At 39.6% G+C, this 144,179-nt stretch overlaps 2 protein-coding genes across 7 annotated transcripts; one reads left to right on the top strand and one right to left on the bottom strand.

Moving 5' to 3' along the window:
• Positions 1–5,466: 5,466 nt before the first annotated feature.
• On the top strand, positions 5,467–57,442 carry LOC104609049 (RING/FYVE/PHD zinc finger superfamily protein). Of its 5 annotated transcripts, none has more exons than XM_088892795.1 (8): positions 5,467–5,691; positions 19,568–21,037; positions 31,908–31,968; positions 32,069–32,190; positions 33,403–33,493; positions 42,385–42,432; positions 56,628–56,686; positions 56,991–57,442. In XM_088892795.1, the coding sequence occupies exons 2-8, from the start codon at positions 19,644–19,646 to the stop codon at positions 57,004–57,006; spliced, it is 1,791 nt and encodes a 596-aa protein (XP_088748921.1). In that variant the 5' UTR covers positions 5,467–5,691; positions 19,568–19,643; the 3' UTR covers positions 57,007–57,442. The 5 variants fall into 5 exon arrangements, with proteins under 5 accessions (XP_088748921.1, XP_019055265.1, XP_010273547.1 ...); XM_019199720.2 differs by lacking the exon at positions 56,628–56,686 and adding an exon at positions 19,342–19,449 and having other exon boundaries at positions 5,469–5,691; XM_010275245.3 differs by lacking the exon at positions 56,628–56,686 and having other exon boundaries at positions 5,469–5,691; positions 19,568–19,637; positions 19,758–21,037.
• Positions 57,443–62,525: 5,083 nt separating this feature from the next.
• Positions 62,526–121,367, bottom strand: PRHA (pathogenesis related homeodomain protein A). Of its 2 annotated transcripts, XM_010275242.2 has the most exons (11): positions 121,226–121,367; positions 120,260–120,868; positions 118,792–118,957; positions 107,437–107,560; positions 106,780–106,892; positions 106,302–106,691; positions 97,567–97,800; positions 97,310–97,399; positions 69,101–69,151; positions 65,242–65,496; positions 62,526–62,922 (listed from the first exon to the last, which is right to left on the bottom strand). In XM_010275242.2, the coding sequence occupies exons 2-11, from the start codon at positions 120,646–120,648 to the stop codon at positions 62,602–62,604; spliced, it is 2,133 nt and encodes a 710-aa protein (XP_010273544.1). In that variant the 5' UTR covers positions 120,649–120,868; positions 121,226–121,367; the 3' UTR covers positions 62,526–62,601. The 2 variants fall into 2 exon arrangements, with proteins under 2 accessions (XP_010273544.1, XP_088748924.1); XM_088892798.1 differs by lacking the exon at positions 121,226–121,367 and having other exon boundaries at positions 120,260–121,158.
• Between the last annotated feature and the right edge of the window lie 22,812 nt (positions 121,368–144,179).

Raw genomic sequence — 144,179 nt, forward strand, 5'->3', positions numbered from 1 at the left:
AGATGCTCATGATCAATGAAGAACTTTATAATCCAATATATCCTTTCTTTGCCACATGAGCAAGGAAGTCATAAGAAAAGAAAATGAAACTGGAAACTCCCATTCTATGATTGACAGTAGGGCTGTGAATTGGACTGGGTTTGGTCCAATCTGATCCGGTCCAATATGAGTCCATTACAGATGGACCAGGTCCAGTCCAATCCATTGAATACTCTGGGCCATTTTGGACCAGTCCAATTCAATGTCTGGACCGTCCCACCTGTTCAAATTGGTTTTAATTTAGATTGGTTTCAACCCAAACCTGGCCCATTGACACATGTATTCTTATCTTTTATCAATGGATGGGATATTGATTCAATCTAACCTAATCCAATATAAATCTATTATGGATGGACTAGGTCCAATACAATCCAAGATATACTTTGGATCATTATATCTGGACTGATCCATTCAATATGTCTTATTAGTTCATCTAATCCATCCAAATTGATTTTGACTTGGACGGGGTCCAACCCAAACCAGTCCATTGACAGAACAAGGTTTAGAACGAGATGGCTGTTCAGCAGGCTATATACATGGGGCCTGCACCCTTTACAGTGAGGTCATGAATTTATTACTGGCGTGGAACATATCATTGATTCCACAGCCCGCTGAACAGCCATTGCATTCAGCTAATCCAAATTTCCATTGACACTCCTAATTGACAGTAAATCAATCTATGGAACTATCATCTAGAGTCAAAAGATGGACAAAATCACAGAAGTGAAATTCAGATCTAACTTTGAGGTAAATTTGTTCCGCCTAGGGTGGAGGCATTTGCTTGGCTTCTTTCTCTGGACCACCATTTTTCATAAAGAAGAGAACGTATGAGAGAAGTATACGAGTTTTGCAGCTCAACCGAAGTAATAACATAGAATTAGAAAAGATAGTCACACCTTGCCAACCTCTTGTCCATGCATGAAGTGCCTACAATCACCACCCATAAACAAGCTCTAATAGAACATGACAAAAATAAAAAGACTCAATAACCCATATGAAATCTGATATACAAGCAAACCAACTCTCTACAATCACAATTGCTTTCAAGGAAACATGCAGCTCTCCATCTAAAACCCTGTCACTTCTCATCTCTTCTCCTTCTTTATCTGCCCCTTAAGCTAGCAATCTTTCCTCTTATATCTAACTTCCCACTTCGAATAATATGAATATGATTTTTTTTTCTTTCTTCAGCCCCTTCTTTTTCATGAATACTGTCTTTATAGTGAATCATCTGATGAATATATGGTTCAATAATGACAAGTATTAATAGTTAAAAGAGCATTTACATCTGTTATTTATCAGAAAAGGTAGAATCTATTAAGTATAGAATTAAACTGGGTGTTACATTGCTGTGGGTAGATTACCCACTTCCAACTGATTGCCCCTACTCAATTTGAACATTAACCCCAGAACAAACATTACAATCTAATTGTATACTTAAATAGTTAAAAGAGCATCTGCATCTGTTATGACTATTTTTTTCAGCACATTCTTGCAAGTTTCAATTACCCAAGTTGCAAAAGATCACCTGATATATTGAATTTAAAATGAATAGGGATCATGTCTGCATTTTAATGGGTGGTCACAGGAATGTTCTATAAAAAATGGTCACAACAAATGCAAGTTCATTAAAAGACACTATTGTTTGAAATTTCCATGCAAGGAATAGAAGGCAGAAATCAGGGAGTGGACAAAAAAAAAAGATTCCAATTGCTCATAGTTTGCTGTTTTGCTGCTTTCTATCTTTTTGGCATTAGAGGTGTATTCTTGGAGGTATTCCTTCACATGAGGTGTTAAGAAAATGGCCTAGGGTGATCCATAAAAAATAAAAATGCAGACATTTTGGGGTGCATGTCTCTGTGTATAAACATGAATGAAGGCATACATGCATATTGTATATTGTAGGTGTAAATAATCCCCCAAGCCCTAAGGTTGGATATGAAATCATTACATTTTTTGAAAATGAAGGTGGTGTTTGGTAAGTAAAGGCAATTTTGTGTTCCTTGATCAACCTACTGGTAATTGGCTTCAACCTATTTGCCAAGACCTTTGCTGTAATCTTTTAAGTAGTGTTAATATGATTATTGGTCTAAAATGACAAACACTCTCCAGGTCTTGGCTTTGGGAATAAGAACAATGTAAGTAGCATTTAGCTTTTGCATCATGGTCCCAAAATAAAAAATTCCTCAACTGTTTTAACTACCTACTTTCTCACCATGTTCCAATAATTTTGAAAATAAATTCCGGAAACCATTTGGTCCAGATGATTTTCTATGATGTATTTTAGAAGAGGACAACTTATAATTTCTTCATCAGTAATATCTAGGTCCAAAATACAACCTTAACCCCTCCCCCCACCCTGGTGACAGTGAGATTTGATATCCCAAATTTCTACTACAACCATCAAGAGATCTTACCAAGTTAGTTGGCGCCTAATCAAATACTTCATCAATCCTAGAAATCCTAGTAGGATTTGAGGACTAAAACAAGTTAATAAAGGCCTCCAAGAAGGTTCCATTTAACTTTCATCTTCACCCTAGTTCCCATCTTTGTCTTGAATCTTATCCATAAAATTTCTTTCTCCTTTAATGGTAGTGGATGCATGGAAAAAAGCTAAGCTTTTCATCTCCCCAAAGCAGCCAGTTGACCTTTGATTTTTAGGTCCATGTTATCTCTTCTGGTATTACTTCTCCATTCAATTTGCCCTCAAGAAATTTAACTCTTGCATGGTCAGTGACTCAATGATTAGGAGGGAGGGAATGAGGGACCTGACATGCTCCATTTCTCCTTAAATCTCTTATTTTGTTTCTTACCTTAGCCAAAAACTTCCTTATACCACTTGATAAAGTCCCTTCTAGATTTCTTGCACTTTCCCACAAGATTATTCATCTTCAACTCCTTTCTTTAAACAGCCCATATTTGCTTTACAATGTCTTCACAATCTTGATGTATGAACCACATCTCTCTTTGAACCTAAATGGTTTCTTGAAACAAGGTCTACTTGGATATGCATCTAGAAGAATCGAAAGGTGATCTGAACCATATGAAGAGGAAAAATGACACACCTTTGCTAACCTCAGTGTTTTCAGCTCCTAGACTATTTATTGTACCTTGCAAATCTTGGTCCTTGAAAATCCATCTCTTCAACCCACACTTACCCATAGCCTCATTTTCCATTGTGTCATCCCTCCATCTGACTTCATGTCCTCACACTTTGCCCTAAACCCAGAGGATGAAATTGAAATCCCCCATGCACCATGGCAAACCAATTTCTCAACACATCATAAAAAGAGATAATAAGATTCCCTGCAAGCAAAAACTCTACACACACACTCTTGAAAGCATGAGAACCCAGCTGCATATTGGAAACATCTCCTCATGAAATTAACATACATGTATGAGAGATACTCCAATGTGTGGTTGGATTCTATGTGAATAGAATTTTTGCTTACAGGAGATCTGGGCTCTAAAAAGAGGCATCTCCTGAGTTTATTTGATTCACCATAGAGAAATGGGCAATAGCACACCTTGCTAACATTAGGGTACCAAATAATAATAATAAAAAAAAAAAACTATGCCACCTACCAAGTCATAAGCATCAATGCCCCACCAATCCTAAGATTTAAGAAACCTAACTTTGTCTATGCAAAACAAGATGCTGTTTTTAGTTTCCATTAGCTAAATGATATTTGCATTGTAATTATTGCAGCCACAAGCCTCTTTAGAGGTGGTGTTCGGCACCATAACCATTTCTACTTGCAACGTTTTGTGTTGATCAATACAAATTTTTGAGAAATTATATTAAAAAAATTATAAATATTGGATTAGGTATTGGCATTTCTAGTAGAAACACCAAATTTGACCTTTCTTGAAGAAGCAACAATGGTACCCAATGTTATATATATATTCTTATAAAATTTGTATTGACTAACCTAAATATGACAAGTAAAAGTGAAAATGGTACCAAATACAACCTAAGTGAGTGGGAGATTCTGGCAAAAGTGGATGACAGAAACTCACATCCATAGCCAAGCAAAAGGGGACAAAACCAAACAACCTTGTTTGATGACCCAATTTCACTAAAGCCAGGACGTTGGATATGACACACAACCGATCAAGGACTTAAGCCTTTTGTACCTAGATATTGACTTTCCACGGTATGATCCATGGAAAAAGTCCCAGGCCTAAAGCTTTTTAAACCATTCCCGCACAGATTGGGGTCATTTGAGCCGTGGCCCTCTCCTCATAATTGTTTGTTTCCTGTGAGCCTAGGATTGTGATCGGCTCCTCTATTTTGACTATCGACTATCAATTGCTATTCCATTTTTATTATTCACTTCTCTCATGTGTCATAGGTTGTGACCATCTATTTCCTTAGCTTCTTCTGGATCCCTTTTATCTTATAAGTTATAAACATGCAGATCTGATCTTTCTCCTATTTATTCATCAATGCACATGACAGTATCTCTAAGACAAAACTATTTATAATTCATACGCAATTGCTGAACAGTTACAAGTGATCAGTTTCTAAACAGTCATAAGTAGACAGTTTCTAAAATAAGAGTAAATGACATATATGCCCTCTTTATGCCTAGTGTATTCTTAAACAAGGGAATAGAAAACCTTAAATGAAAATTCTAGAAAAGGGGCATTGCTCTCTTATAGGTAGTATGGATTATCATCATCATCCAAGCCTTATCTCAACTACATTTGTCTGATCTTGTTTTTCCATTCCAATGATCTGTATAATGCCATGTCTAGTTTAAATTTAATAGTTTTTAAGTCATTTTTTACTACTTCGGTCCATGTTCTAATTTTTTGTCTATGCAAACCTGTCGAAGCTAACTCTTAAGTTTCTTTAAATGATTTCGATTTTGACCTTACCCATTTGTAGTTTTTCCACTTATCATCACAACATATACATTTCTCCCACACTCATAGCTAGCCTTACAATTGTTTTATAAACCATGTAATTTAATGTGAATAAGTAAATTATAGGTCACAAATATAAAATATTCATTAAAAAGCACCCCTAGTTGGGCTCTACAACTAAACATTTCCTTTGATGAAACTTCAATTTTCCTAATGCCTCAAATTGGTGATTAGGAAGCAATACATACCAATTGATTCAATTGGTATTAGGAAGCCAGAATATTTTTTTTTTAAAGGAATCCTGCAATTCTATTTACCCCTAAATAGCTTCTTCCAACATATTTTGCAAAAAATTACTTAACAAGTTTTGGATGATGTGCCAATCTTTAATTGATTTTAAAATTTACAAGTAACTTATTTGAAAACCAGCTTCACCGAGAGAAGTTATGATTTGCCACGTGGCTATGGATTTAGCCACGTCAAATCACAGGTGACTCAGCATGTTTGGTGTTACATATTTTTGTAAGAATGTTAAAAAATTGAAAAATGTAGGGAGTACCGCTTTATTTTACTTTCCCTTGCATGTTAACATAAAGGAATGGAGAGACATCAAAAGTAGAATTCCTCCCATTCCCCAAAACCGAAATGGAAGTTGACCCTCTTAGGGTTTTTCTCTCTTTGCAAGCAAGAAAGTAGAGTTACAGTGTTTGTCTGAGGTCTGTAGAAGAGGAGATTGAAGTTCGAGATTCAGACTCTGATCTTCTCACGATTCATACGGTGGTACGTTTAGTTTTGTTTAGTCTATTTTGTTTTTTGTGTTGTAGCCTTAGTCTGTTGCATCTTTTTCTTTTTCCACTTTTTCTTCGATTTTCTTCTCCGACAAGCAAGTTGTCCGCCTCCTTGTATTACTCTTTTTATTTGATTTTTCTCGTATTCTGCCCCTCTTTTATCCCTTTCTTCCTTTGATTTAATTCAGATCGCTTCCTGTTGTTATTTGTTTTTCTTCCAAAAGTTCTTGCTGCTAATTACGTTTAACATCTTTCTAATTGATTAAATTGCTTTGGAGTTTCTGCTAATTGCGACCAATTGCGGCTTTTAACTACTTTAGAAAATCTTGTTAATTGATTTGATTGCTTTCGCTGCTTCGTTTTTTGATAAGCATGAGACGAGACATTTGGATACATAGATGTCATGCAATTTATTATGAACTTGTGAATTAATTGGTAGTAAGTTCTGGACCTATGATTGATAAACTTATATTATATACTTATTTATTGTGAATTCTTACTACACTATAATTTGCTTTTTGTATTATGCTTGTATCTTCTGTTAGAATGGTTTGAAGCGGTTTTGCTTGGGAACATGTCAAGGAGAATGGAAAGTTTGGTGGCTAGAAATGCTGAGACTTTGGGTTGCTTGGTACCTGAATGGCTCCATAAATATTTGGTTCTTCCTCTAGGTGTTTATCCTAAACCCAGTAATTTTTGGAACCTATACTTGGACAATTGGAAGAGTAACCATATATATTTGGGGGGAGATTGCGAGAGTTGTCTCAATTAAATCCACTTTGTCTGATTTACCCATCTATTTGCCTATTTATGTTTCAAATCTCAGTTTTAGTGGTGAAAATCTAGAGAAAATAATGAGGGCATTGCAAGAGCCTTTGTTAATCACTTTAAATCGATTTATCATTGCAATGGGGATGATAGAGCAGATACATTTGGATAGGAGTGGACTAGGCTAGATAGGGATCAAATGGAGGGTTTGAAAAAAAATTTGATCTGGAGGAGATAAAAGAGGCAGTGTTCTTAATAGACAGTTTAAAGGCACTGGGGCCTGATTGGTTCTTTCTCTATGGCCTTCTACCAAGAATTTTGCGTTCTTGTGGGAGCTGAGAAAAAAAGGAAAGGATCATCTTTTTTTTGATGAATGATAATAAATTTATTAATTCATAAGCAAATTTAGAGTGAGTTCATACAACATCCCAGCGAGAGGCGCGAGCTGCAGCCCCTCCTTGAATCTTACCGGTAAACTAGGAAAGAAAAGCAAGAATCACAACTGAGCCCAAAATAATTCTTCCCTATTTACCCCTTGCTTAGCTAACACATCTGACAAAGTATTTGCTGATCTCCCCACCCATTGTATAGTGACCAACATATTCCTTGTCAACCAACTAAATTTCTTCATTTCATTCTTGTAACGCCACATAGCCTCTTCAGGATTTTTCAACCAACCCACCACCACTTTGGAATCCCCCTCAATTATTAGGTGTTGTACCCCCAGCTGGTTTGCAAATTGCACCCCTTGTACAACAGCTAAAAATTCTGCCCTGATGGAGTCCCCAATTCCCAAGGGACCTGAGTAGAGCAACAAAATCTCTCCCTTCTCATTTCTCAAAGCACCCCCCATTTCGGATAATCCTAGATTACCCATGCTACTTCCATCAAAGTTCAACTTTAGTGAGCCTTCGGATGGAGGAGACCAATTTGTAATTGATTTGTCCTTTAGAGATGAACACCTCGCTATTGTTGACCAATTTCTCCAAAGGTCATTAAAGGAGAATTGATGAAAGATTTCCAAGGTCTTCATCCAAGGTATTGCCCTGTTTAACACACAGTCTTTCAAATCCTGACTGCTCCTTTCCTTTTCTTGAAAAATTCTAATATTCCTTTCTTCCCAAAGAGTCCAAATCAAGGCAGCACGAGCACATCTCCACATAATTCTCCCTATTGTTGTAGGCCAATAAAAGGTAGAATGGTTGAAGAGCATGTGAACTTCTGCTGATAGACTCCAACTACCCCCAAACAACGAAAGTAGCCAAGCCCAAAGGTCTGCAGAAAAGGGACAAGATATTAATAGGTGGTAACAATCCTCACCGTGAGCTCTGCAGAGGATACACCAATTAGGAGAAATACATAGGAAAGGTCTTCTCTTTTGTAGGTTATCTAGAGTGTTTACTTTCCCATGGAATACTTCCCGAATTTATTTTAACGGAAAGGGTTGGTGAGTAGAAAGTTGAGAGATGGACTTGAAGAAAGAAGCACAAGTGAAGGTTCCATTGGGCCTAGGAGTCCAAACCCTCTTATCTGGTTTGGAGGGATCCAAACAAACCTGATTAAGACAACCAAGCAAAATAGAAAGAGAATCAATTTCATCATCCCTAAGTCCTCTACGAAACCCAAAATCCCAACTAGGTTCTAAGGGTGTTCCCAAAGGTGAGACAAATTTTGAGACCACCTCTTTTTTGTACAAAGAAATAGAAAATAGCGAAGGGAACAAATCCTTTAAAGGTGTGTCTCCTACCCAAATACTCTCCCAAAAAAGGACAGAGTTGCCAGAACAAACTTCATACCTGATAAAATTGAGGAATTGAGGAAGGGTGTTGTGAATAGTCTTCCAAGGTGCTGCTAGGTTAGCTTGCCTTGATACACCAACATCCCATCCATTCTCTGACCTCCCATGAATGCTTCCCACCACCTCATGCCACAATCTCTCTCTTTCCAATGGCCATCACCACAACCATTTCCCTAACAGAGCTTGATTTTTTCTAGTTATCCTCCCAAGTCTCAAACCCCCCTCTTCTTTACTTTTGCACACAATTTCCCAATTAACCAAGTGATCCTTTTTTTCTTGTCCCGACTCCCATAAGAAATCTCTAATCAACTTCTCCAGTTTCCTAGCTTCCCTAACTGGTATCCTAAAAACAGACAAAAAATAGGTAGGTAAGTTAGCCAAGGTAGCTCTTATTAGGGTAATTCTCCCTTCTAAAGAGATATAATTCCTCTTCCATGAGGCTAATCTCTTCTCAAACTTTTCTATCACTGGGGTCCAAAATCTACTCTCCCTAGGATTTGCCCCTAAAGGAAGCCCTAAATATGACATAGGCCAAGCAGAGGTGGAACACTCAAGACACTCCGCAATAGCCTCGACCTCCCCTACCTCCAAATTTATACCCGCTATGTAGCTTTTTTCCAAATTTGTTCTCAAATTAGAAATACTTTTAAATCCTTTGATTAGCTCCTTTAGGTTTGCTACCTTTTCGCTAAAACCTCCTTCACAAAAGATCATTAGGTCATCTGCAAACTGAAGGTGGGTGACGGGGACTTGGTGTCTCCCTATTCTCCAACCCCTAATGGCATCTTCATTGTCAGCCTTAGTAATGGTCCTACTAATCACATCAGCTACTATGGTAAAAAGGAAGGGTGAGAGTGGATCCCCTTGCTTGACACCCCTGCAAGCTGGAAAAAAGTCCCTCACCATACCATTTACTAGAATAGAGTAGTGACAAGTACTGATACACCAAAAAATCCAACTACACCACTTGTCCCCAAATCCATAGTTTTGCATAACCTCTAATAGAAACTTCCAGTCCACCAAATCATAGGCCTTTTCAAGATCCAATTTACAAATGAAACCTCTCTTACTAGACTTTTTCATTTCCTCCACACATTCATTTGCAATTAATATCTGATATGTTATTTGTCGCCCTTGAATGAAAGCCCCCTGGGTTTCACTAATGATAGAAGGGAGGACTGTTTTGATCCTCAACGAGAGCACTTTAGCCAGAATTTTATAGATGCTTGTCACCATACTAATAGGCCTATAATCTTTTGAAATGGGATTTGGTATGCAGGAGTGGGGAGAAAAGAAGATTGGAGATTGATAATTTGATATATAGGAACCTAGCATTGTTGGGAAAATGGTTGTGGAAGTTGCCTTTGGAACAAGATAGGTTGTTGCATAAGGTGATTATTAGCATTCATGGTTGTATAATGTGGAGGATGGGTCCAGAGTGAAATTTTGGGAGGATGATTGGAGTGGGGCTGGGAAGCTGTGCGATATTTGCCCAAGATTGTATAGGCCGGCTGAGGAACAGGTATCGATTGCCCACTGTTATGAATCAGAGGTGATCAGGTGGTTTGGAGTCCCAATTTCAGAAGACCCCTGCTTGATCAAGAGGTGGAGTGTATTCTACTACTGGACAAGCTAGAACAAACCAAAATTTCTACGCTAATGAAGATGGCTTGTTATGGAGTGGAAGGAGTGTAGAAATGGAAAGTTCTTGGTGAAGTCTTTTTACTTGTCTCTTATCAAAGAGAATATGATTAGTGATCAAATCAGTGGTTTGTCTCCTTAGTAAACCTGGTCACATTAAAGTCTCCACCTAAGCACCAAGGCCCATTCCACAATCCCCTAATATCAAAAAGCTCCTCCCACATTTCACCTCTCTCTCTATATCTATTGGGACCATAGATATTCGTCAGCACCCAAGTAAAGCCATCACCTGAATTCTTGAATTTTAGGGAGAGCAAGAACCAACCTATTAGTTCTTCCAAGGGCTCCACCACCTCAGTCCTCCAAATTGTTACTATGCCCCTAAAAGCACCCCACACGGTACAAAGAACCAGTCTATACCTCTAGAGTAATAGCCCCAAACGCTTCTCATCCATCTTCTATCCATTCTGCCACTTTTGTTTCTTGTAGCATTACTATTATCAGGATTCTCCTTCTTAAGAATATCCTTTTTTGCTCACCTCTTCCTAGCACTGCCCAACCCCCTAACATTTTAACTAATTATCTTCATGTCAAATTACATCAAGACCGCTCTTAACCCACCTTTCCCTCAACTTCTGGCCTTTCATTCTTTCCCCCCTTGCACTAAACTCTAGATCCTTTGCTAAATCAGATTTCAACCTCTCTACCTCAGTCATCTATTCCTTCCTTTGAGCTTCCTTCTCCCACTTCTTTTTGGAATAAACTTCAACATCCTTCAACTGTTTCACCTTCAGACCCAGCTACCCTACTAATTCAACCAAAGGTTTCCCTCCCTTCTCTCTAAGCTCCCCTATTAAGTCCCTTTCCTCCTGACCTCCTTCCTGTTTTCCCAGTAGCTCTACAATTGTTTTTCTTTTTTCTTCCTTCTCTCAAAGGATTCACACACCAATTCCCTAATTATCTCTCCAAGGTCCCCTACATCAATTCGAACTTCCAAACCCCTTACAATCTCCTCTTGGATGCCTGCAGATCAAGGTTGGGGCTGGAGTGTATCTGTTACATCCACAAAAAAACTCATCAATAGCCTTAAACTAATTGACACGTGTACTTGGAGAGAAGGTTTCAGCAAGACAGCTAGGCTGCTGAGCACTTGGCCCAAGAAAAAACCATTTTGTACCAAATTGGGAATCAGAGGAAGCACCTGAGGCAGAAACGATTGGTTCAGTCTAAAAGAAAGATCCTTTACTGTATTTCCTTTGCTTTGTGTAGAAGGGGAGCTGGAGACTATTGACGGGACACCTTGCACTTGTTGCACAATCGGGATAGAATTTGATCCCTAGGGGCAGTGTGCATTACCACTACCGACCGGGTCTGCTTCCCTTTCAACCTCCATATTTAGAGACTATTGGAACAGTTTTTTTAGGTCTCACTTTCTCATCCTTTAAAAATAGCTCCTCTGTGTCAAAACTTTTATTCTCTTGAAAGCTTGCGGACCTTCCCAAACATATAATGCCCAAACTTGAAGTTTCATTATCATTTGAGTCGAACTCCTCTTCATTGACTGAGAAGTTGCCTTCACCCAACATAGAGAGGTTTCCCACCCTTGGTCCTTGGACCAAGGCAACAAATGAGATGGGGATGATGATAGACCCAACATTTCGTCTATCATCGACCCCTTAATACCTACCACATGATCTCTTAAAGAGTCACATGGCCTCACCCTTTTATTTAATAGGGTAAAATACAAAAACCTCCCCTGAAGTTTTTGACAATCATAAAACCCTCCTCTATAGTTTCACTTTAACAAAAACTTCCTTTCAACTTTTAAAGAATTTGACAAAAACCTCCCTTCCATCATTGACCCCAACGAAAAATGTTAGGCCGATGCATCAATTTCTTTCAAATAGCTCCTCTATAGTTTCATTTTAACAAAAACCTCCTTTCAACTTTTAAAGAATTTGACAAAAACCTCCCTTCCATCATTGACCCCAACGAAAAATGTTAGGCTGATGCATCAATTTCTTTCAAATACCCATTTTACCCTTTTATAAATTAATATATATATTTTATTGAAATATCCCTATATGAAAATCGACAAAAAAAACTTCCTATCAACGTCTCAATCCTGCCACCTGTGACCAAAATGGTTACTTCCAGTTCACGAATCCGCTTTCGCAACTCCTAAACCTGGCTTTTGTCCGATTTGTGAGGATGGGTGAGGTGGTTGGGATTCATGGGCTCTTTACTGCATACCAGTTAACCAAGTTCAAGTTTTGCCCTTTACACAGATTGCTCCAGTTGTTAGTGTTTGTCGGTGTTGTTGCTTTATTATGGTTTTCACTTTCAGATGAAAAGGTAAAGGGGGTGGTAGTGCGTTCCATCATAGTAGGAATTTCAACTAGATTCCCATGTAGAAAGTAAACAGTATGAACTATAATTTTGGATCAAGCTGCCCAAATGAAAAGTTGAAAATAGAAATCCATCCACAAATATCTATGTTCTACTCAAAACTCAAAAAGAAGGATTTCTGATATGATTTCATCTCTCATCCGTATTAAGTATTTCAAATACGTTGAAACCTTTGGTTTTTACCCTTTTTGAATTTCCGTTAAATTAAACTTGGGATTCCACTTCTACCTTTAACGGTGACCAATAGAAAATAAGGAATCTGCACTTTTTCATTAAGTTAAAATTCTCACTTTTCCACTCGGTTTATCCTAGAAATGGATTATCCTGATCGGTGCGGTGATGAGTTTATGAACTTGATGAGCTTTTTCTCTAGCTTTACCAAAACTTTTTTCTCTATTGTCTAGATAATGAATGTTGGTGCTTGTTTTACACGAAGCAGCAAGCTGGTAGTGGATCATATACCACATGTGTAATGGATCGAATTGCATGAGAAAATCAATTTGCTTCCTTGCTCGTTTTCTCTGGAAATTGATTTTACTACTCAGTAGTCAGTTGAATCAGTTCCAGTGAGGAGGAATTTTTGATGGAAATGAGTTGGTCCCCATTTGATGGACAGTTCTGTCTATTCCAGACGAAGCATAAAGTAGCCTCGGATATTTGAACTGAAACGTGGAAGGGATGGGGAGAGAGACAGAGACAAAGAGGTTTGTCAAAGCGCTGGGAGTGTCAGCATGGACATTAAGTATTAATATAAGGCCACAAGTGATGATTCCTACATAAGTTGCATTTGGCATCGCACTCCCTCAACTCCTAGCCCCAAGTTTCAATCTTTTCTTCCTATTCTTCCACTGCAGGAGAGGATTTCTGGTTCGAGAGGATTTCTACTACCAAGAGGAAACCCAGCTTACGGTGCTCAAGACATCTCTTTTCTTCATTGGCAACGGCTTCTCTGTCTAAGATTCCAAAGCCAAGCTTCTCTTTCGTATCAACTCTTACGGAAGAGAAATAGACGACTTGCGGCGAATTGACTTTCAATCAGGATTAGAGGAAGACTTAGGAGAGAGTGGATCAAGGGGAACATCATTAACACTAGATTGCTGGGACGGCTGTTGCTCTACCAAGTGTAGGGAGATTTTTTTTTGTTGATTTTCAAACATGGGTATTTCAATAAAAATATATGTAAATTAATTTTCAAAAGGGTAAAATAGATATTTGAAAGAAATTGATGCATCGGTCTAACATTTTCCATCTGGGTCAGTGACAGAAGCGAGGTTTTTGTCGAGTTCTTTAAAAGTTCAAGGGAGGTTTTTGTTAAAGTGAAACTATAGGGGAGATTTTTATAATTATCAGAAACTTCAGGAGAGGTTTTGTATTTTACCCTATTTAATAATGGGCCCAACCCATTGACAACCTCTTTGTTAATATCCTTTGAGCTCATTCTCGGTTCTTTAAAAAAATAGTGGGCCTGGTCCACTTAAATCCTTTTTGCTACGCTCAGCTGGGTCTACCTTATTACCAAATTCAACTGAATCCATCCTTATTGCACCAAGGCCTAGCCCAGTGTTAAACAAATGGGCTTTCTGCTTACTGCTAGCTGGCCTACCACTGCTGAAAGGAGAGTTTTATGAACTGCCTAACTCAGGGACTCTTTCGAGGGAGCCTACCTCCAGAGAGAGAGAGAGAGAGAGGTTGTATTCCCAATTCAATAATCCCATTCGATATAGCCTGTTGTTATTTATACACTGCTGTTATACAGCTGTTACAGTTCTGTTGTACCAGCCTCTCCACTTGTCAGTCCACTTGTCTAGTTTGTTACAATCTTTGATCTAGTGGTTGGCTGTTAGTTACAATCTTTTTTTAAAGGCTGTCGTGGCCTTTTCTTGTACACTTGTATATCTTTAGTTTGTGTCCCAACAGTCCCTCCCCCCTTAAATTCGACCTTGTCCTCAAGGTCAAGATGTGGGAATCTGTTCTGTAACTCCAAGTAAGGTTCCCAAGTTGCATCCTCAATTGGGAGGCCTGACCATACCACCAAGGCTTCTGGTTCGATGTGATTCCCTTTGCGTATCCACCTGAAATCTGTTATCTGAGTGGGCTCAGTTTGAACTTGGCCCTCTTCCGAGAATGATGGGAGGGTGGTTGTTGTTATTGCTCCTGTTTTTGGCCATTTCTTTAATAGGGATACATGGAATACAGGGTGTAATTTTGATGTTGTTGGGAGGTCCAGCCTGTATGCCACTGATCCGATGCGCTCCACAATCCGAAATGGGCCGAAGTACCTCGGGCTCAGTTTGTTCCACCGGTGGCCTGCTACTGAAACCTGCTTGTATGGTTGTAATTTAAGGAAGACTTGCTCCCCGACTTGGTACTGGGCAGGTCTATGTCTTTTGTTGTAGGAGTCCGCCATCCATTGTTGGGCTTGCTGGAGGTGGGATTTGAGATCTTGTAACACCCTATCTCGTTGGAGGAGTTGGTCTTCTACTGCGGCTACTGCTGTAGACCCCTTCTCATAGGGAAGTAGGGGAGCTGGGTCCCGACCATATAGAGCCCGGAAGGGAGTCATTCCGGCTGCACTGTGATATGTGGTATTGTACCACCATTCTGCCCAATGAAGCCACTTGAGCCACTGGCGGGGCCTTTCCCCTGCATAGCACCTTAGGTAGGTTTCCAAACTCCGGTTGACCACTTTAGTCTGTCCATCTGTTTGAGGGTGGTAGCTGGTCGATTTTAAGAGTTGCACTCCTTGTAGTCGAAAAAGTTCTGCCCAGAATTGACTCATAAAGATAGGGTCGCGGTCGGAGACAATAGAGTTGGGGGTACCATGCAGTCGTGCCACCTCCTTAGTAAAAATTTCAGCAACCATGGAGGCTGTGAAGGGGTGGGGTAGAGGGAGAAAATGGCCGTATTTGGTGAATCTATCAACTGCTACGAGAATGGCAGACTTGCCATAGGAAAGGGGGAGTCCCGTTATAAAGTCCATGGATATATCTGCCCATACTTGTGTTGGGATTGGGAGTGGTTGTAGCAGTCCCACTGGAGACTGGGTATCCGCCTTATTTTTCTAGCAAATGACGCATTCGGCTATGAATTTTTGGACCGATTTTCTCATGCCTTTCCAATGGAATTGGGTGGCTAGTCTCTTGTAACTGCGTAGGATCCCTGAGTGCTCTCCTGCTGGGGATGAGTGGAACAATTCCAGGAGCTGCTGAATATGGGCTGAATCCTGTGGTATCACCATTCGGCGTTTATATAGTAGCAAGTTGTTTTCCATTGTGTACCCTGGGTGGCTAGTAGGCTCTTCTTGGATCTCTGCGCGCAGCTTGCATAGTTGTGGGTGCCTTTCAGCTTCCTCCCTTAGCTGTCCCATGATGGAATATGTAGGGCCCGTGAGAAGTAATGGGAACAGTTGTGGCTGGCGTGACAATGCATCTGCCACCTTGTTAGTGTGCCCGGCCTTGTATTTAATGACATAATCGTAGCCAAGTAATTTGGCTATCCATCGCTGCTGTTCCGGGGAGAGTACGGACTGTTCCAACAGAAATTTCAGGCTCTGGTGGTCAGTTCGTATGATGAATCTCCTTCCCAGGAGGTAGGGACGCCATCTCTGAACTGCAAGAACAATTGCTATCAATTCGCGTTCATATACTGATTTGTCCCATTTTTGTGCGGTCATTGCCTTGCTGAAAAATGCTAATGGTCTTTCTTCTTGCATGAGGATTGCACCCACTCCTTGGCTTGATGCATCACATTCAATGATGAAGTCCTTTGAGAAGTCGAGAAGTGCGAGCGTTGGCGGGGAGGAGACAGTTGTCTTGAGTGTCTTGAAGGCCTGTTGGGCCTCCTTAGTCCAGCAGAACCCATCTTTCTTAAGCAAACTGGTCAAGGGAGCAGCGATCAGTCCATACCCTCTAATGAATCGCCGGTAGTATCCTGTTAATCCCAAGAAGCCTCGTAACTCCTTAACATTTTGAGGTCGGGGCCAATTTGTCATGCTTGAGATCTTTTCCGGGTCTGCTGCTACCCTGCCGTTCTCGACCACGTGCCCCAAATAATGTACTTGTGTTTGTCCAAATGCGCACTTTGACTCCTTTGCAAGGAGCTTGAGTCCTTAACAATTCCAAGGTGATTTGTAGATGTATTAGGTGTTCGTCCCATGTAGCGCTATATACAAGTATGTCATCAAAAAATACAAGTATAAATTTGCGCAAATGGGGTCGAAATATGTCTTTCATAAGGGCCTGGAATGTAGCTGGTGCATTGGTCAGCCCAAACGGCATAACTAGGAATTCATAATGCCCTTCGTGTGTACGAAAGGCAGTCTTGTGGATGTCTCCTTCATGGACCCAAATTTGATGATATCCCGATCTCAAGTCTAGTTTAGAGAATATGGTGGCCCTGCCAAGTTCATCCAGTAGTTCATCGATTACTGGTATCGGAAACCGATCCTTCACAGTGATATTGTTCAGGGCCCTATAGTCTATGCAAAACCGCCACGTCCCATCCTTCTTTTTCACAAGTAATACTGGCGAGGAAAATGGGCTTTGGCTGGGTTGTATGATTTTTCTATCAAGCATCTCTTGCACTTGCCTCTCAATTTCCAGTTTCTGAAAATAGGGGTAACGATAGGGCCTTACATTTGTAGGTGCAGCCCCGGGCAGCAAGGGGATGTGATGGTCATGGGCACGCTTTGGTGGTAGTTCCTTAGGTTCTTGGAAGATCATTGAGAACTTCTGAAGGAGTTGCTGTAGTTGTGTGCGGCCCTCTTCGGATCTGCTGTCTTGGGCTAGAATGGGGCCATTTGTGTGGGAGTCTATCTGCATTAAAACAATGTGGGCTGGGTCTGCTGCTTGCTTCCTTAGGGAGGTGAGGCTGATAGGTCCTGGGCCCTTAGATTGTTGCCCTTGAATATGTACCTGTGAGCTGTCCATTTGGAAATCCATGGTGAGGCGGGCCCAATCACATATCACCGGCCCTAGTTGCCTTAACCATTGGACTCCGAGAACGACATCTGCTCCACTGATTTCCAGGGGGTGTAGATCCACCTCGAACTCATGTCCTTGTATCCTTATCTTTAATTCTGTGCATGTACTGTCACATTCCTGGTTGCTCCCATTAGCTACGTGCACCCAAAAGGCTGCACATGGTTGGATTGGAACCCCTAGTTGCCTGACCAAGGTTTGGGTGATGAAATTGAGGGTGCTGCCACTGTCTATCAGAACCGATACATGGCACCCCTATATCAGTCCGGTTACTCGCATCGTTTGAGAAGAAGCAAGACCGGTCAAGGCTTGCAGGGATACTTCCGGGTATTCCTTTGCCCCTTGTACCCATTCTTGGTCATCCCTTGGCCCCTCAATGTCGGCTGATTGCTCGACATATTCAGTTTCAGGTTGCAGGAAGAAAACTTGCAGGACCTTACAGCGATGGCCCGGCCCGAACTTGTCTCCACATGCGTAGCAAAGGCCCTTTTCTCGTCGGGCTTGCATCTCAGCCCAGGTTAACCTCTTGGCTGAGCCGGGGCATGAACCAGAGCTGGCATCCTTGCCTGTGATTCCTACTCCTGATCTGGGCTCTGGTTTACCCAAGATTCCAGGTTCTTGGTTGGTTACACCAGGTCTGATCGCAGCTCCCAGGGGTCGGCTGATCCTTCTTGCCCGGTTTATTTTGTCTTCATGTAATCGGGCTATTGCTGCTGCTTCAAGAACGGTGGTGGGCTGCATGGCTTTTACCTCCAGCCGCAATTCCTCCTTAAGTCCTCCCACAAAACTGCCGACGAGCGCGTTTTCTGGCCAGCCTTGCACGCGCACTGCCAATCTTTCAAACACCATCTGATAATCTTGGACGGAGCTGGTCTGTCGTAGCTTAGCGAGGCTTTCGTCATAATTCTCAAAGGCTGAGACCCCAAATTGCATGGTTAAGGCGTCGGTGAAGTTGGTCCATGTGGCCCTTGGGTGTCGTCGCCGGTACCATTGGTACCAGATGATCGCCTCTCCTTCCAGGTGTGCAGAGGCTAGTGGAACACGATCAGGGCCTTGTGTGTCATGGTAATCGAAGTATCTTTCTGTTCACAGAAGCCAGGAAGTGGGATCTCCTCCTGTGAAGATGGGAAACTCGATTCTTGCGGTTCTTGATCCACTTCGATGACTGGTGTCACTGCGTTCTTCCTGAATTTGCGCCGGTGGTGCCTGTGCCAGTCTTTCCAGCAAGGATGCAAAGCTTTCTTTGATTTCTTTGACATCGGCTGATATTCTTTGCATTTCTCCTTCCATGTAATCGACTCTGTTCTCCATTGCTGATGATCTTGTGCTTGGCATTTTGGCTCTGAATTGGCTCTGATACCAACTTTTTAGGAACTGCCTAACTCAGGGACTCTTTCGAGGGAGCCTACCTCCAGAATGAGAGAGAGAGAGAGAGAGAGAGAAAGGAAGAGAGGTTGTATTCCCAATTCAATAATCCCATTCGATTATAGCCTGTTGTTATTTATACACTGCTGTTATACAGCTGTTACAGTTCTGTTGTACCAGCCTCTCCACTTGTCTAGTTTGTTACAATCTTTGATCTAGTGGTTGGCTGTTAGTTACAATCTTTAAAGGCTGTCGTGGCCTTTTCTTGTACACTTGTATTTCTTTAGTTTGTGTCCCAACAGAGAGTTTAAGAAAGCACCTTCTTTTCTGGTGCCTACATGGCCCCGGACCAGATTAACAATAGCTGTTGGCTTGCCTTGCTGACAAGACTGACCAAAGGAGCATTGAGTCAGTCCACATCCCCTTGTAAGAGTATTAGCCTGCCTTTCTAGTGTAACCTGCCTACCACTTGTCTGCCAAAGCTACCACCTGTCAGAACCTGTACATAGGACCTGCCACACGCCTTCTCATCCCTTGATTTGTAGCTCAGCATCAGTTTTCTTTGCTTTTAACATCTCCCCTAAACTTCCATATTTGTGAAATTTTCAAGCCGATTTGAACTAACCACTCCCTGAAGTCCATGTAACCAATCTTCTTCAGCCTTCCTTCCTTCACTCCACAGGGAGGCTTCAATTGCAGTCACCAACCAGACGGGGTAGAACACTCCATTTGACTGCACCTTCACCATCCTAGGGATATCTTCAGGATAAACACTGCTCAAACATACAAGGTTTTGCTTTTTATTTATTTGTGTTTATTTATAGGTAGGTTTCTTGTTGCTTTTAGATATGTGGTTCTTATGATGTTTATAATCACACCATGTTCTTCATTTCTTCTGTAATACATAGGGAAGCTAAAGGTGATTTATTGGCTTCATCTGGAGATTCAGCAAGCAGCATACTCTAAATATTAGTACAGGTGAAAATGTTGATACAAAGTTCTCTTCCTAGTTCAATTGAAGCAGCTATATCTTTTGTATCTGACCATGGAAAGCAAGACTTATTATGTAATTGGATGCTCGGTGCTGAAACTTGGCAGAAGTGTCCAACATGTGATGAACATCTTCAGGATGGTTGCAAAAATACAATTACAACCAGAGAGAATGAAAGAAATGGTGATGATTCCTTCTCTATAGTTCAGTCAATCTCTTCCCACTTATCAACTGTCAGCAATATGTGTGCAAGCACACCAAATTTAGTGTACAAGCGAAGAAAACTACAAAGGAACTCAGTTGCTCTTTTATCAGATAAGGCAGCAACCAACACCAAGGGAAGTGTTGGCTTTCTTTCTTCCTTAAGTTCTGAAGGCCCTTTACAGGCGGCTAAGCAGGATCAAATAGGTTCTCAAATCAAGCAAGAAAGGACTAACTTCAGATCTCCTGACTTGCCAACAGATTTATGCAACAGAGATCTTGTTAGTGAAAATGCATCAAATTGCCAACAGATTTACCAGCCAAATCTTGAGAATGTTCCTTGTATACAGATAAACCAGAATTGGTGTTTGAATGTTGTTTCAAAGTCAGAGACTATTGTTGGATGTTCTTCAATTCCAAGGAATCTTGAGAATGGTCCTTGTAGACAGATTGACTGTACTGGGGGTTTGGATGTTGTTTCAAAGTCAGAGTGTATTATAGAATGTTCTATTGGAGAAGAGAATGTGCGTGACGAAGCACCCAACACCAATGTGTGCAAGCCTGGTATTGGGTACTATAGTGTTAATGATAGTTGCTCATCATCAAAGTCATGTATGGAGCTTGTTTCTGCATCTACAAAGACTGAAGGGGATGACACTGGAGAGTGTTCTTCATCAGACAATTTGGCCATAGAAGTATTGGCAGAAGATTTATCAGAAAAGGAACTATGCATCTCTATACTTAGAAGCCATGGGCTCCTTGAAAAATTTTGGCCTGCCAGAGCCTGTGCTTCTACTGAAGTGCTGGGTATTGGCACTGATAGCAATTGTTTGCGGTCATGCAAAATATGTAGCCGCTCAGACAATCCACTGAAGATGCTACTTTGTGATCATTGTGAAGAGGCATTTCATGTGTCTTGCTGCAACCCTAAAGTAAAGAAGATACCGGTTGATGAATGGTATTGTCCACCTTGTCTGAAAAAGAAGTGTAAACTTTCATCGGAGAGTGCTCCTGTAAGATCATCAAATGTTAGCTCTGGCATGCCTGAGTATAGGAATACTGCATCTAAAGGTGATTTAGGCCCTATTTCCTTAATGTTGAGAGACACTAAGTCTTATACATCAGGTGTTCGAATTGGTAAAGCTTTTCAGGCAGAGGTTCCTGATTGGACTGGTCCGGTTTCCAAGTATGTTCCCTAGGCTTCTCCCACTCTTTTGACAGTTATTATGTTTGTTTTATTTGGTACATGTAGATTACCCTGCATTTGATTTAAAAAAGTGAAACATTAGATACAGTTCAAAATATCAATCTATTACCTTCTGGTCATGGTGGAAAGTTCCCCCTGTTCTACTTATGTGAGAATATTAATTATGAGTAATAGTTATAAGATGTTCTGTTTCAATTTTTTTTAGGATGACATTATAGTTTAACAATCAGCACACGTGTTATCCTAAATTTCAAATTAAAAACACTGGTGTGCTGTTTTTTGATTGGTAACTATTGGACTTTATTAGATTATATAGAAAGAATGGAATATGTACAACATGCCAAGCATCCCTTGGGGAGTTGGAGTAGTCTAGCAAACAGCGACCTAGATTTATCCCAAAACATTTCATCCTGTTCACACCTTTTTTAGCCAAAGTATTGGCCAAACTATTTTTTGACCTATGTACTAGGGGTGATCATGGGATGGGTAGGGCCAGGCACAGGTTGGTCTTAGCACCTATGATCAATGTTTTAAAACATGGAAGCATGATGTGAGGTGTTCCACTACTTGGAGGTGTAAGCCTCCTGAGCATAAGGAGGCATAAGACTCAAGAGGAGGAGGAATAGGAGGAAGAAGTTCTTCTTCTGATGTATAACGCTAATGTTCTTGGGTCCTATTGAGGTGGAAGATTCTATAAGGGAAAAGCTTATGGCTGTAGTACATGGTATGCAGTGAGCCGAGGAAATATGGGGCCCTCAGGAAGTGGGAGGGGTCTTTAGAGATGAAGAGGGTTATGTAACTGTTGTGCGCTTGGTTCCTATTGAAGTGGGATAATCTATAAGGTCAAAGCTTTGTGGCTGTTGTTATACACAATGTTTTAAAACGTGGAGGCATGATGTGAGGCATTCCACTACCTAGAGGCATGAAGCATAGTTCAGAACATAAGAGGCGTAAGCCTCCCAAACACAAAGAGGTGTAAGCCTCCTTAAGAGGAGGGGGGATGAGGAGGAAGAAAGATCTCATTTTTCTTTATTTTTAATAAAAATCTTTTTTTGATCAATAATCAGAATTTTATTAATTGATATATAAAACAGCATACAGCAACCAAGGGAAGGGATAAACTCTCTTAACCTTCCCCAAAAGAGCTTGATTTCTTGTTTGGACATTCCCTAACCCTAAACCCCCATCCTTTTTGTTTCTACAAACTATCTCCCAATTAACTCTATGGTCCTTCTCCTCCTCCCCTGGCTCCCACAAAAAAATCCGTCATCACTTTTTCTAATCTTCTGCCCACTCTCACTGGAATTTTAAACACGGAAAGATAATACACCAGTAGGTTTGTCAGTGTATACCTGATCAAGGTGATTCTCCCTCCTAAAGAAAGATAGTTTTTCTTCCAGGTGGCCAGCCTTTTGGTAAATCTGTCCATCACAGGATTCCAAAAACTGATATTTCTAGAATTATCACCCAAGGGGAGTCCCAAATACTTCATTGGCCACTAGGAAACCTCATAGCCCAACATAGAAGCACATTCCTGTATCTCTCTCATCCATGTTGACCCCCACCACACAACTCCTGCTGAAGTTTATTTTGAGATTTGACACCCTCTCAAATAGATGTACTACCAACTTCAGATTCCTAGTCCTGCTTATCTCATCCCCTTCACAAAACAAAATGGTATCATCAGCAAACTGAAGGTGTGCCACCGTGACTCTATCCCTGCTAACTCTCCAACCCCTCATCAATCCTCTAGCATCAGTTCTGTCAATTAGCTTCCCAAGTACCTCTGCAATCATTGTAAACAGGAAAGGGGAGAGAGGGTCGCCTTGTCTAATACCTTTGATGGCAGGAAAATGATCCACTATTGTTCCATTCATCGGGACTGAATAATGACACGACTCAAGGCATCCCTTAATCCATTTACACCACTTCTCTCCAAATCCAAAATTCCTCAAACCTCCAAAAGGAAGGACCAATCCACTAAATCATTCGCCTTTTCCAAATCGAGTTTACACACTAACCCTTTCTTTCTACTTCTTCTGTAATCCTCCAAGCTCTCATTTGCTATTAGGATTTGATCAATGATTTGCCTATCCCCAACAAAGCTCCTTGATTCTAGGATATTAAGGAAGGAAGCACTTCTCTAATTCTCCGAGAAAGAACCTTGGCTTATTATCTTGTAGAGACTATTCACCAAGCTGATGGGTCTAAATTCACTTGGATGAACTAAATCTGGTTTCTTAGGAATAAGAGCAATAAAGGTAGAGTTCATCCCCGGATTAATCACACCTCTTCCAGAAAACTCATTAAACACCTTTTGGATGTCCAACTTTAGAAAATCCCAACAATCCTCATAAAATGCCATTGTAAACCCATCTGGCCTTGGAGCCTTAGCTCTATCAATAGAAAAGATTGCTTCCTTAATTTCCTCCATCTGGAAAGGTCTTTGTCTTTCCAACTATATCTTAGCATCCTCCGAAAGTGTTGTCCACTCCAACCCATCTAAGCCTATTCTTCGAGAAAGGGGTCGTATAAAGATTGATTTGAAATGATCCACAAAGGCTCTAGCTATTTCCCCATGTTGAGTCAAAGATTTTCCATCCACTTCAAGTTTCGATATGAAGTCCCTTCTCCTTTTGGCCTTTGCCATGAAAGAATCTATTTTTTCTATCACCTTCTGATGTAGCACAATCCGGTCACTCCTAGCTGGTGCTCGTGTGGATTCTTGAGAGGTACTTGAAACGAGAGGGAAGAGGAAGAACTCCCGGGGGGTTTCCCGGTGGGAACGCTTCGATGCTTAAGTTAGTACTGTGTGCAAGAAGCTGAAGGAAAACGAAAGCTAAGAGTGCAGGTTGCGCTAGTGATTCCAGATACCTTGTTCCTTGAGAATAAGCTCCTTATAACTGAATTCCGTTGCTTCAGGCCCTCTGACTTCTGACAGGGCAGGTATAACCGCCACTGTGAGTCTGCCACAGCCGTTACAGGCAGGGCTGAGGTGGCACGCGCGGGGTACGTGTCTGTTAGGTGTGGGATGCCTTTCTAAAGGTGGCAGGCGCGGCGAGGGGACATGCCTGCTGTCCGCAGGTTTGTCGGGTATGGCGGTCGGGCAGGAAGCCCTCCTATGGTATACCGAACCGTTCTCCTGCGAATTACCCTGAGCTGGGCTGTCCTTTGAGTGACGGGCTGCTTGTAGCCGGTTATGCCGAGCTAGCCGACCCGAGGTCTTTGTGCCTCGGGGCGTCCGAAGAAGAATCGGTGCGTTCTTGCTTGGGAGTGACCCGAGATCCATTGGGAGGAGCTCGGGTCTCAGAAGGGGTCAGGGTGCCCCGAACTCGGGACCCCCCGAAGTGCCTTAACCCCGGGGAGGAGGTGCGGGCAAGGCGGCTTTCGGTGAGTAGTTTACTTGCCGAGTTGCCGTGCTGAACTCGGCGGGACTTTCCCTCCGAGTTGTGCTCACGTCCGTTGCGCTGTCATGCTGAGTCACTGTTTGAGCAAGGTCACGCCCACGTGTACCTGAGCTACGAGGTCGGGCCAAATCACCCTCCATCACCTTCCTTTGTCTCCTGCTGATCTCTTCTTTATTCAAAATCTCTTCTAATTGCATTGTTAGAGACCACCTTTCAGCCCTGTCATTTTCCCTGAAGATTCCTTCCCCTTCCTTAGCATCTAAGACCTCGATTTGATGTATCAACTCTTGCTTCCTTTCTTCTAATCTGCCAAACTGATGGGTATTCCACTCTTTGATTTTAATCTTTAACTCCTTCAGCTTCAGCTTCAGCTTCTGATTGAACTTTATACTCTCCCATAGAACATTCGAATTGCACTCTGTCCACCATTCCTTAATTTTCCCAACAAAACCCGGATGATTCAGTCACATATTCTCAAATCTGAAAGGAGCTGGACCTCCCCCTCGAAATTCTTCTTTGCAAATCAATATTGGCGAGTGATCAGAGGTAGCCCTAGGCATATAGCCCTTGAGGCTAGACTTCCCCAATGCTCTTCCCAATCTATTGAAAAGAGGAACCAATCAATCTTCGAACAAATTGGATTTGAGTGCAAATTGGACGAAATGAACTTATTATGTGAAAGAGGCATCTCCTTTAGCTCAAACGAATTTATAAATTTATTAAATCTCCTCATTGTAACTCTCTATTTGCTCTTACTTGTGTCTTCGACAAACCTTATTATATTGAGATCCCCTCCTATACACCATGGTCCATCCCAAAGGACTCTTATGTCACTCAATTCTTCCCAAAGCTCATTTCTCTCCCTGTATCCTTTAGGGCCATAAATGTTAGTCATCATCCATTCGAAACCATCATTCACCTGTTGAAATTTTATGGATAGTGTGAATTTACCCATTAGTTCTTCAATTCCCTCCAGTGTACCTTCCTTCCACAGAGTCACAATACCTCCGGAAGAGCCCCAAGACTAACAACGCCCACCGTAACCCTCTATTTTTCCATATGCTTCTAGCCCATCTATTATCAAAATCTCCGAATTTAGTTTCCTGAATGAGAAAGATATCCGGGTTTTCCTTCCTTAACACTTCTTTAATAATGGTCCACTTCCTAGCACTATCTAACCTACGAACATTCCAACTAATGGTTTTCATCTTCCTCGACTCTTGTTTACCCCCAAATCAACCTTGATTTACCTACTTCCCCTTCTATCCTTCCTCTCATTGAACTCCTTATCTCCCTCTAGGTCCTTTCGTAACCTCTCAGCCTCACTCATTTTTCTTTTTTTTTTTTGTATCTCTTCCCCCCCCCCCCCCCCCCTTTTCTCCTTCAGAATCACCTTTAATTTGTTGGGATCTTTTATTTTGCATCCAAGTTTCTCAACAAATTCTGCCACTGAATCTCCTTGGTTGTTCTCACCCACCATCCTCTCTAAAGCTTCCTTACCATCCTTACACCCCACATCTCCTTTCTCCATCTTTCCTCTCCCATCTTGAGCCCTTTCCTATTCTAGTTCCCTATTTTTCAATTCCTCAAAAAACTCCTCCATTAATTTCCACATTCTCATTCCCCTCTCCTCCTCCCCTTCCTCAAATACATCCCTCCCCCCTTTAGAAACTTTAAGGGTGGATGTTGGCTCAGGAAAGTGTTGGAGCCTTGAAATAGGAAAGACAGAAGTAGGGACAAGGTCAGTACCAGTGTTTTAAAAGCACAAGGCGGAAGGACCATTTTGCGCTTGAGGCGCAAGGCGCAAGGCGAGGCGTGTGCCTTTTTGAGGCAAGGCGCACAATTTAAAAAAAAAGCTAAAAATTATAAAACATAATATTTATAAAAATATAAACTTAAGTTTTAAAATAAATGTTTTAAAAAACCTATTATCTAAAATTAAAAGACATAAATATAATATGTAAAGCATATTCAAATGAGAATTTAAAAATGAAATCAAACATATAAAACATTTTCAAGTGTATAGAACCCACAATCTCTTTTTTTTTTTTTTTCTCAATTGCATCAAGTAGCTAATGTGACATTACATTCCTATACGAGCCGCCTTTGTGCCATGCCCCTCGAGGCAATGTTGTCCATTCATTCATCCTAAAAATATCTTCTTAAAAGCAATCAAAACTATAAAATTATTATTTTTTGTATGAAAACTAAGAATTTAAGACCCTAACATGGACTTGTTTGGGCTGGCCTCGAGGGCGTGGCACGGGGCTCCGGGGGCGGAGCCCCCAGCCCAGCCGCCAGACTAAAAAAAAGGAAAAAGCGGCAAATTTTCAAAAGGCGCACACCTGGGCTAAGGCGCAAGGCGCACCAGGTGTGTGCGCTTAGGACCTGGGCGAGGCATCTACCCTAAAATGCGCCTTGCCTGTGCACCTAGGCGCGCCTTTTAAATCACTGGTCAGTACTGAAACCCGAATTTACACGTACCTGGTGGAGTTGGCGAAGGGGGGTTAGAATCCACAACTTGAACAGGAGTTGCTATCGTGCGTCTAGAAGCCATTTTAGGGGAGACAAATTCCTTACTGCCAAGACTCTGCGACCTGTCTCCAACTAGACTATCAATGATTAGCCTCTAAGTATTCACTGCTAATTCCTTGCAGTTACCCTGCCTTTGACTGCCATTTGGAGTAGATTGCCCTTCATTTAGTATTCAGTTGGAATTCTCATTCTCAGGATCAGGCTCGCACTTGTTAATTCCCCTTTCCGTTATAGTTGGAATCAGAACAGGGGGAGAACCCACCACGTTCTTTTCTTCTCTGAAAAGATTGACCACCTTTATCGCATTGTCTATTCCCTCCAGTCCAGCTTCCAAATCCTTGTCTTCTCCCACACTGCCAATAAGGGACTCATCATCCGATTCAGTCACGTCCTCATCTGAAACTTCACAGTCCAGCCAGCCTTCATCATCCAGTTCTTTTTCTTCTGAATGTTCTCTTTAATACCTTTGGTTGGGGCGACCGTTGCTGGAGGAGCTGCCGTCCTTTTCCACCGATGGGGCTAGAGATGCCCAATTTAGAGTCAGCCCACGATTAGAGTCACTCACCATTTGGATTTGCAAAGAGAGGAAGAAGATAGACCATAACGTCTGTCTCCTAGTGATCCTCCTCCCCTTCTGCTCACATGACTTACTAAAGCATCACCTGATGTTGTGCCCCACTGGTTTAATCTAGCACCCGGACTGCCGGTTTGGTTGACCCTAAAACCAGTCGGGTCAGACATTGTCAACCCTGGATGTACTTTTTTGTGGAGCCCACCTTGGATCTGAACTGACGCCTCTTTTAAGTGCTTCAAAAAAAGACACCCCACCTGCTACACATTTTTTCAGTTCTAATGAATTTAAAAATTTTTCTTCATTTGTCTTCCCCTCTGTTCAGTCAACGTTCAATGACTGTTCACCTTCCCTAAATAGTTCAGTCTTTCTGGCGCTTAGTTCAGCCACTCCCCTTTCTCCACCTGTAGCCCATTTTGCCATGTCAGCACCTTCTTCAACCTTGGAGCATCCTGACCAAAGTGATGCTTCAGTTTCTGTTACGATCCACACCTTCCACCATTTACCATCTGCAAACATCTCACAGCATCGAGGTATTCTCTCCAGTCTAACCCCACCTATTGTCGCAACTGCGGCTGTCAGATTGGAGAAGCTGATATGTTCCATTACTCCGCCAAAAGAGTTGATGATCCTGCAATGAATTTCTTTCTTGCACAAGTTGAAAGGAAGTCCTATCAGTTTCACCACTGTACAATCATCGAGAAGCTCTAACTCGTTGCAGAACATGATCCATCTCTCAAATAGCACTTGACCCTCTGGTGTTTCCACTACTGGTTCGAACAGCCACCTCTCCAATATCAATGATGGCTCCTGTTCTCACAGAATGGAAGTACTACAGCAGATTTACTAATATTAAACTTAGGACACCACCGAATCTGCAATAAGATTCCAATCCTGAATTTTAACTTTCACCATAACAATATATCTCCTATCCCAGACTCCTTCATCCACATCAACGGGTGCCTTCACCCCAGAGCAAGAACTGAATATTAGGGTGTCTTCTCCAGGCCTTTACTTTCAGTCTCCACCGAGGGGGTTGAACTCACCGAGTACTCTTCATTTATCCCTTCACCAACCTTCTGCTCCCTCTCTTGGTCTATATTCAGTCTCATGAAAAACCAGGAAGTCATGAAGTGTCTTTGTTACTTTTAGCCACCCCCTGCTTTCAAAACCTTCTGGAAAACACACCATTTGTTTCTTGTCTTTATGGAAGAACTCTGACACTATGATAAACCAACCTTTTCAATTCCATCGGAGTTCAGCCTCATACCTTTTCCTTGAACGATCAAGATTGCTCTTCCAACCCAACCTTTTCATAGAGTATGTTGTTCCATCTATGAACCCCTTTATCTATTGCACTGCTTCTCTGACTAGGGAGATTGAAGCTCTTTTCTCCTCTCGTACCTTCAGGGATGTAGTCCCTTGAACTTTACATTTCTCGAACAGCAAACTCTGCTTCCACCTTGACATCTCGTCTCCACTTTGAAACCGACCTGAAGATTTCTTTGTCTCCTTCCTCAGGCAATGAAGAGAATGTGTCTGACAGACAACAACTTCATTGACCATATGTTAAGAAAAATGAAAATGCTTAGCACCAAAACGTAGGAATTTGACCTTGGAGAAGTCAGAAGACATGTGGGGAGAGAAAAGTCAAATTCTGCTTACACAAATGATTTTAGGCTGGTTAGTCTTAAAACATGCTCATACAATCATATTGCAAAAGCTTTGGCAGTGAGACTGAGAGAAGTGTTACATTTGGTGGTCTTAGTTGAACAAGGAACTTTTGTCAAGAATTTCCAAATTTTGGATCAAATACTAATTGTCACTATATTTTTACATCAGGGGTACTCCCTCACTTGGAACATGTTCTCTCTATCTAGTCCTTGTTTCATCAACCCATACACCAGCATGTTCGCTGATCAAAAAGCTGATACCCCAATTAGTTGAGATAGAAAAAGTTAGCATGGAAGTGAGAGCAAGCTAAATGTTGATACCATGATCAGCCATTAGCATACCTGATTAATTGTGAACAAAATTCAATGAAATAGAAGAATCTTCAATGGAAAGAAAGATGTGCCAAAAGAATCCTTTGGGGCAGGTCTTTGGACTACTTTAGAGATGGAAACTGTTGGGGAGTTTTGAATGCTTTTGTGTCTTTTGAGTTTCTTTGTATGGATGTTTATAGTTTGGTGATTCCTAACCACCCATCTTATCTAACCTGCTTTTTTTATTTTTGTGATTTTTTATTTATTACCAAAAAATGTTGGAGTAGAGCTGGAATCCATCAGATGGATGGCCAAAATTTAAAAAAAAAATTTAAACTTTTCAGAAACCAATTTCCCAGTAAATTTGAAAATGAAATTTTAGGATCGTTCTTGCATTAAACTGGACCAGATTTGAAACCAAGGAGAAGGGAGATTATACCTGATACGGAGTCCACAAATTGTAGCTCCCAGAGTGGTAGTTCACGGCCAAATTCAGTCCCAAAAACCGGCCTCCAACTGAAGATGGCGCAGTAAATGAGAAGCCGATTCAGCAATACAGTTTTCTGCAAAACTGCTATCTAACTTGCTTGGATCAAATGGGATGTGTGAGTCTGATTTCCCCAATGTTTTTCTTACAAAAACTTGGAGGAAAAGCTGATAAAAAATCAGTTCTTGAAAGGCCTAGTCGTGATAGGGTTTTTGGGAGAGAAGAGAGAAGAGAGAAGAGGAGAGAGCACGAGAGTGAAACACAAGTTCTGTTTTCCCTCTTCCTCTTAAACCCCTTATACGGAGCACTCTCCTAATATAATTAGGAGATTATCCAAATCTGATTTGGATTTGAACTCTTTTAAGAGATAAGCATTATCCTCTTAAGAGGATAGGTGCTCCATACCCAGAACCATGCCCAGTTTTGACCCAAATCATATGACAACTTAAGTTGTCATGTGACAACTTAACTAATCATATTAATAATGGGCCTTAGGCCCATTTTCCTTAAAGGCTCACGTCCCTAAGTGTTGCATGGCCACTTTGGGCCTGATATTGTATGGCGTGGGACCCCACAAAGGTCTCACTCAAGTCCATAAGGGTTCAGCCCTACTTCTGAAAGAGTTTAGGCCGAATTCATTGTTCAGAGCAATGAACCCCTGAGCCAATCGGCATGGGCTTAGTCTGGGCTCAACATTTACACCTAAATGATCCTTGGATTCAGCCACCCAATGAAAACTCAAGGATAATGGACTTCAGTGAGTTAAGGCCCATTAGGTAATCAACCTCGTATGGTCTCTTACACTTAACTTCTCGGCTCATAATGATCAAAACACTACCCGGCAAGGACCTCTCCCCTGGCTGCAACCTGGAAGGTGTAGTGCCACACTCTCTGCTCAGATGGATCCCAAGATTAAAACCCTTTGCAAACCTTTTTCATAAAATAGTAGTATATAACATATAAATGCATTTTGCAAAATTAGATTTCAAATACAGATGAAATCCACTGTTGGCAGTTTAGGTTTCCATCAGAGAGATTGTAAACCCTAATATTCACTTTGTCTAACAAAGGGGCCGATCCTATCACTATGATCACCCACTCAGGTGATTTCCCAAACTGCCCCAACATGCCCATGTATTTGACCCTTGATGGATCTCACTGATTGAAACATTAAAGATAGCCTAGTTCAACACCTAGCACAGTACCATAATCAAGTATGAGGTTATGTAACTTTCCAATTTGCCCATCTATCTCTAAGGTATAGGGCATAACTAGAACTCGGTCCAGGTTCAGTGTTTAAACACACATCGCATGTGCTTGAGGTCTACCCTGACAATTGAGACAAGTTGCTCCAACTATTTGGCAGCACACCAATGTCAACCTTGTCAGGATAAACTCACCAAGCCTATCCAATGGCTGAGAACATTATAAACTAACACGAGTCTCATAAGCGTCCAACTTAAGGGGTAATACACAAAAAGCATACCAATATCAACATGAAACAATAATGTTCTTAAGTCTGATTGGAGCTAAGGGCATACATTGTCCAACAAGAAAATCCTCCAAGGGTGGATTTGTAAAAGAAAACTGGAATGAGATAGTTAGCCATGGCTAAACTACTTGTAAGGGGTGCTTGGTGCAATAATGTGGTATTATCATTCTCTATCCATATATCAATAGAATTCTTTAACGGTTTTTGATTAAAAAATTCAGGTCATATTTACTGGTAAAAAGGATTATAAAAATGCCACTTAACTCTCAATATGTTAAAAAGAGTTCAGCTTTAGTCTTTCATTTGTATCACACTGTTGGCATGATACTCATCATTTCTCGCTGTTTTGGCATTTGGTACATTTTGACACAGCAATTATGATTCAATTGGTGAACCATTTGAAATGGATGCTACAGAGCATGTTTGTTTTCATGTAAGGCCTTGCCCCTGCCTTCTCTTAGTATTTACTTTCTATATTTTGCCAATAAACTTCTACTACAATTGAGAAATAATTGGTGATCTTGATTTCTTAGGGATGGAATTCCAAGAAGTCTTCCACACCCAGCTCTATTGGCAATTGGCTTCAATGTCGAGAAGTTCTATATGATGACACAGGGGCAATTGTTGAGGGACATATATGTGGAAAGTGGCGCAGGTACAGGAGCAATGTTTCAGCCAAGTATTTTATAGCATTTCCTAATTCCTATCATGAGTGACTATTCTCTTTTAAGCCAATGAAACTATCATGTTGATATATTTCCTAATGTTTCCGTTACATAATTTCGTTTCCATGGGTACTGACACGATATATTTCTAGGATCTACATATTCCCCATTGTTTTAATATCTCCTCTGTTGTTTTCAACAGATTACAGATTTTACTTTTCTGTTATATGCTTCTTTTCACTTTAAACCCATGCTTTATTTGAGTTAGCATTATAGATGATTCATTCCTTCTTTCTTTCTTGTATGTAATATTTTTAGTCATATTCATATATTATTTAATGCAATAAAATAATGTTGATGTTTTAATGCTTTTAAACTTTTATGAAAGGATACAACATAATAGCATAAGATGCATGTTCATATGGTAAATAAAATGATATTTATATGTAAAATATCTATAGAGGACTTTCTCCAGAAGCTTTCAAGAGGATGCACTAATTTGGGAAATAATGAGAGAGGGGCTTCTTTTTTGTAAGTTGTCCAGAGTACTTAGTTTAGGGAGGATAGGTTTGGACCAAATTTCCTTCCAAAAGAAAGACTGAGGGTTGAGGATGGAGCACAAAGTAGAGAAGAAAGAAGTACACGAAAAAGAGCCCAGCAGTTTTGGGGTCCAAATATGTGCATCAGATTTAGAGGGACCCAAACAAATAGGGCGAAGAAGTTTAAGAAGTAATGCAACTTGGTCGAGTTCAAATAGACACTTACTCCATGAGTTATCTTTATCATTTTCAACCTTTCTCTAAGTGACTGAATCATCACTAGAACTCAAAACATTATCCTTACATATGGGATCAAGTCCATTATCACAATTTGCAGCATGGGAGTACAATCCTTTAGACAAGCAGAAGGCATAACCTCCTTATGCTGTGAAATTGATTGTTCTGCTCCAGTGGAATTGCTCCATCTGGAAATAGTGTTCTCACTTCTCACAACACCATTTTCTCATATGTACCTTCATGAATTTGTTATTTGGCCCACTTATGGAGGATGGGATTATTATTTTTCTTGGATCCTTTTAATTGTCTTTGCCCTTATTTTTTTCTTTTTTTGAATTGAGCTTTCACATATTTATGATTCTCAGTAGCAAAACCAATTTTGTGCTCTAGAAGTGCAAAGTACTCAACATTATTTGTTGTTTACAGGGCACCACTTTTTGAAGTTCAAACAGATGATTGGGACTGCTCCTGTGCTGTCCTTTGGGATCCAATTCATTCTGATTGTGCTGTTCCTCAGGTAATTCCGTTTTGTTAATTTTCTTGGTTAGTATCTTTAAGTAGCATTGATACCATTTTTAAGTTGTTCAAATTAGTAAGCACAGCTGCACAGTTAAAAGATGCAGTTATTTAGAGTTAGCAATTTAGAGTTAGCATTATTTGCTAATCTTTGATGGGTCCTTCCCCCACACCATAAGCAAGGATAACCAACTGATACAACTATTACAGAGATTACAAGACTGTAAGTTTGTAACAGTAGGAACATACAGAATACAATGGAAGAGGTAACCTCCTATATAACTTGCATCTTACCAGTCTTCTCCTAACAAGAGGATCTCATCAAGGCCTTAAGGGACCTTCTTCCTAAGCTCATAGGTCTTTGTTACAAATGACAAATGAGTCCCTGGATGACCTTAGTAGATTACCTATTAGAGATCCTTCAATCCTTCTCTTATGGTGATTTAGACAACAATGTGAAGTCCTACAATCTTTGTGGGATTGGAAGAGGAAATTAAGGATCTCAGTTATGACAACAAAAAATCAGATCTGAATAGAGATGAGAAGGAGAAGAAACATTGCACCTTTAGAAATTAGGGATGAAATAGAGAGAAAGATCACAACTTTGTTCTCAAGGCATCATCTAAAGTGATAAGGTGTCCTTGGCGGGGTGCATAGCACGAATACCATATTTTTATTAAAAATGTATCCATTAAGGTAGGATGAAGATGATTGGGAAGATCGAAGGCAAGAAGATGTCTGGCACGATGAAAGCAGCATTGGAAGTGTCTCACCCACTAAAACTTATAATCTGTGGAATGATGAGATAACAGGGACGCCTCTACTGTTTGAAGAACCCTCTAGAACCTCTGTATTGTCACCAGAACAAGAAATAGAGGTGAGACTTGCCTCATCCCCTAAGGCGGACCTAGTTGTAGCCGACAGTGATCCAAGAGAATTACCAAGGGAGACACAATGTCAGGATATCCAAGATAGAGATCCGAATATCAACACTATCCGAAGCACAGATACACAAGAGGAACAGAAGTCGGATGCTATCCCAGTGTTTCCTGCCAGGGACTCTCAATCAGCCGGTTTCGATCGAAGGAAGGTTTTGGACGTGCTGAACCAGGGAATTCCCACACTTTTATTTCCTATTCCTTTTTCCTCTCCTTTGCTTCCTCCTAAAGAGGTCTCTGATTTGGTCTTGGCTACCTGTGCAGGTCCTGTCATAACCCCACCTACTATGGAACTCTTAATCCAAAGTGCCACAATTTTGGAGCCAAAGAATCAGCTGGGAGATGGAGTAGAGGAGGAGAGGGCTAGGGTTACATCTTTAATCCTGGAAGTTCTAGCTGACCCAACCCTAGGTTTGGATAGTGTTGAGGCTAGCCTAAACCCATTCACTACCCAGACAAAGCAATCCCAGAACGAAACCCTGGAGGGGCCAAAGGAAGATGGGCAGGAGGGAAAGGAGGGACTAGAAGGAGATAGGGTGGGTGGTACAAAGGCAAAAGGAAAGAAAGTCTACCTGAGAAAGAAGAGTAAGCAAAGGAAAAGGAAAATGAGTGAGATTGAGAAGCTTAAGAGTGGAATAAATTACGAGGAGGAAATTGGGAAGAAAAGAAGAGGGGAGTGTTGAGAAGTACCAACCTAGGGGTGTCACAAATCAATAAGATGAAAATAATAAGTTGGAATGTAAGAGGATTAGAAAGTGCCAAGAAGATAAGGTTAATCATGAATGTTTTCAGGAAAGAAAAGCCAGACTTGATCATGATTCAAGAAACCAAATTATCAGAGCTGAATAGAGGGTGGATAAGTAGCATTTGGGGAGCTAGGGGTTTGAGTTGGTCATATACACCCTCGTGGGGAGCTTCAGGGGGGATTCTGACCATATGGAGAAATGAGGAAATGGAATGTGTGGAAGAATTGATAGGCCGGTATTCAATCTCCCTAAAAATTAAAAGAAAGTTGGACGGAAGAGAATGGGCTTTAACAAATGTGTATGGCCCTAATTCCTACAGAGAAAGAGAAGCTTTCTGGGAGGAGTTATGTGCCATCAGGGGATTGTGGAATGGCCCGTGGTGTGTGGGGGGCGATTTTAATGTCATCAGATACTTGGGGGAATCAAACAACCCGAATCAGGGATTAACTACTAGCATGAGGAGGTTCAATAGGCTAATAGACTCTTTGGGATTAAGAGACCCCCTTGCTTCAGGTAGATTATACTTGGTCAAATTTTCAATCCCCCCCCCCCCCCAACCTGCTCCAAACTAGACATATTCCTCTTATCACCAGAGTGGGAAGAAATGTGGGGATCCTTGATTGCAATAGGCTTACCTAGAGTAATCTCAGACCATTGCCCTATTTGTATTGAGAAAGAAATCCCAGGGGGAGGCCCTTCTCCATTCAGATTTGAGAACATGTGGTTCGAAGACCCTACCTTTTAGATTAGGCTAAAGGAGTGGTGGAAGACACTCAAACCTTTGGGGAGGTTAAAAATGGTAGGTTTCTCCAGAAAACTGAAGAGGCTAAAAGAAAAAATAAAATGGAATAAAGCCCATTTCGGAAGGGTAGAGGAAATAAAAGATATCTTGGTGAAAAGGATTGAGGAGCTAGACAGGAAAGGGGCTCTCAGAGTCATTTCAGAAAAAGAAAGAGGGGAAAGATGGAATCAAAAGCAAAAACTTGAAGAGATACTACGAAAGGAGGAGATTTGTTGGAGACAGAAATCAAGATGTCAGTGGCTTGCAAAGGGGGATGGAAACACTAAGTTTTTTCACTCTCTTGCAACGGGAAGGAGAGAAGAATTTAATCTTGAGTGTGGAGGAAGAGGGACAAGTGGTAAGAGAAAGGGGATTACAAGGATTTTTGTAAATCACTTTAAAGAAATTTTCTCAAGCCCACAGGGAGTGTTGCCAGAATTGCCAGGGATGGAAGGTGATATTTTGTCAGAAGAACAATCTCGTGTCCTAGAAAGGAGATTTTCCCTGCAAGAAATCAAGGAAGCTATTTTTTCAATGGACAGATCTAAAGCCCCTGGGCCGGATGGCTTCTCCATTGCCTTCCATCAAGAGTGTTGGGATATGGTAAAATCAGACATCCTAGAAGTCTTTAATGAATTTTTCTCCAAAGGGGAGGTATCCCCAGGAGCAAATGCCACATTTATCACTTTGATTCCAAAGAAGAGGGAGGCCAAAACCCCCAAAGACTTTAGACCAATAAGTCTCATTGGGAGTGTTTACAAAATTCTGTCAAAGGTTTTAGCAGAAAGACTAAAAAAGGTATTACCCTCGATCATCTCTCCTTTTCAAGGAGCTTTTGTAGAAGGAAGGCAGATTGTGGATCAAATCTTGGTGGCTAATGAATGTGTAGGGGAAAGAAGAAAGGGTAGAGAAAAGGGGCTGGTTTGTAAGGTAGATCTAGAAAAAGCCTATGACTTGGTTAATTGGGATGTCCTCCTAAAAGTTTTAGAAATATTCGGATTCGGAGATAGATGGAGGACTTGGACCAAAGGATGCTTTAGTTTAGCTCACTATTCAATCAGAATCAATGGCACAACAAAGGACTTCTTCCCAACTAGGAGAGGAATTTGGCAAGGTGACCCCCTATCCCCATTCTTGTTTACCTTAGTGGCAGAAGTGTTAAGTAGAATGGTGGCAAAAGCTGATACTCAAGGCCTCATCAAAGGGTGGAGTTGCCCATCTCCAATTTGCAGATGACACCATATTTTTTTTGTGAAGGAAACAATGAGGAGTGGGTGGAAAATTTGAGGGTGCTGCTGAATAATTTTGTGGGAGTGACAGGACTGAGGATAAATTGGACCAAAAGTGGAATTGTAGGGGTCAATTTGGAGGAAGGGGAACTAACAAGATTTGCAGAAATTTTGGGGTGTGAGATCAGAATCTGGCCTATTAGTTACCTAGGTTTACCCTTAGGAGGAAACCCCAAGTCAGTTGGTTTCTAGAAACCCGTGATAGAAAGGTTTGATAGGAAGTTAGCCCTTTGGAAGAAGAATTACATTTCGTTGGGTGGAAGAATAACCTTGATTAGAGCCACTCTGGCAAACCTCCCCACCTACTTCCTTTCAACTTTTAGAATCCCTTCTAAGGTAGAAAACTGCCTAGAAAAGTATATGAGAAATTTCCTATGGGACCTAGGAGAGGAAGGGAAGGATCACTTGATCTAGTGGGAGCAGGTTAGTAAGCCCAAGGAACAAGGGGGTTTGGGAATTGGAAACATCCTTTTAAGGAACACAGCTCTACTAGGTAAGTGGCTTTGGAGGTTTCCATTTGAGGGTGACAAATTGTGGCACAAAGTGATTGAGAGCATTCATGGGGTGGCTGGAAATGGATGGGATGCAAAAGTTTCCCCTCACATGTCTTTGGCTGCTCCTTGAAAAGCAATTCATGAAATCTACCCTACTTTCCTCAATTCCATCCGGTTTGATGTGGGACAAGGTAATAGAATTCTGTTTTGGGAAGATCTATGGGTAGGGGAAACCCCACTAAAAGATAAATTTCTTGATCTCTTTGCATTATCTAACCTCAAGGGGAAAGCTATATCCATGTTAGGATCTCTGTGTCCAACTGGTGTGAACTGGAATTTAGGCTTTAGAAGGGGACTAAGGGAGAATGAGTGTGAATCCTTAACCCGTTTGCTGAATCTCTTGGGGCAAATCCACCTGGACCCTTCATTGGAAGATTCAAGAATCTGGGTAGGCTCTCCAGACGGCCTCTTTTCTTGCTCCTCTTTTTTCAAAGTACTTGCTTCCCCCAACCCTCTAGGTGGGACCTTCGCTGTGAAAGAAATCTGGTGCAAGCCTGGGATAACCAAGATAACCATATTCTCCAGACGGCCTCTTAATGCAAAGCGGCTTCTCTCAGACTTGAACCCATATTCTCATGCTTGTCAGCCTGAGATAACCAAGCAATGTTCCCTTGAAATATTGGCATTTATAGATTTAACATGTTGTTGTCTTTTAGATGATAATTTGCAATGTTTTAAGTGGAAAATTAATGTTCTTATAACACCTACAGGGGAGGCATCAGATATTGTAGCTATAATGGGTCTTCACCCAGCCTCAACCATTTGGTTCTTATTTATTTGCACAAATATTAGATGAATTGACTAAACATATTCAAGGGGAGGTCCCATGGTGCTTGTTATTTGCTGATGACATTGTATAAAGTGATGAAACTACTGAAGGATTAAATGCAAAATTAAGTTTATGGACAAATACCTTAGAAAGAATTTTTAAAATATGTGGGATGAGAAATATATGCTCTATAAATTTAATATCACTAAGAGCATATATTAGGGTACACTTAGGATTGGAGACTGAGAAATAAATCAACGTGACCTTTTCTGTTGCCTTGGTTCAATAATCTGTAACAAATGAGAGGTTGAGGAGGAAGTTGCCCATACAATTAGAGTAGGATGGGCAAAATGGAGGGGTGCACCCCAAGTCTTATGTGATAGGTTAAAACTACTTAGGTTAGTAGGAAAACTCCATAAAACAGTTGTTAGGTCAGTAGTGCTGTATGGGGCCCACTGTTGGCCCTGTTGGGCAGTCGAAAACTAACGTGTTCAAAAAATGAGTAGCAGAAATCCGTATGCTGAGATGGATGAATGGAGAAACTAAAACAGATAGGGTCAGCACTGAAGTCATTCGAAGGAACCTAGGAGTAGCTCCAGTTGGTGATAAAATGAGAGAAAGTTGACTAAGATGGTTTGGTTGTGTCCATAAAAGGATATCTACAGCACCTGCAAGAAGCAATCTGTTGCAAGTTGAAGGGAGTAAAGTGCTCTGGGCTGACTAAAAAAGGGCTTGAGTTGAAGTAATTAGAAATGATTTAAATGTATGTGATTTAACAATGGAATTGGCACTGAGCAGAACGGAATAGCAAAACAGGATTCACATAGCTGGTCCCACATAGTTGGGATACGGCTGAGATGATGAGTAAAGAGCATTGCTATTTTTTAAAATTTATAGAACTAGTGAATTATTTCAATTTTTTGGCATTGTAAAATTCTATTTACCTATGCAACTAGGCTCTCTACTGTTACCTAGAATTGTCTATTTGGCTTGAGAAATCTGCACTCTTATCCATAGTTATCTTTAAACAAACTTTTTTCATTAAATTCTTCATTTTGTTTGTAAGATTCACCAAATGGATCATCTGGAGGCCTTGGAATGGAAGAATCCTGAGGATGGTGAACAATACCAAATCACTGTATGAGGCAAGTTGAACCAGCATTAGAGAAAAGTGACAACTGAGAAGATGGGAGATTTCCAGGAGGCCAACAGGTGGAGAACAGAATCATTGAAGCAAAGAAGATCATCTTTGAGCAGGGAAGAATAAATGGAAGGAATGTGCTAAAAATCAGAGAAGATGGGAGGGCAATGATATTCTTACCAGACGAGGCAACTCTCTGGCTAAAAGGTTTCGTTGATGGTGCAATGTAATCAATCAAATAATGCTGGAGTTGTAATATCTTGTTTAATTTCTTAATGAAAGCTTGCATTTCCTATCAAAGAAAAATGAGGCCGAGCTAAGGCAATGGGAAAGGATGGTTCATCGCAATATAGGAGTTTTTTGATAGTAACAGACGTCAAATGGTCTGTATTCTGGAGGGAAACAAGAAAATAGGGTAGTCCTTTGTCAAAAATTTACAGGAGTTTCTTAACCTTGTTAGGCTGGCAATGATAGGAAAAAGTAGAAACAATGAAGAGAATGATGGTACTGATAATCTACATTTTGTGAAGAAGGGTGAAAAGTTTGTGGAGAAGAAGACTGAAGGAGAAGAACAAATTACTTTACCTTAGTGCATCTCAGTAGCTAGTTCAAAATCCACCCAAAGGTAACATTGAAGCAGGGAGAGGGAAGTGGGAGAATCATATGGTGATACTGTGGAGGAGGATGGTACAGACTGGAAGGAAATACTGAATACAGTGAGGGAGAAACTAGGGCTTGATGATGATGCTGTACTATATTACCTTTTGAAGATAGGAAGGCCGTGCTTGAAACTAAAAATTGATTAATCCAAGTCCAAAGCTGGATGCTGTGCTGCAACGAATGAACAGAATTTGGGGTTTGTGGGATGAGCTAGGGGTGAGCATTATTCGGTTAAAACCGAATTACCGAACTGAAAATTTTGGTTTCGGTTTTTTTGGTTCAGTTTTTTCAGTTTTTGGGTAATTTGGTTTGGCTAATTCAGTTTTTAACAATTTTGGTTTTTGGTTTCGGTTTTAGATTTAGAAATTCGGTTAATCGAAAAAACCAAATTAGCTAAAATTCATTATATAATATATAATATACAATATATAATATTTATGCTATATATTTATATATTAATATATTATATATAATGTATTGTAATGAAATTAAATTTTATAATATATATTATAATAACTAAATTCAGTTTTTAACCGAAATAACCGAAAACCGAACCGAAAATTCTGGTTTGGTTATTTCGGTTTTATTGAAAATTGGTTTCGGTTTTCATTTTATTATTTCAGTTTTAAAAATTTTGGTTTATTCGGTTCGGTTTTTAACCGAATAAACCGAATGCTCACCCCTAGGATGAGCTGACTATTGAGAAAATTGTGAAGACCATGGGAGGATCTCTCAAAGAATTCAATCTGGGGGATTTGCTTGCGGTAGAGGTGAGAATCAATGGGGTTAAACTAGAGGATGTGCCCTGTTTGATCGAGGTATTCTCAGATGGTGTCTGGAACAGAGTCTGGATGCTCTCTGAAGTTGAAGCGTTGTGGTGGAGGGAGGCGACCAAGGTTGAAGACAATGCTGATTTGGCAGTAGGGTGCACACGTGGAAGGCTTGGAGAGGAAATCGTTGGAGAGGCAATGCAATTAAGGAAGCTGAACAGTCAAGTAGTGAGTGCCGAGTGCAGGTTTTGCCTATTTTAGAAGTAAATTCAAATTGTTTTGAATTAAATAGAAGGGCAAAGAGTAATATCACTTTTTCTGATGTGGCTTGAAGGAAAGGTTTTCTTGAGTCAGGTAAGGAGTTGGACAAGCTTTTACAGTTTAATCCTAAACTGTTGGGACTGTCAGTGGCTTGTAAACCAAGTAAGGAGAAACCTGGCTCATGTGATAAAGTTAGTTCACCACGTGAGTCAGGGAGAGGAGAATGTTTTGGAGATTCTGGACAATAGCAAGCGTCTATCATCGTCCCAACTTAGGAACCTCAACACCAGTAAGCAGAGAGCGTTGCTTACTAAAAATAAATATAAATAGCTCAAATTAATAAAAAATTAGAAACAACTAGAAATAACAAAATTGAAGCTAGAGAAAACTGATTTATTTCTCCATGAGTTCTTCCTTTCTTCCATGCTCGCATCAATTGGTCCTTACATTTTGATTGTAATTTGAAGATCTGGGCTTCCTGAATAGGCAGTATGTTGCTCAAGGTGGATGACAGCTTGTTTTAGGTGTTGTTACCCTTAAAGGAGATAGGGGCTCAACCAAAGCAGTATAGTTGCACTCATCATGAGCATTTTCATGGACTAGCTGAATCTGGAGAATTTCATGTATAGATGCATCTCTCTCTCTCTCTCTCCCTTCCCATGTGTTACATCCTCTCATGTGCATGTGGTTGTTTGCTATTTATTATGTTTTTTGTATATGGCCGTAATCCTCTCATGTGTACAGCATTTTGCTCTTTTTAAAATAAGACTTGTTATTCCTCAAAGGATCCATCTGAAGGAGCTACTGAAAAACCTGACGAGGCATTGCAGCTGTTCCCCCCCCCCCCCCCCCCCCTCAAATAGCTTCTCTTATCATATTGTTTTAACCTCACAATGATTATAAACTTGTCAGTTTAGTTTACATCTTTATAATCTTGTTTTTTATGTAACACATTCTATCTTTTCTTTCTTCATTTTCCACAGGAGCTGGAAACAGATCAAGTTCTAATGCATCTAAAATATATAGGATTGGTATGCTCTTTACACTGTCCATTATAGGTCTGGATATGCTCTAGATTGTTGGATGTCTAAGATGATAAGTTGCCTATTATTTTGATGGAGCTCAAATTGAACCTGTTTGCAGGGCAATATTCATATTGTTCACTTATAATTATGCTAAGTTAAAACATCTTATCTGTTTTGATTTGTATAAATTCTCTCTTTTTTGTAGAGCTTCCTTACATACAAAAAGACAATTTACATGTACCTAGAGAAAAGCAAAGAAATTACAAAAGTACTATGTCAATTCTTTTACAATGTCATCCCCCTCTGCTCCTATCACTAGAAGGATTAGCAATTATCCTCCTTAGCAGCCTTTTCATTTCTATTCGTATCACTAGAAGGATTAGCAGTTATCCTCCTTAGCAGCCTTTTCATTTCTATTCCAATGACTAGAAGGATTAGCACTTATCCCAAGACATGAAGCAATAAAAAACTATGCACCTTCAACTAGCAGGTTCTCAGGAGGTGGATCCTTGTTTGTCTTGGCCGGGTATTGTTAGTCCTATTTCATTTCCTGATGATCTCTGTAGAGAACACTGATGTGGGACCCACAGCTGTGGTCCCACTCTGTTCGTAGGGTAGAATGTATCTAGTCATAGTTGAGGGTCAATCTGTTATTCTGTTATTCTAGTTGTTATTTACTTTTCAGTTTTATATTGTTATGTGTTATGACGTAAACACCAAGGGCAAATGTGTCCTTTCATGTAACTAGCATAAAATATAAATATTAAATTGAAGTGGCGGCGGCAGATTATTGAGATTCTGTTCTCCTCAAAACCTGTGTTCTACTGCTCTCTCACTACTCTTTCTCCTCTTTCTTCTTCACTTTCTCTTCTCTTCGAACCTGAAGTTTCTTAGTGATCAAGACTGATAGCAGTCTTGAACACCTACATGGTATCAGAGCCAAGTTAGGGTTTCTCATGTGAGTCTAATACCAGCCGACCACATGAGAATCTCCTAGGACTAGAAGCTGAAAAGGAGGAGTTCGCAGATTGATACTTGGAGATCGCCAGAAGTGCTAGCAGCTATTGGAAGCTTGTTAGGGTTGCAGAGTGTTGGTGGTCAGAAGGGATTAGAGAAGACTAGGGTTCGGGTAACCTTAGAAGGCAGCGGACATTTTTTCCTTGTAAGTTATTTATTTTCTAAGAGAAGTTCTATCAGAGAAGATAGGTTGGACCTATATGGAGAGGGAGGCCAAACCATTCTAGGGTTTTCTCTCTTCGATTCACTAGGGTTTTACAGCAAACCCTACTGTTGGGCTGAACTGTCTCAACTTTGTTTCTCTCTGCTCTAGGGTTTGAAAGTGATCTTGTGGCAAGCCCTAGTGTTAGACTGAACCTTGTGATCTACCTAGAGCTGCCCTCAAGTTTATTGTTAGCATTGATCAGATTCTAGGGTTTCTTATTAACCCTACTGCAAGTCTATCTATACGGTACTGATTGGATTGTGCAACTGAATTGTTCACTTTAAGGACTGATTAAAACCCTAACTTTGCCAAACATATCAGACCTACTTCTAAGCTGTTTTTCAGAGTTTTTTTTTGGTTTCGAACTCTCTTAAGGGGTTGGAGCTCTACGGACAACTACTGTTGTGTTGGCTAGTTGGTTTCAGATCAAAATTATCCCAGTTTTGTGCACATACACTGTGAATACAGATCAGGCCTATACCGTTTTTTATTGTGATTGGTAGTCCAGGTGCTGTTTTGAGACTTGACCGAAATGGAGTTTAAAAATCAGGCAGAAGGCAGCCTTGGGAACATCAATTATGGTAGTGTTTCTGAGATGGGTGGTCAGATTACAACCGTAAAGTTTGATGGATCAAACTATTTGGAATGGGCCCAATCAGCCATGATGGCTATTGGTGGAAGAAGTAAATTTGGGTACCTCTTGGGAGATATGAAAGAACCTCCCAAGGGAGACCCGACATATACCAAGTGGATCCAAGAAAACTACTTGGTTATGACATGGCTGTGTAATTCTATGCAGCCTCATATTAGCCGGAATTACTTGTGGGCAAAGACAGCTAAGGAGATATGGGATGTTATGAAAGAAACTTATTCCCAACCCCTTAATGTTGCCAGAGCATATGAATTGAAATGTGAAGTGAAAAATCTTAAACAAGGAAAGAGACCGGTTTCAGTATACCTTGCAGTCCATGTGGCGTGAGATTGATCACTTAGAGACTCTTGAGTGGGAGAGTCCCAAAGATGCACAGATATATAGAAAGCAGGTTGAGACAAACAGGGTATTTGAGTTTCTGGCAGGCCTAAATTCAGAGTATGATATTGTGCGGCAACAGATTTTGACTAGAGACAGTGTGACTCTCTCTCAGGCATACTCATTCGTACACAGTGAAGAGACCAGAAGGAAAGTTATGATGCAACCTCAGCCCCCCACACCAGCCTTTGTAGCGGTCACACCCAAATCAGGGGGTGATCCAGAGAAGGACAGGAGGAAGGAAGACAAGAAGGATGTGGTATGTGAACATTGTAAGAAGCCCAAACATACAAAAGAAACATGTTGGAAACTGCATCCTCACTTGGTTCCTACAAAGTTGAGAAGCAAGAAGGGCACTGCTCATGTAGCCGTGAACACTGATTCAGCATCTTCATCTGGCACAAAAAGAACATCTTTAGAGACCTTAGCTGCAGTTCGGGCTGCTCTAATACAGTTAGAAAAGGAAGTTGGAAATTCAGCTCAGCCACCGCAGTCACCATCAGCCCCTACCACATCTGCCTTCGCACATTCAGGTACTCGAGCTTCAGCCTACCATGCCTCAGCTCCAGGTACTACTGAACCTTGTTGGGTAATAGATTCAGGTGCATCCGATCACATGACTAGCTTGCTTTCACTGTTTACCACTTACCATTTGTCTTCTGGTAGGGATAAAGTATCTATTGCTGATGGCTCCCTGGTTCCTATTTCTGGGAAGGGTGACATCAAGTTATCAGATACTATCTCCCTGTCATCTGTCTTGCATGTTCCTAAGCTTGATACTAACCTTCTTTCAATTAGTAGTATTACCAAGCATATGAACTGTGCAGTAACCTTCTTCCCTGACCGATGTATTTTTCAGGACTTGGAGACGAAGAAGGTGATTGGGACTGGCCGTGAGACGAATGGGATCTATCTGCTCGGGGAGAGGTTCCGTCAGGAAGAGTCAGTAGAGAAGGTGTCTTTTGTTTCTCAGAGTGTCAGTCCGGTTAAGCATAACCGATTAGGTCATTTGTCATTTCGGTCTCTAAAGAGTCTGTTTCCAGCTTTATTTGAGTCTATTGAGTTGTCTCGGTTGCAGTGTGAAAGTTGTGAGTTTGCTAAGCATTGTAGAAAGCCTTATTTATTGAGTAATAAAAGGAGTGATCATTTTTTTGATATTGTGCATACTGACGTTTGGGGGCCTTATCACATCCCTTCCATGGGTGGGTACAGATATTTCTTGTTATTTGTTGATGACCATACCCGTTTTTCTTCGGTTTATCTCATGCGTTCACGAGATGAGGTACCTGCCCTGACCCAAAACTTTCACCAAATGATCCTAACCCAATTTGATGCCAAGATCAAAGTTCTCAGATCTGATAACGCAAAGGAATACTTTGCTAAATCATTGACATCTTATCTTCTTCATCATGGGGTTATCCACCAGAGCTCTTGCCCTCATACACCTCAGCAGAACGGAGTTGCCAAAAGGAAGAATAGGCACATCCTAGAAGTGGCTAGAAGTCTCATGTTTACTTCCAATGTTCATATTCGCTTCTGGGGTGATGCTATCCTCACGGGTTTCTCCTCAGGGGGAGAGCAGTGAGAGTAGGGGTTTGAGTCCTTGTCTTCAGGGGGAGAACAGTGGGAGTGGGGTAGTTCCTTTACCTATTCCATTGGGTGATGAGAGTTGCAATGGTGAGGGCGGTCAGAGGGATCAGGAGTCGAGGGGGAGCTGCAAGGGTGAGGGTGGTCAGAGGGATCGGGAGTTGAGGGTCTATCACAAGCGGTGTAGGCAGGTTGACCCCGATCATCAGTAGTCCAGGCCAGCTCCAATCTCATCTACAGCTCCAGGTCCAGGTATTACAGTCCCAAGGCCCACAAAGACTTCCTCTATTGTTACCATTTCACCTCCTACAGATGACCTTGACCTTCCGATTGCAGTCCGTAAGGGGAAACGACATTGTACCACATCTACAACCCACTGTATTTCCCATTTTTTATCCTATGATCGCCTATCTCCTACCTACAGGTCCTACCTTAGTTCAATTTCCAATGTCCCTATTCCAAGAACAGTGCAAGAAGCCCTATCTGTCCCGGAATGGAAAGATGCAATGCAAGTTGAAATGGATGCCATGTTGAAAAATAACACCTAGGAGGTAGTTGATCTGCCCAAAGGAAAGAAACCAGTTGGATGCAGATGGGTATTTACGGTGAAGCATAATGCAGATGGATCCATTGAGAGGTATAAAGCTCGGTTAGTTGCAAGAGGGTTTACACAGACTTATGGCATAGATTACTTGGAGACCTTTGCCCCGGTAGCCAAGATGACCACTATTCGAGTCCTATTATCCCTTGCAGCAAGTCACACTTGGCCTTTATACCAAATGGACGTGAAACAGGTAAGAAGGTTTGCCGGCTCAACAAGGCTTTGTATGGTTTGAAACAGTCACCTAGGGCTTGGTTTGATAGATTCAGACTAGCCCTTGTGAAGTTTGGTTATGTACAGGCCCAGTCAAATCATACTCTATTCATCAAGAGGGTGGAGTCCTCCTTGACACTACTGGCAGTATATGTTGATGATATTGTGGTCACAGGGAATGATAGCCATGAGATTGAGTCCCTTAAACAACTCCTTCATCAAGAATTTGAGGTGAAAGACCTTGGTGTACTCCGGTATTTTTTGGGTATTGAGGTTGCTAGATCCAAACAGGGGATCTTTATCTCTCAGAGGAAATATGTCCTAGACCTGCTGGCAGAAACTGGAAAGTTAGGTGTCAAGCCTGCAGATACACCAATTGAACAGAATCACAGGATTAGTGCAGAGAGTGGGGAGCTTCTTGAAGACAAGGTTATGTTCCAGCGATTGGTAGGAAAGCTCTTATATCTCTGCTTCACTCGGCCAGATATTACTTATGCTGTTAGTGTTGTCAGCCAGTACATGCATTCTCCTAGAACCACACATCTTCTTGCGGCTGAAAGAATCTTAGCCTACTTAAAGAGATGCCTGGGTAGGGGTATACTGTTCAAGAACAACAACCACATGAAGGTGGAGGTCTATACGGATGCTGATTGGGCTGGAAGTGTTGATGACAGAATGTCTACCTCAGGATATTGTGCTCTTGTGGGAGGAAACCTTGTCTCCTGGAGAAGTAAGAAACAAAGTGTTGTCTCCCGGTCTAGTGCTGAAGCAGAATACAGGTCCATGGCCAACGGAGTGGTTGAAATCCTATGGCTAAGATCTCTACTTGAGGAGTTGGGTATTGAGTATGAGAAGCCCTTGATGCTGTATTGTGATAATCAAGCAGCCATTAATATAGCACATAATCCAATGCAGCATGATAGAACCAAACACATTGAAGTTGATCGCTATTTTGTATGAGAGAGGGTCTCATCTCAAGAAGTATGCCGCCCTTACATCACATCCAGTATGCAACTAGCAGACATCCTCACTAAAGCCATATCAAGAAAGAAGCTAGAAGCGGATCTATCCAAGTTGGGAATGATGAACATTTACTCTCAACTTGAGGGGGAGTGTAGAGAACACTGATGTGGGCCCCACAGCTGTGGTCCCACTCTGTTCGTAGGGTAGAATGTATCTAGTCATAGCTGATGGTCAATCTGTTATTCTGTAATTCTAGTTGTTAGTTACTTTTCAGTTTTATATTGTTATGTGTTATGATGTAAACACCAAGGGCAGATGTGTCCTTTCATGTAACTAGCATAACATATAAATATTAAATTGAAGTGGCGGCGGCAGAATATTGAGATTCTGTTCTTCTCCTCAAAACCTGTGTTCTACTGCTCTCTCACTACTCTTTCTCCTCTTTCTTCTTCACTTTCTCCTCTTCGAACCTGAAGTTTCTTAGTGATCAAGATTGATCAGTCTTGAACACCTACAATCTCAATGTTCCTATAGCTTCCCAAAAGGGTGTTAGATTGCTAATTATACTTCTTGCACTTGTCTCCTTACTGCACCTATATTTTAGCTACTTCCAGTGTTTCTCTTTCCAAAAGTGTTGTAGTGGACCTAAATCTATTTAAGTGGACTAATTCTATGCTGGAAGATCATTGCCCTCTATAAAAGTAAAAATAATAAAAAACAACACCTGGGAACTAGTGGATCTTTTTTAAGGGAAAGAGCTTTTTGTAGGGTGCAAGCGGGTTTTCTCTTGAAGCATAGGGCAAATGGATCCATAAAGAGATACAAGGCTAGGGATATCAAGGGTTTCATCCAAATGCATGGTATTGACCATACAGAGACATTTGCACCTATAGCGAAGATAAACTCCATATGCATTCTTATTCCCTTAGCAGCCAACTTGAAACTTCATCAGCTGGAAATGAAGAATGCCTTCTTAAATGATGACCTAGAGGAAGAGGTTTGTGTCTTAAAACAATGATCAAGAGCATGGCTCAACAGGTTTAACAAGGTTGTTCAGCTTGTGGGGTTTAGACAATATCAAGCCGATAAAACTATTTTTGTTAAGAGGGAGGGAGTAAAAATAGCAGTGTTGATTGTTTGTATTGATGACATTATGGTTACTTTTTTTTTAAAGAATAAAATAAAAATTCATTAGAAAAAGGAAAAAAGAATTCAATAGGAAGGTGATAAGACATCACCCGAAGAGGAAACAAACCCAAAGAACCCAACAAAGATCTCAAGAGTCCCATACTAAAAGCCAAAAAACCAAAACTGACAACTTTTTGATTCTCTCAAAACAATCTCAAGCAAAAGTCAAAGAAACAATCCAGAAAGACCCCATGAGAGCAAAAACATCCAAACCACCCCTGGAGTGAAACTTAATCCCTCCTTGCTCCATGACCAAGACCTCAATCTCCACAAACTCATCCTCCCGGCTTGAAACATCATTGCCCCAACATTTGTCACCTTCCCAATGAGCTTTTTTGTTCACTTTCTCTTCTCTTATCCTTCTTTCAACATCCTAAAAGGCTCTTCTCGCAAAATCCTCACCACCCAAGAAAAGCAAACCTAGACTCTTTCCAATCATGACCTCTCTATCCACCTGGTTCTGGAGAGTCCCACACCATGCCCTGTTATTGACTCCATCGTTATTTTGCATTGTCCCACTCTTACCAAAAGTACAGTCAGCATCACTCTGTTATTCTATTGCTCTTTCCCTGAATGGGAGGTCACTAGCTGGCTTTGCATTGTTGCCCCCCTAATGTCGGTGCCAGATGTCCTACTGCCTCTTAATCTTTTCATCTTATAAACCCATTTGTAGTTTTTCATAGATCTTGCTCCCGCTAGACCAAGTTTTAGCCTGAAGAATATCTTCATCATATGCACTGTATTGTGATTTTTTGAGCTATGTGATTTCTTGTTGATTGCTGTAAACAGACTGTGCCGAATGGGTCCTAACAGCCTCTCTTGTAATATCCTTTATTTTATGTTGATGGGCCACACTTAATGGGCCTGTTATTTATTCTTGTTTTATTTTTCTTTATGTAACTGCCAAGCTGGCCGCCCACTTAAGGGCATTCTTGTCATCATCAAATTTTTAGATCTTAATAAAATAGGGTTAGAGGAGAATGGAGAATTATTCGACTCCTTCTTCTCTTACCTCTTCTCTTCGCCATCTTCTTCAAACCTGTTTTATTCTGCTAATCACTAAGTTTAATCTTGATATTAAAGGACTGATTTACATCTTGGTATCAGAACGGGTTTAGTTCCTCTTCCTTCTTTTTCTTTGTTCTTGTACACTTTAAAATCAAGAGAGTGTATGGAGAGATAGGTTCTCTATAGTATAGAGAATCACTTGCCTAGTTGGTAGAAGGGTTTGGAGAGTTTAGTTCTTGCTAGATTTTGCCAAGAAGTGATGTTGTTCTGTTGCTGCCCGAAACCCTAGCCGATTAGAGATTTTCGAGGTTACTAGGAAAGGTGAAGCTCGGGTGTGGCGCTTTGTGCTTGGAAGGTGTCTTGTGACTGCTAAAGGAGGGCGGTTCAGGTTTGGAAGAGTTTGGGTTAGTTTGGTAGGTGCGGTAGCATCTTCTCTCTTCCTCTCATCTGCTGGACGGAGCAAAACCCTAGTTTTTCAAGCACCCGAGTGCTAGTTTGACTTCAAGTAAGTTTACATAGTCAAAATTTTTGTTCCTTGATTTCCGTTTGATTAATGGAGACATACGAAAGTGAGTTAAAGCAAGTGCCGATTTCTGGACCTACCTCAGTAGATTCTGTTTTGACTGGTGTTACCACAATTAAGCTAGATGGGATGAACTATCTTGCTTGGGCACAGTCTATAAAAATCTATGTTTGTAGTAGAGGAAAACTCGGGTATCTCACAGGCAGTAAGGTGAAACCCGAAGAGACAGACCTTGAATTTGAAAAATGGATGCAAGAGAACCATACTGTTATAGGATGGTTAGTCAACTCTATGCAACCCCATATAAGCCAACACCATCTCTGGATGTCTTTGGCTAAGGAGATATGGGATAGTGTAACTGAGACCTATTCACAGAAACTGAATCTAGCCAAAGCATACAAATTGAAAAGTGATGTGAAAAACCTAAGACAGGGGGAGAAGAGTGTAGCAATCTACTACTCTATACTAAAATCCCTATGGCAGGAAATTGATGGTATGGAGACAATGGTATGGGAGAGTAAAAAGGATGCTGAAATGTATAGAAAGCTGGTGGAGAGAAATAGGGTGTTTGAGTTTCTCACTGGACTCAACCCTGAGTTTGATATTATTAGACAAAATATTTTGGCCAAGGATGAGGTTTCTCTTTCACAGGCATATGCTATGATAAGTAGTGAGGAGAGTAGGCGGCAGGTTCAGTTGCAGAGTCCACCTACAGAACATTTTGCACATGCAATGAAACCAAAGGGCCCTACTAAGAAAAGATAGCAGTTGTGTGAATATTGCAAGAAACCACGACATACAAAGGACACTTGCTGGAAGCTTCATCCTGGACTTCTCCCTGATAGATTTAAGAACAATAATAACCCTAAGAAGGGCAGTCAGTTGGGAAAACCAAGACTGCTAATGCTGTTACAGTACCTGAAGGGGGAAGGAGAGTGAAGAGAAATCAACCATTGAGCAGTTGGCTGCAATGAAGCTGGATTTTGAGAAGTATGGGAGGCTCTTAAATCACCTGGAAGCTACAGTTTCTTCAGCTCACCCTTCCAACAGTACATCATCTTCATCGGCTTTTGCTCACTCAGGTACTCGTGCTTCTGCAAGTCATGCTTCAATTTCAGGTAATCATAAAATCCCTTGGATTATCGATTCCGGTGCATCAGACCATATGACCAGTCTATCTAACCTTTTTTGCTCATGTTACCTTCTCTCTAGGAAAGAGAAAATATCCCTTGTCGATGGGTCCATTGCCCCCATCTCTGGTAAAGGTGATATAAAGACCTCTGACACCCTGTTCTTATCTTCTGTTCTTCATGTCCCTAAGCTTAACACAAACCTCTTATCTGTTAGTAGCTTAACAAAGTCCATGAATTGCAACATAACCTTCTTTCCCACTCATTGTGTTTTTCAGGACCTGCAGTCTCAGAGGATGGTTGGGAGTGGCCATGAGGCGAACGGAATATACTTGCTGGACACACTGGATCAAGCTTTGGGACCACCTCATGGAGTTGCCTTAGAGTCAGTCGTGTCAGAGTTTGTTAACACAATTTTATTATGTCATTTCCGGTTTGGTCACTTGTCTTTTTTTGCTTTGAGTCATCTGTTCCTAGATATGTTTAAAGAAGTGTCTTTATCGAGTCTTCATTGTGAATCATGTGAGCTGGCAAAGCATCGTAGACATTCCTATTCAATTAGCAATAAAAGATCACTTTCTCCTTTCCATATTGTTCACTCTGATGTGTGGGGGCCATATCACATGCCAACCATGGGGGGTTACAAGTACTTTATCCTTTTTATTGATGATTATTCGCGTTACACTTGGATTTATCTCATGAAATCCATGGATGAAGCACCAGCTATTGTGAAAAATTTTCATGAACTCATCCTCACCCAATTTAATACTCGTATCAAAATATTCCGCTCTGACAATGCTAAGGAGTATTTTGAGAGAACCCTCTCCACCTATCTTGAAACTTTTGGGGTTATTCATCAAAGTTCTTGTTCCTACACTCCACAACAAAACGGGGTGGCGGAAAGAAAGAACAGGCGTGTGGTTGAGGTTGCCAGATCCCTCTTGTTTGCATCCCATGTTCCTGTAAAGTTTTGGGGAGATGCTATTCTTACTGCTACCTTTCTGATCAACCGTATGCCCTCCCGGGTCCTTGGCTTTAAAACTCCTTTTAGTCTTCTCTTCCCGGATGAGGATCTCTTTTCTCTTCCTCTCCGTGTGTTTGGATGTACTTGCTATGTGCATATTCATAGTCACCAAAGGCACAAGTTTGAACCTAAGGCTCATAAGTGTGTTTCTGGGATATGCTTCCACACAGAAGGGTTATTACTGTTTTGATCCAGTTCGTGGCATCCGCTTTGTATCTCGGGATGTCACCTTTGCCGAGTTGACTCCCTTCTTTAGTATTCCTCCTGAGGGGGAGAAATCTGGTGAGCCCTTTGCTATGTCTCCAGCTGTTCCTCTTCCCATCCCTTGTGAGTCCGATCATGGGGTGTTCACCTCTTTCACTGGACCTACCTCTGATATCCCTACTCCTCCTCCTTTTGCTCCTGCTCTCCAATGGTGGTACCAAAGGCAGAGATTCAGACATGTGCAGGTTGTTTCCACTCCTTCAGAAGAGCATCTTGCCACTCCCATCATTTCTGAGGAAACAGGTCAGCCCTCTACTAACCCATCTTTGACTGTCCCAGACCTTGACCTTCCTATTGCTCTTCGCAAGGGCAAGCGGAAGTGTACAGCCCACTGTATCTCCAAACACTTATCTTACAACTTTCTCTCCCCTTCCTACTACTATTTTCTTGCATCTGTCTCTTCCCATGTGATACCCAGGTCTGTACCAGAAGCATTATCTCAAGCTGAATGGAGGGATGCTATGATGATTGAACTTGATGCATTGCATAAGAACCATACTTGGGATATTGTGGACTTGCCGGAAGGGAAGGAACCAGTGGGTTGTAAATGAGTGTTTACCATTAAGTATCACTTCGATGGCTCTGTTGAGAGGTTCAAGGCTCGGTTGGTTGCTAAGGGTTACACCCAAATGTATGGCATTGACTATCTTGAGACATTTGCTCCTATAGCTAAGATGACTTCAGTCAGGGTTTTACTTTCTCTAGCAGCTACTTTTGACTGGCTATTACACCAGTTTGACGTTAAAAATGCCTTTTTGAATGGAGACCTGCATGAAGAGGTCTATATGTCTCTACCTCCAGGAGTGTATGGGAAAGAAATGAAAGGCAAGGTGTGTAAACTACACAAATCTATTTATGGTCTCAAACAATCTCCTCGGGCTTGGTTTGAGAGATTTCGGGCTGCTCTTGTCTCCTTTGGCTACATTCAAACACAATCTGATCATACACTGTTCTTGAAGAGAAATGACTCTCTGGTGACCTTCTTGATTGTTTATGTTGATGACATTGTGGTCACGGGTAATGACATTGAAGAGGCCAGTAAACTAAAAGGACTTCTCAACTCTGAGTTTGAAATCAAAGACTTGGGAGATCTTCAATATTTCTTGGGCATTGAAGTTGCTCGGTCTAAGGATGGTATCTTCATATCTCAGTGCAAATATGTCCTTGATCTTCTTGTTGAAACTGGTAAACTTGGAGGTAAACCTATCTCCACTCTCATTGATCCTAATCATAAGCTTTTTGCCACAGATGGTGAACCTTTGTCTAATAAGGGAGTGTTTCAGAGACTGCTCGGGAAGTTGTTATACTTTTGCATGACTCGGCTAGATATTTCCTATGCAGTAAGTGTTATTAGTCAGTTTATGCATTCTCCCAGAGATACTCATCTAGCTGTTGCAGAAAGGGTTTTGTGCTACTTGAAAGGTACTCCAAGGAAAGGTATTCTATTTGATAAGCATGGTCACATGAAGCTGGAAGCCTTTACTGGTGTAGATTGGGCATGATGTATTGATGACAGAAGGTCCACCTCTGGTTATTGTGGTCTAGTTGCTGGGAATATTGTGTCTTGGAGGAGTAAGAAACAATCAGTAGTTGCTAGATCCTCAGCTGAAGCAGAATACAGGACAATGGCTCATGGTGTGTCAGAATTACTATGGCTATGATCCCTTCTAGAGGAATTGGGGGTGGACTACAAGAAACCAATGATGCTCTATTGTGACAACCAAGCTACTATCAACATTGCACATAATCCTGTTCAGCATGAAAAAACTAAGCACATTGAGGTTGATAGGCATTTCATAAGGGAAAGAGTCTCTTCAGGAGAAATTTGTTTTCACATCAGAAGAGCAACTGGCTGATATCTTGACCAAGGGAGTTCCAAAGGGGGAAATTGACACACTATATAAGCAAGCTAGGCATGATTGACATCTATGCTCAGCTTGAGGGGGAGTGTAAAGAGACTGGGCCGAATGGGCCCTAACATCCTCTCTTGTAATATCTTTTATTTTATGTTGATGGGCCACACTTAATGGGCCTGTTATTTATTCTTGTTTTATTTTTCTTTATGTAACTGCCAAGCTGGCCGCCCACTTAAGGGCATTCTTGTCATCATCAAATTTTTAGGTCTTAATAAAATAGGGTTAGAGGAGAATGGAGAATTATTCGACTCCTTCTCTTACCTCTTCTCTTCGCCATCTTCTTCTCTTGTACAGTTATTCAGACCTGTTTTATTATGCTAATCACTAAGTTTAATCTTGATATTAAATGACTGATTTACATCTATTGGCTCGCTTTATCAAGTTCTCTTCCTTTTCATCAAGCTTGCTCCTTTGGCACAGATCAACACCCAGTCTTCTCCCAGGCTCCTTTCTCCAGTTCCAAGAACATCCTCTGGCTTTTGGTAGTGTTACAGACGATAGCTTGTGGGTATCCTTTTTTTTTATTTTTCCTCTCTGTAACTTTGCCCATCAGAGACCACTGCAGATTTTTGGAGTTTGTCTTTCTTCCAGAATGAACAGGAATTCCTGTAATAAGTCTGCAAACAAGCACCACCCTGTTCTCTTTCTTCCTTCCAGTACACACAACTGTCTTCTGTAGTTCTGTTATCATCAAACGTTTCCACAATTGCCACAAACCAACCCTTCACATTCCTCTTCATTTCCGCTTCAAATTTTTTATCAGCTACTCCCATTGTACTTTTCCATCCTTGTTTTTTAATGGAGAATACTGTTCCATCCATAAAACCCTTCAACCATCAAGTCACCTCTTCAACTACTAAAACGGTGGCTCTCTTTTCATCTGATTTTTAACATCCACCTTCCATACTTCAAAACAGAACTTCTTAGCTTCTATATCTACTACTCCTCCATTTCACTATTGAGGAGAGCTCTTCTTCGTAACTACTCTCAAGTACACTCATTCTTGGTGAGGGAAATCAAGCTGCTGACTGGTTGTCTAATCTAGGTCATCATGAAAATTATCATGAAACTAGGAGTCTAAAATACAGTACTTTAATGTGTTTCTTGTTTCTTAATTTGAAGTTAAAGATCTAGGTCCACTTAAGTATTTCCTTCCTTGGGATTGAAGGTGCCATTTCTAGTGATCAGTCTATAGATGTCCATTATATGACAGGACTAAACACATTGAGGTGGACAAAGCACTTTATTAGAGCAAAGCTAGAGACAGGAGTAATATCTGTTCCTTATGGTAATATTATAGACCAGCTATTTTGATACCTTTGCGAAAGGGGTTACTATCCAATATCACAATGATCCATCTTTGGGGGAGTTGTAATATATATCTATATGCAACAGTAGGGGCATTGTAATCTTTCTACATTACTTATATGCTCTCTCTTATAAAATAAGGAGTGGGTACCACTGCTCTAATTTTTTTTCTTTTTTTGACTCTAATCTCTTTTCTCTCTTTTTTCCTCTTTTCTATATTGCAGGACTGGTATCAAACTAAAAGATTTGAACAGAGTGGAATTGGGAGAATATTGTTATTGGGGTGGGGGTGTTGAGGCTAATTTTTTATAAATCCTCTGTGCTTTGGAACTTTTTTCTTGTTTCTTTTTGGAGGTTTTCTATATCTGATTCTTGTACACTACATGTTTTGGTTGCCTCTATGATGTTTTAATTTTTTAACATTATAGTTTGAAGGGACTAAGAATTAGCATCAGAATTACTAACACCAATATGTTTTCACTTCTTGCTATTTTTGGCAAATGACTTTAATGGTTATATGAAATTTATGTATTTCCCCAGAGCTCTTTGAATTTTTAAGCTCATCCTTTCCCTTTCATGCTTTGTAGTTGCGGCCTCGGCTAACTGCTAAAAGAAAGAAATTGAATCGCACCAAGAGTGATAGTTCAGAACAAGTAGAGAGGACATGAAGTATCTATACTACACTTGATGGTAACCTTGAAATTTCGTGTAAGTAACCATAAATCTTGCTTGGTCATGATTCTTGTATATTCTACTCACATGCATTAAAACGGCATACATATAACTGAGTTGAAAATTTCCCCCCAAATGTATTAGAAAACACTGGTACAAGCAGTCAAATTTTTGTATTACCATCCCAATTGAGTTTGTTGTAGCATCAAGTACAGTGCAATTGTAATCATTGAGTGATTCATTTCTGTTTCTTTTACTTATTTTATTTGTTAACTGGCTTTTTTGTATTGCATTACCTCCATAATATTTGTTGCAGATATGTTACTTTAGCATTTTATTTATTTGTTTATTCAATAGAATCCTTAGACCTCTTGTCTTGGTGCAATGGGCTAGAGAGAGGGAGAATGAATGATCAGGTACATCCTTCAATTCTTGTTCTCTCTGGCTCTCCATTTGCTTTGTGCATTATTGAGTGTGCTTTTGACTGGAAAAGGTAATTTCTATTTAGCAAAGTAGAAACTGTGCAAGAATTAACAATCAGTGCCCTTGCACTCCACCCAGAGTTCTACTCATGCCTTGTTTCTCCATGCACACACAGAATATCACGTAATCAATTAATTTGTTTGTCTACTGACTCTGGTAAACTTCCGGGTCACGAGTCACTTGCGTAGTTTTTCTTCCTCTCATGTCTGGAGTTCTTTCGATGTGCTAATAAGAGAAACTATTGTGCCAAATAAGTTGTAAATTGCTATGAAAAATGTAAATGCGGCCAATATCACCGCGAACCAATTGAGTACTTAAACTACCATTTACCAATCCATATTTTAGTACTTCATTGACGTGTAGAAGATGCTTTATGGGCCTTTATAATCTTCATTTAAACCATAATATAACTGTTCCCCAAAAGCTTGTCTATTTTTTTTTTCCTTCAAAAACGAATCAAGAGGTTACCTTTGATGAGTGGGTTCTTGATTGGGACCGGTGAATGCTTAAGGTCCAAGGTTTTATGGTTGAATCATGGTTTTCAAAACCAGACCGGACCGGACGGTCGGACCGGAAAAAACCAGGAACCAGTCAGGTGACCGGTTTCGGTTTTCTCCAAAACCGAAACTTTGCCCAAAACCATTGATTTTGGTCAGCAAACCGCTGACCTGGGCGGTTAACTGCTCGAATGGTTTTGATTGTTTTTTATTTTTTAATTTTTTGTCAGAATGGGCTGACCGTTCGACCCGGTAACTGGACCCCTGACTGGTTCGATCTCCAGGTTGTTTTTAAAAACCATGGGTTGAATCTATTGTTGGCAGGCGATTGTGGAGAATCATCAAATCAAAGTTGTGATATGTAAGGGCATTTAAATTGCCGATGCCCTACAAATTTATCAGTTGGAGCCAATGGGCTCCAAGACCCTCGTAAGTCGTAACTACTGTCCAAATCACCTGCTAAGTTAAAAAAGGTTCAGGATTCACCATATGATTAATAGATTGTATTATTTTTACAGCCATGTTTAACACCCTAGTTCAATTCAAATGCATTCAAATGAAACATGGTAGACTGATCATTTCAAGTCTACCTTTGATCTAGTTTTCTTTTTGGTCAGGATCTAGTTAATTTTATAACCCCTTCCAAGAACTCAGATAGCTGAGACCAACATGGCTAATGGCCTTATTCTAGTTAATTTTGTTACCCATTGAGTGGATCTCGATTATCTGAATCTAAATGCAGGGCAGTTTGTGGTTATCTGTATTACATTATATAGGCCTTCTCACCCATTTCAATTCGATAAATTTACTCATGGAATATAAGCAATTGTCAACCGAATGAGAAGTCTTTGAATCATGACCATAATATCCAATTTATTATTGTATGTGCCTCTGCTGGAAGTCTGAAATTAAAGGCCAATGGAGACCACTTAATTCGACTCAAGCCAGATTCATCTTGAAAGGTCAACTTATGGTATGAAGCTCAGCCTTTATAGTATACCCAATTTTTCCTCAAAATTCACCTTCAAATACCGATTCTACAGAACAAAATCGGTGCCAAACCTTGCCTGGAGCGGAATTCATTTCAGGAATGATTGAATAAAAAACATGGTTACCCACATTGCAAAATATCAGTTATAAATGCATTCATGTTCTTTCCTTAACACTATGGAACAGGGTTGATGGCAGAAATTTCACATAACACTACTTTTTAAATTCCATTTGATGCATACTTGTAAGATTCTTCAAAGTTTCTCCATGAAATGCATATTTTAATGGTTTAGGTGAAGTGTGAAATGGAAGAATTAATGCTATTATAAACTTGTCAATACTTTAAAAACGATTCTAATTTGGTTAAAAGTGAATACTTAAGTCCAATTTTATGGCGAGGTTTTGACAGGATAAAGTTTTACTTTTACAGAGTAGGCTCAGTTTGGAAAGAGTACAAATGCAAATATGAACAGTATGGATACATAAAAAATCATATAAAATACAAGATTTTGCACTCTACATATTTGTATTTGTACTACTTCCAAATGGAGCCATAGGTATAAAAAAATCTAGGAAAAAAATATGGCATTTAATACCATAGTATAGGTATCAGCTTCCAAATACGGTATGACCCATGTTGGTTATGTTGATAATTCAAACCCTGGTTTGATTTTTTTTTTTTTTTTTTGGTGAAATGCACCATAATATTGGACAACATGGGAAGAAAAACATATGCGGTGTCTCTCATGATACCCAATAAATCAGAGAACCCAAAGAATGTAAATTAACTTCGCCAAGGCTACCCCTGTTGTGCAACCCCATGGATCAAAAGAAAAGAAAAAGGATCAAAAGCTAGGAGACAATTCCTCTAGCACAATAAGAAAATATGATTTAGAAGGCGACTCCAAATTGGTGATACTGCAGCAACAGAAAATATGAGATTCCATGGATACAGGGTGTTGGGGCGGGAGATGCACAAGCATCGTGAAGGCATAAACCCTTAGAAGAGTAGATTTAGGCCTGTCTAGCCCCGGGCCCAAGCTTGTATTTTAGGATCAATGTATGGGCTAATCTGGGCCCGGGATCAGTCTAAGGCCCTTGACACAGGTATTAAGCCTGGCCCGGTCCATGATCACCCCGGTCAACACCCTTTAATGTACTTTGGTGCTAACTGGCTCTTGGGGGTAAATTGTGTGTGTATGTGGCTATAGGCCAGGTTCATTACAAGCCAAGGACAACCCAATTTAGCCAATCCCAATCCAATTGAATTTTTTATCACAATTGTTCATGTCAGTTTATTTTCTTTTCCCTTCATATTGGTGATGGAATTCTTTGCAAGCAAAATCTCTACACACTCTGAAAGTATGGGAATCCAGCTGTATTTCGGGAACATCTCCCCATGAATTTAATACTTGTAAAGATATTTCTAATGTTCGCCAGATGTTATGTGAGCAGAGTATTTACTTGGAGGAGATCTGAGCTCTTGATATTGGTTCCCAATGTGTTTTTTTTTTTAATATTAAAAAAAAAATCAAATATAGGGCTATTTAGGCTGACCCCAGATTTTCTGAAAGCAAGAAGTGTGCATGTTCGTAATGTGCAGGTGGATGCTGTTCTCTCAGCCTGTTCGTATACTTTTTGCTTTCAGCAGATCCTAGTTTAAAATTACCTACAAGTCAACAACCAATTGAATTTCCTTTTTAGGACACTGAATGTAAACATTCCACTATAAAAACATAGAGTGCCCATGCAACGCTAGGGGTGCAGGTTGGGTGGATTGGGTGGATTTATGATCAACCTAGGCCTAACCCTAAAAGCCTGGACCGAGCCTTAGTTCAAATCTGATTTTTTCAACCCAAGCCCAATTTGCATTGTAATTTGATGCATTTGGATTGGGCTCAGGCCCGGGCTGGGCTCAGGTTAGTCAATGAACCTGATCTAAAAGTATACTGTCTATGTATGTATGCATTTATTCATATATATATATATATATAATTACATGTATACATATGTATGTATGAATGTGTATAGTTGGACCGGGCTTGGATCAGATTCAGGCTATTTAAGGGCTAAGCCCAAACCCAACCAAAATAATTAAAAAGCCCAAATTCTTAAGTCCGAGCCCAGCCTAAGGACCGAAAAATCGAAATTTGCCCAAGTTGTACCCCGATAAAATTTTGGGCTGGGACAGTTTGGGCTCAGGTTAAACCCACCCAAGTTGCACCCCTATGCATCACACGAGTCTCATACTCCAAGGCCCTGTTCATTTTCACTTACCTAGGCAAGCACATTACCCAGGCAAGTGTTTTTCATGTTTCACTTGCCCGGATAAGTGAGATTCCAGCATTTTTGTACAATACACATTATCCAGGTAAAGAGAGATGAGAGGGAAAGCACATTATTGGCATGCGAAAATTACTTACCCAAATTTCAGGAGTGCATCAAGTACCTAGGGTAGCTGATACTCTTCGGTATCTTGGCTTACTGCAGACCCTAGTGGCATACGAACGCATAGATAGTGATCAATTGTTCGCTTGGCCACCTTAACCCCCCGCTAAATACAGGCAAATGAACGGGGCCCAGAAGAGCAATTCAATTGGAATTGGCTGATTGGGTTGTCTTTGGCTTGCAACGGACCTGGCCAGCTGGCCATTCCCTCGTTGGTTAGGTTAATTCATGTTCTAGTACATTTCACAGACACTATTAAACTCTTTACATGGTCACAGATGCACAGAAAAATCAGTTAGCTCATGTCAGGTTCTAAATATCGATACAGACCGATATGCAGGTAGGGTGTATCAGCCTGTATCGGTGTTTTTTTTTTGTGGTAGGGTGTATCAGCCTGTATCGGTGTTTTTTTTTGTCTTATTTATTTATTTTTTTTTTCAAAATCGATTCAGAGGAATTGGTTTAAATCCCGATTACTCTCTGAACCATGACCTAACCCAATACAATCCCTATAGGAGTCCGATGCGATACATATCTTCCGATACATGCCAATACGTAACGACATTTTGAACTTTGAACTCATCTTTTCACTTTTTTGCCTGTAAATCACAAGCTTATATAACATATGATCCCACTGCCAACTCTCATCTACTCCTCCGTTTATGAAAGATAGTAGCTATTTTATTTTGCAGAAAAAATGTTTTACGAGTGACATATTAAAGCAATTATTTCAGTGAACAAATTAGTTTAAATTTTTATCTTTTAGTTTAAAAACTAAAATACACTTGTTTCAATTATTTTGATAATGCACATGCCAGTATGCCACCAATGTTTTTAAGTGTCGTGAAATAAGATCAGTTTCAGACAAAACCACCGAAACAAAATAAAAAATCTTGTGTTTGAAATTACTAAAATTCATTTATTTTGATTATATATGGTGCTGTAAGTTGCACCATGTGCTCTTTATATGCTTTGAAGTTTGAACCGGGTACTGTTGTGATTTGCATACTTGTTTTGTACTGCTAAATTAAATACTATAAAAAGATTTTCTATTTTTCGTTTTTAATGATCTACAGTATTGTAATACTGGTGTTCGATGATCAACAGTTTATACATGACATTGTTTCTCTCTTATCTCTGCAACTGGAACATAGATTACAACTTGTTCGCATGAATGGGTTTTATCCCGTATAAGATTTTTTCCATTCTGTATTCTCAATAATACTTTCTTCAGCTTCTCAATTCTATCCTCGAGATGACACAACCTCTCCATCTCAGCCATGTACAGTTTCTCCTTTTTCTTCATTTCATCAACATTTGAACTTCCCCTTTTGGATTTAAGGTTAACCCTCTTTTCTGAAGGTGCTTTTCTTTTTAAATTGCTCATTTGCTTCTTCAAATTGACAAGACTATTGAAACCTTTTCTCACCTGAAACAAAAGTTCATCGAGATATGAACAATAGCAACATGCTGGAAATCTATGATTGAACTTCAATGCTATTCTACCCGTCAACGACCATCTAATTTCTTATGCAAATTCTACTGTGCTGACAGAACTGGTTTTAAACAAGAGCTTCTTGAAGTTTCTGCAGCATGCTTCAAGCCCTAAATTGGTTTACACAATATCATGTTCAACAGGAATCTTCCCTGATTCCCAACCTCATTTCCATCTTCCAACAAACATATGGACAAAAAAAATGAAATAAATCCACATATACTAGTTTACTATTAAGTGGATGCCCTCTGTAAGTGAACAGATTTTATGTTGAACGAGGATTAGAAAGAGATGAAAATCAATGAAAACCTTGGTCTTTTCTCTATTGGAAGACACTAAACATGTTGTAACATCCGCCCTACATGAGAGAGAACAAATAGGAAGTAGCAGCATATGGGAGGATGAAGCCAGTTGACCACAGTGTTGCATGGACTCTTCTAAATGGATGATGCGTCTTTACCCTGATTCCGTACCCAGTCCAAGGCAACCCAAAAGCAGAGAATCCCTCCCCACTCTATCTCTTGCTAAAGAATCTACTAACATATTTTGCACTTCTAGGGAAGTAGGGATCCATTTGAACAAGGCATTCAAGGAGGACCCTAGTGAGACCACCATCCTTACCGAAGTCCTAAATTCCCGAGGTATTTGTTCTTGTCCTTTCATTCCAACAAATAACCACTTCACAGTCTCCCTCCGCTATTACATCCCTTAACCCCTGATGATGCAGTAATTTTAATCCTTATATTTAGAACCTTCAACTCTGCTCTCAAAGACTTCCATTGTCCCACTGGGCCTAAGAAGCTAAGCATTAATATTGCCTTCATGATTTCTGACAATACCCCCCTATACCTGATGCCCCAGATTTCTGATACAGTACTCCCCAGATTTCATTGATTAACTATATATTTAAAATTTAAAATTTTAGAATATTATTAATTTTTTTCAATATTTCATTAAAATAACCATAATTTTTAAAAATATTTTCCTAAAAGAACCAACAGGGAATTGGTGATGAACCTGGATCTCTTGCAAGCAAAAATTTTGCTCACATAGCATCCTGCCACACATTGGGAAATATCCCATACACTTACTTTAAATTCATGAGGAGATGTTCCCAATGTGCAGTGGGATTCCCATGGTTTCACGGTCTGTACAGAGCTTTTGCTTGCAGAGAGTCCCATCACATTTGTGATTGGATAATTGGCCTAGTATTTTGATATGATTCACTTACTAAGGCATTATAATTCAAAAGAAAAAGAAAAATGCATATAACCATAAAACTGTATTCTCAATATAATCAAAACATATAGTAACAATAAAGAGAAAAGTTAAAATGGCAAATAATAGACATAAATAAAGAAGAGAAGATGGCTAAACACCAAAAGGAAAACAGAGAAACATACCTATTACAGTCTCTTAATTTTTCCTAATTGATTTATAGAGTTCTTTGCTATGGTTTTGAGCCTTAAATGTGCAATTGTATTTCTTATAATGATCTTTTGAAGGTTTATTAACTAATCCCATGTTTCTAGAAAACTTTCCTGATTTTTTAGATTTCCAAATACCTTAGCAGAATTAGCTAAATATCTCTGAAATTTCTCCCACTCTACATGGTGAATTGTTCATCGATACTTTTGCAAGTTTAAAATTTTCTTGACTGTTATCTTCTGACATTTTAACCATGGACCATTTGAAAAATAGGGGTTTTCATTAAAATATTTGATGATGTATGTGCAATAATAATTAAGAAACAGTTCATTTTTTTTTTATCTTAGGCAGAATTGCAGCGTTCATGTAGGATTTTTTCTTTGGATTTTGAGATCAAGGCCTGGTCCTAATCTAAAATGAAATATTCTCACATTAGCCATCTTTTTTCTGGGAGGTAAAGAGATACAATTGTTTCAGGGTTCTACACTGTTTGCGATCTGTTCATGTTTGTGGAAAAGAAAGAAATAAAAAGATCTTTGAAGAGAGAGATAATAGAAGAATTGTGACTCATCATGGACTGGCTGCCAGTTCACCTAGAAATTGAAGATGCACCTTGGTCCTTTTTCAGTGCTGAGGTATGGCCTATGTTATATCTCGTTGATGTAAGTAAATTATTGATTACACCCTCTATATGTCTGATGTAAGGTCTTGACATGTAAGACTTGTTCATTTCTAAGTTCTCAACCTTTCTATGTTATTTCCACTCCTTTAAGTAAATTTCTTTTTCATTTGCTAACCAAAGATAAAATATAAGTCAGTCCATACCTCATTTTTGTTGGTGAGCAATGCATTTGTCGCTTTCTTGTGTTTCTTTTTCTTCAATAAGGAAATTATAGACTTTGGATTCTTTCTAGCACGAACTTTTCTCAAGTTTTTGGGCATACGCACTCCAGTTTCTGATGGTACCAGAGAAGGGTTATCCTTCAGAGCCACTTGATCAGCAGTTTGGTATTTTCCAATTTCTAGACTTGAATCTTCAGGTATGCTGATAGAAGAGCCAAGTTCTTTCATGCTTTCTGCCTGTAATGGGTGTTTGAAAAGTTCATGGACATTAGAATAGTAAAGCAGTAGACAAAATTCAAATCCAATGCAGATAAAGCTTGTTACCAGATTTACTACGCATGTCGTTTAGAGAACTCTAAGGGTGTCTTTAGTTTGATACAAATAAATAACTTTTTAACTGATATCAACTGGCCATCAGTAGAAAAAGTGAAAAAAAAAAAGTTTGGTTTCAATATATAAAAAGCCTTGATAATTTTAAGTAAATTAGGCCAAGTAAAAAAAATTAATTATGATAAGTAAGTTAAGTAAACAGCTTTGATAAGTTTTAGTAAACTTTACCTTCTTCAAAAAAAAAACAGCTTTTGACAAGTAAGTTTAAGTAAATTAGGCTAAGTAAAAAAAAAAAAAAAAAAAAAACTTAATTATGACTGACAATAAGTAACTTATGTGATAGAGTTACTCTTGATAAGTAAATTACCATATACTTACTGATGAACCAAATACCACCTAGATGACCAAGGAATCTTTGCACATGGCAATATTGAATGGCTATCATTACTTGGGGGAAATGTTGATAAATTGTGGAATACATGCTAATGTAGTAATGTAATCTATGATACACACACAAATATACTCATTTTTTATCAATAACAGAAAATTTTATTAGAAAAATAAATATAGCTTACAAAGGAAACAAAGGGGAAAGATAAAAACTCTTAACCCTTCCCAATAAAGACGAAAAAACAGTTACAGCACTGCCAAAAGCAAATGTTCCTTTCCCACCCCTTGTTTAGCCAGAGTATCTGCAAAGGAATTTGCAGAATTTGCAGATCTCTTCACCCAATGAAACTGAATCTCTATTCCCTTAGTTACCCAGTCAAACTCTCTTTTTTCATTAGCAAATTTCCAGAGTTTACTATTCTCCTTTGCAGCCATCCCTATCATCAGTTTTGAATCTCCTTTTACAATTAGCATTTGAATATTCAACTCCTTTACCTTCTTTACCCCTTACTACACTGCCATGACCTCGGCTCTAAAAGAATCAGCAACCCAAATAGGACTAGAATACATTGCAATTACTTTACCCTCTTCATCTCTAAAGGCTCCTCCCACACCTGAGGGCACCGGGTTGCCCTCACTACTGTAGAGACAAAGAGAGTTAGCCAAGGAGGCTATTTCTGTAATTTTACTTCTTGTTATACTTTATTTTCTTTTGTACACTAAGGACATTTTGGTCCTTTTACAGATTAATATATACATCTTTTCTTAGGGTGTCAATCTGCTCATTGGACACACCCACAAATCTGCTGCTGTCTCTTTCTTTCTCTGACTTTACAGACACAGATCAGCCTCTGACATGGTATCAGAGCAGGTCACGATCTGATCTGCTGTGTCTATCTTTCTGTTCCTTGCTTACTTTGGCATCTAGAGATTCTCCTAGCAGTATATGGGAGTCCTTTGGTGCCCTAGAATACCTTTTTTTAAGGCTATCTCGATCAGCCCTTGATTGATCTGAAATCTGGGAGTCTGTGCCATCAGATCTACTTCTTTCCCTTCAATCTGCACTTAGAGTCGTCGGATCCTCTTGAAACTTCAGATCTGGTGTCACCCAGAGGAGCCTTGTGATCTTCTTCAGTATGGTTGGATTCAGACTGGTTTAAGAGGGGTTTCATTCATCTCTAGATTCGATCTACTGTGATAGTTTCCTTTTTTTGGACATCAGAGTGAAAGGTAATTGCTTCTCATAATTCTTGTTTCGACTTCTAATATATTTCTTGAGAATCAGCACTGTTATTACTCTTCTATACCAGAGAGACCTTTCCAGATCTGGATACTACTCTTGGTGAGATTTTGAGAGAAGAAACAAAGTTGGTTACACAGAATACAATTGGATCCTAACTGTAGAGAAGATGGGCCGAATGGCCCGTAGCCCACAGTTGTGTTTTAATTTTATGTTTATGTCCTGTTTTGTTAATGGGCCTGTTAACCTTAGTTTCTCTTATGTTTAATTAGCTAGCCACCCCACTAAGGACTTACTTGTAATTACTAAGGATTTACTTGTAATTTCCGATTATTAGTGATTATTCTTTAATGAAAAGGATTAGGGAAAGGAGGAGATGAATGAACAACTCTTCTCTTTCACCCTTTCTTCTCAATCGTTCCCTTCCTCTTCTTCTCTTCTTGCTGTCTCCTTATGTTTCTTCTTCTTTCTAATCTGATTTCTTATTTCATGTTTAATTAGCTAGCCACCCCACTAAGGACTTACTTGTAATTACTAAGGATTTACTTGTAATTTCCGATTATTAGTGATTATTCTTTAATGAAAAGGATTAGGGAAAGGAGGAGATGAATGAACAACTCTTCTCTTTCACCCTTTCTTCTCAATCGTTCCCTTCCTCTTCTTCTCTTCTTGCTGTCTCCTTATGTTTCTTCTTCTTTCTAATCTGATTTCTTATTTCTTTTGGGACTGTTTTTCTTCTCTAACATAGATGCTGTTTTTCTTGCAACAAAGTCTAAGGGGAAGAAGGATTTTGCCCGAATTCAGTGCTATGAATGCAAGGAGTTTGGACATGTTGTGTCACACTGTAAGAACACATGTACATACTGCAAGCAACAAGGGCATATCATCACAGAGTGTCCCACTCAACCACCAAAAGGAAATGGGTCTAATCAGAAGAAAGGGTCTTATAAAGCCTATCATACATCCGTAGAGAATTCAGATGCCTCATCATCTATCACTTCAGTGGCTTCTCAGAATGATAATCCTGGTGGTATTTCTAGAGAAAGGATTTGGCAGCTCATGTCTTTGGCTATCTCTTCCGCATTCTCTGCTATTGGCCTGTCTAGTAAGTCTTCTACCTTATTCCCTTCATCAAACCACCTTTGGATCATAGACTCGGGTGCCTCCAACCACATGATAGGGGCTTCTGTTGGTCAGTCTCCTAAACCCCATCTCCCTAATAGCATATTATCACTGGGAATGGTGAAAAACTAGATATACTTGGTTGTGATGATTTACTTTTATCTACTTCTAAGTCATCTTACTTTCACTTACCCAAGACTTTATTTGTGCCTAAATTAATTACTTATTTGTTTTCTGTTGGTCAACTTGTGGAAGATGGTAACATTGTTTTGTTTTCCTCTAATGGTTGTTTGGTACAAGATCAGCAAACTAGGGAGGTAAAGGGGAAGGGGCTTAGACTGGGTTGATTGTTTGCCCTGGAGATTGAGAAGAAGAAATCTGACTCTATTTGTACTTCCTGTTTTACTTTCTACTTTCTACATGCACCTATGTAAGCCAGGACATTCAAGCTGGGCATTCAACCATGGGTGCCTAGTAGTCTAGGTGAGGCAATGCCTTGACAACTATGTTTTTGGTATTAAAATAAGAGTAAAATATGAGAAAGATTCAGGTGATGCTGTTCTAATTCAAATTCTGTTCAATATACCAATTAATAATTTATCCAGTTCATGCATGAACATTTTTCATTAATCCATTTTTCTCATCTGAGGGTATTCGCAAAGACAACAGAAAAACCATTGTCCACAAAGATATGGCACTTCTTTGTGCTGGAAAATGTTTGACAAATGTAATAGAGATGTTGAGAGCTCAGAAGCTGACCTTTCTGATTCTAAGAGCTGTATAACGAGCATTCTTGAACCACTTATTGACCTGAAAGTAGTAAGTAGAACGAAAATGTTGGGATCTTCAAATGAAAAATAAATATGAATGAGAAAGGATTTCCATGAAGGCAAAAGTATGAATCAAATCACGCTAACAAGTGTTCTGTCCAGGGCATTAAAATTGTTATTCACACACTACACTACCCATGATTACTGAACATTTTGTGTGCATAAGGCTCCAATTGCATATTTGTGTATATATATTTCATTTTTACTTTTTCTTCCTGAAGGGGTAGACTAAATTGCACATAACCCTAAATGAGAGGAAACACACCCAAGGTTTCCCTACCAATCATAGAAATCCAGTAAAAATCAGTCAGGTTTCCAGCTATCCAATCATTTAAGTAGCAACACGGTAGCTTTATGCTTTAGCCCCATGACATTGATTGAATATATTACAGCTAGGGTGGATCACTGGGCTAAAACAATGGAGATCTTCTCAATTTTATCAATAAATGACATCATAAGAAAGTGGAGAGAAGTGGCGAGCTCTTCTTCCAAAAAGACTACAGTTTACAGTAGGGCTGTTCACAGAATGTTAAAAACCAGCCAAATCTGACCAATTCAACCCAAGATGGTTGGTTCTAAGAGAATGTAGTCAGTTTCAGTTTAAAAAATGTTAGTAACCGATGACCCAGTTTCCTTTTGTTAGTTGAGTCAGATTGTCAACCGCTAGCCCACCTCTCTATTCTCTAGTCTCTTGTCAGTGTTAGGTTGATAGTTGACTGTCTCCCACAAAAAGCCAAAAACTAAAAATTAAAAAAAATGTAAAAAAGTAAAAGGCAATGATTTGATATGAAATGACAGAGTTTCATACAAGCAGGTGAAAATCTGATCCACAAACTTCATGGGGCCTGGTGGGACCCAGTGTAATACTTGGGCACACATGCCAATACAAAGGGGATGTGTGGTCATGATTTAATATCTTTCTGTCCAAATGTGAAGAATTGAATGCATTTTAGCATTTACCAAGTAAAAAAAACCTAAAAACCTAAATAACTCTTTTGTCATAAGTGTCCTGTCTTCAAGCCAATTTTTTAGTTTTCCAAGGATATAGGTTTGTAGTGGGTCCGACATGGGTCTTTTAATTAGTTGGTTACTGGTCTTCCTGAGATAGCTGTCTATGGTTTGGATTTTCCCTTTGGTTCAATTAAAACCGATTAAACTGACCAATTTCTGTTGGCCAACTTGTAGAAGATGCTAACACTGTCTTGTTTTCCTCCAATGGTTGTTTGATACAAGACCAACAAACTGGGGAGCTGAAGGGGAAGGGGCTTAGACTGGGTTGGCTATTTGCTTTGGAGTTTGAGCAGAAGAAGGTTGATTCTATTTCTACTTCTTGTTTGCTTTCTACTAGTTCTGGTTTTGGGACTGTTAGAGTTAGCTGAATGAAGGGTAGTTTAGTCTTTTTCAATCAGTTTAAGTTATGTGCTTATGTGGCAGTTCTAATTAGACTTCCTGTCCCATACTTAAGTGGGGGTAGTTTAGTCATTGTACTTAATTAAACCCCTAATCCATATTATGGTCGAATGGTAGGGTTTAGGCTACCAAGTTCGACTGATTTCTTCTTCTTCTTCTTCTTCTTCTTCTTCTGGTTCGAACTGTTGAAGCCACTGAACAAACATGGTATCAGAGCAGGACGTTGCTTTCTAAATCTGCTCCTCTCTAATTGTGACTTCCTTTTTCTTCTTTCTGGACTGGAAATGGAGAACACTCGACCTACGTCTGAGAACACTTCGGTCCTTCTTCCTCTGCTCAGAACTTGATTGTTTTTCAAGAAAATAACTCCAGAAGTAAGTGGATGCTCGACTGAAGCTCTCCATCGAGATTGGTTACCTTTTTTTTTTGTGCTGTTAGTATTTCTGGGTTGAAAGCCTTCAAAAATCTGCTCGGACTGATCAGAACCTAAAGAACTAGGTTGTTTGTAGCCTTGGTTCTTGGAAAAAAGTCCAAGAACAGGCTATGTTTACAGTGACCGAATGGTGTAAGGGTATGTTTGACCCTTTTGTGTGGGTCTGTTGATTGTTTTGAAACCTCTGTCGGTCACAAGTGACCTGAATCGACTGACAGGTTACTGCAGTGGTAGTAGTTAATGTTTCTTTTTTTTGGACTGGTAGTGCCCTCTGAAAAGGTTAGACAGACTTGTACCATGTGTGACAGCTATGGTCGTGTGGTGGTGTTTGTGATGCTCACTCTCTATTGAGCAGCTATGGTCGTATGTGGTTAGTGAGTTGCTGAATTAATGTCATTGTGATTTATGGTTCTGTGAAATCAGTAGTGGTGTGAACAAGAACAAAAGTTTGTGTTTTTTTTTTGGGCTTGAAGGAATGGCCGAATTGCCCACATCAATTTTCTGCCTTGTTGGTGCTGCCTGAATGCTGGTTTACCTTTCGTTATTAATCTAAATGGTAGTTTGCTCAGTGGTGATTGATTGTGACTGGTTGTGAACCTATCATCTGTGTTTGGAGACTGCTGTAGTGTCTGGAACATCAAACTCCTGACAGCAGTACTCGGTTGGTGACTGGGGATTCAGCATTAGAAGTAGCATTGGGAGGGCATCATGGCAGCAACTGGAGATGGTTGTAGTGATCAGAAACCTAGTCTACTGATTCCTCTAACTATTCGGGTGTGTAGATGACTTCAATTAAACTTAATGGTGAGAACTATGTACCATGGGCCAAGTTAGTGGAAGTTTTTCTCAAGGCAAAGAGGAAAATGAAGCATGTGAAGGAAGATAAACCATCAGCTGACTCTTCAAGGTTTCATGACTGGGAACAGGAAGATGCCCAAATCATGACATGGTTATGGAATAGTATGGAACCCAAAATAAGTGCCAACTTTATGTTCTTAGATACAACTAGGACATATGGGAACATGCTAAGAAGCTTTGTTCTGGGCAGGATAATACTACAAGGGTATATCAGCTCTATCAGGAGTATTTTGATCTACAGCAAGGGAATAAAACCCTAGAAGAATACTATGCCAGTATGAAAAACCTCAGAAATGAATTAAATGTCTATCATCCCCTAACTCTAGATGTTAAGGTTCAGCAACAACAAAGGGAGCAACTGGATGTCACTAGGTTCTTAGTGGGGCTGAAATCAGAGTATGAACCAGTTAAAGCCCAAATTTTGGAAGGCTCTACTCTTCCTACACTTGAGGAAGTATTTGCAAGGCTTCGCAGGATCTCCTTGGGTTCTACAGAGAGTACCGCACCGTCTGACAGATCAGGATTTGTGGTAGCTAGAGGAGGTGGACGTGGTAATAGAGGGGGAGGACATGGATCTCGAGGAGGTCGTGGTGGTTCCATATTTGGCCGTGGTGGTGGTCGTGACTCAGGGGGAGGCCATGGTAGGACATTCAGTGAATTTTTGTTATGATCTCCATGGCCCACCTTCTACATCTGTTTTTGGGAAGGAGATGATGAGTGTACCGCGCGATGAGTATGAAAGGTTCCTTCAGGCTACTTCACAACATACTACTGCCACCCTTGCTCACTTAGGTATTGCTTGTCTGGCATCCAAACCCTCTCCCTGGATTATTGACTCTGGAGCCTCTGATCACATGACCGGGACTCCAGGTGTGTTCTCTTCCCTCTCTGAAACTTCCACATCTCAAACTGTTACCCTTGCCAACAGTTCCTCTTCTCCCATCTGTGGTGTTGGTAATGTTGACACGGATTCTCTTTCTTTATCATCTGTTCTATATGTACCTAAATTTCCATTCAATCTTATGTCAGTTAGTAAATTAAGGCCCTTAATTGCTCTATTACATTTTTCCCTTCATTTTGTGTTTTTTCAGGATCTCAAGACTGGGAAGAAGATTGGTGGAGGGCATGAATCCAGTGGATTGTATTATCTTGACGGTGGTGGATCATCAGTTGCACTTCAGACTTCCCTCACTCCTCTACAATGGCATTGTCGGCTGGGACACATCCATCCCTCAAGGCACTCAAGATACTAGTTCCGTCTTTGTGTCATTTGTCATCTTTACAATGTGAGTCGTGTCAATATGGGAAACACCATCGGGTTTCCTTTAGTCCTAGAGTTGATAGTCGTATGTTGTCCTTTTGCTTTAGTTCATTCAGATGTTTGGGGTCTGATTAAAATAGTCTTATAATGGTTACAAGTATTTTGTCACTTTTATTGATGATTGTTCAAGGATGACATGGATTTATTTAATGAAATGAAGGAGTGAATTATTTTCCATTTTTCAAAAATTTCATGCTGAAATACAAACGCAATTTGGTCTTCCAATCAAAGTTCTTCGTTTAGATAATGGTCGTGAATACTTACTCACTTCTTTCCAACAGTATTTAGAACAACAAGGCATCATTCATCAAACTTTATGTGCATCCACCCCTCAGCAAAATGGGGTGATTGAACGAAAGAACCGTCATCTCCTTGAAATTGCTCGATCTATTCTTCATCATACGAGTGTTCCTAAACGTTTTTGGAGTGACGTTGTGCTTACTGCTTGTTTCGTTATTAATTGGATGCCATCCTTCAGCCTTCATGGTCGGTCTCCCTTTTCTATTTTGTTCCCCACCTTGTCTCCCTTTCCATTAACACCTCGGGTCTTTGGCTGTGTGTGCTTTGTTCACAATCTGAGTCCTGGGTTAGACAAGCTGGATGCACACTCTATTAAGTGTATCTTTCTTGGCTACTCTCGGACCCAGAAAGGGTACTAGTGTTACAATCCCATTACTCGGAAGTTCTATGTCTGTCTTGATGTCACGTTTTTCGAGTCCGTTCCATTCTTCTCAAGACTTGAAGTTTCGTTATCTCCACCTTTGCTTCCTCTCCCTCTTCCAATCCGTGATCCCATTCCGGGTGTTCCAGTTGGGGCTGAACCGTCACCTTCTCCAGTGCAGATTCCTACTGAATGACCACCAATCCGACAAGTGTATGCTCATCAACAGACACTGGCACCTCCTCCGACTTCTACCTTGTCTACGGATCCTGTTGTTGCTCCTGTCCCAAAATCTCCGAACTTGATCTTCCCATTGCTTTACCAAAAGGTAAACGTAGTTGTACCCTACATCCCATTTCTAATTTTGTATCAGTCTCTCACCTTTCCACTTCACATTGCCAGTTTGTTTCTCTCTTGTCATCTATCTCTATACCTAAGGATGTCCAGGAGGCCCTTACTTCACCTAGGTGGCATCAGGCAATGGAGGAGGAGCTCTCTGCTCTTCAGCATACTCACACGTGGGAACTCACTACTCTTCCTCCAGGTAAGCATGTTGTGGGTTGCAAATGGGTGTATACTGTTAAATACTTTCCGGATGGTAGTGTGGAATATTTGAAGGCCCGACTTGTTGCTAAAGGTTATTCTCAGCTATATGGGGTGGACTATATGGAGAACTTCTCTCTAGTGGCAAAGATTAGCTTAGTCCGTGTCTTAATTTCCCTGGCAGTTATGTATGATTGGCCCTTGTTTCAACTTGACATTAAAAAGGCATTCCTTCATGGTGACCTCATGGAGGAGGTATATATGGAGCAACCACCTGTGTTTGTTGCTTAGGGGGAGGATGGTAAGGTGTGTAGACTGAGAAAGGCAATTTATGGGTTGGAACAATCTCCTCGTGCTTGGTTTGGGAAGTTTAGTGAAGTGGTGAAGAATTTTGGAATGAAACAATGTCAAGTTGACCACTCGGTCTTCAGCTATGATTCAGAAGCCAAAAAGATTTTATTAGTAGTCTATGTGAATGACATTGTCATAACTGGCAGTGACAAATTGGGGATTGATAAACTAAAGGTCTTCCTGCAAGAACATTTTCAAACAAAAGACCTTGGGAAGTTGAAGTACTTCTTACGTATAGAAGTTTCCAGATCAAAACAAGGTTTGATGATCCTGGAAGAAACAAGATTGTTAGGTGCGAAACCGGCCGAAACTCCCATGGAACCAAATGCTAAGTTGAGCAGTGATACAAGTGAAATATTTGATGATCCTGGAAGATACAGACAGTTAGTGGGGAAGCTGAACTATCTGACTATCACAAGACCAGACATCTCCTTTGTAGTTAGCATGGTGAGCCAATTTATGCAAAACCCTTGGATACCTCACTGGAATGCAATTCTTAGACTTGTAAGGTACCTAAAGGGAGCTCCAGGCCATGGGTTATTGTACAAACTAGGAGGAAGACTTGAGGAAGCTGGGTATACAGATGCAGATTGGGCAGGCTCTGTATCGGATAGAAGATCTACTACAGGTTAGTACACATTCCTTGGAGGCAATCTAGTGACATGGAAGAGTAAGAAGCAGACTGTTGTGGCAAGGAGTAGTGCTAAAGCCAAATACAGAGCCATGGAACACACTACATGTGAATTAGTATGGCTAAGAAACCTCCTACAAGAAATTGGATTCGCAATAGACAGACCTATGAGATTGTACTTAAGTGGGGGAAGTTTAGTCATTGTACTTAATTAAACCCCTAATCCATATTATGGTTCTAATTAGACTTCCTGTCCCATACTTAAGTTATGTTCTTCTTCTTCTTCTTCTTCTTCTTCTTGCTGAAGCCACTAAACAAGCAGAGACTTTTAATTGTAATAATAATTGGCACTTGTGGCATAAACACCTTGGTTACCCTTTTTCTAAGAAACTTGATTAGTTGTCTGCTTCTAGTAGTTTACCAATTTTATTGTTTCTCTTAAAAATGTTAATAAAACATGCATTACTTGTGGTTTATGCAAGAGCCATATTTTACCATTTCCTTCTCATGTTGAACATGCTACAGTTCTTTTTTATTTAATACATAGTGATGTATGGTCGTCACCAATTATTTCTAGATTGGGATACAAATACTTTGCTACCCAGTTTGATGTCAAGATATGTGTGCTACGATCTGATTCAGGGGGAGAGTACTTTGACAGGCATTTTCAAACCTACTTAAAACAACAAGGAATCCAATCCCAAAAATCCTATCCTGGTACCCCACAACAAAATGGGGTAGCAAAAAGAAAAAATAGACATATTTTGAGTGTAGTCAGAACCCTCCTACAAGATTCCCATGTACCTTCTTGGTTTTGGGTGGAAGCTGCCAACACTATTTTGTTTCTCATAAACCTTCTTCCTTCATCTATCCTAAACAACACTATTTTGTTTCACCTTCCACCCCATGAATGCACAAAGCTAACTGCATAGGCAGCTTTGTGTTCCTTTGGGGGTAGAACCCTGATCACAAGGGATTTCTTTGCTATGATCCCGTAGCCCGCCACATTTGGATTTCTCATAATGTAGTTTTTCTTGACAATGTGTTTCTTTGAACGTGTTGTTAAATTCCCTGCTCCATCTACCTCTGTTGCACAGCTTTGATTCTACAAATATTCCAAGTGTACCGACATCACCCCTGTAGCAACTTCAGACTTACTTCAGGAGGCAACAAATCCAGTCACTCCATCTGTACTTGTAAGTTCATTTGATCCTCCACCTGATCCCACTGCACCCACTTTGTGTCATTCCTTTAGAATTTCTTGCCCACCTAACCGCTATGATTTCCCACCAAACCATAGTTCCTTTTCTGTTGTTTTATCCACCACAAACATTCCCAAATATTACCAGAAGGTTGTAGCAATTCCACACTAGAAAGATGCCATGGACTTTGAGATCCAAGCCTTTCTTGAAAATGACACCTAGGACCTGGTTAAAGTTCCACCTGAAGCCTTTGTCATTGGGAGTCACTAGGTTTACTCTATGAAATTGAAGTCTAATAGGAGCCTAGATAGGTACAAAGCTAGGCTTGTCGCACAAGGTTATAAACAAGAGTACGGGATAGACTATGAGGAGACTTTTGCTCCTATAGCAAAAATGACCACTATATGACTCCTGTTGGCTATATTCGCAGCAAAACAGTGGACAATTCATCAAATGGATGTAAAGAATGCATTCCTACATGGGGAATTGGAGGAAACAGTGTACATGAAGCCTCCTCCTGGATATTACACAAATCCACAACTCGTTTTCCACTTAAAGAAGTCCCTATATGGCCTCAAACAAGCTCCTAGAGCATGGTTTGAGAGATTCAGATCTGTTATCACTGACATTGGCTTTATTCAGAGCTCTTCGAATCATTCCCTCTTTACTTTACATCAGGACCAGGGGATGACAGTCCTACTTCTCTATGTAGACAACATACTCATTACAGGGAATGAAGCAAAGGGAGTTGCTAATTTGAAACGACTACTCAGTGAATATTTCAAGATGAAGGACTTGGGTCCTTTAACTTATTATTTGGGGCTTGAAGTAAGCCGTAATTCTTAAGGTTACTTTGTCAACCAACATAAATATGCGGCTGACCCTATCAAAATGGCCAACCTCAATGACTCCAAGACGGTTGATACTCCACTGGAACTGAATCTGAAACTTAGTAAGGGTGATGGTTCTCCTCTTGAAGACCCTACTCTATCGTCAACTAATAGGTAGTCTAATCTACCTTACAATGACTCGGTCGGGTATATCTTATGCAGTCCAACTTGTGAGCCAGTTTGTGTCATCCCCACGACGACCACACTTGTTTGTAGTTCATCTGGTCATTAGGTATGTAAGGGGGACTTTATCTCATGGCATATTCTTCTCCTCTTCATCCTCCATTAGCCCCACTGCCTATGCGGATGATGATTGGGCAGGATGCCCAAACACCCGACGATCCACTACAAGTTGGTGTGTATTCTTTGGAACTCCCTCATTTTAGGAAGTGCAAGAAACAATTCACTGTATCCAAATCTTCCACTAAAGCTTAATATAGAGCCATGTCCTAAATGTGTAGTGAAATTATATGTAAGTGCAATCAAAATTGCATCAAACCCTATATTTCATGAGCGCACAAAACATATCGAAATTGATTACCGCTTCATTCGCAATCTACTTCTTGCGGGTATTATTTCTCTTCCACGTGTTCTCTGGCCTCTAATTTGCAGATCTATTGACAAAGGAAATGACTTAGGCTCAACATATATTTCTCATGGACAAACTGATGCTTATTCCTAGGCATCAGTTTGAGGGGGAGTGTAGAGATAAAGAGAGTTAGCTCTTGACAATAAATCTGATTGAAATATGAGAAAGTAGAGAAGAGAAGGAAAGAAGAGAGAAAGGAGAAGGAAGAAAGGAAGAAGGAAAAATTTGGAGCAATAGAACAATGCTGGCGGTGCCAGCTTTTATTATATTATATAGGGCGGCAGAAATAAGAAGGGAAAAGACCCTTGTGCCCCTGCTGTAAGTGAGTACAATAACATACATAACAGAAAAAAAAAAACAGAAATAAAAAATGCTTTAACTAGCCAAACAGACCCTAACACAGATAACTAAATTATTTCAACACTCCCCCTCAAGTTGGAGCATAGATGTCAATCATGCCCAACTTGTCACACAAATCATTGTGCCGCACATGATGAAGACCTTTGGTGAAGATATCTGCAAGTAGTTCTTCTGAGCTGACATATGGAGTACACACTTCTCCATTTACAAGTTTCTCTCTGTTAGAGTGAGCCGAATAGGGGTAGTTTAGTAATCTCATGTCAGTTAAGTACTTTGCTTATGTGGCTGTTTTATTAGAGCACTCTGCCCCACACTTAAGTGTGGGCAGTTTAGTCTTTGTAAGTGTAATTAGAACCTAATAAACATAAGGGGGTCGACTGAATGGGTGACTAATCAGTTTCGACTAAACCCTCCTGTTCTCTCTTTCTCTTGTCTTCTTCCTCATCTTCTTCTTCCTTCTTCACTGGTTCGGATTACTGTAGCTGCTCCAAAACATGGTATCAGAGCCAGGTTTCTGACCTGCTTCCGCTTGCAAAGCATCTCAGCTGTGTTCGTGACACCCTCTTCTTCGTTTCTGGTTAGTTAATGGAGAGAGCTGGTTCGCCCTAGGTCTGAGACATCACAGTTCGTTGCTCTCTGCTGTGCACAGTTTTCTTCATCAAGGAAGGTGATTTCAGCAGTGAATGGTTGGCTGATACTCTCAAAGGAAGGTTGGTTATTTAGTCCTTTTGTGTTGCTGGTATTTCTAGGTAGGAACCCTTCAAGAATCAGTTAGTACTGATTAGAACCTAGAGAACTAGGTTCATTGTTGCCCTAAGAAGGGTTGTGTGTGCAGTAGCCGAATGGTGTAGGGCTGCTGTGAGTTGTTGAGTGGTGTTAGGGCTGCTGTAGGTGGCCGAGTGGTGTAAGGTGGAATGCAGTGACCTTGCCAAGCTCCTTGTGGTCATGTAATGCCCTCTTAAGTGTGTTAAACAAATCTGAACTGGGTGTAGCAGTTTGATTGTGTTGTGGTGCTTGTGATGCACAATTTTTTTTTATTGTGTGGTTGTAAGAGGGCCTACTGTTGTGTTGTGGTGCTTGTGATGCTTATGTGGGTCGTAGGTGTGTGAAGTCAGCAGTAGTGTGAAGAAGAACAAGTGTGTGCTCCCACTGTTGTGTTTAGGGGCTGCAATAGGTGCTGAAGTATCAAACTGTGAACAACATCAATCAGCTTGTAGCTGAGAAGTAAGGTTAGAGGCAACTGTGAAAGAGTACAATGGCAGCAATAGGAGATGGCTACAATGATCAGAAACCTAATGTGGTAATTTCCTCCGACTACCTAGGGGTACAAATGACCTCAATTAAGCTGAATGGGGAGAACTATGTTCCATGGGCTAAATCAGTGGAAGTGTTTCTCAAGGCAAAGAAGAAAGTAAAGCATGTAAGAGATGAAAAGCCATCGGAGGACTCTCCAGGGTTTGATGATTGGGAGCAAGAAGATGCTCAAATCATGACTTGGCTATGGAATAGTATGGAACCCAAAATTAGTGCCAACTTCATGTTCCTTGATACGGCTAAGGATATATGGGAGCATGCTAAGAAGTTATATTTTGGACAAGATAACACAACAAGAGTGTATCAACTTTATCAGGAGTATTTTGATTTACAACAAGGAACCAAAACTCTAGAAGAGTACTATGCCAGCATGAAGAATATAAGGAATGAACTCAATGTCTATCACCCCCTTACTCCAGATATTAAAGTTCAGCAACAGCAAAGGGAGCAACTAGATGTTACAAGATTTTTAGTGGGGCTGAAGTCGGAATATGAACCAGTTAGAGCCCAAATATTGGGGGGCTCTACTCTTCCTACACTTGAGGAAGTATTCTCAAGGCTTCGTAGAATTTCTTTGGGACAGACAGAGAACTCCACACAGTCTGATAGATCAGCACTTGTGACAGCTCGAGGGGTTGGACATAGTACAAGAGGGGGAGGTCATGCTCCCCGAGGGGGCCGTGGCAGTTCCATGATTAGTCGGGGTGTTCGTGACTCAGGGGGAGGCCGTGGCAGAGGGAAGAATAACTCTACAAGGAAATGTACTCATTGTGGTAGAGAGGGACACACAGTGAATTTCTGTTATGATCTACATGGCCCTCCCTCTAAATGGGCTAATCATGCTGTAGCAGGTGAAGTTGATATCAGTGACAGTAAACCGGCAGACCGAACTCCTCCCACATCTACATCTACCTCTGGGAGGGAAATGGTGAGCGTACCGCATGATGAGTATGAACGGTTCCTTCAAACTACTTCACAGCATACCACTGCCACACTTGCCCAATCAGGTATTGCTTGCATGTCATCTAAAACCTCTCCCTGGATTATTGACTCTGAAGCCTCAGATCATATGACCGGGACTCCAGGTGTGTTCTCTTCTCTTTCTGAAACCCCCACATCACAAACTGTTACACTTGCCAATGGGTCCTCATCTCCCATATGTGGTGTTGGTAATGTTGACATGGCTTCTATGCCCTTATCATCTGTTTTATATGTCCCTAAGTTTCCATTCAATCTTATGTCTGTTAGTAAAATAACCAAAGCTCTTAACTGTTCTGTTACCTTCTTTCCTTCCACTTGTGTTTTTCAGGATCTCAAGACGGGGAAGAAGATTGGTGGGGGGCATGAAGCTGGTGGACTATATTATCTTAACGGTGGTGGATCTTCAATTGCTCTTCAGACTTCACTTACTCCTCTACAATGGCATTGCCGACTGGGACATCCATCTCTCAAGGCTCTCAAGATTTTGGTCCCGTCATTGAGTCATTTGTCAATTTTGCAATGTGAGTCATGTCAGTTTGGGAAACATCGTCGTGTGTCCTTTAGTCCAAGAGTTGAGAGTCGTATGTTGAGTCCTTTTTCTTTGGTTCATTCAGATGTTTGGGGTCCAATCAAAATAGAGTCTTATAATGGGTACAAGTATTTTGTCTCCTTTATTGATGATTGTTCAAGAATGACATGGATTTACTTAATGAAAGAAAGAAGTGAATTGTTTTCCATTTTTCAAAAATTCCATGCTGAAATGCGCACACAAATTGGTGTTCCAATCAAAATTCTCCATTCAGATAATGGTCGTGAATACTTTCTTACTTCATTTCAACAGTATTTAGAACAGCATGGCATTATTCATCAGACATCATGTGCATACACCCCTCAACAAAATGGGGTAGCTGAATGGAAGAACCGTCAGCTTCTTGAAACTGCTCGGTCTATTCTTCACCACATGAATGTTCCTAAACGTTTTTGGAGTGATGCTGTACTCACTGCATGTTTTCTCATTAATCGGATGCCCTCCTTCATCCTTCATGGTCGGTCCCCCTTCTCTATCTTGTTTCCCACTTTATCTCCATTCCCATTAATTCCTCGTGTCTTTGGTTGTGTGTGCTTTGTCCACAATCTGAGCCCTAGAATAGACAAGCTAGATGCACGCTCAATTAAATGTGTCTTCCTTGGCTACTCACGGACTCAAAAAGGGTACAAGTGTTATAATCCCATTACCCGGAAGTGCTATGTCTGTCCTGATGTCACCTTTTTTGAGTCAGTCCCCTTCTTCTCAAGTCCTGAAGCGCCTTCGTCTCCACCCGCACTTCCTCTTCCTCTCCCTGTCAGTGATCTAGTTCCAAATGTTGTTGGAGTAGACTCGTCACCTCATCCCGTGCAGATCACCACCGAACGTCCACCAATCCGGCAAGTGTATACACGTCGAACAACACCAGCCCCTCCTCCAGCTTCTACCTCATCTGCGGAAAGGTAAACGCAATTCTACCCTCCATCCCATTTCCAATTTTGTTTCATTATCTCGTCTTTCTACATCACATCGCCAGTTTGTTTCCCTTTTATCCTTTATTTCCATACCTAACAATGTTCAAGAAGCTCTCAGTTCACCTGATTGGCGGCGGGCAATGGAGGAGGAACTTTCTGCTCTTCAACATACTCAAACGTGGGAACTTACTACTCTCCCACCTGGTAAGCATGTTGTGGGATGTAAATGGGTGTATACTGTGAAATACTTGCCAGATGGTAGTGTGGAGCGTCTGAAGGCCAGACTTGTTGCTAAAGGTTACTCACAGTTGTATGGAGTGGACTACATGGAGACATTCTCTCCGGTGGCTAAGATTGGTTCTGTTCGTGTACTAATTTCCCTGGCAGTTATGTATGATTGGCCTCTGTTTCAGCTTGATATAAAGAATGCCTTTCTCCATGGTGATCTTGTGGAGGAGGTATATATGGAGCAACCACCTGGGTTTGTTGCTCAGGGGGAGGATGGTAAGGTATGCAGATTGAAGAAGGCAATTTATGGGCTGAAACAATCGCCGCGTGCTTGGTTTGGGAAGTTCAGTGAAGTGGTGAAGAGTTTTGGAATGAAGCAGTGCCAGGTAGATCACTTAGTGTTCAACTATGACTCAGAAGCTGGGAAGATTCTATTAGTGGTCTATGTGGATGATATTGTCATTACTGGCAGTGATAAATTGGGGATTGGCAAATTAAAGGTATTTCTGCAAAATCATTTCCAAACAAAAGATCTTGGAACATTGAAATATTTCTTGGGAATAGAGGTTGCTAGGTCAAAACAAGGTGTAAATCTGTGCCAAAGATAATATGTTCTTGATCTATTGGAAGAAACAGGATTGTTAGGTGCAAAACCGGCTGAGACCCCTATGGAACCAAATGTTAAGTTGAGCAGTGATACAGGAGAAGTATTTGAAGATCCTGGAAGGTATAGACGACTAGTGGGGAAGCTGAACTATCTGACTATCACGAGACCCGACATATCCTTTGCAGTCAGTGTGGTGAGCCAATTCATGCAGGACCCTCGTATACCTCACTAGGATGCAATTCTTAGAATTGTGAGGTATCTGAAAGGAGCTCCAGGCCGTGGACTATTGTATAAACCAGGAGGAAAACTTGAAGTAGTGGGGTATACAGATGCAGACTGGGCAGGCTCAGTGAATGATAGAAGATCTACTACGGGCTATTGCACATTTCTTGGAGGAAATCTTGTGACGTGGAAGAGTAAAAAGCAGACGGTTGTGGCCAGAAGTAGTGTTAAAGCTGAGTATAGGGCCATGGCACATTCTACCTGTGAGTTAGTGTGGTTGAGGAATCTTCTACAAGAAATTGGGTTTCACATGGATAAACCTATGAGACTGTATTGTGACAACCAAGCTGCACTCCATATCTCATCCAATCCTGTATTTCATGAGAGAACAAAGCACATAGAGGTTGATTGCCACTTTGTGAGGGAGAAGATCCTTGCTGGAGAGATAAACACAGAACATGTGGGCTCGAATGATCAATGGGCAGATTTGTTTACAAAAGCTCTAAACTCAGGGAAAGTGAACCATCTACGTAACAAGCTGGGATTATATGACATATATTCTCCAGCTTGAGGGGGAGTGTTAGAGTGAGCCGAATAGGGGTAGTTTAGTAATCTCATGTCAGTTAAGTACTTTGCTTATGTGGCTGTTTTATTAGAGCACTCTGCCCCACACTTAAGTGTGGGCAGTTTACTCTTTGTAAGTGTAATTAGAACCTAATAAGCATAAGGGGGTCGACTGAATGGGTGACTAATCAGTTTCGACTAAACCCTCTTGTTCTCTCTTTCTCTTGTCTTCTTCCTCATCTTCTTCTTCCTTCTTCACTGGTTCGGATTACTGTAGCTGCTCCAAAACACTCTCTAATAAAATGCATGTCCACTTCAATGTGTTTCGTCCTATCATGCAGGACTGGATTAGCAGCAATATTGATGGCAGCTTTATTGTCACAGTAGAGTGACATAGGATTGCTCACTGCAAAACCCAGTTCACCTAAAAAATTTCTTATCCACATGATTTCAGCAACCCCATGAGACATCACTCTATATTCTGCTTCAGCACTAGATCTAGCCACCACACTTTGTTTTTTACTTCTCCATGTGACCAGGTTTCCTCCCACAATACCCACTGGTAGACTTTCGGTCATCAACTGTTCCTGCCCAATCAGCATCAGTATATACTTCCACCTTTAAGTGACCGTGTTTCTGGAACAACAAACCAGCTCCGAGAAACTTCTTGAGGTATCTAAGGATCCTCTCTGCAGCTTCAAAGTGAGTTGTCCAAGGGTTGTGCATGAACTGACTAAGGACACCCACTGCATAAGCAATATCAGGTCTGGTCATAGGCAAATACAAGAGTCTCCCTACGAGTCTCTGGAACTTCATCACATCTTTCAAAAACTCTCCCTGACTGTCTCCCAGATGATGATTAGATTCAATTGGTGAGTCAATTAGTTTTACCCCCAACTTGCCTGTATCTTCTAGTAGATCTAGTACATATTTCCGTTGGGAAATAAAGATGCCCTTGTGAGAGCGGGCAACTTCAATTCCAAGGAAATAACGTAAGGGGCCTAGATCTTTCACCTCAAATTGAAAGGCTAAGAATTTTTTTAGTCTCCGTATTTCAGCCTCCCAATCTCCTGTGATCACTATGTCATCCACATACACAATAAGAACTGGCATTGTTTGAATCCCATATGTTGAACTACTAAATGGAACTTACTAAACCAAGCCCGAGGTGATTGTTACAGAAACCTGGAGGTTGGGTCATGTACACTTCTCTTCCAAATCACCATTCAATAAAGCATTTTTGATGTCCAATTGGTGAAGTTCCCAATCAAGATTTGCTGCCAATGAAAAAAGGATCCCAATAGAGTTCATCTAGGCTACTGGAGCAAAAGTCTTTGCATAGTCCACTCCATATACCTGTGTAAAACCTCTTGCTACCAGTCTAGCCTTATACCTTTTAACAGTTCCATCAGCCTTGTGTTTCACTGTGAACACCCACTTGCAACCCACTGGTTCCTTCCCTTCAGGAAGGTCCACCAACTCCCAAGTGCCATTTTTGTGTAATGCATCAATTTCTTCCTGCATTGCATCTGTCCATTCAGGTTTAGATAAAGCTTCTACCACATTCTTAGGAATGGGGACACTATCCACAGAAGAGAGGAATGCACGGAATGAAGGTGAAACGTGATCATAGGACAAAATTAGAGATAGGATGATTAGTGGTACAAGATCTAACACCCTTTCTCTTAGCAATAGGAATATCAAGATCATTGATGATAGGTGAATCAACATTTAGAGGAACAAGCATATCAATAGGAGCAAGTGTACCTTGCTGATGAGACGGATCTGCCTCTGGTGAATCTGATGATGTTGGTTGCATAGTGTCAGGCTCCACGGCTCTTGAACTCTACTGGCTTTTATGGCGACGATGAAAAACCCGGAATGGAGGAGGATCGGGTAAAGGAGGTAGTTGAGTTTGAGTCGCCTGTTTCTCCTCAACCCTACTCTCCCCCTGAGGAGAAACCGAGAAGAAAGGTTGATTCTCAAAGAAGGATACATCGATGGAGACATAGTACTTGCGAGAGGTAGGATCATAGCAGCGATACCCCTTTTGAGATAAAGGGTAACCAAGGAAAACACAAGGAATAGCCCGAGGATCAAGCTTACCTCGAGTAGGGGGTAGGTTATGGACAAAGCAACAACACCCAAAAACACACATCGGAATGGTGGACAACGGAGCTGTAGGAAACAGAAGCTGATGTGGGGCCTTATACTCTAGTAACCGAGATGGCATACGGTTGATGATGTATGTAGCACACAAAACTGCATCCATCCAAAAACGTTTTGGCACATTCATATGAATTCATAAGCTATGAGCTACTTCGAGAAGGTGACGGTTCTTTCGTTCAGCAACACCATTTTGTTGGGGTGTCCTGGCACAAGAGCTTCGTTGAAGTGACCCACTCGAAGCAAAAAACTCCATGAGATCACTATGGAAGTATTCCTTCGCGTTGTCCGACTGGAAGATATGGATTTCAGTTTGGAACTAAGTGAACACCATGCGTTGAAAGTCTTTCACAATTTTTGGCACTTCATCTCGAGATCGCATAGGGTAAACCCAAGTGTATCTAGAGTAATCATCAATCAAGGTAATGAATTATTTATATCCAACCTCAGTGGGTAGAGTAACAGGGCCCCAAACATCAGAATAAACAATATGAAATGGAAATTCAGATCTTTTATTTCTCAAAGGTAAAGAACTTCTACAATATTTACTCAATTGACATGTCTGACACTGTAACTGACTCATTGACAAGGAGTCAAACAAATTTGGGAACATAACTTTTAATGACTCAAAAGAAAGATGACCTAGACGACTATGCCATAAATAAGCTTGACTCTCACTTGACAAACTCATGGACTCTATAGCCACAAGACCAGCTTTATTCTCCAACACGTAGAGACCATCCACCATGCTTCCTCTACCAATCGTCTTCCCCGAGGCCAAATCCTGAAACACACATGAAGACGGAAAAAAAGTGACTGAACAGTTCAAGGAGTGAGTTATACTACTAATGGACAGCAAATTAATAGGTAATTTTGGAACATGCAGTACATTAGAAAGGGTAAGGCCGAGTGGGAGAGGTATGGTACCTTGGCCAGCTATGGTAGAGAAAAAACCATCAGCTAGTCTCACCTTATCTCTCCTAGAGAGAAGGTTATATGTCTGAAATAAATTTGACTTACCGGTCATGTGGTTTGAGGCTCTGGAATCAATAACCCAAGGAGAATCAGTGGTATAAGATGACACATGGAAGGCAGTGGCAGCGTTACCTGATGTAGACACGAAAGAGGTAGAGGGAGTTGGACCAAAATCCATCTGGCGGAGAGTCCTACCATACAATTCTAAATGGTCACGAAAGGAGTTGATAATTTCTTCCTTAGGGTCAGAACTGGGATGCCTCTCCTGAGTTACCAATGGACTAGTCTCTGTCGACGCCATATTAGCTGAGTTATACTTCTTCTGATTCTGCTGGCTTGGTTTCTTGCCCTGATCAGGTGTTTACTTCTTACCCAAATCCTGTGCCCATTTAGGTTTTCCATGGAGACCCCAACATGTATCTCTCGTGTGTTGTGTTTTCTGGTAGTGAGTGCACCAAAGTTTACTCTTATCATCTGTTCTTTTCTGAGAGTCAATACTTTTTCTGATTCTGCTGGCTTGGTTTCTTGCCCTGATCAGGTGTTGACTTCTTACCCAAATCCTGTGCCCATTTAGGTTTTTCATGGAGATCCCAACATGTATCTCTCGTGTGTCGTGTCTTCTAGCAATGAGTGCACCAAAGTTTACTCTTATCATCTATTCTTTTCTGAGAGTCACCTTTCTTAAAAGCACCTCCGACATTTGTATCTGAATTTCCCCGGACAGCTAGGGCAACTGACTCCCCCTCTACACAATTCATCACACTTCTTCTACTCTCTTCTGACTGCACTAAGGCATACACCTCCTGAACTGATGACAAGTCTTTACTACCCAAGATCTGCACCCTGATGGACTCATATGAAGGATTCAACCCTAGGAGAAAGGCAAAGACCCGTTGCTGAGATACAAGTGACTTATACGCCTTGGCATCTTCATCACACTTCCAATTCACATTCTGGTAGTGATCAAGTTCTTTCCATATCGATGTCAAATCAGAATAGTACATCGAGAGACTCCTCTCCCCCTGCTTGCAAGTAGAGGATTCAGCTTGCAATTGATATATCTTGGCATAGTGTCTCTGCTCTGAAAGGTGGACTTTGCTTGTTCCCATATCTCACAAGTAGTTTCAGCCCACATAAAAGTCTTCCTTACCTGTGGCAGCATGGAAACCAAGAGCCATGACATCACCATACTATTCTCTTGGTTCCACCTATCATATTCAGCACTTCCGTACTTTGGTTCTTTCACTCTCCCATTGATGTATCCTATTTTCCCCCTAGCAATGAGGTAGAGTTTTATTCCCCTAGACCACTCAAGGTAGTTCAGACCATCAAAAGGGAATAACAGCGATGGGGAAACTCATATCCATTCCCCCACTCACTCCATTGTGGCTCCCTGGAATCTCTGAAGTAGCAGAATTCTCAGACGACATGATAAGCACAAGTTTTTTTATCTAAACTATCAACATAGGATCCCTCGTTATATTGACAAAAAACTCCACACACAACAATTCAGTTCTGGACTTAATCTAAGCACAAAAAACAACAGCACCAACTTCCAAAGAAGAACTATGACGAGACTGATTTTCACCACAGCATTAATCAATAACGTGTAAGTTCCACCACAGCATTAATCAATAAGAGAGATCCTAACACACATGAAATCAGACTAACGAGCAGAGAAAACAGGTCATCTACGACCTACAGTCACCTTTTCATGGGTACAGGATCACACGATCCAACAAATAACAGATATAACCCTCACAAAAGTCTGCCGACATTTACAGGATCACACGATCCAACAAATGAAAGATATAACCCTCACAAAAGTCTGTTGACATTCAGTGGTTTGGATTCATTCGCTCTCCACTTGGTACACGACCAAGGAAAGAAATAAAGGAAGAAAGAAAACTTTAGGGTTGTACCAGTTGCAGATCTGATTTGATCAGCCCAAATTCAGTCCTCTGTTCCGCCCAGATTCAGCAACTTGAAGAGAGAAAACTTGGTCACCCAGATTCAACAGCCTTGCTCTGTACCATCTTGACAATAAATCTGATTGAAATATGAGAAAGTAGAGAAGAGAAGGAAAGAAGAGAGAAAGGAGAAGGAAGAAAGGAAGAAGGAAAAAGTTTGGAGCAATAGAACAGTGCTGGCGGTGCCAGCTTTTATTATATTATATAGGGCGGCAGAAATAAGAAGGGAAAAGACCCTTGTGCCCCTGCTGTAAGTGAGTACAATAACAGACATAACAGAAATAAAAAACGCTTTAACTAGCCAAACAGACTCTAACACAAATAACTAAATTATTTCAACATTAGCCAAGGGCTACTTTTGTACTTTTACATTCTTTCTTGTACAATAGTTTGGTTTGTAAACTAACTTATGTATACTAAGGGCAAATTTGTCTTTTTATCTTTTTAATATAAATATTATTCTCTTTGGTGTCGACAATCACTTTTTGACACACCCACCAAACTATTATCCTCTCTCTCTCTCTCTCTCTCTCTCTCTCTCTCTCTCTCGATCTGACTCTAGCAAAGGTAAGGTATAATTTGTTAACATTTTTTCTTCTTTTTTTTTGTTTAGCCCTCAGGGGTATTTTAGCAATTGTAACTGATTATAATGAATATAAATACAATAGAGATTGTTGTAGGGCTAAGACTCCTCTATCATTTTTCTCGTCTTTTCTCTACCATTCGTCTACTATTTCATTCAATAAGTCGCTCAGAGTGAGGAGGTGTTTGGAGGCAAAAATCTAGGACAACATGGTTCAAGGTTAGACAGTCAAGAAACAACATTTCCAAAGAAAATAAAAAAAAGAGCATGGCAGGAATGCAAGTGTTGAGATTGATGAATTGGAAAGCTAGAAAACATAGGATTAGAGATGAAATTATTTGAGGAATATAAGAATGGCTCCAATAGGTGATAAAATGAGGGAAGGTAGACTAAGAAGGTTTCGTCACATACAGGAAAGACCATCTATAGCACCAATATAAAGACGTGACCTATGGCAAGTTGAGGGAGCTAGAAGAGCTAGGGGTAGACCAAAAAGGATAATTGTTGAAATAGTAAGAAATGATTTTCAGGGCCCACAATTTACTAATGAGTGTGGAACCAAACAGAACGGGATTCATGTGTATGACCACACAAAGTGGGGAAAAGACTTAGATGTTAATGATGGTGATGCTAAAGCTAAAAGAAGAAGGAACTGTATTGCAAGGCAAAAAGCAGTTGAAAATTTTCTGATTTGGCAGAATGGTATTGTATATGTGCTAAGAAGTTTTTCTATGAGTTTATACACTGTTGTCCATTGCAGACATGTAGCAATTGGTAGCATTTGTCTCAATTGACTAAACAGTGACACAGAGGCTCAGTTTGGAAGGAGTACAAATACAAATATGTACTGCACAAATATATAAAAATAATACAAAATACAAGGTTTTGCACTCTACAAATTTGTATTTGTATTTCTTCCAAACTAAGCCAGAAGGTTTAGAGGAGGAATTTACTATGGAAAAAATTGAGGCAGCATTGAAGTGTTTGAATGAGATAAAGCATCAGGTTTGTACAGGTTTAACATGAGTTTTTTCAAGGACTTGGCATGTTGTAATTGATTTTATCTTTATTAGGATAGAGAAATAATGATAAAGGGAGAGAAGAGAGGAACGTATTTGAGAGAGCAAGGATCAATACTCCAGCAGTCAGCCCATCCATTATTACCTATAATATAATGTACAATGACACTAATACCCTCACATAAGCATAGTAAGTACAAACTAAACATCTCAACACTACCCATCAAGCTAAACATAGATGTTAAGCATGTCCAGCTTGATAAATAATCCATCAAACTTTGATTTAGGTAAACCTTTTATAAGAAACATCTACTATATGACCTTTTTTACTTTCACAAAACAACATATGTCCAAAGGAAAACTTCTCTTGTATAAAATATTGATCAACTCTTTTATGCTTGGCCCTATCATGCTGGAGTGGATTGTGTGTAATTTTATTGGTTACTTTATTGTCGTAATATATCCTCATCAATTTATCAAACTCAGTGCCTAACTCCCCAAGGAGTATCTTAATCCACAACACTGAAATTCGAGCATTTTTTTTTTTGATAAATGATTGAAAATTTTATTATCAGAAACTGTTAAGAGTTACAAAAACCCTAGCAGAGGCACAAGGTGCAACCCCTTCTAAGAAATTACTCTGAAATTCGAGCAGTTATCACCCTATATTTGACCTCAGCAGTAGACCTGGCTACTACTGACTGTTTCTACTCCATGGCACTAGATTGCCACCCATAGAGGTGTATTATCCTGATGTGGAACACTGATCATCATGAGAGCTAGCCTAATTTGCATCTGTAAATACCTCTAATTCAAGTGACTATGACTAGCATATGAGATTCCTTTCCCTGGAGTAAGATTTAAGCAATCAAGAATCATATTAGCTGCTTAAGATGAATTACTTGTATCTGATGCATATACTAACTAAACTTATGATATGTATCTGAATGACTTAGGCATAAATACAGGAGTCATCTATAATATTATCCCTTATCTTCTAATGGTTCTCCTCTATTGGCATGCAGTTTATGGTTTGGATCAATAGAAGTGGTAGTTTTCTTAATACCTATTAAAAATGTATAACGATAATGTTGTCATTGTACTTGGACCGATAATTAGGTGCCTATTAAGGGCATCATTGTAGTTTGAAATCTTAATATATATAAGTTAGTGATAGAGGGGCATGAGAATCCCTCTACTTGATATCAAAGCACAATCAAGGATCCAAAGTTTATATCCTTTTGATCATGTCTAACAGGGCCACAGGGGGAGCTGCTGACACAAGCACACCACCAGATGGTGCCAGCAAGCCATATGGACAGTAGCAGCCCATGACCAAAAGTTTGGAATGACTCAGGTCAGTGCACCTTGAATTTATGTGAACTTTGGTGTGGTTTGTTAATCAGAGGCTGTTTCAGTTTTTTTTTTCTTTTTGCAATTTATAAATGAAAAATATTGAAATATAGATTTGGGTTTTCTGGCTTGTATGGTTAAATATTTTAAAACGCAGAGGCGTGACGTGAGGCGTGAGGCATAGTTCAGAACGTAAGAGGCATAAACCTCCCGAACACGAGGCGTAAGCCTACTTAAGAGGAGGGGGGATGAGGAGGAAGGAGGGAGAAGAGGAAGGAGGATCTCATTTTTCTTTATTTTTAATAAAAATCTTGTATATTAAGAAGAATGAAGATGCATATCACTAGTTAAAAGGGGGGCTGGGGGCCCCCCAGCTGAAGGGATCCGGGGGTTTAGTCCCCAGCCCGCTTTCTTTCCCCTTATCTTTTCTTTCCTTTCCTTTCCTTTTTTTTTATTTTTTCTTTATTTTTTTCTATCTTTTTACATGAGGTGTGCATGAGGCACATGAGGCGTATGCCTCTAGCACGCCTCATGAAAAAAACATATGAGACGTATGCCTCTTGCCCCTGAGGCGTACGCCTCAGAGGTGTCAGCACCTCTGGTATATGCCTCAGACGTACACCTCCCGCCGTACACCTCCCACGCCTTTTAAAACACTGGTCTGGTCGATGGAGGTCCTTTTAGCAATAAAACTTATTGTATTTGATTTATGCGATATTTTCAATCTACAGAAAGCAGTTCCAAAATTTTCTATACCCTATAGAATACTCTGGAAATCTTTTCCTCTATCTATTTTTCTGCCGGACCTGGTTTTCCCTTGTTTGCCTATTTTGTTTGTATGAGAACCCCAAGTATCTAGGGTCCTATAGACTATGGAGACAACTATAGGAGAAGGATTTGTTTGAGCTAGTGATAGGTGTTTTTGCAGGTTTTGTGATTGATGAAGTATTCCATGGATGTGAGAAACTTTGCAGTGGCCAAGACTTAGAGGAAGCAAGAAAGCCAAAATCATGTGGAGTTGCATTCCCTTTGCAGTTTTCTGGTAACTATGGAATGAGAGGAACATAAGATTATTGAGAATAAATCAAAGATCATCGAATTAATGGTAACAGCAGTGGGTAAACTTGTAACATAATAGGTTTTGGTCCTTCTATATTTTGACCAAGTTAACAGATCTGATTTGTTAGAGAATTTCTGGAGTGTTCTTGAATTGAAACCTGTAATGTGGATTCATTTACAGTCTGATTAGATGTATTAGTTTTTTGGTGTGTCATCTTGACAATCAATTGGTTTGTAATGTATGCTTATTTTATTTTAATGAAAGTTTTTTTTTATCCTTCAAAAAAAAAAAAAAGAACCCATTCTAGTGGTTATGTAGGAGCCTTCCGAGAAATGCTAATCTCCTGTCCTTTCTCTTCTAGTATTTGGGAGTGGTTCCTAGCCCTATTCAGTGCTAGATGTCTCCTCCAAGTGACATGATCACCATTTTTTTCATTTCATTCTTTAATCCAACCAAGAAAAAAAGGGGAAACTTTTATGGAGGTGTATGAGGGCAGTCATACTTTGGGTAATTGCCTTTCTTTTATATGAATGCAGCCATAATTTGGACTCTTATGGGAAGAAGAAATTCAAGAATCTTTAAGAAAATAAGCTCTCCAAGAAGAAATTCAAGATTATTGCTCTCTTTTCTTTTCAACTTCTCTTCTTCTCTTCTTCTCTTCTTCTCCTTCTCTCTTCCTTCTCTCTTCAAGAAACTACTTTTCTTTCATATTTTTTAATTCAGCAGATTTCTACTATTGTGCTGAAGAGCAGAGAGTTCCTCTTCATAGATTTTTGCCACCCTGGTAAGGTAAGAGTCTCCTGAACATCCTTAGATATGCATACAGAGGATAACAAGGTAATAAACTCGCGATGGGAAGCAGAAAGGTGAGATACAAAAACATAATTGGATATGGGGTGTAGCGTGCAACTACGTTTACCTTTCCGCAATGCAATAGGAAGGTCAAGATCAAAAGGCAATTAGGTTGTGGAAAGAGCTGGATCTGCTGCCGGAGTAGAAGGTGGTGGAGGTGCTGGTCTCTGTCGATGAGTATACACTTGATGGATTAGTGGTCTTTCGGTACGCTCCTGCATTGGGGAAGGTGGAGACTCAGGCATAATGGGAACCACCGGAATGGAATTATCAACCAGAAGAGGAAGAGGAACCTTTATAGGAGAAGGAGGGATATCAAAACCAGAGAAGTACGGCACCGGATTGTAGCATTTAGACCCTTTCTGGGTCCTAGGAAGATACATTTAATGGAGCAAGCATCCAACTTGTCTAGACCAGGACCAAGATTTTGAACAAAGCACACACACTCGAAGATCCTGGGAGTCGGGGGATATGGTGTCAAAGTGGGAAATAAGATAAAGAACGGAGAACGACCATCAAGAATGAACGAAGGCATGCGATTAATGAGAAAACAAGCAGTAAGTACTGCATCACTCCAGAAACGTTTATGAACATTCATATGATGAAGAAGAGACCGAGTTGTTTCAAGTAGATGTCGATTCTTCCTCTCAGCCACCCCATTTTGCTGAGGGGTGTGGGCACAAGATGTCTGATGAATAATACCATGTTGTTCCAAGTATTACTGAAATGAAGAAAGAAAATACTCTCTGCCATTGTCGGAATGAAGAATTTTAAGTGAAACACCAAATTGTATACGCACTTCAGCATGAAACTTTTGGAAAATGAAAAATAATTCACTTCTTTCTTTTATTAAATAAAGTCATGTCATTCTTGAATAGTCATCAACAAAGATAACAAAATATGTGTAACCACTATAAGACTCAATTCTGATTGGACCCCAAACATCTGAATGAACTAAATCAAAAGGACTCAACATACGACTATCAACTCTAGTACTGAAGGAAACCCGATGGTGTTTCCCATAATGGAACGACTCACACTGCAAAGACGACAGATGACTCAAAGACAGAACAAGAAGCTTGAGAGCTTTAAGAGATGGATGGCCGAGTCTACAATGTCATTGAAGAGGAGTCAAAGAGGTTTGAAGTGCAACTGTAGAGCCACCACCATCAAGATAATACAATCCACTAGCTTCATGCCCTCCACCAATCTTCTTCACCGTCGTTAGATCCTGAAAAACACAAGAGGAAGGGTGGGTAAAATGTGATAGAACAATTGAGGGATTTGGTTAGTTTACTAACAGACATAAGATTAAAAGGAAACTTGGGAACGTATAAAACAGAAGACAAAGAAAGAGATGTTGTGTTAACATTACCAACACCGTAAATGGGGGAAGTAGATCCATTGGCAAGGGTAGCATTATTTGATGTAGAGGTTGGAGAAAGGGAGGAAAACACACCTGGAGTCCTGGACATGTGATCAAAGGCTCCAGAATCAATTATCCAGTGTGAAGGTTTGGATGCTAGGCAAGTTATACCTGAATAAGCAAGGGTGGCAATGTTCTGATGTGAAGTGGCCTGAAGAAATCTCTCATACTCCTCTCTTGGAATACTCATCATCTCCTTCCCAGAAGTAGTTGTGACTGTAGAAGATGATGGATCAACTAGTTGAGTACCACTGACTTCATTACCACCAACAACTACATGATTAGCCCATGTGGATGGTGAGCCATGCAAATCATAACAGAAGTTAATTGTGTGTCCTTCTCTCCCACAATGTGTGCATTTCCTAGTAGTGCTCCCCCTTCCTATGCCACGACCTCCCCCTGAATCACGACCTCCACTACTATGACCACCCATAGGGTTATCACGGCCCCCCTTAACTGTATGACCACCTCCTCTGTGCCCATAAGAACCACCTCGAGTGCCAACAAGTGATGATCTGTCGAAAGGTATGTTACTCTCTGTGGGGCTAAGAGATATCCTACAGAGACAAGCAAACACTTCTTCTAGAGTAGGGAGAGCAAACCCTCCCAATATCTGTGCTCTGACAGGTTCATACTCTGCTTCCAGTCCCACCAAGAACCATGTAACATCTAATTGTACCCTTTGTCGCTGCTGAATTTTGATGTCTAGAGTTAAGGGATGATAAGACATTAAGTTCATTCCGAAGATTTTTTATACTGGCATAATATTCTTCAAGGGTCTGATTTCCCTGCTGCAAACTGAAGTATTCCTGATAAAGCTGATAAACCCTTGTAGTGTTGTCTTGTCCAGAATAGAGTTTCTTGGCATGTTCCCATATATCCCTTGTTGTATCTAAAAACATGAAGCTAACACTGATTTTAGGCTCCATATTGTTCTACAACCACGTCATGATTTGAGTATCCTCTTGCTCCCAATCACTAAAACCCGGGGATTCAGCACTAGGTTTCTCCTCCCGTACATGTTTCACTTTCTTCTTAGCCTTCAGAAACACTTCCACCGACTTGGCCCACGGAACATAGCTTTCACCATTGAGTTTGATGGATGTCATCTGGACACTTGAAAAATCAGAGGAGATCATCACACTCGATTTTTGGTCACCACTCGCATCACCCATCAATGCCATTTCAATCTACGAAGTCCATTCTGCCCATCACACAACAAAAAATCAGTTCCAACCACTGCACTACTGTTCTTCAACTACCACACCGGCACACTTATAATCACCACGAACTTGCCCTAGCATGCATTCGGCCACTTTGAACACCACTGTACTGCGAACAGGCAGACTTAAAACCACAGAGAATCCCTCTTGAAACTGCTCATTAGAGGGTTCAGACCACCACGACTGCACCTACTCGACCACCACAGCTGTCATGCATGGTGGCAGCAGTCCAAACGAAAAAAAAAAATTCTGTTCACTCGAACTGTTGCACTCGTCCCCTGTCACCAGAAGTCAAGCCACCAAAACCCTAGAGGTTGCCGTAGAAATCCGGGTTTCGCCGCAGTCTTCTAACCCAGATTTCTCACACCAGAAAAAAAAAAAAAAAAAAGAAGAAAGGGAAGAGAGCAGATCAATAGAAAGCTGTAATCGACTCTTATCAGTAGCGCTCTGATACCATGTTAGTATTCAGTTGGACTGAGAAGAGAGAAAGAAGAGAGAGAAGGGAGAGAGGAAGAAGAAGAAGAAGAGAAGAAGAATAGTGTCAAACTGAGAAGACTTCGAGTCTAACCCAGTCGACCATATATTTAAATTTGGCAAACAAGTATACAAAGACAGAAATGCCCCTATATATGTAGGAGGCATATAACTAACACATTACTTAGATGGAAAAGACTAAAATATCCTCTTTAGTCGACTCTAACACTACCCTTGCCCGCAGGTCAAACAAGCCTGCCTAGTTCAATCCCCAAGCTGAGATGTAAAACATCTTTTCAATTAATCATGTGGGATATTGAGCAAGATTCAAATTCTAGATCAATATTTGCAATTCTAATAAGTCTAGATTACCTTCTCAGATGCAAGACCCAATTGATTTGAGAGATCTTCCTTAACAGCTCTTGAAGGAAGTTCATTTTCAGCGAAGACTTGGCGAAGTTTCTGCCAAAGCATATTGGAAAAACATAACTAGCAGATGTGGTAAGCATAAAAATTTCATAATAAATAAAGAGGTTTTCAGTCAACATTGCAGATGGATTAATAAGCACGGTGTTGTGAGGCTTAAATTGACAGGTATTTCAACATTGTGTAGTAAGAAGTCCAATTACCTCAACTGCACTTGGTGGAATCCTGAAAAGTGGTTTTTTATCTCTTGAAACTGAGTGCTTTTTCTCCTTTGTTTCTATCGGTACAACATTGGAACAAGCATTCTCATTTTCACACAAGGTCATTAGGGTGTCTACCGCATCAGACTCCTTTTCTCTACGTGTTTTTCTACCAGGTCCCCAGTCTTCATCTTCGCTAACTTGTTCATTTTCAGCCACATCTTTGCCAAACATTTCCTAGGAGAATATCAAACATAAGAAATTATCCTAGGAGAATATCAAACATAAGAATTATAAAAATGCAATGTTCCACTTGCATATGCTGAATATATCAATATCAGACATGAAAATAGTACATGGTTATCTGATGTTTGATGAAATTTAGTACAAATATATTTGGCTGATAATAGTTGTGATTCAGATCAAATAAATAATAAAGATTAATTTTGTAATGTGAGATTAGAGAATAATACTCCTACTGTCCTACATATTCAGATAAAAAGACAACAATACCTTTTTTGAATTATTATGTAAAAAAAGTAAGACTAACAACACTCCTCCTCAAGCTAAAAGCATAGACATTACTTGGATTACGGAAACAGAAAAAATAATTCAATATTCGACAAAAAGAAGAAAGTAGAAGAGAAGGTAATAAGAGAATATATCACATTTCTCCTCTCATATGTTGATGATATACTTATTATAGGGGATGGCATTAATGGAATAAAACAGCTTAAAGTGCTTCCATGCCAATCATTTTAAAATGAACGATTAGGCATATTGACCTATTTTTTGGGTTTGTAGGTTCAGTATACCTCTCAACGCATATTGACCTATCTTTCAACCCAAGAAGGAAAAGGGGAAAGTTGGTGTGAATGATATGGCAAGAAAGGAATTCAATAATTTTTTCTATCAATAACAGAAACCAATTCATTAATGGACATTATAATTACAACATTCCAAGAAGAGATAAAGTGGCTTAACTCTCCCAAAAAAAGAAAATAAGATTACAATAAAGCCCAAAACCATTGTTCCCTTCCCACCCCTTGTTTTGCCAATGTATCTGCAAAAGCATTTATAGTCCTCTTCACCCACTAAAACTGAACCTCCAACGCCATAGTTAGCCATTTAGCCTCCCTTCTCTCATTTGCATATTTCCACAGTCCACTATCCTTCTATAACCAGATTACAACCAACTTTGGGTCTCTTTCAACAATTAGTCTATGGATATTCAGCTCCTTTGCCTTTCTTAACCCTTCCATTAAGGCACATACCTCATCTCTGAGAGAGTCTCCATTCCCAATGGGGCAGGAAAACAGAGCAATCACCTTTCCATTCTCATCTCTGAACACCCCGCCAACACCAGAGGGTCCTGGATTGCCTTCACTGCTGCCATAAAAATTTAGTTTTATAAACCCTTGGGCTGGTGGAGACCACATAGGACAGACCACTAATGAAAAAGGGGCAGAATTTGCCACTTCCACCCAGCTGTTCAGCAGCATACCTTTGGAGACATTAGCAAACAAATCCAAAGACTTGAGCCAATGCACCACCCTAACCATTATTACCTCAATGAAACCTTCTTTGTTCCTTTCCTCATCTTCAAAGTCTTAGAGTTCCTTTGGTTCTTTCTTCCCAAATAGTCCAGAAGATGGCAGCCCTCACACACCTCCTTATGCCATCTAAGGAAAGAAGTAGCAAACAAGTTTCGTATATTTGGTGAAGGGGTCCACCTGCAACCAAATAAAGAAAAGAACCATTCCCATATAACAGAAATAAAAGGGCAAGAAATTAGTAAGTGCTAGGAGCTTTAACCATTAGCCTTGCAGAGGGTGCACTAGCTTGGGGACAAGCACCATGTGTTACATCTTTCCAGGAATGCCTCCCAACAAAAAGCTCCAATCCTTGGGGAAATCAGCTCACCCCATACTTCCTTGACTGGAAAAGATTGAATGAAGATGTTAGTCTATTGTGCCAAGGACTTAAAGAAGGAAGCACAAGAAAAAGCCGTAGAGGAAGGTAAAGTCCAAATTATACTGTCCCTTTTTAAGGGATCAAAACCACCCCGTTCAAAATCTGAATTAAGTCCACAATAGTTCCCACCTCAAACTCCCTAAGGCCTCTTTTAAGACCCAAATCCCAATCATACCCAAAATTTGACTCGGAAGGAACCAAAAAATCAAACACACACTTCCCTTTGAAATGGGAGAGGGAGAATAAGAGGAGAATTGGTCTTTCAGAGGTACATCCCCCACCCACAAGTGTTCCCAAAATTTTACCTTGTTGAGTTTTGGGCTGATATCATTTGTTTTTTATTTACATAGCAGAATTAGGGAGTTATTGGGCCCAAGGTCCATTAGTTTGTGTTTAAGTTAAGAGTATTTTTTATCCTTTACAAGTAACCAACTTACTAAGAATGTACTTGTCTTTGTTTTCAGTTTTATTTGTGAGTATATAAGCTAATGAAAGGGGCGGCCAGACCTACTTTTTGGGCTTCTCCCATTCCCTTCAATTTATCTCTTATTTTCTTCTCTGCATAAACCTTCTCTTCTCTTTCTTTTTCTCTTTCCTACACAGGTTTTATATCAAAACAGATCTTCTACACTTTTCTACTTGGTACCAGAGCAAGTTTAGAAATTGGATGTGTATGCTTTGTCCATGTTCTTGGTCCTCACCACTTAAAGTTGGACCCTAAGGCAAAGAAATGTGTCTTCCTTGGGTATGCAGGGAGTCGGTATGTTACAATGGATGTCACATTTTTTGAGTTCACATCTTTTTTCTTAGAGGGTTCTTCTCAAGGGGAGTGTTTTGGGGGAGTAAGTGAGCAATCTAATACCACCTCCTGTTCTAGCTCCTTTGTCCACTCTAGTTTCTAACCCACCTACTCCACCCACTTTGCCACCTCCATTGTATCCTGCCTCTTAATGTTTTACATGACAACGCCTACGATAGTACAAGGAGGTTGATTCCACAGCAGAGGAACCCACGTCACTCCCTATTGACTCATCAGAGATTCCAGGTTCGATTGACACAGACCCAGGTATGCCTCTTGTTGAAGATTAATCAGTTTTATGATGTTTTTTATGAGTAGATGTTTTATGTTAGTTGTTAGATAGGAGGTGGGGACCACAGTAGTTATGTGAGTCCAAATTTTATTATGTTTTTGTGTCCTATATATGCTGCTTTATGTCTTGCCACCCTATAAGGCCATAGTTGTCTTTGAACAGCTCTATTATTTTTAGTATAAATAATAAGTGAAGGGGGCGGCCAGATGATTGCTATCCTTTCTTTTCAACTTCTCTTCTTCTCCTTCTCTCTTCCTTCCTTCTTCAAGAAACTCCATTTATTTCACATTTTTTAATTCAGCAAGCTTTCTACTTGGTATCAAAGCGGCGGGTAGGGTTTCTAGAAGCATTCCCATGCAGCCCTAGATCAGCCGACTGCATGAAGTAATAAAGGGTTGATCAATCTACTGTAGATTGCCCAGTTCTTGAATTTTTTGGTGGGGTCTAGTCATCAGGAAGGTGATCTACCGTTCAGCATCAAAATCAGGAAGAACTGGAGTACGGGGAAGAATCCCAGAAAAGTTGGACTCTTTGTTTTTTATCTGGACTTGGGCAGCCAGGTATAGTTAGCTTTCTTTTGATTTTCTAAAGAGTGCGGTTTGGTTTCTGGATTTTTCTGAGCCTCCTGGAGTGATCGATTCACTCTTCTCTCTATTGGGAGGCGTAGGGAGGAGAGAGATTTCTCTCCAACTAGGTTTTTCTTCTTCCGGAAGGGTTTTTTCTGTGTGTGTGATATTAAATTGTTTTTGGAAGGTTTCCAATCTATTTTTTCTTACTGTTGAACTGTTTGAAGTAAGATGGAGAGTTGGAATGCCAAGATGAAATCGACCGGTACTATGGGACTGGGTGTTGGAGGTAGTAGTGATATTTTTGGGTCTAGGATCATTACTACAGTAAAACTTGAGGGTACAAATTATTTGGAGTGGGCACAATCAGCTACCTTCTGGATGAGATTCCGAGACATCAGGGCCATTAGGTTAGCAGCAGCAGTAGTAGTGGGTCAGAGTCAGCGAACCAAATTATGCTCCAGCACAATCACTTGGGACACCTTTCTTTTAGTTCTTTGAAATGTCTTTTCCCAAAGTTGTTTGAGTCTGTTCAATTATCTACTTTGGAGTGTGAGAGTTGTCAATTAGGAAAGCATTGTACACAGTCTTTTAAACCAACTAATAAAAGAAGTACCTTTGCTTTTAATATTGTTCACACTAATGTAAAGAGGCCATATCATATCCCTTCCATGGGAGGATTCCGTTATTTTCTCTTGTTTGTGAATGATTATACACGATATTCTTGGATATATTTGATGAGATTACGTGATGACGCTCCTAACTTGGTACGATAGTTCCACCAGATGGTTCTCACACAATTTGAAGTGAGAACTAAGGTTTTTAGATCAGATAATGCCAGAGAGTACTTTTAGAAGGACCTGACCACGTATCTCCTAGAACATGGGGTAATTCATCAAAGCAGTTGTGCATATACACCACAACAGAATGGAGTTGCTGAGAGAAAAACAGACACATTGTGGAGGTGGCAAGGAGTCTTATGGTGTGTGCCTCAGTTCCTGTGCAGTTCTGGGGAGATGCAGTTCTTATAGCCGTGCATTTGATTAACTGTATTCCTTCTCGGACTTTGGGGTTTAAGGTGCCATTTAGTCTACTTTTTCCAGATGGGGAGATATTTCATATACTTCTGAGGGTTTTTGGGTGTGTTTCCTTTGTTCACATCTTGGCCCTCATCACAAGAAATTGGATCCTAAGGCCAAGAAATGTGTTTTTCTTGGGTATGCTCAGAACCAAAAGGGGTGTTACTGTTATGACCCAGTGTCGAAGAGCAGATTTGTCACAATGGATGTTACCTTCTTTGAATCCACCTTCTTCTCGAGTGGTTCTTCTCAGGGGGAGATTTTTGGGGAGGAGAACTCACAATTTGTTCATCTTCCTTTTTCTTTGGTCTCTCCATCAGTTCAGCCAACACCTCCATCAGTTCAGCCAGCATTTGCATCAATTCAACCAACATCTGCATCAGCTCAGCCAGCACCTGCACCTCCATTTTCATTACCTAAGCCACTACGGGCAGCCTTACAGAAATATCAGCGTCGGCAGATGATGGATGACTCCACACATCCTCAACCCACACCACTCTCTGTCAGTCCTTCTGAAATTCTAGATTCGACAGATACAGTTCCAGGTATTCCTCTTGAGCCTGAGCCTGTTATGTTTTCTGATGATAATGTTTCTATCCCTAACACCATTATTGCAGCTGATCCCACTGACCTTGATCTTCCCATTGCACTTCATAATGGGAAGGGAAAGTGGACAGCCCACTACATTTCACACCATCTTTCCTGCAGTGCCTTATCACCCTCCTACTATGCTTTTCTTTCTTCCCTGGATTCTGTGTCTATACCTAGGAATGTTACTGAGGCTCTCTCCAAACCTGAGTGGAAAACAGCCATGCAATATAACATGGATGCTTTGGTCAAAAACCAAACTTGGGAAATAGTTGATCTCCCCCTAGACAAAGAGACAGTCGAATGTAGATGGGTATTCACAGTGAAGGATAAGGTTGATGGCAAGATAGAGAGATACAAGGCAAGGTTGGTAGCAAAAGGGTATACTCAAACCTATGGTGTTGATTATCTGGAAACCTTTGTACCAGTATCTAAGATGAGTTCAGTTCGTATCCTTTTATCTCTAGCAGCTACTTATTCATGGCCTTTGTTTCAGCTTGATGTCAAAAATGCCTTCCTTAATGGTGATTTACAGGAGGAAGTATATATGGACATTCTACCAGGCTTTTATGAGAATGTTGGTAAGGGAAAGGTGTGCAGACTTAGAAAATCTCTGTATGGACTAAAACAGTCACCTAGGGCTTGGTTTGACAGGTTCAAAGGGGCACTCATCCGTTTTGGATACACATAGACACAGTCTGATCACACTCTCTTTGTGAAGAGGAGAGATACTCTGGTGTCAATTCTGATTGTATATGTGGATGATATAGTGGTGACAGAAATGATCTGGAGGAGATTTATGATCTAAAATAATCATTGTAGCAAGAATTTGAGATCAAAGATCTTGGTGAGCTCAAATACTTCTTGGGGATTGAAGTTGCAATATCCAAGCATGGGATCTTCATTTCACAGAGGAAGTATGTACTTTACCTATTGCGGGAGACTGGGAAGCTGGGGACCAAACCAGCAGACACTCCTATTGATCCAAATCATAGAATTAATGGTGTGGATGGTGAGTTGGTAAAGGATGCAGGGAGATATCAAAGAATGGTGGGCCGACTGTTGTATTTGTGTATGACACGACCAGATATTTCTTATGCTATCAGTGTTGTGAGTCAGTACGTGCATGTACCTCGGGTTCAGCACTGGGAAGCTATTGAGAGGATATTTGCATATCTAGAAAAGCACCCTGGCAGAGGGTGCTATACAGATGCAGACTGGGCAGGATGCTTAGATGACAGGAGGTCTACATCAGGAGTGTATACCTTTGTAGGTGGAAACTTGATCTCCTGGAAGAGTAAGAAGCAAGCGGTTGTGGCAAGGTCAAGTACAGAGGCTGAGTATAGATCCATGGCTCATGGTGTCTCAGAACTTCTTTGGGTTAGATTTCTCTTGAGTGAGATTGGGGTGAAAGCAAAGGAACCTATGATGTTATACTGTGACAATCAGGCTGCAATCAATATTGCCCATAATCCAATTCAGCATGATAGGACAAAACACATTAAAGTTTATAGACACTTTATAAGAGAAAGGGTAACAACCGGAGAAGTTTGTTTGCTTTATGTCTCTTCAGAGTTGCAGCTGGATGATGTTCTCACTAAAGGGGTGGCAAAGAACAAGCTTGAACATGATCTACGCAAGTTGGGAATGCGTGACATTTACTCCCAACTTGAGGGGGAGTGTTGAAGATTAATCAGTTTTATGATGTTTTTTATGAGTAGATGTTTTATGTTAGTTGTTAGGTAGGAGGTGGAGACCACAGTAGTTATGTGAGTCCAAATTTTATTATGTTTTTGTGTCTTATATATGTTGTTTTATGTCTTGCCGCCCTATAAGGGCATAGTTGTCTTTGTACTGCTCTATTATTTTTAGTATAAATAATAAGTGAAGGGGGTGGCCAGATGATTGCTTTCCTTTCTTTTCAACTTCTCTTCTTCTCTTCTTCTCCTTATCTCTTCCTTCTTTCTTCAAGAAACTCCTTTTATTTCATATTTTTTAATTCAGCAAGCTTTCTACTCCTCTTGTTTCCTCTGATGATTTAGTTCCTACTAATACTACTACCCCTACTTCTAATACCATTGCAGATGACCTAGATCTTGCTATTGCACTCCGAAAAGGGAAGAGGAAGTGTACTACTCATTGCATCTCACACTATCTTTCCTACAGTGGATTATCTCCTTCCTACCGGGCCTTCCTTTCCTCCCTTGACTCTATGCCTATACTCAGGAGTGTTAATGAGGCTCTCTCCAAACCTAAGTGGAAAACAGTTATGCAAAAGGAAATGAAAGCATTGATTGAAAATCAGACATGGGAGATTGTGGATTTACCTTATGGCAAGGAGACCGCTGGATGTAGATGGATTTATACAATGGAGTACAAGGTTGATGGAAGTATAGAAAGGTACAAGGCGAGGCTAGTTGCAAAAGGGTACACTCAGACTTATGGCATAGATTACTTGGAGACTTTTTCACCAATGGCAAAGATGAGCTCAATCCGGATTCTTCTATCACTAGCAACTACATACTCTTGGCCACTCTTTCAACTTGATGTGAAGAATGATTTTCTTAATGGGGACTTGCAAGAGGAGGTGTACATGGATCTTCTAGCTGGTTTTTATAACGATGTGGATAAAGGAAAGGTATGTAGATTGAATAAGTCTCTATATGGTTTGAAGCAATCACTTTCTGGTTTGTAACAACAAACCTAATTAGTACCTGTTTATAATTGTAATAAATTTAGAATTAATAAATAGATCTTTTAGGGGTGAGGTCCAAACTTTTAGTTACCCAATTACTTTCTGGTTTGTGAAACCTTTTCTTTGTCTAAGGAATATAGGTATAAATCCTCATAGGCTTACAGTTTCAAGGGTTTTCCTTCCAATACTCTAGGTAAGTTTTGTCCAAATTGGGGTTTCCCATTCATGGAATCTGATCCTTGGCTGAATCCTCCACTAGAGTCTGATATTCTAGTTGACTTTGCATATTTCTGGTTGCCATTTAGACCTATTTTCTAAAGACATCGACTTACTACAACAGGAACACTTTAATTGTTTGAGAAAATACCTCTTAATAATCAAGATGGCTGCTACAGTCATACAGTAATGCTGTAAGACAAAGGTAAATTCAGTTTTCTACAGCCCCTCCTAAGTTTCCTCCACCACTGGTAAACCATTATTGGCATTTAAGCTCAAATTTTCTTTTGCACTCAAATGGGCAGTAAAGACAGCCTCAAGGATTTGAACAACGAAGTGTTTGTAAGTATGATGGGAAATAATCCCCCCTAGGGGTATACCAGACCACATAGTAAGAACACGAAACTTTCATGATTACAACACTAGAAGAAAAAGTAATCAGTTCTAAGCAGGAAATACAGAACGCTTGTCATGCAAGTAAAAAGAAGTTTTCATTTCCATTTAAAATTTTGAGTTTTAGAGAACTCACATCATGCAGTTTCTTATAATCAACATCTTTTCTCTGTCTACAGCGGCTTTTAATTTCTCGGTCAATGTTGTTATAAGAAGCATCTCCAATGAATGAGTCAACAAATTTATTGTCATCTCCCCTCATTGTATTTCTACCTTGAGAACCTTCATCTTCATCTCCTGATCTTCTGGATTGCAAGCTAGCTTCTTCCCCAAATGACCACGATAAACTGCTGAAACTGCTTGCATCATCAGAAATGTTATCTTCGATACTTGTTTCACTACAGCTTTTTTCATTTCTTTCTGGATCATAATCACAATCTTCAGAATCATCAGATGGCCATTCTTCTTCTGGATTTAGAGATGCACTCCCCCCATCTGGCAATTCAGCTGCTTCCTTGAAAACATCCTACCGTGTTCCCATAAGACTAACTTCATTAATTTACTACCGAAACACAAGCAAATAAAAGGTTCTTGAAAATCTTTCTGTAATCCACCTGCCAATTACTGTTCATAGGGAATTGTGTCCCAAGATGAGCATTCACTGCATCTAGTATTTCCATCTTACACTCACAGAATTTGCAATACCATCCTTGGTCTCCTGGAGGTACTGCAATATTAACAATTACACAGGGATCAGTTTCATCCAGAAGAAATAGGCAAAATAACTGTAACAGTAAATTGTGATGGGTATCCATATCCAGGTAAGGCAAACCACAAGCTTTGGTAACACTATGTCAGCCAAGGGTAACTAGCCCATAGTAGAAATCTTGGGCCTAGACATACAACCTAAAATATATATTATTTTGTAAAGAAAAAATCTGTATGTAAAATATGCCATGTTTACTACTTAATCAAAAAAAGAGAGCATGTTTATGACTAGTGAAGCTGAAATCGGGTTTTGGTTAGCTCTTCAGTTTTCAGCTGTCCAAGATAAGTCTGAACTGAATGAAGTAGATCACCCACTGCCAACACCGTACAGTGTGTGCATGGTTATCAACAGCCCAGGCAAAGTATGATCATGAAATAGAGTATGACTTACCACTCGATGAATAAAAACAATCCAATAAAAGGATTCTAACCATCTGGCAGTAGGCTTACTATTTTCCATTTGTATAACTCTATAAAGTAAAGAACTGAGAAGAATGGCTTACTATTTTCAGTTGCTAATGGAGGATCCAGACATTTCTGGTGGAAAGCACAATTACAAGTCCCATCACACAGTATAATGTCATTATCTGGGAAAGCATCTCGTAACTTGCATTTTGCACAGAAAATCTAGATGGAAAGCAAAATTAGTAAATAAAATTCTATGCAAAGCACAAGGAAATAAAATTTTGTATAAGAATGATAAGTAGTCTAAGGGGCCATTTGATAACAGTTGAAGTGGCTGAACTGAATGACTTATTGCTTTCTCTTCTAGAAAAAAAATTCAGGAGGTTGCAAACTCCTTAAGGGCTAAAGCTGAAGTTCAGTTGATTACTATACTCTTGAATATTTTATTATTTAATAATTTTTTTGAAATAGTTTATTTTATTTCTTGTTTATTATTTTCTGTCTTGTTAGGGTCCATTTGGTAGGTTTAAAGTCTTTTTTTATTTGCTGTTATTGTACTTTATTTACAGCAGGGGCACAAGGGTCTTTTTCCCTTTTATTTTAGTTGCCCTATAAATATTAATTGAATCTGGTGCCACCAGAGCTATTCCATTGTCGTCAATCTCTCTTCTTCTCTTCTACCTTCTCTCTTCTTCCTCTCTTCCCTTCTCTCTCTTATTTCTAGTCGACTTTACTGTCAAGATGATATCAAAGCGGGATTATTGATTGTGAGAGCAGATCGAACAAGTTTTTTTTTCTATTTCGACTTGCTGAATCTGGGTGAAACAGAGAACTGAATCTGGGCTGAACAAAACTGATCTACGACTGGTACAGTCCTTTTTTTCTCTCTTTTACCTTTCTTGGTCGTGTACCAAGAGAAAAATCAAATGAATATGGGCTGCTGAATGTTGTCAGACCTTTGTGAGGTTTATACCTCTTTTTTCTTGGATTGTGTGATCCTATACCTGTGAAAAGGTGACTGTAGGTCACGGATGACCTGTTATCTCCAGTTTTTGGTTTGATTACAAGTGTTTAAGGATCTCTCCTGATGATTAATGTTCTTAGACATTCTGGAAGGTTGGTAGGTTGGGACTGTTAACCCGTACAGGTCTGAAATCAGTTTGATCTTGCCTTTTTCTGGAAGTTGGTGCTGTTTTTTGCTCAGTTTTGAGTCCAAACCAAAGTGTGTGTGTGTGTGGACTGATTACTTGTGTGGAGCTAAGTTTTTTTTTGGTGTAAGGAGGGATCCTAAGTTGAGTGTTGAGACTGAAATTCTTTTTTGACCATGTCCTCTGAGAATTCTGCTACTTCGGGGGTTTCAGGAAGTCAAAATGGAGTGAGTGGGGGAATGGACATAAGTTTTCCCATGGCTGTAATTCCCTTTGATGGACTAAACTACCTTGAATTAGGGGAATAAAACTCAACATCACTGCTAGGGGGAAAATAGGATATATTAATGGGAAAATGAAAGAACCAAAGAATGGAAGTTCTGAATATGATAGGTGGAACCAAGAAAATAGTATGGTAATGTCATGGCTCTTGGTTTCCATGCTGCCACAAGTAAGAAAGACATTCATGTGGGCTGAAACAGCTTGTGAAATATGGGAACAAGAAAAATCTATTTATTCAGAGCAAAGGCACTATGCCAAGATATATCAACTGCAAGCTGAATCCTCTACTTGCAAGCAGGGGGAGAGGAGTCTCTCAGTGTACTACTCAGATCTGACATCAATCTGGAAAGAATTGGATCATTATCAAAATGTGAATTGGAAATGTGATGAAGATGCAAAGGCATACAAGTCACTTGTCTCTCAGCAACGGGTATTTGCTTTTCTTTTGGGGTTGAATCCTTCATATGAGTCTATTAGAGTAAAGATCTTGGGAAGTAAAGACTTGCCATCAATTCAGGAGGTTTATGCCTTAGTCCAATTAGAAGAGATTAGAAGAAGTGTGATGAATTGTGCAGAGGGGGAGACGGTTTCCCTAGCTATCCAAGGAAGTACAAATTCTAATGTTAGAGGCTCCTTTAAGAAGGGTGATTCTCAGAAGAGAGTGGATGACAAGAGTAAACTTTGGTGCACTCACTGTTAGAAGACAAGACACACCAGAGATACATGTTGGAACCTCCATGGGAAACCTAAATGGGCATAGGAATTGAGTAAGAAGTCAATAACTAATCAGGGTAAGAAACCAATCCAGCAAAATCAGAAAAAGTATAACTCAGCTAATATGGCATCTCAAGAGACTAGTCCCATGGTAACTCAAGAAAGGAACCTTAGTTCTTACCCTAAGGAAGAGATTATCAACTCCTTTTGTGACCATTTGGAGTTATATGGTAGGACTCTTCGCCAGATGGATTCTGGTCCTACTCCTTCTACCTCCTTTGCGTCTACATCAGGTAACACTGCCATTGCTTTCCATGTGTCATCTCATACATCTAATTCCCCTTGGATAATTGACTCTGGAACCTCAAACCACATGACTATTAAATCAAATTTATTTCAGGCATATAACCTCCTCTTTGGGAGAGATAAGGTGAGACTAGCTGATGGTTCATTCTCCACCATAGCCGGCCAAGGAACCACATTTCTCCCACTCGGCCTTACCCTCTCTAATGTGTTGCATGTTCCTAAATTGCCTATAAATTTGCTCTCCATTAGCAGTATTACTCACTCCTTGAATTGTTCAGTTACTTTCTTTTCATCTTCATGTGTGTTTCAAGATTTGGCCTCGGAGAAGACGATTGGTAAAGGAAGCATGGTGGATGGTCTCTACGTGTTGGAGAATAAAGCTGGTCTTGTGGTTATAGAGTCCTTGATTTCGTCCAGTGATAGTCAAGCCAAATTATGGCACAGTCGTCTTGGTCATCTTTCTTTCGAGTCATTAAAAGTTATGTTTCCAGAATTACTTAAGTCTTTGTCGATTAGTAAGTTGTAGTGTTAGACATGTCAATTGAGCAAACATTGTAGAAGTTCTTTTCCTTTAAGAAATAAAATATCTGAATTTTCGTTTCATATTGTTTATTCTGATGTTTGGGGCCCTATTACTCTACCTATTGAGGCTGGACATAAGTACTTCATTACTTTGATTGATAACTACTCTAGATATACTTGGGTTTACCCTATGCGATCTAGAGATGAAGTGCCCAAAATTGTGAAAGACTTTCAATGCATGGTTTTCACTCAGTTCCAAACTGAAATTCATATTTTCCAGTCGGACAATGCAAAAGAATACTTCCATAGTGACCTCACGAAGTTCTTTGCTTCGTGTGGACCTCTTCATTGAGGCTCTTGTGCTAGTACACCCTGAAAGCTGAAATGCTGTAGCCGAAGTAGCAGAAGAGAGAAGAAGAGCAAGAGGTGTTGAGAATGTCGAACTGAACTACCCAGTCGACAGTACTGTTATTTATAGTACATTACAATACAATGTTATAGGAAATGTCTAGAATGCCCCTGATTAGTGATGGGACACCCAGACTACTTAAAACAACAAATAAACTTAGGCCCATTAACACAGGCCCAGTACATAACAACTAAAACACAAATACAAACTAATAAGGACACTTACCATCAATACATAAAACCCTTCAACCTAACACTCCCCCTTAAGCTAAGCATGGATGTTCATCATGTTTAGCTTGCCAAAAAGGTACTTGAATTTTGCTGCAGCCAGCCCTTTGGTCAGTACATCTGTAATTTGCATCTCAGATGGAGTATAAGGAATGCAGAGTTCTCCCGAGACTATTCTCTCCCTAACAAAATGTCGATCAATCTCAATATGTTTTGTCCTGTCATGTTGCACAGGGTTATTTGCAATGTTGATGGCCGCCTTGTTGTCACAATACAGTCTGAGAGGGCCCTCAGCTTTAATGCCAAGCTCATTTAGAAGAGTCCTAAGCCATAGGAGTTCAGCAACCCCGTGAGCCATAGCTCGATATTCAGCTTCCGCACTTGATCTAGCAACAACATTCTGCTTCTTACTCCACCGTGTAACCAGGTTCCCTCCCACAAATGTACAATATCCTGAGGTTGATTTTCTGTCCCCAACAGAACCAGCCCAATCTGCATCAGTATAAGCTTCAATATCAATTTTATTGTTTTTCTTGAATAGAATTCCCTTTCCTGGGCAAGTCTTCAAGTACCTGAGAATCCTTTCAACTGCTTTCATATGAGGAATCTTTGGAGAGTGCATGAACTGACTAACAACATGCACAGCATAAGCAATATCTGGTCGAGTGAGAGATAAATATATCAGCTTCCCTACCAACTTTTGGTATCTCTCTCTGCCACAGTAGTCCTCCCCCACTGATTCCTGTAGGCCATGATTTTGTTCTATCGGAGTATCTGCTGGTCTACACCCTATCATGCCTGTCTCCTCAAGGAGGTCAAGAACATACTTCCGCTGACATATGTAGATCCCCTCTCTTGACCTGGCAACTTCAATCCCAAGAAAATATCTTAAATGGCCCAAGTCTTTGATCTCAAATTCAGAAGCTAAAAACTCCTTCAATCTTTTGATCTCATCCAAGTCATTCCCGGTAATCACCATATCATCCACATAAACAATGAGTGTTGTAAGGTTGCTACCCTGTCTCCTTATGAATAGGGTATGGTCTGCACCACTTTGAGTGTACCCTACTTTCTTCATGGCCCCACAAAGCCTCTCAAACCATGCACGAGGAGACTGCTTCAAGCCATATAATGCTTTCCTCAGTTTGCACACCTTTCCATCGAAGTCATAGCCTGGTGGAGGTTCCATAAATACTTCTTCATGAAGGTCACCATTTAGGAAGGCATTCTTCACATCCAGCTGATGAAGTTCCCATGAAAAATTTGCTGCCAATGACAATAGAACCCGAATTGTATTGAGCTTTGCTACTGGGGCAAAGGTTTCTTTGTAGTCAATCCCTTCTTTCTGAGTAAACCCCTTTGCCACAAGCCTGGCCTTGTACCTTTCAATGGACCCGTCCTCCCTATGCTTTACAGTAAACACCCATTTGCACCCAACAGTGCTCTTCCCCTCTGGCAGATCCACTAATTCCCAAGTTCTTGCCTTCATTAGGGCTTTCATTTCTTCATTCATAGCTTCTTTCCACCTTGGATCAGACACAGCCTCTGAGTATCTAGAAGGAACATGTACAGAGGAAAGAGCAGACACAAAAGAGTGATAGGCTAGAGATAAATGTGAGTAAGAAACAAAATCAGCAATGGGATGCAGAGTGATACAAGAACGGATAGGCTTACGAAGAGCAATAGGAAGATCCAAATCAGAAATATGAGTGTTGGAATTACCTTGGATTGCAGAAACAGATTGATCCGAATCCAACTGGTTGTTGTCATGAGTTTGAGGGCTCTTTTTCCTTCTGTTGTAGGTGAGTCGTATCTCTTTCTGTTGCCTACTAGAGCCATCAGGGACATCTGCAGTATCAGGAGAAGTTACCGGCACAGTGAGAGCCTCAGCCTCACTAGGTTGACCCGGTATGCCACAACTAGGAGCAGATAGGGGAACAAAAAAAGAGGGAGAATGAGAATCCTCTTCCATCCCACTAGTCTTCCCCTGAAGAGGATTCTGAGAAGACTGAAAGTAGGGTTGAGACTCAAAGAAGACCACATCTCTAGTAACATACGTTCTCTTGGATACAGGATCATAACACTTGTAGCCCTTTTGTGTAAGAAAATACCCCAAAAATATTCCTTTTGTAGCCCGAGGATCCAGCTTGGTCTTCTTTGGATCCTTCACATGTATGAAACATATACAACCAAAGACCCGTGGAGGAAGAGGGAAGTCTGGAAGAGTAGGACACAGAATAGAGAAAGGGTTTTTCATACCCAACACCTTAGATGGCATCCGATTTATCATATATGATGCAGTAAGAACAGCTTGAGACCAGTATTGCTTGGGAACCTTGTGCTGGAATAGTAGGACTCGAGCTGTCTCCAATAGATGTCTATTCTTGCGCTCAGCAACCCCATTCTGCTGAGGGGTATTAGCACAGGATGATTAATGTAACATGCCAGCATCTTCCATGAATGAGTTCAAGGATTTTTCAAAATACTCAACAGCATTATCTGACCAAAATTGCTTAATCTTCTTATCAAATTGTGTTTCAATCATTTTGCAAAATGCCATAGTTATCCGTGGCACTTCATCTCGTCCTTTTAACAGGTAGATCAATGTGCATCGAGAGTAGTGGTCAATAAAATTGATAAAGTAACGAAAGCCATCAATAAAAACAATAGGTGAAGGGCCCCAAACATCAGAATGAACCAAATCAAAAGGAGCTCGAATTTCATTACTGGAAATTGGATAAACATTTCTACATTGTTTTGACATCTGACATACTTCACAGACTAAACTCTGACTTGAAATTCCCTTAAACAATTCTGCAAACAACATTTCTAATGAAGAGAAAGGCAAATGACCTGGCCTAGCATGCCACAGATGCAACCTAGCTATTGACTCCACACTCTCCGGACTACTAGCAGCAGATGCTTGTAAAGTTGAACGGATGTCTGCATCAAAGTAGTAGAGACCCCCATACTCGTAACCGCTCCCAATGAGTAGGAAAAAAGGTTATACTACAGTTCAAATTTTTGGTAAGTTTTGAAACAGACAAAAGATTTGAGGTGAGACTGGGAACATGTAGGACTGATTTAAGAGAGAGGTCATTGCTTAGGTCAACCACCCCTTTTCCAGAGGTGGTGGAGAAAGACCCGTCAGCAACTCTCATCTTATCCTGACCAGACAACAGTTGATATGAAGAGAATAAGGAGGACATATGTGTCATGTGGTCAGTTGCACCAGAATCAATAACCCAAGAAGTAGAGTCAATAGAACTAGTTGCACTAAAGGCAGAGACTGTACCTGATCTGGCAAGAGAGGAAGAAGCAAAAGAATTACTCCTTAGAGGGGCTAAAGCCCGGCTAAGGACCTCTACCTCACTAGCAGTGAAGCCCAAGGCACCGGCTCCAGAGGAATCAGCAGCCTGCCCCATAGGAGGAGAAAACACTGTTGGTATATTCTGTGAGTTGTCACCATTGTTGTTGGTGACAAGATTCCCACTTGCCGCATGACCCTTCTGTTGTTTCTTGTCCTTTCTCAATGCAGCTGGCTTCAGGTGAGGATACAGGACCCAACACTTTTCTTTTACATGTCTCTCACCACCACAATGAGTACACTTGAGGTGCTTCTTGTCTGAATGTCTGTTTCCCTTAGTAGAAACCAGGGCTGAATGTTCTCCAAATTGTTCAGTTGGTTAAGTCTGAGAGTCAACTTGCATCTCCTTTCTCCTGACTTCTTCATTCCTCACCAGATAATAAACATGGTGTAGCTCGGGCAATTCATCTCTCCCCAGAATTTGAGACCTTATACCCTCATACACTGGGTCCAGACCAGCCAAAAACTTGAAGGCTCTGCTCTCTTCAATCTGCTTATCATGTCTCTCCTTGTCCTTGGCATTTTCCCAATCCAATATCAAGTGATGATCAAGTTCTTCCCAAAGATCTTCCAGAGTTGCAAAGTATGTTGCAACTGTCATATCACCTTGCCTTAACGCAGCAATGTCTTGATTCAATCTGTAGATTCTAGCATTGCTTTTCTTCTGTCCATAGGTCTTAGACACCTTTTTCCCAAATCTTGGCTGCTGTAGGAAAGTGATGAACAGTCCTGGCAACCCGAGGATTCATAGAGGCAAGCAACCAGGACATAACTGTGGCATTCTCCTTGCGCCACACAGCATACTTTGCACTGCCAACCTCAGGTTCCTTCTTGCTCCCATCTAGGAAGCTTATGAGATCACGGGAAGTAATAAAAAGCATTGCGGAGACGGACCACTCCCTGAAGTTATATTCATCCAGCAGCAAACTTGTAATCTGCAAGCTGTGCAGATTAGGGTTTTCCAGGTTTGAAGACCTTGCAGCAGGTCTGTTATCCCTAGAAAAAACCTCTCCGGATATTGAAGACATATTGACTGCAGCCTCTGTGTTGATGACACTGATTAAGACTAGCCGAAGCAGTTCTGAAGCAATTCTGAAGCAGGTTCTGACTAGCCGAAGTGATCACTGCAGGTTCTAACTAGCCGAAGTGATCACAGCTGGTTCTGAAGCAGTTCTGAAGTAGGTTCTGACTAGCCGAAGTGATCACAGCAGGTTCTGACAGCTCACAACACAGTTTCAGAATTGCCAAGACTGTCACAGTTCTGAAGCAGTTCAGTTACAGCAGCAAATGAGGTGTTCTGGGCTGGTAACCGACCTGAAACTGAGGGCTCTCCACTACTGTGCTATGCAGACTCCACTTGAGCTTCGAGTACTGCGACTGTAAAGAGAGTTCCCCTCCTTATGGCCAATACTGGGACTGCTGAAATCAGTCCTCAACTAGGTCTGTCCTATACAGACCTCTCTTAGCAGCCGAATAGCTGCTAACTACTAGAAACAGTCTAGTAGGACATCAGCTTCTGGGTCTTACTTCCCTTGCGCCCTACTACCAAGGGAAACCCTAGGTTCGAACCTTGTGTTGTTCTCCTGCAACCCTAGGGTTTCACAGCAGCAACCCAGATAAAAGAAAAAAAAAAAAGAAGAAAGACGGCATGAGAGAGGAGATGGCGTCGGCTGTAACCAGGAAGGTGCTCAATCCTCTGATACCATGAAAGCTGAAATGCTGTAGCCGAAGTAGCAGAAGAGAGAAGAAGAGCAAGAGGTGCTGAGAATGTCGAACTGAACTACCCAGTCGACAGTACTGTTATTTATAGTACATTACAGTACAATGTTATAGGAAATGTCTGGAATGCCCCTGATTAGTGATGGGACACCCAGACTACTTAAAACAGCAAATAAACCTAGGCCCATTAACACAGGCCCAATACATAACAACTAAAACACAAATACAGACTAATAAGGACACTTAGCAGCTGAACCATCAATACATAAAACCCTTCAACCTAACACACCCCAGTAAAACGGTGTTGCTAAAAGGAAAGGGAGTCAGATCATGTATTACTAATCATCCTATCTCTCACTTTGTGTCCTATGACCATATTTCACCTTCATATCGTGCATTTCTCTCTTCTGTTGATAGTGTCTCTATTCCTAAGAATGTGGCAGAAGCTTTATCCAAACCTGAATGGACAGATGCAATGAAGGAAGAAATTGATGCATTGCACAAAAATGGCACTTGGAAGTTGGTGGATCTTCTTGAAGGTAAGGAACCAGTGGGATGCAAGTGGGTATTCACAGTGAAGCATAAGGCTAATGGAACTATTGAAAGGTACAAGGCTAGATTGGTGGCAAAAGATTTTACACAGGTATATGGAGTAGACTATGCAGAGAGTCAAAGACATTTGCTCCAGTAGCCAAGATGAACTCTATTAGGATTCTTCTCTCATTGGCAGTAAATCTTGACTGAGAACTTCACCAATTGGACATTAAGAATGCTTTCTTGAATGGTGACTTAGAAGAGGAAGTGTATATGACTCAACCTCCAGGTTTTTGTGCCAAAGGCAGTGAACAAAAGATGTGCAGGTTAAAAAAAAAATCTTTATATGGGTTGAAACAATCACCTCGGGCCTAGTTTAGTAAGTTCCAGTTAGCAGTTCACTAGATGGGGTTCAAACAATGCTAGTCAGACCACACTTTATTTGTGAAGAAAGGTGAAGGGAAAAATGTAGCTTTAATTGTGTATGCGGATGACATAGTGATCACGGGAGACTGGGAGGCTGAAATACAGAAACTGAAAAAATTCTTAACCATTCAATTTGAGGTAAAAGATTTAGGATCCTTACATTATTTCCTTGGAATTGAAGTTGCCCACTCTCAAAAGCGCATTGTTATTTCTCAACAAAAAAATGTACTAGATCTACTAGAAGACACAGGCAAGCTAGGGGTGAAACCAATTGACTCACCAATTAAGCCTAACCATCAGTTGGGAGACAGTCAGGGGGAGTTCTTGAAAGATGTGAAGAAGTTTCAGAGACTTGTAGGGAAACTCTTATATTTGTCTATGACCAGGCCTGATATTACTTATGCAATGGGTGTCCTTAGTCAGTTCATGCACAACCCTAGGACAACTCACTTTGAAGCTGCAAAGAGGATCCTTAGATACCTCAAGAAGTTTCCAGGAGATGGTTTGCTATTCCAGAAACATAGACATTTAAAGGTGGAAGTATATACTAATGCTGATTGGGCAGGGGCAGTCGATGACCGAAAGTCTACCAGTGGGTATTGTACCTTTGTAGGAGGAAACTTGGTCACCTGGAGAAGTAAGAAGCAAAGTGTGGTGGCTAGATCCAGTGCTAAAGCAGAATACAGAGCTATGTCTCATGGAGTTGCTGAAATCATGTGGATAAGAAACCTATTAGGTGAACTGGATTTTGCAGTTAACAACCCTATGTCACTCTATTACGACAATAAAACTGCTATCAACATTGCTGCTAATCCAGTCCTCCATGATAGAATGAAACACATCAAAGTGGACAAGCATTTTATTAGAGAAAAACTCGTGAGTGGAGAAGTGTGCACTCCATATGTCAACTCAGAAGAACAACTTGTAGACATCTTCACCAAGGGTCTTCATCATGTGTGGCATAATGATTTGTGTAACAAGTTGGGCATGATTGACATCTATGCCCCAACTTGAGGGGGAGTGTTGAAATAGTTTATTTTATTTCTTGTTTATTATTTTTTGTCTTGTTAGGGTCTGATTGGTAGGTTTAAAGTCTTTTTTATTTGTTGTTATTGTACTTTATTTACAGCAGGGGCACAAGGGTCTTTTTCCCTTTTATTTTAGTCACCCTATAAATATTAATTGAATTTGGCGCCGCCAGAACTATTCCATTGTCACCAATCTCTCTTCTTCCTCTCTTCCCTTCTCTCTCTCTTATTTCTAGTCGACTTTCAAGAAATTTTATCCACTAAAACACAAAGCAATAAGCCATTTAGTTTAGCCATTATCAAGTGGCCCTTAAGACTTAAGTCATATGGGTGGGACCCACCATTAGACAGGTCCAACATAAGAGATCACCCAAGAGAGAGAAAGAGATAGGTACACAGTCAATTGTATTCATTAAAGAGCAATAACTTCTCATTTATTGAAAAGAGATAGAGAAGACAGTACAAGGAGAATAGTAATTTCTGACAAAACAGGAATATTACAAGTTCTATCACTCCCTGGGCCTGGTGACCCATCCAAAAGTATCCAATACGTCACATTATCATTCCATCAGATGAAGTGATGATCACCTAGGTGGAGTCACTGAAAGGTGATGGTCATATCTCCTCATATATGTGCTACTAGTCCAATTATGCTTGCAATGCATGAGAACTTTATCTTGAAAATGCCACAAAAAATGGAATTGTGATAAAAGATCATTAACACTTAAGCAACTCACAGCAGCAAATAAGAAAGCAGTGATCTAGACATACATGTTCATGGAAAACAGATCCGTCTGGAGCAATCACGGATTCTTCAATACATCCCTCAGCACTAAGCATATGCAGTTGGTGAATTGCATCACGGATGCCAAGTTTACACTTTAGTATCTGCTTCTTTGCTCTTTGTAGTTCCTTTTCTGGTTTAATCTTTTCCCGGCTGTAAAGAAATTTTTTAATAGAATTAAAATTTTCACTCTATACATAAAAGATGAGATTAGAAATTGGGCCTCTATTTCACTGTAGAAACTTCTGTCAAAATAAGCAGGTTATCATCTTCCACTGCTCCCTAATGAACAATAAATCCAAGAGAGGCTGAAATTGTATCAATATTAAAAAAAAAAAATAACAGCTGGATAGATTTTCGTTTTTTTTTCCTTTTCTGCTGAAGCTTCTTCATTCAAAGTTTTTCTTATTGTTTTACCTACCTCTTCTTCTCTTATAAATAAGAATTTAATCTTTTGAATGATTACAGTTTCAGTAGTATAAGATCCATATATTTGTCAATGATTTTGGTTCATAACTCCTAGGTAATGAAACCTGGATTTCAATCTTGACCTTTTACAAGTCAAGTTTCAAGGAAAATTACATATTTTGTGGTTGCATATCATGTCTCTTTGGCTAGATATTAAGAGCTGATAAGAGAATTTAAGTAGAGCAATTTTATCTAATGATACCATGCTTTCATTTTTTTCAGTATCCAGAGCTGATAAGAGAAATTGAGTAATTTTATCTAATGATACCATGCTTTCGGTTCTTTCAGTATCCAGAAACATGATCAGGTATCACGATATTTAATCATTTGCTAGAAAAAAACAGGTGTTCTCTGGGAACGCATTTTGATTAGATCCTAAACCCAATCTTTTACCTTCTGGGGAAATCTAAAGATCAAAGTTTTCTAAGAGAGGTTTTTTTTTATCAATGTTTTCTAAGAGAGATTCCAAGAAGATGATTAAGACGTCAAAGATATTCTGTCGATTGAGACTCCCAAGCTGCGGGAAAAAAAAGTCAACTCAAATGCAGGAATTTGGGATTTTGGATTGCTTTCCAAGGAAAAGTACCCAAGGGGAAGAGGCTGTATAACTTCACTTAGCATTTCGGTATGAAATGCAAGAAATGGTCTCCCAACAACAGACATGGTGTCAGGTAAACTAACATGGAAAAACACTAATAAACTAGCATGTCAATATGATCAAGCTAAATTAGTAATCTTCCCCAAACTAGATCTGTGTGAACCATTTCTACTGTGTTTCCCAAAAGAAATAAACTGTCGCCACGATTGCGTGCACCAGATAATGCAAATGTTTGATCGAGTTTTTAGCATAAATTTTTCCTAGATATGGCTCATGTTCAGAAATTCCAGACTCTCACCACTAGCATAAATCTCTTGCTATGAAATTCCAGACTTAACTACATGATTGTCTTCTTTAAATGATAATGCCTATTATAAGATTATCCATACCTCTGTCCTTTCCAACCTTCCCCAGAGTAAGCATCAATTAGGTTCTGCTCCAGCTTCATTTTAATCAACAGGTACCTCGTTCTTCTTTGCAAGCGAGATGCCTCATCATGCTCTCCATTTTCCTTCCTCCTCTTCCGCTTTCTCCTCTTGTGAATTTTCTGAGTTGTGAAATCTTTATCATCACTCTTTTCATGCCCTCTACAGCCAACAGTCGATGGCTTCCTATCTAAAGCCTTCGAGGTAGACGGCTTCTCAGAGGAATTTCTGTCAGAACCTTTGTGCACAGTTTTTCTTTTTATTGGTTTTCCATCCATACGGTTATCCCTGGCTCCGTCACCTGGAAATTCTGTTATCCTTCTTCTTGAATGAGCCGAACCAATTCCCTTCATAATCAGTCACAGGGAGAGAGAGAGAGAGAGAGAGAGAGAGAGAGAGAGATCTTAGAGCTTTCAAAGCTTCAAACTGCTAACATCTCGCACTGAAAATTGCATCAGTACAAGTGTTTTCAACTGATGCCGTCAGATTCAGGTCACCGGTTTCCGCATTTCGTCAACCTAACGGTCAGTATCCACACTCTTCCTCAGTCAATGTGGCCATTATAAATGTAAGCTGCAATTTGTTATTTGCATCAACCAAACAATAAGAAACAAAAAAAAAAAAAAAAAAAAAAAAAAAAAAAACTAGAAACTGCAATAACTCAGTCAAGAAACAAGTAGGTTGATAGCAACACGACTAATCAATCATACATCAAAGTAAACTAATCAAGATCTAAAATTGATAATGAAGGATAAAACTTCTGCAATTAAACCAAATCTGAAATGAACTACGGAAGATTGGAATTATGAAATTCAAAAAATCAGAAGTGCAGGAGAAGGAAATTGCCCCAAAAGGGTAATAAAAGAATAAAATTGAATGCGGTGGATTTAACAGATACAAATAATGTAAGTGATAAGAAATAAAGTTTACCTTGGTTAGTGAATAAAAATGGCAGAAATTCAAACACAGATTATAGAGATTTATAATAAACAGGGATATCAAATGGTACAGAAAATAAATTTGAAATGCCACATGGTGCCAATCAAGGCAACTGATTTTGATGAATTTTAAACAAAAAGATGGAAGATACAGAGTATAAAGGGTTGTCAATGGACCAGATATTGGTCCAACCAGATTCGGTCCAACATATAATGGACCAGGTCCAATCTAATAGGATAAATATATTGAACTGGAATGGTTGAATTCAATGTCTTATTGAACTGTCCAACCTCTTCAAATTGCATCCAACCCAAATCTGGTCCATTAATACCCTTATTCTTATATTTTGTCAATAGATGGGATATTGGTTCAACCCAATCCAGCCTAATATAAATCCATTACAGAAGGATCAGGTCCGATCCAATCCAATAAATATACTTTGGACCATTAAGTCTGGACTGGTCCAATTCAATTTGTTTTATGAGATCATCTAATCCGTTCAAATTGGTTTTAATTTGGACGAATTCAACCCAAACCTGATTCATTGGCACCCTTAGTATAAATGTCATATAGGATTCTCAATTGAGCTAAAAGAGAATCTAACAACAAGAAGGAGATGGTATTAAAAGGGGACAAAGATAATCCAAAAATATAAAAGAGTGGACACAAAGATATAAACCCAAGTCTGTGTTTGGTTTGATATATACTAAGGGCCTGTTCATTTGCTCTGAAGTTTTACATCTAAAAGTGTAATAATTACATTAAGAGGTATATTGGTATTGGTGAACTTTTCTTTTCTCTGTACTCTGAATGCAGAGAATGTTGTTGTTTTGATCCCATATATATGAGAGTTTTTGTTTGTCTTTTTGGGATATCATTGGAAACAAAAAGTTGTATGATTGTACCTTAAGAGATAAGAGATAAGAGGAAATGAACAACTGATTTTCTCTTAAAGTTAAAAGATTCCTCTTAAGAGATAAGAGTTAAAAGAAAACAAACAGGCCCTAAGATACATTTTTGAGAATCTATTAGGTTGTGTTTGGTTTGATAGAAAATAAGATTGAAAAAGGAAATTAGGAGAGGTCCTAGAGGAATTTCGCAAATTTTGTTAAGAATTTTCCTTCAACCTTCTATTTATCTCTTATTTTCTATCAAACCAAATATAGCCTAGAAAAGTTGTGGAATTATTTATATTAATCGATGGATCATACTTCATAAACAGAACTAGCCAGGGTATATATATGTGTTTCTTATTCGCAAATCAAATATTCATGGAGAGAGTAACTACTAACAAACATGCACGTATACATATACAAATACTCAACTTTTACAAAAAAAAAATATATAATAAGTAGAGAAAAGAAAAGGAATTAATGGCAAGTTAATCCAAATTGGAAGAAAGAAACAAATGTAAACACCATAATTTAGAGTCTATTCTCACAAATTCTATTTAAATGCTAGAATACAAAGTTAAAACCTAGTTATGGGGGAAATACATAACTGAATAAACGAGTTAAAAAAGCTTCAAATCTAAACAAGCCAGCTATTTTAAATTTATGAACCTCATATTTCAGATCCTCATAACAGAATTTCAGTATGAAAAGTAAAAAGTTTTAATTGATTAGAATGGTATAAACACTAATGGTTCTATGAATTTCTTATTAAAGAATACCTAGTGTAATTATCAAGCTAAAGATATAAGAGAGGCCTTTTATGTTACCAAAGCCATAACCATGCATCAACCATATTTCAATGTGGATTGATGAGTATTTAAAAGACCAAAGGCAAAGGTAATGCAGTTGGGTGTTATAGTAGCGAGGCATTTTGATATTAGAGGGGCCTCAAGCCATTTTGAGGCATAGTTATTCAGCAAAACAAAAAAGGATATGATATATAAATAATAAAGACATGAAAAACATAAAATTAAGATTTTATATGGCTTATTTGGTTTGTTGTTTATGCCATTAACTCTTCGCTAACTTTGCTTCTAATTAAGCGTGTCGTCTTATTGCAATCGTTATAGACTTTTATTGTAGCTGCTGAGAACTCGAAGGTGGTTTCTTCCACTGTTTTACATTCACTTCCTCCTGCTCATTAGTTGGTAATGTATTAAAGGGTATAGATTGAATATATAACTTTAATGGGTCCCACTATGATATGGAAAAGATATGATATTGGAAAAACTTATGACCAAGTAGCCAATCAGGTGATATTTATCAAAATTCATGGGTGGATTTTGATTGGTCAAAGCTCTTCTCCTACTATAGCTTTTCCACATCATAGATTTTCCCAACTTTAATACTTACACATATACATTACTTCCTATATGGTTCGTTCCAATGTGTATTTGGTGCAATTGTACGATGTGCTTTATTTTGTTTGGTGTTGTTATTGTGTTTATAGATACATACTTTGAAGATAGAAAAAACAAAACAAAATAAATTGTTATCGAATTAAAATAGTAATCACAAGGAAAGATTGTTGAGCACTTGGGAGCAAGGCACTTGTACTTGTTGGGTATGTTCTTAATCATCACAATGGTTCTAGTATCTCTACAATTCGAGTCCACCATTGCGTTCTCATTGATCATGAAATGACCATATGAGTTCTTCTGTTCGTCCTTCCATGGCTGACTCTTTAGCTGCTTCGTTACTGCCAAAGAATTATTGTTAGAAATTGGGGTCATGGAAATTTGGAGGAAAAGCTCTTAGTTGTATTTAAAGACACTATCTTTAAAATGTCATTTGTCCCCACTCAGTTTTATTGAGTTTGCTATTGGGTTGCAGGTAAATTTGTTCCCAAGATACAATAGAGCCTTGGGTGAGAAATTACAACAATCAAAATTGAAAAATCTTCAAATAAACCTTCTATGAGACAATAGCAGATTGAACTAAGAGAGACAGAAGTAATTTTTAGTGAGAAATGATTGAAAACTTGTGTTGAATCAACTTGGTTTACATCCTTTATGTAAACGAGTAAGCACACATGTGCTTTGCATGTGGCAATTATAGATGATGATAATGATAGTAATAATATATCCAAAATTTTTTATAAACTTTTATGTTTTCTATGTTTTATATTTTATATTTTTTCTTATTAATCGGATATAGATTGGAAAATCCAAATCTAATTATATAAGCACCTCATCCAAATATTAGATAATCAAGTTGAGTTGTGAAGTTTCATGTATCATTGACAAGCCTACCTACTTGGTAGGGATGCAAACTGATTGGATCAAATTCGAATTAGGGTATATCCGAATCTGATCCAATACTATTAACATAAGATTCGATCACATCTCATAAACATAGATATGAATACAAATCCAATGAGGAAGTCCGATATTTGGGTCTGATCCATTCCAATTTAATTTAAAAAATAATAAAATATTAATATAACAATTTAAATAAAGAAAAACAAAAAATACAAGTACCTTTTCAACTATTTTCATCACATATATACATTTTTATTAAAAAATAAATAATCTAACAAATTTACAAAAATGCAATAAAAATAATATATATCGGATGGGGAGTGATCCGAATATGGTCCAATTTCTAATCGGATCCTATTATCCAACCTGATCTGATTTGAAGATCCGGACTGCAAATATCCAAATTCGACAAAAAGGATCGGGTTGGATCATATCTTATCCATTTGCACCCCTACTACTTGGCTAGATTCTTCATTTTGTAATGTTTTATTTTTTTGGTGTATCTTCTTTTGTTCATTTATCAAAAAAAAATGTAAGATTTAAATATAAAATGAATTGAATGTAGTGAAAAGTAGTAGTTCAATTTATAATTTAAACCTCACAATTAAATAGGGACTAAATTCAAAAATGAGTATTTTAGTGAAAAGAAAATTCCACAATCTTATTCATATTTTTAATAGTAGTGTAAATATAGAATTATAGATGTACTCAATTTTTATTATAGTTTTTTTATACTTTTGTGTGTAAAACTAATTCTGATATTTTACACTTACTTTTTGTTTAATAATATAAATATGTGATATTTTATTAATTTTTATTATTTATTTATGACATTAAAGTTTAATATATTTAATCCAAAAGTTGAACTATTTTCATTTTTTGGCTAGTTCTAAATTATGTATTTTATTTTCATTATTAATAAAAATAATTGTTGTTTATTACACTTATTTTTTAATTTGATTACATAAATGTGTCTACTTTTTCTACAATTTTTGTAATTTTCTATATTTATTTATATTTTAAAAATTTTATTACATAACTATGACTTCGTATATTGATCAATTTAATTCGGATGGTTGAATTGCTTAACCACCACTTGGATAAAGAATGGTTTTGTTTTTGAGTCAATTTTAAAATATATAGATTTATACTATCAAAAATATTGGCATAGATCTAATTAGTAGCAATTATTAGTAAAAATTAACTTAAAAATATAGGATTTAATAAGAGAAAATGGAATTTAATACCATAAGTATAAGACTTAATTAGAAGAGACTAAATGAGGTGGAAAGTAATAATTGAAGGTACATTTTCAACCCTTACAATTAGAGATGGATTAAATACACAAGTATGGGCATTTTAGTAACTATAAAAGCTGACATTAAAGCTATATAAAAAGACTTGTATACCCTTTCTCAAACAAAGAAATAGAGGATAACTTTAGTCCAAAAACTTCCACACTACATTCACACTTTTATATATAGTATGGACAAGGTTTAAAATTTCGATACGATACGCCCAATAGGGAGTGTATCGTATCGTATCTTTGAAAAATAGATACGGGATACACATAGAAATTGAACATTTCATCTTTTTTCATGTATATTGGGGGTGTATCGAGGGCGTATCGGGGCATATCGGTAGCGTATCTACGAAAAAAATACAGCAAAAAACTAAAAAAATACAGGGGGAAAATAAGCTTCTTTTCCCCAAAATAAGCCTTCTTTCACCCCCCCCCCCCCCCCCCCCCCCCAAAAAAAAAAAATGACTATAAAACTCCAAACATCATTCCTAGAGTGCTAGATTTACAAAAGTTTGCATGAAACAAGTGTGAATCATTAATTCCTTTTAAAGATTTTTCAAATTTTGAAAAAAAAATATGACAAAAATAGGTAAACTTTTTCAATTTTTTATAATATCTTGTGATTTCTTTAATTTTTCTTGAATGTTTAAATTTATGTTGATCTACATTTCTTACATTCAAAAACTTTTTTTGTGTGTTATCGATAGATTTATGGAAATTTCATAAAGATATTTAGGGAAAATATAAATTAACAAAAAATTTGAATATGTAATTTTTTTTTCTTTGCCTATAAAGACTATATATGTTTTAGATCTATGGGTTTATCTATCATATCCATAGAGCAATTGGAATTTATTCTTTAATATATTTTTTTATTTTTTATATTTTTAGAATTAAAAATTAATTAATTAATTATATTTTATTATTTGATTACAATGATTGAATATATTACAATTCTATGGATGTTCTATCATATCCACAAAGAAATTGAAATTTCTTCTTTAATAACTATTTTTTAAATATATTATATAATGTTTATTTATTTTTTTATAATTTTGGAAATAAATAATAATTAATATTTATTCAAATAATAATTAATAATTAATTATATTTTCACATAGAAGTTGTGCCAATGCATGTTTTATGATTGGATAGGAGAGTTGGATTTTTCCCATCCCATAAAACATTAAAACTTAAGAATTATAATTTATAAATTATAGTTAAGCATAAGATTTTTAATGAAGTTATAATTAACTATAATATATTTCTTCATGAAACCATTAAAATATATTAATTTAATGTATATACACCTCATTAATATAATGTATATACAACCACAACTACTCATGCTTTATAATTTGATCTTATGTTGTTATTCCAAGTAGCATTTCCCTTGATAATACCGGTCTTCTTATTCGAGTATTGAATTCGAAAGGGATGTGTTAGAGAAGAATATGAAGTTGAACAACCTAACAATCTAGGAGGTAGTGGCAGAGGTGTTAATATTTGCAAGTAATTCCAATTCCTTACATGATAGCTTCTTCTACCATTAACGTCAAAAGCAACTTTGTTGGAGTTGATATTGGTGGTCACACTAGAAGTTATTGCATTCAATAACCTTCTTCCATGGCCGCCAAGGCGACTGAATTCAATTACTATATTAGTCTGGACCTATATAATGCACGAGCTTTATTTATAAGCAAAATTGAAGATGAAGCTCTATGATATTTTCAATTAAATGGTGTCCATCTAAGTTCAATTCAAGCATTATTTTTTGGGATTGTTAGTGGTGCAACTTGGGCGGGCCCATCTCGAAATTTTACATGGATTAGGCTTGGATTTTCAATCCTCGGGTTGGGCTCGGGCCCAAGAATTTGCACTTTTTTATTTCTTTTGGGTCCGGCCTGGGCCTAAACCATAGGTAGCCCAAACTTGGCTTGAGCTTGGCCCAACTATACATATTCATACATACATACATACATACATACATACATACATACATACATACATATGTATATATGTAATTTGTTTGCATACATATTTATATATACATGTTTTACAAAAAAATACATATATGTATACATGTTTGCATAAATTTATATATACATGTATAATTTTAGAGCAGGTTCATTGACCAATCCAAGCCCAACCCAAGTGCATCAAATTACAATGCGAGTTGAGGTTGGGTTGGAAAAATCGGGCTTGACCTTGAGTTCGGGCCTTAAGTCCAAATTTTAGGGTTGGGCTTGAGTTGACCATAAACTCGGCCTAACCTGCCCGATTGCACCCCTAGGGGCTGGCTGCCTAGTTTATCTAATCACAATCTAAGTTGCATTTTATTGAGAGTGGCTAATTTCATATTCTCTAGATAAATTTGTATTTTTTTTTTGTATCTTAATGCTAATTTTTATTGGTTTATTATTATTTTTGTATTATGTTTAGGTAAAATTATAAAAAACATCATCTTATAACAATTCTATAAACTACCTTTCTGTTTTGACCCTAACAAAGGCCTCTCCTAAAGTTTTGAGAAAAAAAGTGCAAACACTTCCTTTCCCTTGGCTTTTCGGTAGCAAAGATATTGAAGTTACCAAAATACTCTTATCATTGTAAATGCATTATCATACATGATTTAAAGTTTCAACCTTACCCTTTACTAATTTGTTTTACCAAACAACTTTCAAAGAATAATTCTCCTTACCCTTCTTGGACAAAGTAAGGTAAAATGGTTGAACTAAAGTAAAATTAATGCTTTACATGAACATTTTTTATTTGGAATGCTAATTGCACCTTTTTCAAAACAATAGAGAAAAGTATTTGTACCTTTTTCAAAACAATATAGAAGTTTTTTGTTAAGGTCAAAACATGGGGAATTTCATAGGACTGTTAGGAAACCCATGGAAGTTTTTATAATTTTCCTTATTTTTAAAATAATTAAACTATATTTAAGATTAATACTTCTATTAATTTTTTAAAATTATTAAAAATTGAATTTGTTGAAGTATATTAAGTTTTTATTAAAGTTAAGCTACTTCTGAAATTTAATTAACTATATAAATTTTTATTTTTCAGTGGAACTTAAGTTGGTTTTAAATTAATAAAATTTAATTATAAACTAATAATTTTTTGATTATTTTGTATTAGTTTTATATTAATTTTAAATCGGCATTACTTTTTAATTTTTCTTATTTCTTTTATTAATTAATTTTTTGTTATATTAATAAAAATATTTTATCAATAACAATAATTAATAATTATTTTTATTTTGTTTAAGTAACTTACTAAATTATTTTTATTATGGTTAATTAATTTTCATTATTTTCAAAGGAATATAAACGGATTATAATTTTAAATGAAAGTAGGTTATTTTATGCAATTTAATGGAGTAATGGAGATGATAGAGAATTAGTAGCATGATTAATGAGGAGAGATTATTAAAAGAATTTATGGGAAAGAAGAGATAGAAATAGTTAATGGTGTATTAATGAGGAGTGTTAAAAGTCTTAAAGGTGATTGGTTATTTGAGTTATTTTGTTCAATTTTAAAATTAGAAAATTAAAAAAAAAAACAAAGATAGGTGCATTTAAGAATAAACCAGAAAAAAAATATGTGACTTTGAGAATAAACCACAAAGTAGGAAAGTGCCAGCTTAGCACATTCCATTTTAACACACACATACTCTAGAGATCGATAGATTCCCCAAAACAGATTTTGATGTTTTCTTTTTCATATATTCCTAGGAGTTCATACAGACTAAAGAGTGAACCTCTTTAAATGTGTCATTTCCCTAAGTGCAAAGTTTCAATTAACTCTCTTCCAACAGTAATAGATGTGGGAAAGAGAGTGAAATGAGTAAATGAAAACAACTAACTCAAAATAAAAATCAAGAAATCAATCAAAACCTGGAAAATTACACCATGCATAAAGAGATTTCGGTGAAAATAAAATAAATAGCGAATGTTTTCTTTATTCGTCTTCGATTGGCTCATACCAAAAGCAAATGTTCTTGTCTTGTTTCACCCAATGTAGGAACCTCGCCATTCACCCTTGTTTTCTGTTTTTGTTTGCTGGTCACATTCCTAACTATACTTATCGCTAGCAATTATTATGTTTTTTCGGGGTAAGATACAATTGTTCAAAAATAGTTGCAAAATACTTCAGGTAAGAGATGATTATCATATGAGTAGGATGAAATGTAATTAAATATGATGGATTAGTAAAAGAATTATTATTCCAAAGAATTGCATATATGAGTACTCTAAATCCAATGCATCTGTTAACTTCACTAGTGATCGACCTAATCTTGGAGGCTTAGTAGAAAGATAGATTGAAATAAGTTTTTGATTAATTGAAAGTTGACAGATGACCAATGCATTTGCAATTGTGATTATATTTGCAACCATTAAAAATAAATTATATCTATATTTGAAAAATTTAGGATTCTATGTATGTTAAATGCAGGATTTCTAAATCCAATGGTTAAAAAGAACCAATAATGATTGAATATGATCCCCTTGGATTTTAAAAGAAAAAAAAAATGTATTATCTCAATCTGAAACCAATGGAAATATATCTCTAGGTCAGTGAGAGAAGATGTAGGACAAGAAGAGAGGGAGACAACGTATGAATGGAGAAATCATGCATAATTTGATTTCCCCTCAAATTTTGGTTTAAACAAAACAAAGAGCATCAAGTTAACATATCTTTGAGGTGACATAAAACTATGCATTCTAGACAAGATTGTAAACACATCTTTGAGGTGGGCATCCAAAGTTTGCCCCTTATTTCGTGTCGAACTTGCTAAGAATGGTTCAGTCTGTAATTTTTTAAATACTATAAATGCCCTTTTCCCCATCTTTCTGAGTACCCTTTGTTTACCCTTTCTTTCATATTTTGTTTCTAAGTTAATGGCAAGATTGTAAACATAAGAGAATAATGGCCAATAAGGATGGTCGATTCGAAATCTTTTTGTATTAAGGGCAGGATGGATATTTTGGATTTGAAATTTGGTGGATGGGCAATCCAAAGGTTGATGAAGGTTTTGGTAAGGTTTAGAAATGTTTGGAGAAGTGGCATGATGGAGATATAAGATTTGGTGGATGATTGATTGAAGGTCTGATGGGAGTGTTTGATGACTTTAGATGTAGTAGAGTCATGGAAATATAGGTTGTGGGTACTTCGTCTAATAGGGGCTTAAAATGGAATGCTGGATTTATGGATGGGTAAACAAGGGAATTTTTAAGTTGAAACTTGGTAGAGTGGCATGGATTTGAATTACATGGCTATTTGGAGGGTTTGATCGTATTGGGGGACGCATGGATCATTGATTTTAGGTTCAAGATGTGTCATAGTGTCAAATGCACCAAAGAATAATCTTCGATGGATGAGGCGAAATCAATGAATTTAGCGATGAAATTTGGTGGAATGGATGTTCAAAAGTTTTGTTTCATTTGATGGAGTCTAATCGGAGGACAGGTATGGTGACAAGGCATAATCATGACCATTAAAAGGGAATCTTGTATATTTAATGGTGGATTCAAGGGTATTTGGGTTGAAATTTGGTTTTGAGGTTTTGGCACGTGTTTGAAGAGAATGGTGAGGTCTGATTGAGCATTCAAAGTATGAGAAGTGGGTTGGAGAGGAGACCAAGCAAATATTGGGTGCTGACACCAATCTTGTTATTCGATCTATGTTTTTATGGCCAAATCGGTAATTATATAGGCATACGGAATTAACAATTTCTCGTGTTCTTTTCATGGGAATGTGTTCTAGAGTAATCTTGAACACATTTGTTTCTAGAGAAGGGTGAAGTACATAAAGACCATTCTTAAGTTTTCCACAAGCAAAGAACTTGTTATTCAATTTAATCATAATCTTATTGCTAAATAAAATGAAATAACCATCCTTGCATAACTTAGAAACCAAAATTAAATTTATCTTGAATTGTAGAACATAAATACAATCTTTTAGCATAATAATACATTCTCTAAAAACTAAAACTACTAATCCTGTGATAGCAATTGCAACGGTTGTAGATGTACTCATGTAAAGTATAGTCTCGTCATCACTTAACCTTCTACTTTTTTTTAACCCCTACAGAGTATTAAATACATGAGTAAAAGCCCTGTAATCAATACAGTATGAGGAAAAAATGACCAACAAGTTAGTCTCTATGACTTGAGTTTTGAAATTACCTTTTTCTTCTTCTTGATGGATTCTAGATACTAAGGATAGTTCCTCTGCTAGTGCATGATTTACTTGCAGAAGTAACACTCATCTAATGACTTGTCTCTCATCTACTTCTTTGGCTTGTTAGCAGACCTGTTCACAGGTCGAGCTTCAAGCCTGACTTACATTATGTCAGGTTCAAGCTTCGGGTCAGACCCCAATCAAATTTTGGCAAAAGTTAAGCCCGAGCCCTGCCCATGAACAGGTCCACTTGTCAGCCATCTTATAAGGCCTCTTCTTGCCCTTATGTTTCTTCTTTCTAAGTTTTCCTTCTTTAATAAACATAGCTACTAGCTTGTCTTTTCTAATTAGTTCCTTGGTCCATTGCAACATGTTGACAAGCTCTTTTAAAGTAGCTTTTAGCTTGTTCATGTTATAATTGAAGACAAATTATTTGAAAAATGTGGGTAAAGAGTTCAAGATGTCATTAGTTTTTGTTTCATCATCTAATTTGGAGCCAAGAGCATCCAGTTCATTTATGAACCCTACCATTTTCATGACATGGTCATGAACCAACTGGTTCTCAGTCGTCCTGGTGGTCGTCAATAGTTTAATGACCTTTTAATGGGTTAAACGATTGTGTTTCTCATAACTGACCTTAAGACTATCCAATATTTCTTTGCAAGATGTTATCTTATCAAATTGTTTCTGGACAGAATTGTCTAGTGAAGTGATGATGTAACAATGGGTAAGAGAGTTGTTTCTCTTCCCATTTTGATATTCCTTCTATCTTACCTCCAAAGCTCTTTCATTGGGTGGTTTCAGTGCTTTTTAGTTAGTAATTTCATTTAATTTCTCAGACGTGAGCACTAGATTAAGGTTTTGTATCCAATCCGTATAGTTGGGTCATTTCAACTTATTGTCATCTAATAATATAGCAAATGATAAATGTACTATTTTTGATAAGTTGCATGAATAAGTAGTTAGCCAACGACCTTTATTACTTTATGTCTTTAATCATAGAATGAACTTTTATCCATGTTCCATTTTCATTTGTACATCTCTGAGACTTTCTTCAATCTTAGGGATGAAGACATTATTTGTCTTTTGAAAATATGGGGAATCTCATAAGTGCATAAGGCCAACTGTTTCAACTGCATTACCCTATCACTTCCTGTAAAGGATTACAAACCATTCATGTATCATGAATTCCCCCTTTGGTCTCCATTAAACAATATTCATAGCCATTTTATGTTAAACTTTTCTAATTGGTAAGTGATGACCCCTCATGTCAAGAGCCCCAAGGTATTGTGAAAAGGTCTTCAATTTTAGGACAGTCCCCTCCCACTAGTCTATGACACCTCTATTATCATATGAGACAATCTAGTTCATGGTCTCAATGAAACAAATAACCCATATTTATGATGCATTTTTGTTCACCAATTTAGATTGCTTTCATGCCAATGACGAAAGGCTTTTAGAGATGTCATTTTATGATAATCCCTACCATTAAGCACTTATATTATTTATGAGGGGGCAATATTAACAGTTCCCATGTCAATTTAAGTCTACCAAAGTGGCTCCCATGAACTTTCATAAAGTCATGTTTAAATTGACTCAAACGGGTTAGGTTTCTATGAGATTCCCCTCATGGAGAGGAAACAAGAGAATGATCCATAATATGGGAGATTAATTAATGATTTATAGGACATCATGGAAATAATATGCATTCAGCCATTATGAACTTAGAGAGCTACATAAAGTCAAGATATGGGCCAAGCACTTATGGCCCGTGTGTGAATCATATTCACATTGCATATATTACCACATGTACTTGATCAAAATCAACTCAAAACTTGTAAAACCTAGGTCCATTTAGGTCAACACACTATTAACCCATTAATGGACCCATTCAAAAAATATAGCAATCCATGCTGAAATGGGCTTATCTTACTTTAATATAATTCAACTAGGTTTTGCAAGCATGGGATCAATTGGTCCATGAAATGATCCATCAATACCTTAGCTTAGGCCTAAAATTGGTCACTTAATTAGTGATCTAAGAGGTTGTTAACAGTCCCCAAAGAACCCCAAGTTTGGCCCATAATGGTTGGATTAAAACTAGGCCAAATGAGCCTAGGGTTTGGTGTCCAAAACATGCTCCAATTTTAAGAATATATGATCTGAATGTACTCATCTATAATTCACAATCAATCATCAGATATGATCAACAATAAAAACTCATAAAATAAAGCTACTATGGCTGAGAGTGTGATGGCCCAAGTCCAATATAGACAAAATTGCAAAATCTCACTAAGTTCTCCTCTACTCATTGAACTTCTTTCTCTTCATCTATCCAATGTAAATTAGTTGAGAAAATCCTAATTTTCTAGTGCTTACATCAAGAAAAACCTAATACAATTTGTCTATGAAAAAATAAAAAACTAATTACAAATTGGGAAAATTTCTTAAACTACCCCTACTATTTAGCTAATTGACAAACTATACCCGTATTGTTTAACTATTGTCTTGCACCACCCTACTGTTTTTTACAATTGTCTTTGTCGTTAAATTCTAATAGAAAAGATGAAAAGTTAGTTTTACTCTTCCATTAAATCCCACCCATATTTCCTCAAACATTGGCACCTCCTTCCCGGTTCCATGTGTATCATCATCACTGTAACCAAATCCCCATCACCTGTTGAACCATCATCGTCTTTGATGAAGAACTGAGTGATGATAGCAGAGGAGAGGAATGACAATAACCTCCATAGAGGATTAAAGGTTAATGTTCACCCCTTTAATCCTGATGCTTTCCCTCTATAGATCTCCCTTCATCATCCTCTCCGATGAGCATAGAGGATGATGACACTCTACTTTGTAATCTCTGTGTGTTTGTTGTCTTCGGCTTTCTAGGGTTTAACGTTCGGGAGAGGTCAAAGTCGATGAGATGACATGGTCGGATTGCTGTAACCTAGTGTGTAGATCTACCTTTGTCATCCTTCTTACCGTGTTTTTAAATTACAAATTAAAACAAAAAAACAAATTTTGAGCATAGAGGTCTGGTGATTTTAATCGCCAAAAGTTTGGACGTACGGTGCTCTCCTCAGCGAAGATTGACCAAAGTGGAATCCAAACATGACCAATTAAATTGCAAGAGACATTGAAGAGGCCATGGTAGTCGTTAGGGTGGAAGTGAGAGACATTAATCTCTTCATCCATGTCAAGGATGTTGAATACGAACTCGTTCCAGACAGGGTTCAGGGCTTTATTCACAACTCTAGTCTAGGACTTGCCAACTCGAAGCTTGACATAGAAGCCTCCACCGCTCCAGAGAGAGAGAGAGAGAGAGAAGCGACTTTCAAGATTCTATGGTTAGTTCACTTGCAGTTACAAAGACACGAATATTGAGTCACATGAAGCGTGCAATCGAGATTTAGGGTTTGTAGTTTGTGAGCTATGAGTGATTCAAGAAAAAATAGATGTAGGGTTTAAAATTGGAATCAATTTAGGAAGAAATGAGTGGGTATCTCATCCTTGATAGGAAATGCAAAAAATATGATCCGTAGGAGATTCAATGATGCATGTTTAGAGTGACATTAAGTTGTGACACTTCAAGGTTATTGCTAGTCTTGATGACCAACACTACCATTGTCACTATCCCCACCTACTTTCACAATCTCTGTCTATGCGGTGGGTGCGAATTCACATTTATTGTCCAATTTGTTGGCATGAACCGTAACCTTCCTATACCAATGATCATCATAATGAAGATGGCGAGGATGAAGGGTGATAGGAACTGACATTGCTGGAGGTGGAATCAGTTATTAACTTTTCTATCACTAGCAAACAAGAAATTCATCCTTAAGAGATATGATAACATCACTGCTACTAGTGATGGGACGAGCAAATTTCCTAGAGTTTCAACTCTAGGTTCACTTTTTGTCAAAAGATAAAAATGAATGAAGTGAAGAGGGGGTAGAAATGTAGATCAAAAGTAAAAGCAAGAGGAACATGGGATTCAGTTGTTGCCAATGAATAGGGTCCATATCAGCAATCGGTTAGACAATGGTGAGCAAACTTTTCTGATTTTTGCATATGTAGAGCCCGAGAAGTCTTGCCAGTTAATCTCACAAGATATTGAAGACGAGCTATCAGATATTTAGAGAAAAAGTAGAAGAAGAAGGGAGAGGGAGAGAGATGAAGGGTAAAAATAGGTTTTAAAGGAAATATATGTCACATGGTGTCACATGTGTATGGGTTTTGACGGAATATTAATGGATGCTAACGGTAAGGGTAGAGCTAGTCAATTGTCATAAACAGTAGGGGTAGTGCAAGACAATAGCTAATAGTAAGGGTATAGTTAGTCAATTAGCTAAACATTAGGGGTAGTTTAAGAAATTTGCCCTTACAAATTATGAATATTGAAATCACATGGTGTGCATTAATCTTGCCACCAATAAAAAACTCAATCCCCATCACACTCTAGCCAATAAATCCAATATTCTACAATAGAATCATTCCAAATAACAATAAAAATGTAAAGATTATATTTCATATCATTGACCCAAATTGAGAACTGAATTCTCAATTCACATAACTATGTCAAATTGGCAAGATTAGTTTAGACCAATTTGATCATTGCTTCAATTTGATTTACTTCAGTCCAAGAACTGAACCTAGTGCTCTGATATTAGTATTGGTTAGGTTAGAAATCATATTTAATTTAATATGGTTGAATCAAACCTGGTCTGGATGAATTATAAAAAAAACGTTATAACCCAACCCAAGAACTAATTTCCTAGTAATTTAAAATATGAATTTCCGAATCAATATTGCACTAATCTGGACCAGATTTAAAACCCAAATTAAATGTTGATTGTATTTGATACAAAGTCCACAAAAGCAGTTATGAGAGTGGTAGTTCACACCCAATATCAAACCTAGATCAGCCTCCTGCTAAAGATGGTACAACAGTGTGTAAAAATCATTCAATAATGCAATTTCAGCAAAACCAAACTCCAACCTCCTTGGATCGATGTAGATGTGTGGACCTTGATGTAATAGATATTTTTCTCCACAAACTCATCTAAGGATTGAAGAGAATAAACCCCTATAATGGATGGTTCAATATAGGGTTTTCAAGTGCAAGGGAAGAGAGAAAGAGTACAAGAGAGTAGGGATAATTAGGTGGATAGCCCTCTCCCTCTCATCCCTTATATACAATACTCTCCTAATCCTATTAGGAGTCAAATCTAAATTTGGATAAAGACTCATTCATGTTTAGATAAGTCTTATTTTCTTTAAAATAAATGGATTTCTATACCCATATTCATACCTATATTCGACCCATGTCACATGACAACTTAAGTTGTCATTCGGCCACTTAATTAATCTTATTAATAATGGGCCTAAGTCTTATTTTCTTTAATGGTTCATGTCTCGAGGCATTGCATGGCCACTCTAGGCCTAAATATTGGGACAGTGAACCCCCAACCCAATCAACTCAGGCTCAATTTGGGCCTAACATTTACATAAATGATTATTGGGCTCAGTTTGGGATCAACACCTATTTCTAGCAAAATCGATTAATCTATCTACCTTCAATTCTCTCCCAACTAGAAATGCATCTATCGTATGTAGTCTAAATAATTATAACACTTCATTGCATATACAAACGAAGTAGCTTCTCATCTATTTTCATCTCATATTTCTTTATATAGTTACCCTAGCAATGATATAGGATAACATGTTACATGACATTGGTTGGCATTGACTAGGGGCATTGGTACAATATATACTGCAAAAAAAAAAAAAAAAAACTTAGGTGGCGTTTGATTGCACTTTTCAGATGTTTGAATATGAAAATGTTGCTTTTCAGATGCCACCTTTGGTATTGCATCTGAATTTCAGTTCTAAAATTTTTAGACTCTGGCTCGTCACTTGACGCACTCATACGCATTATTAGATAAGGCCTAAAGTCAAAAATACCCTCCCCATTCGACATCTCTCACTCTCCCCTGCCTTCCTGCCACTGCCGCTGCAAGTTGCAATGGCGGTTCTCTCCCCTGTCTTCCCTCCACCGCCATTGCCGCTACAACTTGCAGCAACGATGATTCGGTGAGTAATTATTTTTGTTAATTAATAATAATAATTATTAATTATAGATTATTTTTATTAATTATTACGTATTTTAATATTTTTATAGTCATTAATTATTTTTTAATTTTATTTATTAATTATTAATTTATTATTTATTATTTGTATTATTTCAATATTATTTTGAAGTTGAAAATTATTTTTATGATATAATGCAAATTGAACTCAACATTTCCAGATAGTATGTTATAGGGGTAAAATAGTAAAATCAATAAATTTCAGATAGTAAAGGGTTGATCTAACACAAACAGACTTATGGATTCAGAGTCTCTGAAAAGTAAAAAAGCACATATGCTTCTTTTCAGATTTCAGACAAAAAAATATCTTTTTAACTTTTCAAATTTATCAATCGCCACCTTAGACTTGATAATAGTTTGTAATTCCTAAGTACAAACTCCCTATCAAATTCCAAGATGCCACTATCGGAAGAACATTTACAATTTTTGACAATCAAGCTAAACACTTGCTTGGTAAACCTATCTCTGATGTGAAAGAGATTCTCCGTTGAGTATAGGAAAGAAGTGAACAGTATGTAATAATTATAGACAACAATTATACTTTCTTTTATAATTTTTCCCATTTGCACATTTCTAGGATTCCATGAGTGAACAACTTAATGAAGACCCTAAACCATTGCTGTAGAATTGCCTAAGCAATACTCCCCAATAATCATATACATTACAAATGTTCATTGGGAGAAAGAAAGTAGAAGGTTAGCTTCTAAGATCGTAAAAAATGTCTTTAGGGGATGGTATCCACAATCTAACCAATATATATACTAACTTTACACCATCAAATATGTAAGCTTACTTTATTCAACTTTCAATTACAAATTCCTCCTAGAGCATTGGACCCTTGTCACACACTCCTCCAAATATTCACAATCATAGCATAAAAAAATCCCTTGCTTAAAATTTCACTTTGTGATGTTTTTCCTTTTACTTATGTTTTTGTATCAAGTATTCTATTAAATATTCTTTATTATACTCCTTATATACTTTTTTAACAATGAACATACCAAATGGAGTTTTAGTTATTCATTATACTACTCTATAATTATTTAATTAATGTTTCCACCCATCCGAATGACTACATGTATGCTTGCTTCTATGGTAGTTTCTTGAGAGGCATTTTGTTTGATAAATGTTTATACGAAAAGTGTTGTTTAAACGTTTTTTGCCTTTTCTATTTGGTTGGATGTTTTATGGGCATTTCAAGTAACACCCCATAATGTGCGCCACATCTGCATTTCATTTCAAGAAATGCCCAGGCATTAGGGGAAACATGAATTTGACATTTCCCCAAATGTCCTATGTACTAAATCAAAGCGTTTTAGTTTTCCAGTGTTTATTTGATAAAAGGTGAAACCAAACCGTGATTTCATATGCAATAAACACTAACGCCTATGTGGCATTGATGTGGTATTAATTTTTCAATAAATGCCTACGGAACCAATTAAACATGTACTACATCATTATAACTATTCACTAGCGGAGACCCGCGTAATGCATGAGATTTATTAAATTAAAGATAAACAATAGAATTACAATTGTTTTATATAATGATTAATAATTATTTATATTTTATATACTATTTTCATAATTTTACAATACAAAAATGACAATAATTAATTTTAGATAGGATTGTTTATCAAACTTAGGGATGGAAAATTTCCCCATTTCCCTGATTCCTGTGGGGATCCACCCTAAATAGGGTGGGAATGGTGATTGATGATGCATAATCCGGCCACTCCTACCTGGAAGTGACTGAGCTCCTAGCTGGCGATGGGCAAGATATTTCTGCGTAAAGAGAAATGAACCCGGGGTTGCTAACCCGGCGGGAACACTCCGATACTTAAGTTAGTACTCAGCTGCAAGCTGGAAGAGAAGGAGTTTTTGCAAGAAGATGAGAAAGCTAGAGAGTGGTGAATATGCAATACCTTGGCCCCTGGGGGGTTGAAGTCTTATATACAAGCATTCTGGCAGGTTCGGAGGGGCTGCTCCCAAATCTCTGTCGCGGCGATCTGCTGTCAGATAACGGCTCAAAGTGATTGGCTATCATCGTCAGAACTGGGGAGTAGGTGGGCTAATGCGATCGTTGTAGGGTACGGTCCCGCCAAGCAGGGGACAACCTCCGGGGTTGGTAGACACGACGCTGCCAGGTGAGGGACAATGAGTGCAGTCCTCAGATTTGGCAGATACTGAGTCGTCAGACAAGGGACGTGGGTGCAACTTTCGGGGTCGGCAGGTACGATTGTCAGATAGGAAGCTTCTCGCAGGACTCGAGGCTACTTGATAACGAACCCTATAGTGAGCTACCTTGTGGCAAGCTACTTGTGTCAAGCTGCTAGTGGTATGCCGAGGTGATTCTGCCCGAGGTGAGCCGTCTTCGAGGTGGCTCACTTGCTTGGATCTAGATTGCCGTGAACTTGGTCGTTTTAGTTCCCGAACTGGGGTGGACTCGACCCAAAGTACCTTCAGCTCGGACATTACCGTACCCGAGCTCATTGTGAGGTGAATTGACACTTGGTGAGTTGTCGTCTACGTCGAGTCATGTCCACGTGCCGATCTGCTCATGCCGAGTTGTCATTCATGTCGAGTCACATACACGTGTCACCCGTCTATGAGGTTGGGCCAAATTACTCTTCATCAATTGCCCCCCACTCCTCGAGCAAGGGGTCCTGACCTGGTGCGGGGAGTTCATGATGCGACAAGTGGATTTGGCTTGGAGTTCAGGCTGCCTCGTCAGATCGCGTGTGGCTTACGCGCGGACATCACACGAACTATAAGTGGGGGGTTCCAAGACTCATTTTTCATACCAAATTGACTTGCCTTCGGTTTTTGAGGTCGCGCTCTCACTCTGTTATCTCAGGTCTGCCCTGCTTGTGTCGTTTCTTCAGTCTAGTCATCCTCTTTGGTGAGTCTCCCTTTGCTTTTTATTTCAGTTCAGTTGTAGTTATGTCTAGTTTTGATAGTCTTTTGGATGAGGCTGAGGTGGGTACCTCGGCCCGGGCTGGTAGCCGAGACGAAGCTACCTCGGGCTCAGGGGTAGCCCGTGGTCTTCTTGAGGGTCAGTCCCCCCCGAAGGTTGGGTTTCAGACCACTTTGGTCCTTCCTCCATGACCCTGGACAGGCTCCGGGCTCTGGTACGCCAATACAATCTCCCGAGGGGGCTTTCCTACCGTCTCCCTTCGGGTAACTTCCCTTGGGAGCACGATCATAATGAGATTGTGATCTTTGAAGAGCAGCTCGCGGCTGGCCTTCGTCTTCCCCTGCACCCGTTAATCATAGAGGTCCTGAAGCTCTTTAACATTACCGTAGATCAGTTGCACCCGAACTCCATCCGCAATGTAGTTGGGACCATTTCGCTTTTCCATGAGTACTGTCTCCCTCTTACCCTTGAAAATTTTCCCTCAATTTTGTCTATAAAGAACGCTTCCCGCGGTGCCCCTGTGCACAGGCGGTCTTACTAATTGTCCCCTCGCCCGGACTACAAGCTTCTTCACAAGCTACCCAATAAGATCCCGGCCTGGAAACGGGACTACTTTGTGGTCCGTAACCCCGAGGGGTGGCCCTTCCCGACTCACTAGAGGGCTGCTATTCAACACTCTAGAGTTAGGCTAGACCTGAAGACGAGGGAAGTGCTTCAGTCCTGGGCAGAGGTCGACCTTATCTGTGCAGAATACCTTACCGAAGATAAGCTCGTGTCGGCCGGTTTGAGTCCTGGTAGGTTGCTTTAGGTTTTTTCTTTTGAGGTTTTGATAGCTCGTGCTAACCTTATTTTTGCCCTTTGCAGCTACAATGCCAGAGGTCGATGCACCAAGCCTCCTGATGAGTTCCCAAAAGGGGAAGAAGAGGGCGGCGAAGAGGCCGCGCTTGTACGAAGCTTCAACATCCAGGGCATTCGAGGCCCAGGTCGTAGAGCCAAATCCTACCGAGCTCCCTACCGAGGAGGCCCAACCCGCGGTCCCCGAGGTGGAAATTATAGAAGATGGTGACAAGGAGGTTCGTTCTCAGGGATGAGAGGACGTACCTGAGCTATCTCCAAAGGAGCCTACTGCTGAGTCAAAGTTCGCTCCTACTGCGGAAGAGGAGAGCATCACGAACCACGTACTTGCGGTGCGAAAGAGCCAGGACACGGTCTTCCAGAATGAGGTCATGCGATGGGCCAATATAATCCCGATGTGGCTTATGGGGATGGCCTCCACTCACTGCATGATCGTAAGTACTTCGTTCTTTTGTCATTTTTTTTTTTACCTCAAATTTTCTTTTGGCAGGTGAACTCTTCTCTTCACGCGCTGGCGTGTCAGTCCGCGATCCAGTCCAGTCGGGCTCAGGACGCTAAGGTGGAAGCACGAAAGCTCCATCGCGAGCTAGGCTTAGCTCGGGGTGAAGTACTTCGGGCGAAGAAGGGGAACAAAGCCCAGAAGGTGCTGATCCTGGAACAAGAGGGGCAAATCTCTTCACTGACCGAGGGGACACACTAGGCTCAAGGAGAAGGTCTCCGCTATGGCTGCGAGGGAGGAGGAGCAGTCTGTGAAGGTGGCCAAGGAGAGAGCGCATCTCCAACAGAAGATTCAAAGCCTCAAAGCCATGATCCAAGAGCGAGCTCGGGATTTCGACGTCGCCGTAGAGGAGGCTCGGTCAGAGGAGAGGGCCACGGTTGTAGATCGCTTCAAAGAGTCCTCGGAGTTCCGCGATCTCCAGGTTGAGTATGGCACGAGTTCTTATCATTCTGGGTTCAAGCTCTACAGGCACCTGGTTTGGCATAAATTCCCTGACCTCGACCTTGGGGCTATCACGATGAAGGGCCTAGCTCCGGAGATATCAGATGCAGCAAACGAGGAGCCCAACTCTTCAGACGAGGAGGGCGATGACGAGGTGGAGGTGGTAGATCCCTCCGTATGATCTCTTTTCATTTTGGACTGTGCATGTACTTTCCCGGGCTGTTGAGCCCAGTTTTCTTGTAAAAAAGATCTTTTAATGAAATGTTATTTTTGCTTAGAGTGATCTTTCTCTTGATCTGACACAAGTATAGGTTACCTGAGTTGTCGAGCTACCGAGCTGGCAACAAGTGAGGGTAACTGAAGTAGGGATCGCTGTCCCGAATTGCGCGGATTACCCTGAGTTATCAAGCTATTGAGCTTGGTAACGAGTAAGGGTAACCTTAGCGAAATTTCTTCAAGTTTCTTACCTCGAGCTATCCGCGTACAAGCCATTTATTTGAATGTTGGTCCCCTGATGGACCTGGACTATGATCGTTGCCGAGGTGGTATAGATATCGTAGGGTTCATGCCCGAGTTGTTTACACTTTCGATTCTAGTAGCGAGGCAGCAAGGTCTCATGCATTGGAGTCTCCGTTAGTTCAGTGTTGTAGCCCTTGGCTCGGGGAGCAACTCGGAGTCCACTCAGCTTTGCCCATGCCGTAGAGGCGACTAGGGTTTATACGGTGTTGAGGTCTTTATCAGTTTGACACCTTGGCCCTTAGGCTCTGGGAGAGACTTGGAGTCCACTTCTAAACTTTGCCCATGCCGTAGAGGCGACTGGGACTTATACGGTGCCGAGGTCTTTATCAGTTTGGCACCTTGGCCCTTAGGCTCTAGGAGTGACTCGGAGTCCACTCCTAAGCTTTGCCCATGCCGTAGAGGCAACTGGGACTTATATGGTGTCGAGGTCTTTATCAATTCCGCACCTTGCCCCTTAGGCTCTGGGAGCGACTCGGAGTCCACTCCTAAGCTTTGCCCATGCCGTAGAGGCGACTAGGACTTATACGGTGTCGAGGTCTTTATCAATTCGACACCTTGGCCCTTAGGCTCTGGGAGCGACTCGGAATCCACTCCTAAGCTTTGCCCATGCCTTAGAGGCGACTGGGGCTTGTATAGTGACGAGTTCGTCAATCCTTGGACTTTGGGAGCGGCTCGTTCACTCCTAGGCTTTCTGGGAGCGACTCTCAGTCCGTCCCTTGGTTCATCAGTCACAAGTAGTATTGCCTTAGATTACTGATGTTCCAAGCCCGAGGTACTTGCTTCCCTTCCGACATTTCGAGCTCGTACATACCTTCCCCGAGCACTCATTTTACTCGGTAGGGACCTTCCCAGTTCG

Source organism: Nelumbo nucifera, chromosome 8 (assembly GCF_055504915.1).
Source record: "Nelumbo nucifera cultivar China Antique chromosome 8, China Antique-T2T, whole genome shotgun sequence".
Classification (NCBI taxonomy): domain Eukaryota; kingdom Viridiplantae; phylum Streptophyta; class Magnoliopsida; order Proteales; family Nelumbonaceae; genus Nelumbo; species Nelumbo nucifera.

What these genes read in the sequence shown, in the direction of transcription:
- LOC104609049 (XM_019199720.2), top strand. Translation starts at nt 19,644, where the DNA reads ATGTTGATACAAAGTTCTCTTCCTAGTTCAATTGAAGCAGCTATATCT. An exon ending in TGGACTGGTCCGGTTTCCAA is followed by an intron (nt 21,038 to 31,907) that starts GTATGTTCCCTA and finishes ATTTTGACACAG; the next exon opens with CAATTATGATTCAATTGGTG. An exon ending in ATATGTGGAAAGTGGCGCAG is followed by an intron (nt 32,191 to 33,402) that starts GTACAGGAGCAA and finishes TGTTGTTTACAG; the next exon opens with GGCACCACTTTTTGAAGTTC.
- PRHA (XM_010275242.2), bottom strand. Translation starts at nt 120,648, where the DNA reads ATGAAGGGAATTGGTTCGGCTCATTCAAGAAGAAGGATAACAGAATTT. An exon ending in TGGGTCTTGCATCTGAGAAG is followed by an intron (nt 69,152 to 97,309) that starts GTAATCTAGACT and finishes TACTACTTTCAG; the next exon opens with GTCAATAAGTGGTTCAAGAA. An exon ending in TGCTCACCAACAAAAATGAG is followed by an intron (nt 62,923 to 65,241) that starts GTATGGACTGAC and finishes CTTTTGTTTCAG; the next exon opens with GTGAGAAAAGGTTTCAATAG.